This window comes from Pseudopipra pipra, chromosome 19, assembly GCF_036250125.1.
Source record: "Pseudopipra pipra isolate bDixPip1 chromosome 19, bDixPip1.hap1, whole genome shotgun sequence".
Lineage (NCBI taxonomy): Eukaryota > Metazoa > Chordata > Aves > Passeriformes > Pipridae > Pseudopipra > Pseudopipra pipra.
Genome location: NC_087567.1, coordinates 4893989 through 5000739, shown reverse-complemented (window position 1 = coordinate 5000739; position 106751 = coordinate 4893989). Strand labels below are relative to the sequence as shown.

General features: G+C 47.0%; 1 protein-coding gene, 1 long non-coding RNA gene and 1 other non-coding gene across 6 annotated transcripts; all 3 read left to right on the top strand.

Moving 5' to 3' along the window:
* The first annotated feature begins 24492 nt into the window (after positions 1–24492).
* On the top strand, positions 24493–47888 carry LOC135424482 (uncharacterized). 4 transcript variants are annotated; one of them, XR_010435243.1, is made up of 6 exons: positions 24493–24858; positions 26435–26819; positions 35347–35782; positions 36803–36903; positions 45220–45352; positions 47261–47888. It is a non-coding gene; the product is annotated as an uncharacterized LOC135424482 (long non-coding RNA). The 4 variants fall into 4 exon arrangements; XR_010435245.1 differs by lacking the exons at positions 24493–24858; positions 26435–26819 and having other exon boundaries at positions 35749–35792; XR_010435242.1 differs by lacking the exons at positions 24493–24858; positions 26435–26819; positions 35347–35782 and having other exon boundaries at positions 36694–36903.
* LOC135424836 (small Cajal body-specific RNA 16) lies at positions 36954–37132 on the top strand. Its single transcript, XR_010435381.1, has one exon. It is a non-coding gene; the product is annotated as a small Cajal body-specific RNA 16 (non-coding RNA).
* Positions 47889–49860: 1972 nt separating the features above from the next.
* SEC14L1 (SEC14 like lipid binding 1) lies at positions 49861–101117 on the top strand. Its single transcript, XM_064675728.1, has 16 exons — positions 49861–49979; positions 52078–52168; positions 85260–85409; positions 85502–85633; positions 87698–87826; positions 88070–88304; positions 89030–89139; positions 89875–90064; positions 93167–93255; positions 94051–94121; positions 95675–95846; positions 96166–96300; positions 98035–98169; positions 98657–98908; positions 99925–100103; positions 100612–101117. The coding sequence occupies exons 2-16, from the start codon at positions 52106–52108 to the stop codon at positions 100715–100717; spliced, it is 2148 nt and encodes a 715-aa protein (XP_064531798.1). The 5' UTR covers positions 49861–49979; positions 52078–52105; the 3' UTR covers positions 100718–101117.
* Positions 101118–106751: the final 5634 nt, after the last annotated feature.

Below are 106751 nucleotides of genomic sequence, written 5' to 3'. Positions count from 1 at the left end.
AAAAGCACAGCTGTAGGAACATGTAAAATGAGGGTGGTGATGGCTTTGGGTGCACCCCAGCCTGCCAGGGCTCTGTGTGTTGCTCGTCCACCTTGGCCATGCCCTGCTCATGAGTTTCTTGGCAGGAGATGGAGCCCAGGAGCACCAAGGGGACTTCTGACAAGAGCATGGAGTGGCGGAACAAGAGGTGATGGCTTCACACTAACAGAGCACAGGGTTAGATGGAATATTAGGAACAAATTCTCAGTGAGGATGATGAGCCACTGGCACAGGTTGCTCAGAGAAGCTGTGGCTGCCTCATCCCTGGAAGTGTTCAAGGCCAGGCTGGATGGGGCTTGGAGCAGCCTGGGATAGTGAAGGGTGTCCCTGCCCATGGCAGGGAACAAGATGATCTCTAAGGTCCCTTCCAACCCAAACCATTCTGTGATTCTATGATATGATTCTGCCTTTAGCACATGAAGATGCATGGATGTTTCCAAAGGAGGCTGCTGTAGGCAGGTGCAAAGTGGGCAGTTACCTTCCAAAAATGGGGAGGTGAGGAGAGAGAAAGGGAAAAATAAGGCAGATGAAAGCAGGGACTTTGCTGAAAGTGCCTTCTATTACGATCGCACAAGGTCAACAATAATCCCCACAGCTACGAGCACATAAAAATTGATTCTTTCCTGAAGAGATTGATGGATTCGTGGTCAAGGCATATTCCCTGATCCTGCTGCCTTTGACATGGCTGGAATTTATGGAAACAGTGTTGTTTCTCTGTGGAGGACTAAATAGCTTCTCAAAAAGCGACCACTTTCATTTCAGACCTGGGGTCCTGGGAAGTTGCTGTAAATAAGGGAAATGCTTCCTCCAGCTGCTGGGCTGTATTTCCAGAGGTGAGGAGCTGCCTGCTGTGGGTCAAGGCTCTTCATCTTGCCCCAAAACTTGGTGTGAGGTGAGCAGGGTGATGCTCACCCCACAGTATACACACCTCTGCTCCTGCACAAAATGTCCCCTCATCACCTCAGAGAGGTGAGGTTTATGGAGGTCATGTCCCACCCAAGCCCAGTGCAGGAGTGTGAGAGGCAGACCCCGTGAGGATAAAGGCTCTTTCAGTTTGTCACAATGGCAGAGAAGAAGGGACAAGCATTTCTAAAGCCTCCAGCTCCTTCCCCAACAATTCCCAGACAAGCTCATCTCGCCACTCAGATGTCAGTTGGAAATCTCCTTCGCTTTTTCATTTTAAAAATACCCAGCTTCAAAGCCTCAGTGTTTGAAACCACTTTGTTTTCCACAAGTGGCAGGAAGCTCCCAAACAAAGCCCGTTTATTTTTCACGGCTTCATCCCCTCAGCTATTAAATCCTGGGCACTACTGAATCCCTGAGAAGTTTGCTGGGGCCTGTGCACACACAGCACACGCAGCTGTAACATCCCCGTGAGTAGTTTGTGTTCTGCACCTCTTGTGTGGTGAACAAGCAGCTTTAGGTGTGCTCAGAAGGCGTTTCTGTGAGTCCTTCTGCACAACTTCATTGTGTTGAGTGCATTACATAAACTGCTGCCACACAAAGGGATCCAGGCACTGGAGAAGCAGCAGGTTTGGGAGGTCAGGCAGGGATGGGCTGGTGGGGATGTGCAAGGGGAATCGATGCCAGGCTTTTTAACAACCACGTGTGTATTGAACAAAGCTTTTTAAAAGCTTTTCAGGCAGCAGTGGGCACACCCTGTGTAATGTGATGGGGTTTGTCATGCCCAAAATAGGGATACGTGGAAATGCTGGCTGCCATGCTCAGAGAGTGCTTGGTGTGTGGGTGGGGGTTCTCCAAACTGAGGTGTGAGGTTGGATTGTGGCTCCTGGCTCAGGCCCCACAGCCCGTGGTCCTGCACTGCCTCCCCTGCTGAGGGCTCTGCCATGGCCATGGAGGCAGGAGGGTCACAGTGGGATTCCTTCCTCTCTGGTGTCCACGCTGCCTCCGGACACCCCCTTGTGTTGCTGAAGAGAGATGTATCCCACTGCTCTGCCACCACAGGCAGCAAATAGGGTCAGCTGGAAAAGAGCAGAGGAGCTCACAACCAGGAGAGGTGAAAATGAAGTAGCCCGAGCACGGGCAGAAAAGTTGTGTTCAGAAGTGTTGCTGGGGAATGTCCTGTTGCTTTGTGTCGCTGACAGTGCTGGAGCAGTGCTGCCAGCTCAGGGTGGGATCCCTGGGTCTGTGCATCTGGAGCTCCACGTGCTGGGTGGGAGCAGTCTCCATGATGTCCCCCAAGCTGCCCTGGAGCAAGGGTCCCTCCCCGTGCCCAAGGACCCTGCAAACACGTTTTCAGGTGGAGGGAAAGACAGGCAGTTGTCTTGATCCCCTCCTTGACCCAAATTTCAGCCTCTTTGGAGCACTGCTGAGCTTCCTCTCCGAGGGCTCTGCAGACACTTGCTCTCCACTCGCACGCAAACACTTGCTTGGAGGCTGTTGCCTTTTTGCAAGCTTTCCCAGCTGGAACACGCTGCTGTGGGGTTTGTTGTTGCTTCCTCCTTGCAGTGGTGCTGAGCAGTCCCTGTAGAACATCCCTCACAGAGGGATCACCTCCTCCACACAGCCGGCTGCCTGTTGGCTTCGTGCTCTTGGGACCCACTGGGAGGGTGGGAAGCACAAACCAGGATTACAAAGCAGCAGTGAGAGGGAAATGCCAGGGAGCCCTGGCCAGCCTTGGGCATTAAAATGCCATGGTTTTTCATCCCCTGATATCCCCCCCCAGCGCCTCAGCTCATAACAAACCCTTCTGCTGCTGAGCAGCAATCCCACACAAATCCTTTGGTATAAAGCTGCTTCCCAGAGGGGTTTTAATAAACATTGGATGAAGTCTGGTGATGTCTGCTCTAGTTCCCTGTGCAGACCAGCACCAAAGAACCCTGTATTTTCCCCTGCCCTCAGGGAGCAGCTCTGGCAGCGGTGAGCAGAGGTCACCAGCGTGGTTCTGTGCCCCCTGCCAGGCTGACAAACCAGCACGTGGTCCCAATTTAACCTCATCCTCCTTCCTACAGGCGAGTAAACAGGAAAACTACTCTCCTCTTCACCTCCAGCCCCGGCTCCCTGGGCTCCTGCTGCCAGATGGCAGCGAGCAAAGGCTTCTCTGCCCGTCCCTCCTGCCTGCTGCTTCCCAACCATCTCTCCAGTGTTTTGCACCATCTGCAGCAGGAGCCCACGGGGCTCAAGGCACTGCCTGAACGAGCAGCATCCTTCCTAAGTGTAAAACGGGAGCTGGATCAGAGGCGACGGCTGCGTTTGAACTTGCTGCCTTCCCTGCGTGCAGCCAGGGTGGATCTCCGCAGTATCTCTTCTTTTCTCCATCTCCCTTTGCTTTTTTCCAGTGTCTTTTGGCGGGTGTTAAAAGCAGCCTGGCCTTGGAAGACACGTAGCTTTTATAGGTGGCTGTAAGTTACCTGCTGGAGGAGCCCCAACATGGATGTTTGCTGCCTGCAAATGCTCTTTTGCTCATTTTTTTGTGGCTGTTGCAGCTCCACGGTGTTTTGATCGACCAGGGAAAGCTCAGCCTTGGCCAAAGAGCAGCCACAAGCCCTTCTGGGGAAGGGAAGGGGGCACAGGGGGGTCCTGCTCATCCCCTTCCCCTCAGGGCTGAGCCCCACAACCATTCCCAGCTCTGGGAATGCTCGTGTGCACTGTTACCCTGAGCCACATCAGGCCAGGAACACCCAGGCTGGGGGAATCTGTATCCCCCTTGGCTTATTTCCAGAAGGAAATAATCCAATTTCCCCCCTGTTTTTTTTCTGTTTGCTTTAGTTTTGAACAGTTTTTTTTCCAACTGGGAAATGGGGGAAGGCATCCTGCTGTGTGAGGGGCCAACTAATGGACTGCAGAGTAGGGAATGGTCAGGAAATACACTGTATAATGTGTGACAACTCAGGGCTTCCATTTTTGGAGCTCAGCTCTTGCTCTGTGAGCAGCAATGGGACCAGTCCCTGCACTGCAGAGAGGATGGAGAGCTCTTCCCTGCTGTTCTCCCAGTTTTAAATGAAAGCTGGGATGCTACAGGAGGCAGTGATGGTGCCCATGGCTCTGTGCAAAGTGCTGGTTAGGCAGCTCCCACAGGATCCCCAGCTTGAGGGCTGGGACACATCACAGGAAGAAAAACAAAATCGTGCCCGTGTCAAAAGCAAGAGCTGAATCTGCTCCGCTGATTTCCCAGGTGAGATCCCTGCCAGTGTTTAAAAAGGATAAATGAGACGACCTGGATAATTACAGGCTTGTCAGCTCCACTTCGATCCCGGGCAAACTGATGGAGTGGCTGATGTGGGGATTGATTAATAAAGAATTAGAAGAGAGTAACATCAGTAAATGAAAGGGAAGGCATGAGTGTCATCAACAGGTTAAAAGCAGGAAGTTTTGCAGAAGAAGATATTTGGGGCAAAGCTGGCTGGTTTGGAGAGTGGGTTTGTGTGAGGTGTTTCACTTGGAAGAAAAACAGAGCTGAAACCAGAGTGACCAGCCCAGCAGGGCACAGGATTTTGTGCCACCCAGCTGGATGTCACCGTGGGGGACTAGTTTCCTGTGCCTGTTGTCCCCATCCCACCCCAGCTTCAAGCTGTGCCCCTCTGGGCAAACAAAGTCCCATCCAGCATCCCATTGAGTCACATTCTCCTGGCCATGCATGGACCAAGCACAGAGCTGCTGTGAGGTAACTAGAGGACAGAAAACACCAGGAAAACGTGTTCCTGCCCTGCTCATTCCAGCATTGCGTATCCCCCCACGTTCTTTTGGCCTCCTTGCTGCCAGGAAGGGATGTCAGCATCCGTGCAGGATCCATCCCAGTGCTGGCTGCAGTGCTTGCCTCCTTTTCCAGTTGCCATAGCAACAGACAAAGGCCTCTAAAGCATCGCAGTGGGGTGCGTGTCTAGGTCATGCTGGGGAGCAGGCAACCATTTTATAGTGATAATAAATTCAGGGAATTGGGAATTTGGCCGAAGTAGCACGCAAGGAAAGGACTTGAAAAGGCAGAATGGAGATAAATGAATGAAAATAATTTTATGACAAATGGCCATACGCTGTGCCTGACCTGACTGAAATCCTTCTCTGGAGTTCAGGCAAAAGGGTCCGGGAACACAGATTGTAAGGAATTATTTGTCCCCGGAGCCTGGAGACAGAAAGGCAAAGGCAGCACCTGAAAGTGTTTAGGGACTATTGGATTTCAAAAAACCTTCGTTATCTTCAGTCCCTGCGCTGTCTGGCTGTGAATTACTGCTGGCCAAAGATTTGCCATCTCTCCATTTGCATGACAGGAACCGGAGAGGCACCAAATCATCGGAGACGAGAGCTGGCCAAGCAGAGCCAGCCCTCTGAAGGTCACTGAGCATCTGCTGGCAATGTCTGCACGAGGCATGGAGGTGGATGGCTCAGTGGAACTCTACATATCCCTGAAGGTCTCCCAAAGCAGCACAGGGCTTGGGGGTCTGGGAGGTTCCCCGGGATCTTGGGGAGCTCCTGGGTCTGCTGGTGTTGGCAGAAGGTTGATTTCTGGAGCTCTCACCCACGTGTTCATACTTGGCTGATCCTCCTGTGCATTGTGGTGTGGAGATGCTCTCCTGCTCCAACCCGAGATGCTGCTTGGGTTCTCCCCACCACCCTGGCACACTTCCTCCATTTCCTGCCAGACCTATGTGCTATGCAGCATCTTTCTTGGTTGTTTTCCCCTGCCTGGTGAAGCAAAAGCAAACTCTTTGCCAAGTTGCTCTTTGCTAACAGAGCCCATCCCCTCGGTGTTCACACCATCTTTAACACATCCAGCTCCTACAGCAAGAGTGTGGCAGCAGGAAACACGTGGGCAGTTGGTGTGGGAGATGGTGGCAGGTCACTGACTAGAGCTGGCACTCAGGACAGCAGTGTCCTTGCACGCTCCAGTGAGGATGAGGGGGCTGAAAAATGGGAGGAATCAGGTGTATTAGGCAATCTCTGTGTTTTCCCAGCCCTCAGAGCACTAAGGAGGGAGGCTGTTGGGTGATGCACCCCTCTGTTCTCCCCCAACCCTGCACTGCTGGCATGGCACAGCAAGCTCCATGAAGCCCAAGCAGGCATCCCCCTCCTCAAACCCTTCTCCATCCTTCCCCTAATTGAGATTTGAAATGCATTTTATCTCACCGTGTCCTCTTGGCTTCAAGAAGCAGAATTTCTCATGCTGATTTAATCACCTTGTTATGTCAAACAAGTTCAAGTTATTGTGAGGATGGCTAATAGGTGCCAATTTATACCTCCTGGCAGCACAAGGTCTGTGCTTTGCTTTAGCACTTCTTTTTTGGCAAGACAAAGAAAGACTTGAGCTTGTGCTTCGTACTGCAAACAAGGTTCAGCTGGGACCTGGGATATCTGGTGCTGGTGTTTTTGCTTTCAGCTGCTGCCCAGTTTGGTTTAGCGAGGCAATGGTAAGAACTGGGAAATTACTGAGCTGGGATGTGGCCAGAGCTCAAGTCAGGCAGGCACCAAAATCTGCAGCAGCTCTTCCCTGCTGCCACCTCCTCAAGCAGGGAAGCAGCTGGGGGGTGGGGGCTGCTCCCTCCTGGGACTGAGCCCTTTCCAAGGCTCTCACCACTCCCAGAAACCAGATATCCACTTGTATGTTCCAGTGGAAGGGATTAGACTTTCCCTGTCCTTCTGTAGTCCCATCCACAGCCCTGGCTACAGGGCACCTTTCCCTGTGCTGGCTTGAGGCATCTCTCTTTTCTGGGGGCAGGAGGATGATGGGGAGAAGGGTTGGAAAAGACCTCTAAGATCATTGAGCCCAACTGTTAACCCAGCAGATGCTCAGCTCCTGGAGCCAACATGGCTGTTGGCATGTGGGTGCTTCTCCCAGAGGAGGCAGTGGCATATTTAGCATCTCTTCCTCTGGGAGGGCTCAGAGGGAGCCCTGGGTGACAAGCTCACTCTGCCAATGCTCTTCCTGGGTGGAACAATTGACGCCAAGACACAAGGATGGGTAAGATATGTGTGGGAGAGCTGGAGGGACCCCAGCTTCTGAAGCAGATGTGACCAGGGAGGCCCAGCCCTGGGGTCTCACCGCTGGCTGATGGTTGTAGATGCCCCTCTGAAGCCTCCTGCCTCTTCCAAGCAGATGCTGGTAGCTATTCCCAACCAAGCCAAAACATAGGGCATCTCACGCTGCTCACACCCAAGCCCTTTCCTTGGAATGGGATTAGGGAAGGGGAATGTTTGCTCTATTTCAGGTTATGCTTTGTTCCGGAAAGCTTCTCCAACTGCACAGAGTGTCTGACACTATTTTGAGGTCCCTTTCCTTCCTTGCCATCCCCAGAGGCTCCTTGCTGAGCACTGGAATAGAAAAAAAAACAGATTATTGCTACATCTTGCTGAGCTTCTCTCTTTCATACGAAAGAAAGATGCTCTGGCTTGCTCAGGAGTGGGGGTGTGCTTTGGAAGAGAGTCAAAGCCAGACATGTCAGGAAGGAATTGGATTTTTTCCTCAGTGTCTTCCCAGGATGCTGCCATAGCCAGTGGGAAGGTGTCCCACCATGTCCCTACGTGCCCTCTGGGCTGCCCCAGCTCCTGCTAAAATCCCAAAGCCTCTCTTCAGACATCTCTCCATCTGCTCCAAAAGGACGGCACTTCCCCAGGAGCAGAGGGAAGGACCATGGGAGCCTGGCATGGAGGAGTGTGGAGCCCTCGCTGCTCCACAGTAGTGGGGAACCCACAGGTGGTGAGTTCCTATGAAACTTGCATGTCCTATCCATAAAAAACTTGGGAAGGGGCGGATTTGCTGGCTGCAGGGAGTCAGGACCCCATGTCTCCACTCTGTGGCTCTGCGTCATCCATCGTTTCCTGAGTGTTGTGGGTTGTGCATCAAAATGGAGCATCAATCATCACCCTGCTTCTTTCCTAGTACCCCTGACTCTCCTCAAATCCCAGTTTTCTTTCTTTGATGTGTACAGTCAGGAACAACTGTGGCATAAGTGTCTTTCCAAGCATGTGGCACTGGATGGAGCCAGGACTGGGAAGGATTGAACGACCCTGGGCAGCTCTTGGCACTTGTAATTTAGGGTTTTTAATCCATGGGAGCTCAGCACCATCCTGAGAGCCACAGGGTGGGTAAGACCTGGCAGGTCTCCTACCACTGTCCCACCATGTCCCACCACTTCCCACTGCATCCCTTGGAGTGCCAGAGCTGCCTCCCACCCTTCCCTGACCCTTCCCAAGGGAGGGAAGGAGTTTAAAGCTGAAGACTTCAGAGATTATTTATTTCAGCCACTTATTTCAATGATAATTTAAATTAGCAGAGCAGAAAGCTTGGTTTGAATGATCCATTTTAATCTTGTTTCTCATTTGTAGGTTTTATTTACCTTCTTAACTTGATTCTTCTTTGTTGGTAACCTGCAACCTGCAGGTTTTATTCTTCTACAACTCTTCTATTTTGCTAAACAGAAGAAAACACTTTATGTGTGTGAGGTTACTTAGGCAATTATGTAGCTTAATGCACATTTATAGCAATTCTTTGTGTTTGCATTTTATTATGTTATAATATAGGGAATGATGCATTTCTTTTTTATGAGATGATTATTAATTTTGGACTCACAATGTGTGCCATGGTCTATTTGGATGGAAATTGGTTTTCAATTTAAGATGCCCAAAAGCAGCATCAAAAATGGGTTTTATTAGTTAAATAGAACTATTTAAAATGTGCTAGCTACAGATGAAAAAATTAGCTTATCTGAGCATGCATTTAAAACTGATTTCCTAAAAAGATAAGCACTATCTGCTAGGAGGGAGCTGAGTGCTTTGGTCCCAATTTTCATATTCTTTATGGGCTTAAAATTAATATATTACTTTGGTTTTATTCAAAGGCAGGAAAGGGCAAATGAGCTTTTCCATTTTTCCTCATCCCAAGTTCCTTGGGTTTGCAATGACTAAATTAGTGGGAAATGTTGATGCAGAAGGTATTTATATTGCAGAGAGGCTTTTATTTTGCCTGCAGTTTCAGAGGGTGATAACGCTGGTTGGTGCTGAATCCATGCCTTGATCCACTAAAACTTCAGTGGTTTTAGAGCTTCTTTATAGAGCTGACAGCAACCATGTGCTGCTTCGTGTTTTTATACAAGCTACTAAAATTACTGTAGGTTACATCTCAAGAATAAACTTGATTTTTAATATAGAAGTGTACTTAAGGTAAAGAGAAACTGCTCTAAAACTAGAAACACTCCAAAAATAAAGGTGGAAACCCAACGTGGCAGAGCAGGCAGGGAGCACTTCAGCCCCTAATCTTTCCAGACACAGAAATTATTACTATTATTTGCCTTGCCACAGCACAGAGTCCAGTCCATAACTTCTCTTTCTCCTTCCCAGGAAGGGGAATTTTTCCCCATTTGCAGGTCAGAGCCGACAGTAATTGCCCACCACTGCCTGGCTGGGGTTTTCACTTTAACAATCCCACACAAAATAAATGGCCTCGTGTTGTTATCAGCAGTTTTCTGCACACCAGGTCTGGTGGGTTATATTATCTCATAGAAAAGAATTCAGTGTGTTGAACACAAAGAGAGGCAGGGCCACCTTAATAAAGATAATGGATTATTTGAATCATGCTAATAAAAATCCCCCCCTGGGTGGGTGAAATCTCTCCTTTTTGGAGAGGCTGGAGCTGTTTTCAGGGCACATCCTGTAGCTTTGCCCCTAAAGACAGCGATGCTGGAAGGGAGATCCCAGGGCTGTGGCTCCTTCTGGCACCCTGGGTGTGGGGGAATTATTTGGCATTTCCAGGGATGCGACTCCTGTGAACTCAGGGGTGCCAGAGGACCAGCCCCCGTCCCCATCACAACCTGGGGATGTTTTGGGACCTCCTTGTGGGTCTGGCTGCAGATGCACCATCTGCCTCCATCCCTGGGCATCGCTCCCACTGCAAAAAAAAATTAATAATGAAAAAAAAAGGCAGAAGAAGGAAAACAGGAAAACAAGGCACTTCTGTGCTCTCAGTTCTGCGGCAACTGGCAGCAGTTTAATGTGTATATATCACTAGTGCTGTTTTATGAGCTCCAGTCCTACTGGCATAATTTTTTTAAAATCCCTTTTCCAGTGTAATTGCTGTTTGTTTTGTCATTTCTCAGTGGACAATTACAGTTCAAAAACAAGAGTGCCTTTGAAGATTGCAGGCGGCGTGCGCGGGCTTCATTAACACACTATTAATACTCCATCGAAACACACTTGAACTCCACCTGCCTGGGGCCTGGGACACGAAAATCTGGCTTTGCAAAGCGATGATTATTTGATCTATTTAAAATACTCACAGTATTACTCTGGTCTCCTGGATACATCTCAACGTCAGCAGTTTGGGAGGCTGAAATATCTCCCGCAGGTTTGTTCCGTTACTCGATCATTCAGAAAAACTCACTGCAAAGGATAAGCCTTATTTATTTCTTTTTCCTCAGAAGAGAAAGGGAGAGACAAAACCTGACTCAGGCTGGACACAGGATGGGGTGCTTTACCTGTGCCAATATTGGGATTAAAGTAATAGGAAGAATAGAAAGAGATTTTGGTTCAAAGAAGCATTTCTCCAGCCAAAAGCAGCTAGGGTCACCCCACTGGGCCTGTCAGACAATGCCTTTAGGAGTGTACTGGAAGACTTTCCAAGCCCTGAAGCTGCAGTGATGTCAAGAGTGGGAAGATTTGTTAAAAAAACCCAAAACAAACATGGAGAGAAAATAAGAAAGTTTCCTGGCTAGCTCAGTTTTAAATTCTTACTGTAAGGGAATGTTTGCCCTGGCAAATCAGGTTAATTGCTCATTAGGAATGTTCTTCCTTAATTAATATTATTTCTTGTTCATGAATAAGCCTGTTTGCTGGGAACTGGTGCTCGGGGCTGTTGCCAGATCCATGCCCTGCCCCTGATGCAGCTCCCAGCAGGGCTAGGGAAGCATCCACCACACCGAGCTCTGGCCTCAACTGGGAGCTCGGAGCTCAACAATCAATTGCCAAAAAGATGCAAATGTGGCTCTGGACTTGTGTCTCAGGACAAAGAGCTTTTCCCAAAGGGAAGGAAGGGCTTTTCTCGCTGCTGTGCAAATAGGGCAAATGTCCCTGGAGCAGGAAGGTGTCTGCTGGAGGCTGTTGGAGCTGGCAGTGGTGGAGGGACCAAGCCCTGCAGTGGGAGCAGGGTAGTGATGGGCTGTGTTCCTGGGAGATGCTGGGCTGGGATGAACGGCTGTGCCAGACCTCCAGGAGAGCCTGGGCATAATGGAGTGGTTCAGTGCACGTGTAGGTACAAGATTCTGGCCACTTTTCTGCGATTTCCAACACGCTCCTATTGCAAAGTGCAACCCTGGAGCCCCAGCACTGCCCTCCTTCACCGCTCAGCATCGCTGGGCAGGGCGAGGAGGTTGCAGTGGGTGATAAAGAGGCTTGGATGGAAAAGGAGAAGGGAAAAGGGAGCTGCTTGAAACAGCTGCCATTAAGCCATTCTTTAAAACCTAAAAAAGCTTCCTCCAGTCAACCTGACGAGGCTTAAGAGACTGTGTCTAGCAGGGAGGCGAGCAGCCCTGGAATTACGGCGCAGTAATTGCTTGGTACTTACAGTCCAGGTCTAGAAGATCTCCGAGTAATAACTCATTGGAAGGATATTGAGCTCGCATCACAAAGAGGAAATATGGTCTCCAAACAGGCAGCTAATGGCATGCAATTTATCTGATGGCAAATCACCCACGTTCATTACTCTCTGCAGCACAGCCAGAAAGAGAAATACAAAATTAGCTGAAGGAGAGAGAGAAGGAGGGAAGGACACATTTCCTTCCAGCATTTCTGCAAGGTGGCTCCTGAAATCTGTGCAGCAGCTATTTGCACCCAGGGCTGCTGCCAACACAACCCAGCCAGGAAAAATCACTTTATGTGCATCTTCCTCCCTGGAGACAAGAAAAATATTTTCCGCTATATTTTCACACTATTCAGAGTTCTTGTTGAGAAAAGCCTTAGCATTCATCAAGGAAAACCTAGGACTGGTGGAAGTTGTATTGTTCTTGCTCATCTTTGCCAGTGCCTCAGCTCCAGGGGTGAACAAAGACCAGATACTCTTTTATGCCCTTCCAGCTCCTGAGTGTCACCATGCTGAGGCTGGGAATGCCTTATAGCTTCCTCTGCTTTATAGTTTCCTTCCTCCCTGCTTCTTTTGCTCTTTTCCAGGTTTTTCTGGTTGAGGAAATGTCTTGCTGGCTGCCCCTGGCTTTTCCTGAGGGATGAGCAATGTTTTCCAACCAGTGACGTGGGTGCCTGGCAGGGGGACTGGCCATTAGGAGATGCAGGGTGAGCCCAGGCAAGGAACACCCCAACTGAGCACCCCCAGAAAATCTCTCTATCCATCATCCTTGGGAGAAGAGACCAACTCCCACCTGGCTACAACCTCCTTTCAGGTACTTGGAGAGAGCTTTGAGATTAAATGTAGCAAAACTCACTGGCTGGTGCCAAAAAATCCTCCTTTGTGCCACCAGCTGTTGTTGAAACTCCTGAAGGACTGACCCCTGCCCAACACTTGCAGAGGGTCCATCCCCCAGCAGCAGCCCCTGGGCACTGCTGAGCATTGTCAGGTTGCACGCACTGAAAGAAAAAAAATGCTAATTTTAGTTTCCATGTCCTTGCAAAGCGGAGCAAGTGCTTTCACCAATTAATTATCCTTCATCTCGGAGTTACACAGGAAGATTGGGGAAAAAAACTATAGAGCTTCTTAACACCTAACTTGCCTTCTCTAGGTGATCAGAGGGACAAAGTGAGTTGGGGTATGTTTGTCTGAGGCTGTTGTGAATTTTGCCTCCTGTTTTTTGATGGCCAGGAGGAAGTTATAAAACTCTGACATAACCTTTTATAAAACTCTGACATAACCTTGATTTCTTGGGAGGGGATGCTTTGTTTCAAAAAGTACCTTTTCCTTCCCACATGACTGTGAGAATGATCTAGAAACAATGTGAAATCTTATTTCCAGTTAGTCATAGACAAAACACATCCAAGTCATCATTTCATGCTTGGAAATTTGTCATTTTAATGTGACTGGAGATCCCGATGCAGTTCAGAGCTGTCACCAACCGGTGCCAGGGCCAAACCACTGCTGGGACTTTCCTGCTGCAGTGGCTCAGCCCTCTATTCCATCTAATTGTGTGCCTGGAAAAGAAATCAACAGCTCGGGGCACAGAGGGGAGACACCTTTTTCTTCCCTTGCTTGCCCACCATCTATTTTGGAAGATGCTCTGCTCCTCTCCAGTGAGGTGGCTCAGCAGCACTGCTGCTATTTTCTGCTTCTCATCCTGTTTTCTCAGATTTCCAAACAACTGCCATTGCCTTCCCCTTGGACTGGTGCATTTTGGTGATGGATAGATGTCCTTGGAGTCCAGAGATGGAAATTAATTTAAGATGCATTTCGGTGATGGACAGATACATTTTGGTGATGGACAGATGTCCTCAGAGTCCAGAGATGGGAATTAATTTAAGATGCACTTTGGTGATGGACAGATACATTTTGGTAATGGACAGATGTCCTCAGAGTCCAGAATTAATAAATTAGGGTAAATTTGGGGGCAATTTCAACAGTCTGTTCCTGGAGACCTTCCTAGCAAGGCTGGCTGCTGGCAGGAGTCCTGCCTGGCTCAAGCCACCACCAGCTGTGGGTGTGAAGCACGAGCCACGTTGTCCCAAAGGCTTCTCCACCCCACAGCAGAGACCTTCAAATTTCATTCCAATTCAAAGATTCCTGCGACAATTTTTAATTCTCCAGGGATCAGCAAGGGGTGATGTCTCAGCCTTGGTGGGGGGGCAGTGGGACAGCCCAGACCCTGGGGACTGGCAGGGAAGGCAGAAGGATGCTGGTACCTGTGGTGGCTGTGTCTCCCCATCCCAGGAGAGCCAGGCTGGATTCACAACGGGAGCAATAATTTGCAGAGTGTGTGCCAAGCCAGGAACATTAAGGATAAATCACTCATAACTGGGAAGACGATAATAACAGAAGCCTCTGGGGAAATCTGTACTGCTGAACAGCAGCTTTTATTAGTTTTTTCTTTTTCACTTGAAGTCACTTAACGAACCCTCATGTTGAAATCTTCAGAAAGACTCACCTTAGGGGGTATTGGGAAATATTGATAAATAGTGCTTGGCACTTCTGAGGCTCTCAGAGAGTGGCACTGACATTGTCAGAGCAGGTGGACTGGATGCCTCCGTGTTCTCCCACCCTCCATGGCTCTTCCTACCTGCCAGGTGCAGGCATGGTCCAGGAAGAGGTCAGCATCCCCCAGACCAGCACTCACACCCCTTGCTGGAGCCTGATCCTCAGGGAAGGGGCTGTTAGCTCAGCAGGAAGATGCATTTAATCCCAAACTTTCCCAAGTAGCAATATATTAGCTGTAAAACAGCTTCCACACTTTATTTGCTGGTAATTTACAGCCCACACTGTGAGACAGTGTAATATTTGCAAGCAATTAAACAGAGGATGACTCAACAACAGCCACCTCGGGTCAGATTTTCGAGTGTTCATCGTTCATAATTAAGAAGGGATTTGGGAAGCAGTGGCTGCTGCCCCACTTCCCAGCACTGCTCTGTCCCTGGCAGCTCCTGCCATCAGGCCTTGGGGGCTCTGGGCAGATTTGCTGATGGAGGGAGAGAAGGTATTTATTAAAGATGGGAGAAATGGTCCCAAGGAGCTCTAAGCAAAGATGCCTGACAGTCAGAACAAGGGAGGTTTTTGGATGGGGCCTGGGATGGTCCCAGCCAAGCCTTGCTGGCTGCAGCCCCTCACCTAGTGCACGAGGGGGACTAATGCAGAGGGAGGATTCCGTGACATCCCTCAGGCTGCTGCCCTATTCCAACAGCCTGGCACCTCCAACCCTTCCACTCTGTGCCTCCCATCCCAGACTCCCCAGCCAGCTCGGCTGCAGGCGGTGCAGGAAAGCAAGGAGGATTTCTTAAGCTTGGCTAAACCCCCAGCAGAGACCGTGTGTGCAGACTCCTGGATTTTCCAAGCCTTTCATGGGTGAAATCGGGATGCTCCGGCACGAGGCAGGACCGGGAGCTGGCTCTGCCCTCCTGCCAGCTGGGGCTCTGCTGCCAGAGCTCATCACTGTCTGCTCTTCCCAGGAGATACAAAGAGGAAGTGTTTGACTTGGCTTTTACATCTCTGAGCAGAGATCCTCGCTGTGCTTTGGGCGTGTGACGTGTCACTGCCGGCGCTGTGACAGCAGAGCCGGGGGGTACGAGCTGGGAAACTGAGGCACAGCACGGAAGTGGTACCTTGGCTGAGCCAGCAGGGCCAGTGGCTGTGCCAGCAGCATTCCTGGATGTCACCAGGCTGGGGACAGCTCAAACCTCCCAGCAGAAGGCAGTTTGCCTGTTGGGTTTCCTCCTGGCTGGGTGGGGTGACCCTGGACTGCTCTCCTCTCCTCTCCCACCCAAGGGATATTGCACCTTCCCCTCCTTTTCACCACGTCCCCCTGACTCCTTGTTCCTTCAAATAGCTCCATTTGCTCCTCTGCTGCTCATTCTCTGTGTTAACCTTGCTCCAGAAAATGAGTCTATTTACCATCTGCTTTTTCTCATCACCGCTGGCAGCAGCCAAGCAACACCCTGGGAAGAGATGGGGGCTGGAAAGGGAAGAAATGGGAGGGCACCGATATGGAAGTGACAGCCCAGGGGGGCACCTGGCCTACAGGGAAGGGTCTCTGGGCAGATAAGGGTTAATGGCCCTTCCTGACTCGGAGGGAAAGGGAGAAAGGTGGTTGGCATCTCCTTTCTTTTTTTTAGGGAGAGAGAGGCCAAAGTCAGGTGGTGCATGTGGGCAGTGCAGGGCTGAGGGCAGCCCCAGCTGGGCAAGGCTTGCTGCCCCATGGATTTCCTCCTTTGGCCCATGGCTTTTCCACCTGCCTCAAGTTTCAGAGGAGTTTTGATGCTGCTGAAGGCATCCTGGTGCCTTCAATCCAGAGCTACTTCTGACCCCAGAGCTCTGAGGTTGTGGCACAGGTCTGTCTCTGGAAAAAAGATTGGAGAGTCAGGGGTTACATCCACTTCTTGTCTCAGGTGGGAGCTGCCTTCCCTCTTCTTGGCAGCTGAAATTGCCCTCTAGTGTGTGCTGGCTCCAAGCCAGGCTGCCAGGGGCTAAAACTGGAGCTGGGTTGGGAGCAGGGATGGGATGGTGAGAGCAGCCACCTCATCTCTGCCACAGGATGGGCAGGGGGACTTGAATCCAGCAGGACCCTGGAACTGGCTGTAGCTGATGGAGAAAGGAGGGGCAGCCTTTGGAAATGGGGTTAATAACTAAAGAAACAGCCTTGTTGAATCTTTGGGAGGGGGGAAATCTTTTCTCACTCTCCAGGGACAGCTAGCAGGCTGGGATCCTCATCCCTTGGCTGGTAGGGGCCTGGGTACCCCAAGGAACATGATCCCCTGGACCTGGTGGGCAGACAGCAGTGCTGGCTGAGACAAGGCTCATGACTCAGGTACACAGGAGAAAGCAAACATGGACAGAAGTAAACCTGCCCTGCTCTGCCTCGTGGCCCCTGCTGTAAATAAACAGCATTTCACAGCCAGGGATAAAATGCTGGAATAAATCACAACAGCCACGAGAGCAGGTACAGCTCCCTGGCCACAGTGGGTGGGCAGGGACATCATTGCTGGCAGGGCTCAGCTGATTTGTCACCCCTTGAGGTGACCTTGTGCCCTTCCCCTCCTGGGCATCCCTGCTTTCCAGACAGCCCCTGCTCCTTGGCACCTTGCCCAGCAACTTCCAATGATTAAAGGAAACCTCAGTGCTGGTCTATAAAGGAGATGCTGATTTAACAGTTTTGCCATAAACCATTGTTCATTGTCTGAGTTTCACTGGATAACCTGGGCCCTGTTGAAGAAGTGCTATTTCTTCAGCAGTCAGCTGTATTTTAATAAGTTACATTACTGGTAAAACACCCCCAGAGAAAATCCAAGCATTGTTCTATTCATCAGCCACGGCAAGTTCAGAGTAAAAATATTCCAAGGTGAGGTAATGTGCTGTGACACTGTGCAAGTTAATTTATAAAAGAATTAACTGCGTTTAGAAGAGAGGATGAAACTCCATTCTCCAGCCAGCCAGGATTGGAATGGCCCTAAAATGAAATGTACTGGTAGAAATAACAATTCTTCCTTAAAAGATGGGTTGTTTTGGGGGTGGGTTTTTTGTTGGGGGGGGGGGGGGGCTTTTTTGTTGTTTTGTTTTGTTTGGTGGTTTGGTTTTTTGTTTTTTGTTTGTTTGTTTTTAAAGTTCAGGTGCTAAAAGTGCAATGAGTAGAACCAGAGTTTGAGTGGAAGGGCAGCTCCTTGGGCTGGTCAAGCCAGGGAGCTTTGGGTTTTGGGTAATTCCCATCAGCTGGAGCACTGCTACACGTCTGGCTGTTAATTAAGTAATGTTAATGAGAGCTCTGGGATGGTAGAGGACACCAAAGGCTTTCCTGGGCTGTGGTTTCCCTGCAGAGCTGCCCCAGGAGCTCAGCAGCACCAGGTCTCTGGAGCTTCAGACCTCTCCCAGCCAAAGTTCACAGGTATTTGGCCACCACGGGCACCCCGTGTGCTGTGAGGTTCCCAGTGGGGAGGGGGCAGAAGCACTGCTGTGTGTCCTCTGCCAGCAAAGGGTGCTGCAAGCTGTGGGTGCCAGCTGTAAAAGGCCTGGGATGCAGTTATCCAGAGATTTCCATGCTGGTTTCTGTGGCTGCACTTCCGTGGGTGCCTTTAGGACGTGGGATCTCTGATGGGAAAGTCCTGGCACCTCCTTGGGCTCCTCTCCCCTCCCCAGTGCAGGTCCTGCTCAGTGCAGCCAGAGGTCTGGACACATCCCAAGGTGAATCTGTGGTGCCTGGGTGGGGACACACAAGTGATGCTCCCCCTGGTCCTGGGTCTGGCTGCAGGGATGCCCTGGTCCTGCACACCTGAGCTCCCACTGGCAATGACTGATGGAGCCAGGGATGACCCTCCAGAGCTTTTATTCCAATGAATGTTTGCAAATTTGTCCCCCTTATCTGGCAGCTTTTGCCTCTGCTTTGCAAAAGCAGTGAGGAGTCTCTATTCTGGAGCTATTTTTCAACATAATGATTTATAATAGATGAAGAAAATGAAACTGCTGGAGGAAGAGAGGCCCAGTCTGGGCACTCGGATGGCCTAATGAAGTCCCATCCAAGTTCCCATTTGTTGTCAGCTATTAATTCTCCCTCTGATTCAGTCCCCAAATTACTTTCCCTAGAACTGAATCTAAATATGAAAATCAATTAAGAAGGGAACGAGTAGCTACATCTGGGAGAGGAGGCAAATATAATGACAAATCACCTGGTTCCTTTCGAGCATGCAAATTAACATTTAGAGTGTATTTTGAGGAAGGGGAGCTGGGAAATGCTGCTTCACAGAAACTGCTAGATCAATTTTCCGAGCCCGAGTGCTAGAGATTCTTCAAAGTTACTGAGGGCTCTGTCTTGGGATAAAAATATAAAAAAGACAAGAAATCAATGCTGATAATTAATTTAGCAGAATCTATTCGTTCTTTCTCCTTCCAGTCAATGCAAAGAGAAAATCATACAGGAGCTGAATTTTACATTTCCATGGAGATTGTGCCGGGACAAAATGAATAAACGCTCATAAATTAGTTCAAGAGCTCTGCAACATTGTTGGAGTGGGGCTTTTTAATTAACTGGAGGAATTTGTCATCACTTTCCCCCCTGCCCTTGTGAGGGAGAGCGACTGCCATCCAACGTGCTTGGGCAGCCCAGCCCTCCCGAGGTGATGCAGCTACAGACCAGAACGTGGAAGAGCTTTAAGCTGGAAAACATCAGTTCCCCAGCCTCTTTTCTTAAGGGAGTTTTTTTTGTTTTAGGTCAAAGGTGCTCAGTTTGGTGTGCAGCCAATGCATTGCAAAGTCCAGCCTCCACACTGGGAGCTTGTGTCCCAACCAGGATCCTTCATGTGTCCTGCAAACAGGAGCTGACTGGGAGTTTGTGGGATTAATCTCCTGGGAACAGACTTCTTAGTAGGGCTTGTTGTGACAGGACAAGGGAGGATGTTTTTAAATTAAGAGGGTCAATTCAGACTAGATAGAAAGAGAAAATTTTTTATTAAGAGGATGACGAGGCTTTGGCATGGGTTTCCTCAGAGAGGTGGTAGCTGCCTCATCCCTGGAAACACTCAAGGCCAGGCTGGATGGGGCTGTGAGCAACCCAGTTCAGAGGAACATGTCCCTGCCCATGGCTGGGGGGTTGGACTAGAGGAACTTCGAGGTCTCTTCCAACCCAAACCATCCTGTGATTCTATAGATACCTTGAGGTTTTCTAGGGTTCCTAAATAGTTTAGGGGGTTTGCAGGGTTAGCAAATAGTTTAGAGGGGTTGCAGGGTTAGTAAATAGTTTAGAGGGGTTGCAGGGTTTCCCCCAGGTGCTGGGCTGGGATCCTGGAGCAGGGGTGAGGGGCAGAGCAGCAGCACACCCTTTGCTCCATCTATCACAGCCAGAGAGGAGCTGGCTCTTAATTATTCAAAACTCATCCTCCCTCCCATTAGCAACAAATAGGAAGAGGATGGATTTTGGTAATGAATCCCCAGTAGGGTACTTCAGTTTAAAGCAAAACGTGTCCAGTTAAATGTATCCTGTGGAAATGGATTTGATTGCTCTAATCCTCCAACTTCAGTTTGGTGGGAGCTGTGGCATATTGCCAGACAGAAGGGCTGTGCAAAAATGTGAAAGATGGAAAATAAGAGGGGGGAAATGGTCCTGGGCAGGTTTTGCCTTTGTTCTCAGCTTCACCAGTGATGGGCAGGCTGTGGGATGAGGGGATTTGGGGACACACGGCTGCAGCATCTGCCGGGGTCTGCCTGGCTCCCTCCTCCTGCCAAGCAGGGTTTGCCTGCAGAGCTGCCTGTGCTCTGGGAAAGGGAAAGGTCTGGTTTGATTTTTCAAACCTGTTTAGTGTGCTGTGGCCCAAACCATGCCTGGCTGAGAGGAGGGACGTGTTGGTGCAATGCTGACATGGACGAGCCCAAGGTGCTCGTGGAAAAAGGGCTGTGTAAAAACCAGGGCTGGTCAGAGGGGTTTGCTGCTGGTTTTGTGGGCATTTGGCCCTTGCTCCATACGCAAATTGTTCATGAACTGATTGATTTCCATGAAAATATCCTATATTTCTTGATTAATGTATGTGAGACTCGGCCAAGGGGGGGGGTTGCTGTCTGGAGGGGTTTTGTGGCCCATCCCAGGCAGAGACTTCCCCAGGAACCCCAAGAGCTGGAATGGGGGCCCATACCTCTAGTAAATCCAGGTTTTGCCCAATGTCCAGGGACAGAAACATGGGATTTTTCTCATGTACGTACAAAACTTGTTGTTTTCATAATAGTTTGTGTATGAGCTGGGGGGAAAAAAAATCAACCCTGCTGTGCCAGGCAGCTGAATCTGCTCGGTGTTGGGAAGGAGAAAACGTGCACCTGGTGCTTTAGAGTAAGGGATGGCTTCTGGGACAGGAAGGGCAGCCGAGGAAAGGTTCATTTATTATCCTTGTCATGGCTTTTATCAGCAAAGCTCTATTATAGGCATTTTTCTCTTTCTTCTTGCTCATTGTCTTTCCTTAGGAGTGGCCAGGCTGTTCCCCCCTGGTCAGGTAATGAGGGTGCAGGGTGCAAACCCTGCTAGTCAGAGCTGGAGGATGGGCTCTGGGGTACATCCCAACCCTCATCCCAGAACAAACCCCATCCCCAGTTCAGCAGGAGCCAAATAAGCCTCCCAGGACCGGTCCAGGTGCCCTCTGGTCCCGATTCACTCGGTGCAAACCCACACGAGCTCCAGGGCTGTGTTTGGCAGCAGAGCTGAGCTGTTATTTTCCCTCCCTCATTAACAAATAAATCTCTCGGTGGAGGAGGTTTGTGTGATGGATATTGGCCATGATCCGAGTAGGGCAGGCGATCATGTTCAATTACTTTATTAGCAGGACGAGGCTCATCCCGGTGACGCTGGGCCCGGCAGGTCAGAGCTCCAGCAGGATCAGATGCTGCTTCCTCTGGTGGAGTGGCTGGTCCAGCCCTGTCCCCCATCCTCAGGGCTTCTGAGCATCATCTGCCCTTGTCACAGGCCTGGACCACACGGCAGCTGCTTGAAATGAAGGAATTTCTATTTTCTTTGTCTTAAAAATACATAAATGATCTATTGGAACAGAGGACGATCAAGGGTTAAGCTTTTTATTGGATGGTTCAGTTGCTGTGTCTGTGTTTGGAGTTTTTGTGAGTTCCTGCCCCCAGTTTGATTAGCATCAAACCCCAGCACGTTTGTCATGGGGAAGGAGAACATCAACTGACATTTTTAGGCCAGGGCCAAATTCATCACTTGTCAGGCAGCTCTGCAGCAGTGTCTGTGCATTTGCAGGGGAAGATGGAAGGGATGCTCCCAGCCCAGGTCTAGCAGGGAAACAAACCAGTCCCACACCACCTACTGTGTTCCCTGTCCCGTCTGCCACTGTCCCTTGGTCTGCTTTGTGTTCCAGCACATCTGGCCCGAGCCCAGCTGCTTTTTGGGCTGTCTGTCCTGCCTTCTGCTTGGGTTTGACTCGGCAAATGGAGCTCCAGGCTGGAATGCTGTGACCACTTCTATGTGTGTCTGTAGGGAGGGGGTTGTCCTGCATCTTACCCAGAAATTCCCCTTTCTCCCACTATAAACAGTGTGTGAGTGTGTGTGTATATAGATATGTAGAGACATATAGACAGATTTGCAAGTTGATATCCAATCATGCAGCGCTGGGTTAACACCTGGTCTCAATGATCTTCAAGATCTTTTCCAACCTTGATGATTCTGTGCTTCCATGATTACATATATATGTATTCATATAAATAAAATAGGCAGATTTGCAAGTTGATATGCAATCATACAGTGCTGGGTTAATGGTTGCACTCGATGACCTTAAAGGTCTTTTCCAACCTAAAGGATTCTGTTCTTCCATGCACTGTGAGAAGGAGAAGTGTGATTTTTGGAGCTGGGGAAACTGAGGCACAAGCTACCTGGCTTGTACCTGGAGCCAGTGGGTGAAAAAATTAATGTTCCTCACATATATTCAGTTATCCCAGTGAAGGAAAGGCCTCCCCTGGAATTCAGCTCTGCACAGCAAACTGCATGCAGGTGGGCACAGAGCATCACTTTATTTCCCAGGTATGCTGCTTTGTCCAATATTATATGAAAAATGAGATCTGAATTGGAATCTTGTGGGGGTAAAAGGTACCAGTGTGCATTGGGATTAGGGTTTTAGTTTCGTTGGTTTTGCTTCTCCCTTTATTTCCATGAGGAGTGACAGCAATAGCATCTTGGCTGCAAAGGCAGAGCTCGCTTGGAGAAAATCCAGGCTGGTTTGACACTCTGTTGCCCTGAATGACAAGAATAAAATTAAAAAGGGAAAAAAAAAATAAAAAAAAAAAGGAAAAAAATGGGAGGGAAGAAATTCCAGCAGCCACTGCTCCTGCTCTGGCATTGCTAATCCAACAGCTGAAGGTTTATTTGTACTGACTAAGCTGGAGTGAGCAACTTAATTCCCTTTTAATTCTCCTCAGAAGGCTTCAAAAAGCCTAATAGCTGTTTTCCCACATGCTGTTAACTCCGAGGCAGCCCCCAGCCTTCCCAGGCTCCGTGGATTTTGTGGCGGTGGCTGGATTTTTGTCAGCCCTTCCCAGTAACGGGTGGGATTGGAGCCTGGAGCAGGACTGATGGAGGTGCTGAAGATGGAGGTGTTATTTCCTGGTGCTTTATGCATTATTCAGGCAGTGACAGCAGGGCTGCCCTGACAGCTCTGGCAGGGGTGGCCTGGCTCTGTGCCATGGGGTCACCCCGAAATTTGTCAGCCAGGGCTTGGCCAAATGTGTCTTTTAGAACCTCCCCTGGCCCCTGTGGCTCCAAAAGTGTCTCGGGGGGTTAATACACTGCAAATCCCACTTAGTGTTTCTGTGAGCATCTCCAGGCCTGCCGTGGATGTGGCAAAGCTGCTCAGTGCTGGTTTTCCCCGGCAGACTGAGCCCTGCACCAACACCTCCCATCCCTGCACATGCTGCCTAAAATCTTGGGAAATATGGCAGAGCATCCCCCCTCCTCTGCCCTGAGCTGCCAATAGGTTATTCCAGACCAACAAACCAGCTTCCATCCGACCCCCGTGGGTGCAAGGCAAGCTTTACCTGTAAGAACACCTTCACCAAACAGACCACTGAAAAATAAACATCAAACCAAAAAAATTAAAATCAAACCAAACCCAAAGAAAAAAAATAACCCTCCAAAACCTGAAATCTTTTAATCGGTGTGGACTTTCAAGGACATTTCTGGATACAGGCCCTGCAGAGAAGAGGCTGCTCCTCTGTAGCCTTCTGAGTCCTGTAAGATATTTGGAAGGACAGAAATGGAATTTGAAATTGCACTTTCTGTGTTTAAGGGATGGGGTGTGTAGCAGCTGAGTGTCAGGACTGGGAACAGTGAGGACAGAGGGAGACCCCACATATGCACTGAGGAAGGTTGGCAGGAGAATGGGAGTTTTACCCTCCTGTAGTATTTCATACCTGTGAACCTCCAGCCCACAACTAGAGACAGTTGAGATTTTGATGCAAAGCACTTCTTTTTTTACTAGAAAATGGTAATTTCAGGTGATATTTGCTGGGTTGGTCTTGATAGATTTTGCTGGAGGGAATTATTTCAAACTCTGCCTGAGTCCACTGGTGTTGGGAAACTGCATCTTGTCAGGAGGTTGCAGCTGATGTGTCATAATTCAATGAGCACAAAATCAAATTGCTCCGCTTGGTAACATCCTTATTCCTCATTTTCCATGAAAATGAGACATATTTGTTATGTGTCAATGCTGAAAGTGAGCCCAGCTTGCTGGAGAGGGGAGCTGGTCCCATGTGGACAGTGCAGTTGGGGGGCAGCAGGAAAGCTCCTGGTCTGGATCTCTGGAGAGGGAGGATACGGATTCAGCTCAGAGGAGCCAGGTCAGGGGCTGCCCTCTGCCCTGAGAGCATCCCATTCTGGCTTGGTGCTGTGATGTGGCTCATCCCCAGTGAGGAAGCCAAAACAATCCTTCGTGCAAAGGGCAAAATCTGTTGCAACAGGAAAGCAAAGGAACTGTCAAGTCTTGGCTGCTTTGGGGAGGATGTTAAACAGTTGAGGTGGGAAGGAGCGTATGCCTTTAGGGGGATGTTAAACAGCTGATGCATTATTGCTGGTGACAGGGTTTTGGGGACAATGCAGAGCCCAGGCTTGGGGGACAGCTGATCCCACAGCTCCCTCCATGCCAGCCTGCAGGATGGTCCTTGGAAAAGCTGCCTCCTGCCCCTCCTTGCACACACCAACAAGGTGTTTGTAGCACATCCTTCAAAGCAGCTGCCCGATTTCTTTCCTTTGCTCTTTTCACATGCTGTTTATCACCTAAAGAGGAGCAGTTCCCTGCTGGATGGAGGATGCTGCCTGCTTAGGGCCAGGAATGGGGAATTGGCACTCCTGAACCCTTGGCCACAAGGTTCAAAGGTCTCCCCAGCACCTCCCGAGGAGCCAGTGATGAAGGGGAGACCTCTGAACCAATGCCTGGCGGTGGCAGGTCACACTAAGTGTCTCCAAACCTCGCAGAAAGGGGTACAGTGGGGTGCCCACATCCAAGCATCCTTCTTTTCTTTCCCAGCTCTGCTGCCGGGATCAGCCCTTCCCAAGCAAAGCCCCAGCTCCAGTCTTCACTGACATCTAGTGGCAGTGCTGACGCTTAGAGCTGGCAGGGGTTGCTGCTCGAAGCCAAAATGAGCCTTCTTGCAGGTTCCCATCCTGGGTGGGATCCCACTTCCCCTGGGAAAAGCCACCCCCAAGCACACACCATGTAAGGGACCGTGGAAACAGTGTCCCTGCCACCACTTCGGCTCTGCAGGTGAGGACACTGAGGTGGGAAGGGGGTGAGTGGCTTTGACCCTTGTAGCTGCCTTATTCAGTCCTCTTAAGATTAGGGGAAAAGGATGGGGGGAGGATCCTCATCCTCCCTTGTGCTAAGGGGAAAAGGAGCCATGTGCTTGCTAATCTGAGGCACTCAGCAGGAGCCATAAATACTCCAGGGTGAAAAGGCTGTTTATGTATAAGGTCCAGGGTTAAAAGACTTGCTCCAGGGGGTTTTAAATATAACAGCAAACCTTTGCTGGCTGCAGGTTACCCGATCTGTCACCCTTCTCCACACTGCTCAGCAGCAGGGAGCACGGCTGCCCTCCTGAGCAAGGGAGGGTTTGGAACATGCTGCTGGAGGCATCAGTCATGAGGGCTTCTCGTGTCTTTCCCACCTTAAGGAATGGAAAGACTTGACAGGATGGGTCGGCTTTGATCTGCTCAAATTGAGTTAGAAACTGTAAAATGGGGGAGGGTGGGAAGAAGTAGCAGGAGAGGCACCTGTGAAGAGTTGAGGATGCTGAGGCAAAGGGGCTGGGATGTGCCCAGCTCCACAGATTCCCCTCAGTGGAGGTGGGTGACACCCCACCAGGTCTTGTAACTCCACCAAGGACAATGGATGGTGTTGCTCTGCACCCACAAACCCAGTTTGTAAAACCTCAGCTGGTGCAGCCACCCAGTGCCACCCACCCTCAGAACTCCCATGGGTGGAGGGGCTGGAGCTGGCCCTTGCTGCCTGGACTAATTTATCTTCTCCACCAAAAAAATGACAATTGATTAACTTTGTTGCCATGCAAACACAGTTTTATGGGTTTCTTATAATCTACATTATTCTGGATTTCCCTCCCAAAGTGCCACAGAGCTCAGCACAGCCTCCACACTGCTGGGAATCGCTTATACAGGAACATATTATTTGATAAGAATCTCCCTGGGTTTTTTTTCTTCCCCCTGAACATCCTTATCACTGCCCTGGTGTTGTGTGTGCAGGCAGGAAAGCGGCTCCTTCCCATTCATCTGCTGGAGACTGGGTCGATTCACTGCCCTCTGAGGACCATCAGAGCACAATGGTCCAGCCATCCCTTTTCTGCAGAACCAGAGAGAAAATCAGCAGCTCAAAAGCCCCATTCCCAACTCCACAGAGGGGGGAGCAGAGCAAGGGCAGCCTGACCCAACTCCAAGGGGGAAAGTGGAGCTCCTGAAGAGCTGGACCCTTCTTCAGGCCCAGGCCCCTGATCTACACGTGGTACCTAATTTTAATCGGATTTGTTGATTTTCAAGTAAATTAACTCCTGGGCAGATTTTGAAGCCAAGAGGCTCTGCTAAAAAATTTCTGCACTAAGAGGAAAAGGTTTGCCAAGGAGGCAGGAGCCAACAGCAGCTGGCAGGCGTGGATCCCCACTGCTCACCACAGCCAGAGCCCGGCACCGTACAGCCCAAGGTGTTCAAGGCTCAGAGCTAAATGCTTTTTTAATGGGGTAACATAGCCATGATATTTATTTGAGGATCATGTTTTGCATGCAGGATGGGGTTTTTTCACTATTACTCTTTTTTTTTTTTTCCCTTACCACCAGGAAGAGGAAAATATAAGCCTGTAATCTCCAGCTGGCAGACACTGAGGAGATAAGCTTCAGGTGTCTCCCGACGCTCACCGGGGAGTTTTGTTCTCCCACCTTATCTCCACCTCCAGGTCACATCATCTTGGGGCTCAGCACAGTCCCTGGGGGGAGTGCAGAGCACTGCTGTCCCATCCCTGCTCCGGACAGGGTGTCTGAGGGTGGGCTGTGATCCCAAACCATGCAGACAGCAGCGTGTTTCTCAGTGATAACCCTTCTCCCAGCTCGTGCAGCTCAGCCACCACACGCAGACGCTGCTCCTGGACCACAAACCCATCCTGGCACAAGCATCCCTGGAAGGCCTTGATAATCAGGAAGAAACCAATTTTCCCCACCTCCTCAGGTATTGTAGCTTCCAGTGCTAATTATTGTGTGTTTTAATTCATCCATAACTGATATGATCTTCAAAGCTTAAATGTCTTGCTCTAACGCTTCCAGATTTTTATTCTTTTTTTCCTTTGAACTCCTGCAAAGGAGCCTCTGGGACCCTGCAGCTCTTGCTTTATGTTTGCTTTTAATCAGCTTGCTTTCCTTCCCAGAAACAAAGACAAATAATGCTGCCACGGTTTCTCCTTGGAAATTTCTCCACATTGACAAGAAGAGAGGGGGAAAGCATGACTCGTTAACAGCTGAATTTCCTGATGTCTTTCCTCCTTTTTGTCTGGTTTGCTGCAAGAAAAACGACTCTCTTAATTTAGCTGAGAAGTTGAAGGGCACCCATATAATTCAGGAGTGGTCCAGCCAGCTGCAGGCCTAGGGAACCACGGTGAGCAAGCGTGATGGGGTGTCACATCCCACCTGACACTGTGGCATCACCAGGCCAGGGAATCCGGTCCTTGTGGCAGAACACCACACCAGGAGCGTGGCAAGAGTGGCACTGGTCCTGTGTGATGAAACCTTGCTCACTGGGGCAGTGAAATAACTCTGGTAGGTGGCAGGAGGTTGGTTTGTGCTGCTCCAACATAGAGATGACAATGTGGGTTGAGGTGGTTCTTGGAAAGGGGGGAAGCATTCGTAGTGCCCACAGGTGCCATTCCTTTTTATTCCTTTATTCCTTCAAACTCCTGCAAGGGAGTGTCTCAGACCCCACAGCTCTCGCTTTATGTTTGCTTTTAATCAGCTTGCTTTCCTTCCCCAAAACAAAGACAAATAATGCTTCCATGGTTTACCCTTGGAAATTTCTCCCCATTGAGAAGAAGAGAAAGGGAAAGCAGCACCTCAGGAAATGCTGAGTTTCCTGGGCATTATTCCAGAAGATGGATTTGTTGGCCAAAAGCTCAAGTCCTGCCCCTGTAGAGGACCCTGACATGAGGACTGTGCTGTGCAGATGCAGATACAGGGAGATGCTGGAGGTGGCTGTCCTGGCAGTGGTGACAGGGCTCAGAAACCACAGCACAGCCCCTGTGCCTGTATGGGATGGCCAGGACACAACCCATGCCAGGAGGTCATTTGCAGGGCCCCTGCTCTCTCTCCTTCCAAAGAAGCCAAGTAGAACATTTTGGGTCATTTTTCTGCTTTTCTCATACTTGCTCCCTGCTGGAGCTGATTTATCCCTGCAGCTTGCAGAGCTACATCCAAGAGGGATATGTTTTGCCTTCGTAGTACATGAGATTGCTATAAATTATTGTCTGCTTTGTGTCAGCCAGAGCCTGACACGGCCCATAAAACCTTCTGGCTGTGTTACTGCACTTGAACCTGGCACCAGGCTGCTGCTGGTGAGCTGGCCCAGACCCAAAGGAAGGGGTTGCCAGCTTCAAGGATGTATTGTTCTCCACAGTGACACCCCCAGCCTTGTTCCTAAAGTCACACATGGACTTTATGAGTCCTCAGAGCCCTCAGAAGAAAGAGCTCTGCCCTTGCTGTCACTTGTGTCTCTGGACAGCCACTGCTTGCTCCAGGTTTACAGGGGAAGGTGCAGAGGATGGTGCCAGGCTCTCTGCAGTGGTGTCCAACAACACAACAAGGAGAAATGGCCATAAACTAAAACACAAGTTCCACCTCAACACGAGGAAGAACTTTCCATGCAGGTGGCAGAGCACTAGAACAGCTGCCCAGGGATGGTGTAGAGTCTCCCTATCTAGAGACATTCCAAAGCCACCTGGACACTTTCCTGTGTCACCTGCTTGGGGTGACCCTGCCTTGGCAGGGGGTGGGGGGTCTGGATGATCTCCAGAGGTCCCTTCCAACCCTGACTATTCTGGGATTCTGATTCTGTACCATGGCCACCCCTCCCCTGCAAACAGGTGGGCAAAGCATGTGTTAGTGAGATTTGCAGATGGAGTAATAATAATAATAATAGTAGTAGTGGTCATAATAACACTAATAGTAGTAGTAATATCATATTCCTTAAGCATAGAACCAGTGAGGTTAAAACTCAGCGTTCTCAAGGCAAGATTGCTGCATGTTCACAATATTATCTGTAAGTGATGTGCATGGGAGGGCAGTGGGAAGCAAAGGGGGCCTCGTGAGAGCCACAAAAGCTGGACTTTTAATTTAAAACTACCTTTTCCTGTTTGAGTGTCTCTCCTGACAGTCCATTTTTTATTTCCCCTATGCAGCAGTGATCAGCAGGTAGCAAGGGAGAAAGGAAACCGATGGTCTCTGCCTGATTTCAGTGCTGTAAATTATAGATATGTATGGAACAAAAGAGTGCTGCGATATTAATTTCTGTTGTTGAAAATCACAGATCCTCTACTTTAATTTACTGCTAAATAATAAATGACTTCGTGAGATACTCGGCAAAGATAAAGATGCCTCGGTAAATCAAACAGCTCATAAGCACTTATGGATCAGTCTGTCTTGTATGTGTACTTAAGTGGTTTATATTGTTCTCAGAAAGCAGAAATAAGCAGGCGTTTAACTGATGCTATCTGCCAAAATAAAGGATGAACTCGTGAATCAAATGGCTTCCTGCAAATCCTCATTTGCATTTGCAGAATAGAATGAAAAGTGGTGCTTTAGGGATCCTGAAACGTTTAGAATACAAGCTTAAAATGTGTCCCGCCGGGGGCCGTCATGGAGAGCAGCAGGTAGGTTTATATAGGGTTTGTATAAGGTTTGTATAGGGTTTGTATAGGGTTTGTATAAGGTTTGTATAGGGTTTATCCACAGCTCAGCGGGAGGAGGAACAGAGCGTATGCATAAGCCTGGAAGATGACAGGTCTCTCCTCATCCTGCCTCTGCAAAAACACCCCGAGAGCAACCATTCTCATGGCACTTCACAATAAATTGTGCAAAGGTGAGACAAGGATGACATTGGGAACCCAGATCTGCAGCGTGGATCTGCCACGGAGAGCCAGACCCCTGGCTGGTCCTGCCTCAGTTTCCCTCTTGGCATGCCCAAGAGGGAAACTGCCTTCCCAGGCTGCCATACAGGTCTGTCTCCTGGCTCTACATGTGATTTTCTCTCCTCCCTGGGTCCTCTTGTGCTGGACATCAGTAAAAAAGCCACTAATTCCATCTGCAGGGAAGTCAGGAGTTCTTGGGTGGCCGTAAGTACGATGGGTGTTGGGCTCTGGGAGCACAGCTCCGGTTCCAGGAAGGTGACATCCTCAGCGTGCCAGGCTCCAGCTATTTGCAAAGGCAAGTTAGAGTCCAAAGGACGCAATTAGAGTCTGAAGTGAAAATAAGATATGGATGTGGCCGATTTTGACATTTATAGCACATGTTTGTTATGCAAATTGGCCAGACTCTATAGGAATGCAACAGAAGGAGATTGCAAAGGGCACCAACTCATCTGAGGCGTTGCTGCTGGAAGCATCTCCTGCATGACTGTGGCCGTGTTATACAGTTTGTCGGGGTGGTGGGGAGGCAGCTGGGGGCACAGGGGCTCTGTGAGTGGTGGCAGTGCCTGGCTGGGGATGGGGGACATTTAGGGATGTGGGTTTGACAGAGTAAGAGGGTGTCAGAGCAAGCAGATGTCAGTGTTGGTCCCCAGGGTGCAAGTACAGAGGCATTTCCTTGGGATAATTTCAGCAGCCAGAGCTCCTGGCCTCACTTTCAAGGGTACAGGGAGCTCCTGTGTGGAAAAACAAGTGCTTTGGGGTATTTCAGAGTGTGGCTGCCTGAGCACAGAATACAAGGGACTGCCAGAGTCCTTTAAGGGTTGACATCTGTCTCTGCACTGCCCAGCCTTCCTCCTGCTTACACATGGCTCCACTCTTAAAGATGCTTATTTACCCCCAAAGTGCAGGCACACTAAACTGGGCAGTTTGGGGAGGACTCTCCAACCCACTTTGGGATGTGTTTTTGCTCTGTGGAGAGATCTGAGGATGCTGTTGTGCAGCATACAGGAGGGCACAGTTAGTCTGTGCCTCAGAAGGCAGTCCAGTTCCATGACATAGTGCCTGCTGCAGTCTGCTGGAGAGGACAAACAACACCTGGTACAGCTGAAATGAGGGAAGCACAGCCCTACGGAACTGGGTCTGGCAGAAATTCTGCCACAGCGAGTTATTCTTCCAAAAAAAGCCCCCGGTAGGTGGGAGGCAGCAGAGTGGATGTGCTGCAATCAGCAGATGTCTGGCCACCACAGTGCTCCTCTGCAGGCCACTGGCTCTCAGATTTATCATCTTCGGAGTGGAGGACACCAGCCCAGCTGGCTCCATCTGAATCATGCACACAAACTGCCCAGCTGGCAGGCTGATAGGACAGAAACCTCCAGCTGGGGACAGTGATGAGTGCCTGAGAGAGAAAACATCTTTCCCCAGCACAGCTGGATTTGGTCGAGGATATTTCTCTACAAGCAAGTGGGTTTGAATAACAATCCATTAGATACACAAACCTCTGCAACCTTTGCTGACAGCGGGGGATTGGGGGCAGAGGAGACGCTGATGGGAGTAGTTCTAGATACAACTGAGCTCTGTGGAGTAAGAAATTTTCACTTTGTTTTTTAGGTCAAGCCAGAGATCCCTGAGCTTTCAGCTCAGACACTCCACGGCACCGCGGTGGGAGGGACGTGTGCTCTGCCAGTGCCTTGGGCTCAGGTGTGCAGGTGACATGACCAGCCATGGCACTCTCCACCCAACATGGGACATCTGCATTTTGATCTCTGGTGGATGTGTTTTCCAAGTGTGACATGGGCCGGGGTAGTGCCACTCGCTCCTCCAAGGCAGCAGGAACTGGAGCACATCGATGGTCCCAGTCACTACCAGAAGGACAATGAAGTGCTGGAGTGTGTCCAGAGAAGGGCAACAGAGCTGGGGAAGGGTCTGGAGCACATGTCTGATGAGGAGCAGCTGAGGGAGGTGGGGGGGCTCAGCCTGGAGAAAAGGAGGCTCAGGGGGTACCTTCTCACTCTCTATAACTCCTTGAACAGGAGGGTGGAGCCAGGTGGGAGTCAGCTTCTGCTCCCAGGGAACAAAGGAGAGGATGAGAGGAAACAGCCTCAAGTTGTGCCAGAAGTTTATTGAATATTACTGAATATTAGGGAAAATTTCTTCACTGAAAGGGTTGTCCAGCCATGGAACAGGCTGCCCAGGGCAGTTCTGGAGTCACGATCCCTGGAGGGATTTATAGGGCATGTGGATGTGGCATTTGAGGACATGGTTTAGTGGTGAACACAGTGGTGCTGGGTTAATGGTTGGACTCGGTGGTCTTAGAGGTCTTTTCCAACCATAAAGGACTGTGAAGTCCCTCAGTGTGAGCAGCCTCAGGAGAAGCAGGAGTTTGTGTGTGGTGGGAGCAGGCCAGGAGCGTGTATCAAGTGAGGTTTTCACATCAGATACGCGAAGTACAAACATGCACAGGCCAAGGGCTCAGTTTCATGTTTCAAACTCTCTGGTAAGTGCTTTTAGCTGTTGAACACTGTGCCTGGACATGTGAGACCAACTTTCTGGCAAAACTGCCCAACCAGTGCTGGGCAGAGCTGGGTACCACCCTCAGCATTTCTGGTCTTGCCAACAGGAGGACACAGAGAGGTCAAAGAGGTTTTAAGGACTCGATGCACTGAAATGTTCCTGTCCTTTGCACATCACCTGGAAAAGCTCTGGTGACAGCAAACCCTCTGGTCTGTGCATTCTTCCCATGTGTGTGCTGAGCTGCAAACCCTGGAGCTGATGGAGCTTCCCACCCTCTGCTCCCAAGGAGGCAGAAAGCCTCCACTCCCTGCTCTCAGGCACCACATGCTCCTCCCCATGGAACAAACATCCCACAGGATACCCTTCACAGGGACAATGGATCAGCTGTGGGAGCTGATCAGGCCCCATCAGGACTCACAGCGCCGTGTCCTGCCACATTCCACCCCACAGCAGAGACTCCAAACACAGGTGGATCCAACCCCAGCACGACCAGGCTCCCAGAGCCACACGCTATTGAGTTCTGCTCATGCTGTTGAAAGACAGGGCAGCTCCAATTTGCCCAGAGCTGCTTGGTCGTAACGTGGCACGGCGGGGACGGGCTGTTCCCGAAACCACTTGTGACAGTGAAAGCATTTTGCCAGAGCGCAGCGAGAGAAAAACAAATTACTGTGGCATAAACGAGAAAATCCATCATCGGCGGGAAGAGGAGAGAATTGGTTTAAGGATCCATGTAGGAGACTGTGACAGTAATCACACAACAGCCCTTTAAATGTCAAGGGGGGCGAGCATGGTTTAATAGCAACCGAAACGCTGCCAAGCCGGGCGACGTGTAACAAAGCAGACGGATGGATAGATCCACCTATTATCTGCTCCCTGGAGAAAGAGAAGAGGGAGATAATTCAGGTCTGCGCTTGATCTACTGTGTAAATCTCAGAGAGGTAATGTTTTCTTTCATCAAAAAGGAAAAAAAAAAAAAAAAGAGTGTTGTTTGTTTTCTCAGCGCTGTCCCTGCCGTCAGCCAGACAGCCCGGGCTCAGCTGTACAAAGGAGATACACAACATTTACAGCTGGCCACAGCCTGGGCAGTGCTGCACCCATGAGGAACGAAATCCTGGGAGTGTGTGGCAGCCAGTCAGGCAGCTCGTGGGCCTGAGGCTTGGTTCAGCAGTGCTGTGACAAAGAGGAGACAGAAGACAGCGTGCGAGGGGGCCAGGGCAAAGGGGGCAGCAGGCTGGACTGTCTGCAGCATCGGCATGAAATGCTTTTGCCTTCCCAAGTGAAATTCGTGGAAGGGTGTGAAATGCTTTTGCTCTGCACACACGTGCCCCTGTGCTGCTCCAAGGGAATCGGTGGCTCTCCCTGTCCACAGTGGGGTGTCTGGGTGCTTCTTCCACCTCCCTGCCAGACTGGTGATAGATGATGTTTTGAGGCTCTCAGAGCCCCTCTAACTCAGTCGGAAAACCCCATCTCTTTTGTGAGAGTGTCAGCACAGCCTGGCTGGCTCATCCGGCCCTTCAAGGAGCCTCAGGTGACCACGGCACGTTTGGCTCCAGGGTCCAGCCTCAGGCTGCAGGGCTCTTCCCCCGTGCTCTGGGCACCTCCTGGCACCATTAAAGGATTTGCTGCAGTCACAGTTGGATGTGGTGATCTTGGAGGTCTTTTCCAACCTGGATGACTCTATGAATCTGAAAGAAAAAAAGAATACTGAGCAGTATCAGCTCCAACGTGAAACCAGCAACACATGAAAACCTGGGCTGTGCTGGGAGAGGAAATATCCCTCAGATTGTGAGCACTGGTCAGGGGGCAGCAGGGAAGGGCTTTGTGCTCTCAAAAGCACAAGAGCAGGTTTTGCAAAGCCAGCTCCTCAGATCTGAGCCTATTTGTGTTTTCATTCATCTCCTTGCATCACAATTCTTTGTGCAAAACGGGGATCGTGACCTCTGCTTTCACAGGGACTGGAAAGATGTTACTTAGTATTTGTAGAACATTCCAGCTGTGTATTTACAATCACCAGAAGAAAAATCACAAGGAAATGGAATAGTTTAGTATTCAGAGCAGGCTCTGAGCAGTGCAGGCACCAATTCCTGGGGAACCAGAGCGTTGAATTACCTGCTCAGCTGGCACAGTGTGGGGCTGGGCTGGTGGGACAAACCTTGTCCCTCTGTCATTCCATCCCCTTCTTCGGGTGTGCCAGCACTGAGAGGCCACACTAAGGTTTAATGAGCCACCCGAAAATGAGTGTTTGCTTGTGCTGTGGTGCTTGGCTTCACCAGCTGCTCCTCCCATCCAGGTTTTGCATGATTTAGACCTGTATGTATATTTTATAAAAGGTCTGTTAAAATGTGTCATTGCAGAAATAAACCAAGCTCTGGCTCATTTTTAATGAGCCATCAGGGAGCAAGTTATTGTTGGAGAGGTTTTCTTCTGCTGGGCTGCTTATACTGAAATGTCTTGGAGGTAAATTTTTGATTAAATTTCATGAGTGAGGTACCTGTATTAGTGCTGAAAGCCTCTCGCTTAGCCAGGAGTGGGGTTGTCAGAGCCACTGAAAGAGCAGCACAACTCAACATAAACAGGCGGGCTTGAAAACCATCAATAGAAAATTAGATCTAAAATACTGATTTACTGTGTATTGACTCCCCTGCAGCTTCAGCTCCAGCAAGAGCATCCTCTGAACCTTCTGAACCTTCTGTGTGCAGAGATTTTACCTACTGGGGACATATAATCACGGAATTATGGAATGATTTGGGTTGGAAGGGAGTTTACCCTGCCATGGGCAGAGACACCTTCCACTATCCCAGGTTGCTTCAAGCCCCATCCAACCTGGCCTTGGACACTTCCAGGGATGGGGCAGCCACAGCTTCTCTGGGCAACCTGTGCCAGGGCCTCACCACCCTCACTGTTAGAAGGTTCTTCCTTATATCTAGTCTGAATCTCTCCTCTTTTAGCTTAAAACTGTTCAGTTTTGTCCTGTCACCGCCTGCCCCTGTAAAGAGTCACTCTCCATCTTTTTACAATTCGCCTTTAGGCACTGGAAGATGCTCTGAGGTCTCGCTGGACCCTTCTCTTCTCCAGGCTGAACACCCGCAGTTCTACCAGAGCAGAAGGGCTGCATCCCTTGGAGCATCTGCAAGGCTGCATCCCTTGGAGCATCTGCAAGCCTGCGTCCCTTGGAGCATCTGCAAGGCTGCATCCCTTGGAGCATCTCCGTGCCCTCCTCTGGACCAGCAGCTCCAAAACCAAACGGAGCGACACAGGGGTCTGTTCTCTGCCTCCCCCGAGCCGCTCCCGTCAGTGTTCCCCGCGTTCCCTGCCTGCCCCAGCCCCGGGCTCGTTCCCGGTCGTTCCCGGGGGATCGCGAGCGGTCCCGGACCCCGTCCCGGTTGCAGTGCCGGCTCCCGCCGCGCGAGGGCGCTGTCTCTGGCGGGCCGCGCCCTCCGCGCCGCTCTGGCCCGCGGGCCCCTCTCGGTGGGTTTCCGGGCCGCGCTTCCGGCCGCGTGGCGGGCGGGGGGTACAAGGGGGTGCGGGATTTGGGAGGCCAGGGGTGGGATATGGGGATGGGGCCGCTGGGGGACGGTGGAGGGGCTGGCGGAGGAAGAGTATGGGGGTTGGAGCGCTGGGAGGGAGCCGGGGGGACAGTGAAGGGCTGGGGGCAGTGTAGGGTTCTGGAGGGGAGGCTGGGGGAGGAAGGGTTGGCGGGCTTGGGGACGGTGTGGGGGGCTGGAGCGCTAAGGGGGTCTGAGGGGGCTTGAGATGCTGTGGGAGGAGGGCGTGAAATAATGAGGGGCAGGATATGGGGCTGGGGGAGGCAGGTATTGGGGGGCTGGAGCGCTACGGGAGTGCAGGGGGAGCTTGGGATGCGGTGGTGGGGTAGTGAAGGCCTGGGGGGCAAGGTATGGGATGCAGGAGGGCCTTCAATGGGGGATTGGGAGAGGCAGGGTTTGGGGACTGGAACATTGGAGGGGTGCGGGGGGGCTTGGGACGCGGTGTCGGGGGGTGGTGAGGCACTGGGGGGCAGGGTATGGGGCTGGGGGAGGCAGGTATTGGGGGCTGGAATGCTGGGGGGGATGCAGGGGTGCAGTGCTTGGGATTCAGTGGGGAGGTGGTGAAGCACTTGGGGGGCAGGGTGTGGGGTTCCGTGGAGGGGCTGGAGGAGGCAGAGTTTGGGGGGCTCGGGCAGTGCAGTGGGATTTGGGATGTAGTGTGGGGGATGGTAAGCTACTGTGGGTCAGCATATGGGGTTCTGGGGGGAGCTGCAGTGTAGGGGGGTCAGTAGGAGGGCTGGGGTTCTGTGCAAGGACAGCCCTGGGCTGTGGTTCCTCCCTGGGGGAGGTGTTGGAGCCCACAGCAGGGTGTGGGTGTGAGGCAGGAGCACAGAGTGAGGGGGCTTGAGGTGGTGGGGGAGAGCTGAGTTGGGCCCAGGGGGTGAGCTGTGCAGTTGGGAGGGGGCTGCAGGGTGTTCTCCAGGACCAACAGCCAGACTGGACTGTTGCTTTTTCCTGAGAACTTCACAGAAGTTTTTCTGTCACAGGATTTCCTGCCGGGGCCTCCGAGAAGCCACAGCCCCTGATGGTGACATGGGCGGGTGTGTTGGCACTTGGTGCTGCCATTCCTGAGGGGAGGGAGGACCAGGTGAGTCAGGTGAGCCCTGTGTGTCCCTCCTGGGCAGGGGCAGGGGGTCTGTGGGCTGGGGAAGGGCTGCTGGGTGGTGGGGCCAGCAGGCCCGGCCTCGTCCCAGCCAGTCTGACCCGTGCCCGAGATCAGCTCCCAGGTGGGCTCCGTGCTGGGGCTCACCTGTGCAGTAACAGGTGTGAGCATTCATGAAGCATTTTGATGGTCATGTATGATACTGCATACAACATCTGCACCCCCTTATCCAGGGAAACACAGGATTTAGATTCTTTAGTGTGTGCTGAGTCTTGTTTCGAAAATCACGTAGCAAAATCAAACTGATACTCTCTCAGGTGTGGAAAACAGAACTTGGGTATGTTTGTTCAGACTTTTTTTTTTTTTCACCTGATTTATCACTAGATACTATTTGAGTTCCAAAACTTTGTTCCCCACTCAGTAGGAAATAGTGATAAGGTGGTTTCTGTACTTGAGCAAATGGAAGGCTTTGTTGAAGTTGTGTACTTTGTTCTCTTGTTACATGTTTGGTTTCTCTCCTGCAGCTGGGGGGATTCAGCTGGGGTCAGCTCAGGGGAAGGGGAGAGGAGAAGGCCTGTGCTGGGAACCTGGCACCAGAGTGATCATTGCTTTGGCAAAAATTCCTTGCCAAAAATAAAACGTGCTTTTCCTGCTTCTTGTTGCTGTCAGATGGGTGATCTGGCTCTGGTGAGCTGTTGGGAAGTGTTCATGGTAGAGATGCTACTGGGAAGGATTTTGTGGAGAGCTGAGGGTGGGATAATGCTTCAGTTAACGCTGATCCAGAGGAGATGGGTCTGTGTAGGACAGAGGTCTCTGGCTGAACATCCTGGTTGTTTCTTTTCAGGTGGCTGGACCAGGAGATGGTTCTGCAGGATGGTGAGAGCTGCCCTTGCAGTTTGATTTTACCTGTGTGGTCTTTTAGGAGGAATGGTTTGGATTGGAAGGGACCTGAAAGATCATGTAGTTTCAATCCCCCTTCTGTGGGCAGGGACACTTTCCACTGTTCCAGGTTGCTCCAAGCCCTGTCCAACCCGGCCTTGGGCACTTCCAGAGATGGGGCAGCCACAGTTGCTCTGGGCAACCTGTGCCAGGGCCTCTCCACCCTCTCAGTAGAGATTTTTTTCCTAACATTCAATCTTACCCTGCCCTCTGTCAGTTTGAAGCCATTCCTGTTGTCCTGTCACTCCAGGCTCTTGTAAAAAGTCCCTTTCCAGCTTTCCTGTAGTTACAGAAAGCAGATTTACCTAACTAGACGGTAAACATAAATAAAATCCATTTCTCAAAACTGACTTTCTTCCTTTCTTCATGTTTAATATTTCCTACTGTGCATGAACAAAGTAGAAGGATGCTTAACATGCTGCAGGTGTGTGTGCAGGCAGGCACAGAGCTGCTGCTGCACTGACACCTGTAGTCACACTCTGGAGTGCAGTGCCTCAGTCCTGCTTTGGGGAGCTGTAGGGGGAATTGGATCCTGCATTGAATTTGGGAGTGCTGCAGGATTTGGGAGCATCTCCGTGTGCCAAGCTCCCACCTCCACTAGAGGGTGTGGAGCTCCGCAGAATCCTTGGCTTTCACTGCAACTGGAAAAGCAGGAGACTTTTTTTCCTTTAATGGGATGCACAGACAGGAGGCCGTGGTGGGATTACATCCCTGCTCTGTGCCTCAGCAGCAGCCCATGCTGCTGGTGCATTATACAATTCCCAGCTGGGCTCTCTGGGTGCTCTGTGGGACAAGGCCAGCCCTGGACAGCCGGGAATTGCTGGTAGGCAGTGTCTGTGAGCAGGGGGAGGCAGGTCAGCCATGGGTTTGATCAGTTAGTGCCCACCTCCAGTGTGGGTACCTGGGAGAGACTGCTCAGAGGGATAACTTGCACATGCCAAGTTCCCTTTCCTTCCACCTGGGGACAGGTCCTAGCTCTGGGGCAGGGAGGCCACCAGGACCACCAGTGCCCTGAGCCCGCCTGTGAGATTCTCCATCCGAGGGGGTTGTTGCCAACGTGGTGATCTGGCTGAATGGACACTGGTGTGAATTACCCGAGGTCAAAGCTGAGCCATTTGGAGAGGGCAGTGCCAGCAGGGGAGGAAAGCAAGGCTTGAGCTGTGCAGGGATGATGTTTTCTCTGCACACTGTATCCCTCTCCATGCCTGGCTTTTGCTGTGCCTGACAGTGTCCTGCAAGGCAGAGCAGAAGGAAAGCCCCCCGGGGCTGTGGTGGGTGGTGCTCAGCACTTGCATCCTGGTGTGCTCATCCACGGCCAAGAGTGACTGTGGGAGGTAGGTCAGGGACCAACTGTGTCCTCCGGTGCCAGATCCTGGTACAAAGCCAGCTGTGGAGCCCCAGCCAGGGTCATAACCCAGCCAAGCAAATCCTCCATCAGCTGAGCATGAAATGGATATTTATGTGTGCAGCTCAAAAATAACAAGGAAGGAGGCAGAGGTGTTTGCATGGGCACTTGTGTTTTACCTGAACTGCAGGCAGGCCAAATCCCAAGCACTGGGGCCAGGCTGAGATCCAGTCAGACCCTGTGGAAAGGGAGCAGGTACCCTGTGGGCAGGGCAGATGCCTGGGCTGCAGCAGGCAGCTGCCAAAGTAGGGCAAGTTGGTGAGCAATGGGGAAGAAAACCTCTTTGTCCTTCAGAGCACGTCCCAGCGAGTGCCTTGCTGTGGCTGTGGCCTCTCCCCTCTCACTAAGCCCTCAGCCCCCGTAACCACGAGGCCACAGTGCTCCTTTACTGGGTCAGTCCTTGAAAGCTGGCCAGGAACCAGCCCCACGCTGGGAGCTCAGCCCTGCTGCAAGGCTGCCTTCTGCTCTCCCCTCCTCTGCTCCTGGTTTCTGCTGAGGCTGGAAGAGCTGAGAGGTCTGTGCCTGGCTGGACCTTGAGCTGGGGCAGGAATTGGTTCACAGTGTCAGTGTGTTATGCAAAGGGTTGAACTTTGCATTGTCGGAAGAGGAAATGTCTGTACTTTAGCTCTGATCTGTGCAGGAATTGCGAGTGTGCAGAATTGGGGCTGTGGCCACTTCTGCAGGGTAAACAGCCAGAGAACTGCCTGGTTTCCACCTTTCCTTTCCCTCCATCACCTGCTGAGGTGGCTCTGACAGCTCTCTTAGAGTGTGACATCTGGGAATAGTGCTGGCAACCAGCAGTCCAGCCCAGATCCTTCCAGTCAGCATCACTCAGCTTTAGTGAAGGTTCACCTCTGCTAAGAGGCTGCTTTTATCTGCTCCCTCGGGAGCTGTTTTTAGGTCTGGCTGTAGCACTGCTCTTCCTTCAGCAGCAGATAAATTCCTGTGATCTCTGCTGGAGGGAGAGCACAGGCTGCTGCAGGAAGGTCACATCTGCTGTCTCACTGCCCTGACCCTGGGGAAGGACAAGGCTGAGCTGGGCACAGCCTGAGTGTCCCTTGGGCTCTCAGCTCCCACCAGAGCCAGGATTGCGTGGCAGTTCCTGTCAATCACTGTGATGACGAAGGGAGGGGGCAATCAAAGAAACCTTAAGAATATATACTTTTAAGCCATAGCTAAGAAATCTGCCATGGCTTCAAGTTGAACCTTTCAGCCAGAGGTGAGCAGGCTTAATTTGACAGCTATTTCTTAAATATTTTAAAAGCTGCCTGGAATAAACTGAATGCTTCCGAGTAGTGACCTAAATTCCACTTGCTGTAAATTTCATTAGAAGGTGGATTTGTGTGCCTGCCAGGCCGCTTTGCAGCTTCATTGATCTGCCCAAACCATGTGCTGTGCAAGTGCCTTCCTCAGCAGATTTTTAAAGAACTCAGTGCTGCATGCTGCTAGCCCGGAGTGTGGCTTGTTTTCTTCCTTTTTTCTCCCCTCTTCCTCTTTTTTTTTTTCCTTCCTGGTGCAAATGCATCATCTGTTTACTAATCACGTTGCATCATTAGCTGCACGGAGTCATCCCACCGGCTGTGTGGGCACAGATATAGCAGCTGGGAAGGAAAATGTCACTCTCTTCAGCTCGCTTGATGTGCTTTGCTCTCAGATCCCCATCCCACGCTGTGGAGGCCAAAGACTTTTGCAACCCTGAGAGCTGCCTGCAGCTCTCTGCTCTCCAGCAACGTCACCTGTGGTTCTGACACCCCCTCGAAGAAGCCTCCCTTCCCTTCTGCTGTCCCCAAAGCGCTGTCTATCCCTGTGCAACCACGGCTTTGGATCTTGTGGAGAGGTGTGATGGTAGCACAGATGGCAGAGACTGAGACTTACTAGGGAAAAAATGCCTGGAGAGATGTGGGAACGCCAGACCTGTGGATGCAGGAGCAACATGTATCTCCCCATGTGAGTGAGGGTCACTCAGGTGATGTCGAGTTCCCTTCCTGTAGCATGTTTGCAGCCCACCTGCCCGGGTTAAAGGTAGGGTGGGAGGGCTCCATGGAGCACCCTGGGGACACAGGGACTGTGCAAACCCACAGCTGCTCCCGTGCTGTCAGACACAGAGCAACTGTCTGGGTGGGATGAGTTAATGGGTGAGGAGAAAGCAATGTGTCTCTGCAGTCCTGTAGCTGGGTACTCAGCCCTGCTGGACCCATTGGGAAACCTGGGCTGTCCCTGTGCCCCTGGCACTTCTGCCGTTTGTTCTGCGTGGAGCTGGTGCTCCTGTGGGGACCTCCAGCCTGGGGACAGGCCACGTATCAGCATGAAATCCATGCTTTTGAAGCCCCTGTCCTGCATCCTTATGAGGAGGGGGCTCTCTTGGGCTGAGTTTTGGCAAGATATTGGCAAAGCGGATTCCAAGGAACAGCAGCCTTTCTGCTGCCTCCCCTTCCCCTTTGGCTGCCAGCACAGGTGATGCCTAGTGCTGGGACCCTGGCTGTCCTCTGTGCTGGGAGAGGTGCTGCTCCACCTCTGGCCTAGGACTGTGATTTATTTTGGCAAGTTAAGCTGAAGGTCTGAACAAAGAGGCCACAGCCCAGACCAGCAGGGGACAGGGCCTTGCTGGCTGCCAGAACCAGACCGGAGCTAAATTAATTTCCCATAAATCTGAAATGCTCTGCTGGTTTCCCAGCCTCTCAGCATCTCTGCTGGAGTTGCCTGTTATTTATTTCCCTGAGGTCTGAGGAGATGTGCAATAAGTTTTGCCAAGGTGATGACCCGGGTCCATTTCCTTCCTGCTGCCAAAACTCTAAGCTTTTCCTTACTCTGGCCCCTGATGGGAGGTTTCTCTCCTGGCACTAAGTGGCTTCACCTGTCCCCAAGCCTTGTCTGTCTCAGTTGCAGGAAAGACAGGGAGGAAGGAGAGATGGAAGCAGGAGGTCTCCTGGCTCTCCCCTGTTTTGGTTTTGGGCAGTGTGGGTGGTTCAGCCACTTCGAGGGGAGGCTCTGCAAGCTCACCTTGGCAGGTGAGCAGAGGCACTGGGGACTGTGCCAGCCTGGACATGACTGGGTGCTGGGATGGCACTGGGACCTTTCCCTGCCCAGCATGGGGAGGCTGGAGCAAGTGCAGCTCCACTTCTCAGTGCCAAGGAAAGGGCTGGTCAGGGTGTAGCTGCCAGGGAAGCTGGATTTAAATATTGGGAGCATCATCAAAGTAGCTATTTCTCTCTGCAGCCCATGATGGGGTTAAGTGAAAAATGAAATTTCTCTCTATCTCCTTCCTTGTGCTTTCTCATCTCCGCCAACGGAGTGAAGATGGGAGAGGATTTTTTTCCTATATTTAGCTTTGGAGAAATTGCTATAACTAATCGGCTTTAGGATTCTGGGTTCTCTCTTTTATTTTATCTTTTCCTGTCGCTAAGACCTTGTCATGTGGCTGTGGGCTGTGGCTCGCTGGCTGTCTCTGTTTGCTGGGCTTTCATGGAGTCAATTAATAACCCATAAAAATAACACCTCCAGCTGTTCCACTTGCAGCTGCCGGGCTGGAGTCTAATTATGGGGCCTTGGATCCCAAATCCTGCTTTGCATGTAAAAGTGCCAGTGAATAGGAAGAGGCAGAGGAGATGGCAATGCAAAAAAAGAATGAGGTTTGGGGTCTATTTTTAGTCTTTTCAAGCCAAATGTAAAAAGACCCTTAGGCTGCTTGTGTCCTGCTGAATCTGATCACATGCACAATATTGTTCCCATGGCACAGCGCAGCAGCCAGGGTGGGTTGGGGCTTATTTTTGGCAGTTAGCTTGCCTACATTTAAGCCTCCTTCTGGGTTAGTTTGAGCAGTGCCGTGCTGTGGTTTACATCCACGTACTAATGGCTTTTTTGCAATCACCTCTGGTTCTCTGTGTGTTGCTGAATGTGCCAGTGCTGGATGTGGCCACAGCAGTGATGGGAAGGGAAGGCACACAGCTGCTCACTCAGTGCATCTCACAGTGGTGGTAAAGGGGTGCCCAGGCTCCCTCAAAAAGTCCTTTCCTACTGATTGAGATATAAAATTAATTTAGCTGGGGCTCTGGTGGATAGGCAATGGTCTCTCTCTCATGTCATTCTGTCTATTGTGCACCCTTCTCTGCTTCCCGAGCTGGATGTGATCTCTGGGTGAACCTGCTGGGTTCTGGAGCCTGGGGTCTTGCCACTGATGCGCCGGTGCTGCCTTGACCCTCCCCACTGCCATATTCACCTGCCTCTTGCCTCCTCCTGGATGCTCAAGATTCCTCCCCTTTCTTGCTCCCCCCAGAAGTGGTGTGGCAAAGGCCCAGGAGGGCTCAGGTGCACAGGGGGTCTTGGGGAGGGGGCACAAACAAAGCATTGGGCTTGTCTCCAGTCTCTGTCCAGGGAGTTGTTCTGGGGCATATCGGCCCTTTCCGTCACTGGGCTCTTGTTTAATTCAGACTCAGCCTGGCTGTGACCAAAAGCAAATCAAACAGCTGTTCATTAGCTAATGTCAAATACTTAGTGGTCACACATTAGTCTGTAGCCACCAGCTGGAAACCACAACTGCAAATAGGCTTCCTGTGCCGGAGACCATCCCCCTCGTCAAACCAAGTTATTTTGAGACTGATATTGGAACCTGCCCTCAGAAAAAACTCTGACACCTCCCACTTGCACTGGGGTTGCAGAACCAGTGCTTGACTCAAAAGGCAACTCCACCTCTTCCCTGTCTGCTCAGGCTCCCCCTGACAGCTACCAGAGCCAGGAGGTGTTAAACATCTCACCTCTCATCCCTAGGGAGATGGAGCCAAACTCTCAGGTTGTGTCCCTTCAGTGGAGCTCTGCTACCAGTTCACTTACCCAGGGACAGAGCATGCTATCAATCTGTTCAGCCTTGCCTAGCAAAGAGATTGCAAACGTGGCTTTCCGTCACGCGGTACATTAGCCAAATTAATTCCAGGACAGACAGCCAGTGGTGCTCGGGGCCGAGACAGATTAATGCTGCAGCCGTGTCAAAATCAGCAGAGCTGCTGCCTGCAACGTGCCAGCTCCCTGGACGCAGCCAGCCTTCTGCTCAGCCATGCCCTCCGCCTCACACCTCTCCGGAGCGCTGAACCCGCTGGAATCAGTGACACAGACAATTCAATTGGAAGGAACATCTGTCTCTGAGCTGCGCTCCCATTCAGGCCACCACCGCCGCCGCCGCCAGTGGGTGACATTTTTCATGCGTCTTGCTTGCTTCCTTTAATCCCCCAAACACAGGCTCGCCTGTGGAGGCACAAGGAATGTTCCTCCCCCATGAGAAGGGAAAAGAAATTAGCCAGCAGATTGAGCGTGTATAGCAAATAATGAGATTGCCTTGGATACAGGGCCGGAATTCATGCAAAGAATGATGCTGATCGGAGAAGATAAGCAGCATTTTTAGGGGCTGCAAACAGCATCATGAAACTCGTGTTTCTCGAGTTCTAAAACATGCTTGGATGAAAGCTGCCTGCACAGGCCTGGTCCACAGACAGTGTGATTTCAAAAATAAACCCCGAAATAGCTATACTGGTAGTAATTTTGGTGTGCAAGTGCCTCATAATGCCTCATTTTCCTCCAGGCACAGGAATAAGCTGAACAGATACAGACACTGTGATGCTGGCGGAGCAGCAGCCACAAAGGAGGCTTGTCCTGATGGAGCCCCACTGAAAGGTGCTGTGTTTGCCCACAGGGTGCAGAGCCAGCACTGGTGGAGTCAGTGTGTCCTTTAAAAAGAGCTGGATTTGTGCAATACTTTTAATAATAAGTAGTTATTTCTTATTATTCCTCTCGTATTAAAAAAAAAAAAAGTAATTATTAACATGTTAGAGGCAAACAGGGACAAAGTCTCTAGCTGGAGAGTGACCCAACAGCTTGACTCAGTGCTTGTTAAAGTAGCTGAGAGTATTTGTACTGTCAGACTCATTAAAAGGAGGGATGGTAAACAGCCTTTGTTTTTATTTTTATAGGAAATTTACTCATCCTTGCATTTGCTGAGCCTCTTGGCTGAGACTGCTGTTTTTCTAAGGATTGACTGATCAGATCCTGGCAGTCCTTTAAGTCACTTGAAGGGACGACTGGAAACAGGCTCTTCCCTGTGAGGTAGGTACCAGGAAGCTCCCAGGCAGCGGCACATAGACACAGGGCTGTGTCCAAAGGCGATTAGAAAAGCTGGGCGTTCCCAACAGGCCAGTGAACCCTTCCTTGCTCACAACTCCAGCTCCCTGTATTATGAGCTTGGCATCTTCAACAACGATAAAATTCCCCAGCAAATAAGTTATCATCCAAGTGTTTTTCCCTTTAGACTGGAAAAAAGGTCATTGGGGAGGGGGGGGAGGGGAATTCCATTTGGTATTTTGCCCCCCCAAAGTCTGAGGGATAAAATAATCATGTGGAAGCCCCAAGGGGTGTCTCCCCCTCCTCGCGCTCCCCTGAGAAGACGGTGCCATCAGCCTTTTAGGTGTTACAAATATCCAACACGGGATTGGAATGTGTGTTGGAATATCTGCTCCAGCTCCTCATGCTTTAATTATTTCTGTACGAGCAGCCCCCCCTGCACCACCTGCTCACTTTTGTTTTAGCACCGCACGGCTCATGAGCAGCGACACTGAACTCCAGGCAGGGAGCCTTGGATGGTTACAGGCTTTGCAGGGAGGGCGTGTGGCTAAGGGCTGGGATGTGTGCCACACGCTCATCCTGATTCATCTATTTCATGAATCAGGACTTGGGTCCTATTTGCTAACGTCTGCCTGCGTAACCTTTGCTATGTCAACGGTGCCTGTGCTCTGATGTCAGCTGCTGGACTCCGAGCGCTGGCAGCTGGTGTCCCTGGCCAGCTCCCAGCCTACAATTCAATTTTCCTACCAATCACTTGAGAAGAGAGGAAAAAACATGTTTCTGGCTGTTTGTGGCATCAAAACATAAAGGGCTTCAGTTTACAAGGTCATTTAAGGCTTTTCTACAGTGGGACACATGGGAAAGTACAGATAAATTGAACAGTGGTATAAAGTTAATACATCTTCACTTATGGGGCACTGAACTACAGCAAACTAAGGCTGGTTTAATTCTGAATAAAAATCTCAGCACGAGAGTTTAACACCTTCTAGGTATCGTACATTAATATCCCCTCTCTGAACAGAGGCCAGTCTGGAGATATTTTTTACCCTTTTCCCAATCTTGCGAATAGTGGAAAATTACCACAGAGCTAAAAGGCAGGAGTGTTTGGGAATAAGGGAACCACCCATGAAGAGAAGAGCTCTGGTCTCCTTTCTTATACTGACTTGCTGCATGACTTTTTCTACAGCATTTTGTGAGCCTCAATATTTATACCTGCATATTGGGATTATTAGTGTCTTCCCTGCCATTACAAAGGCCTTTAAGATCTTCACAGGAATTCCTCCTCCTGTGTATTGTTTTCCCAGTATGGGCTGTCCAGAGAGCGTTCAAAAATATGTAAAGCTGTCACAGATGAGCACAGTCAGGTCTGTGTCTAGAGGGCTGAACTTGGGTGTCACAGTCAGTTTTAAGAGTAAAGGAGTGAAGGAATTCACACCTCCTCACATCCTGCACCACCAGGTTCTATCTCCCTAGACTGACAAGGGAAAGAAAAAATGGTGACACCTAGTGAAGTACCCGTGATGCATTGAATAATAACTCTGTGTAAACCAGAATCAACGTCCCCAGGGCACAACTCTGTCCCATTAGCTGTTTGTCAGTCATCATGCTTATTTTAGCTGGGAATGGTATAATTTGGGAACTTTTTCATGGTTTTAAAGGTTCAGGAAGGAGGTATTTATTTCAATGTAGCCAGTGGTACATAAAAAATTCCGCCAACTCAGATGGGATTGATTTGTTAGGGAATGGCTCTTGAAGCCTTCAGTTTGCCTGAGCTCAAACTCTCATCCCTTTTCCACATATTTTAATAAACATATGGCATAGCAGCAAGATCTTGAATGAACACGTTTTCTCTTGTCAAGAAGTGCTGACAATCTCTTTTCTTTACTACAACAGCTCTGAAGATCAGACCTGCTGGACAGTAAGAAGTCATATTTGCTTCACTTTTCTTCACTCCCTGGGATGCAAACAAAAGAAACCAGAGCAAGTTACTGCCTGCTGAAATTCCAGGGGCTTGAACTACATTCCAGCACAACGGAGAGGCATTTTGAATCTTTTCTTGGTATGTGTCAGCCCTGCACTGCTCCCAGGCAACTGCACTTTAAGTTAGATATTATTAATTTTAAAGGTTTGACTACCAATAGTTCTCATTAATTTCCATGGCAACATTGCCTGAAACAAGATAACAATTGCTTTGGGTTGTATAACCGAAGTTCCTAACGTGAAGGAATGCAAACCAGGAAAAGTGCTCAGATGGAGGGAACTGACTGACCTTGCATAACCTCCCTAGGGCCAAACTTCCCTTCCTATCTAGCAATCTGCATTCCTAGTTTGCTGAAAATATTGAACAGTTTGCACTTTCAGTCTGTGTCCTCTGGGCTTCATTCTCCCGCATGCCTCACAGCTTCCCTGAAACATTTCACCCACACGTTTATTCCTTTATATTCCTGCTAACGACGCATGGCTAGAGCTTTCATATGAGATGTAACAGGGATATAAATGATAATAGAAAATTTTAAAACCATATTACTTTCCTTTTCTTTGTCTATCTTGCTAAGGTTATTGTTTCTGCAGAAAACAGCTGAGACACTTACCATGATTGATTTAGACATTAAATTATGGACTTATGTGCTTTCACTCTATCAATAAACACCAAATATCTTTAAAAGTCCAAATAAAGCTTTTCTGGTTACATGACCATTTAGTTAAGGAGAATAGTGGCAGTCAGTAAGAACTAAAACGTTTCCCAGAATCTAAAGAGAGAAGTGTTATGAACAAAGAGGAATCTGAGTGGGCGTAAATTCCTCGCCCTGCTATGCCGTAGGATTATATCTCAGGCTTTCAGAGCAGGAAAAGGATGTTATAGGCATAATGGCAGGGAATATCAATCAGATAACTACAGCTAATTACAGCGTTACTAGATTAACTAGTTAAGTTCAGCTACATGAAGGCAACTGGCCAAGTGCCACAACAGAAACAGGATTCAGAGGAACAATTTCTCAACACATTAAACAAGTTTTTGTAAGGACTAGTTTCAGATCAGGCAATAGACTGTGCTTGGCTAACTTTAAAAGACACAAGGTTTGTGTAAGAAAGAACAGTAGCTGAAACCCTTGTTAATAGTAATTAAAAATTCAGCTTTCCTAAAGAAAGAATTGCACCTAAAGGCCAGGATAGTGACTCTGAATTTTAGTAGATTTATTTTCAGAGGGAGTGAGCCATTAATAAAAGATGTTTTGGGTAAACAAAACACATTGATACTGCTGTTGAAGGGAGCAGAGGCACGGGCCCCTAACTTTGAAGTCCTTATTTTACCACAGTTTATTATACTCTGGTACTGTACAAAACATTACTATGTGTACCACGTCCTGCTCCCCGTGTCCTCCTGCACTCAGGGTGTGTGCGTGGCTGTGTGTGTGAGGAGGTGTGAGAGGTCCTCTGTTGGGACCCCACCTGCAGAGCTGCCTCCAGCTCTGGGGTCCCAGCGTGGGAAGGACATGGAGGTGTTGGAGCGAGTCCTGAGGAGGCACCAAGATGATCAGAGGGATGGAGCAGCTTTGCTGTGAGGAAAAGCTGGGAGAGTTGGGATTGTTCAGCCTAGAGAAGAGAAGGCTTCGTGGTGACCTAATCGCAGCCTTCTAGTGTAGAATCAGAGAATCACAGAATACGCTGAGTTGGAAAGGAACCCATCAGGATCATCGAGTCCATCTCCTGGCCCCGCACAGGACACCCCAACAACCCCACCATGTGCCTGAGAGCATTGTCCAAAAGCTTCTTGAACTGAGACAGGCTTGGTGCTGTGACCAGTGCCCTGGGGACCCTGTTCCAGTGCTCAAGGACCGTCTAGGTGAGAAACCTGTTCCTGATATCTAACCTAAACCTCCCCTGACAGCTTCACGCTGTACCTGAAGGGAGCCCACAAGAAACATGGAAGGAGACTATTTACCAGGGCATGTAGTGACAGGACAAGGGGGAATGGCTTCACACTGACAGAGAGCAGGGTTAGATTGGATATTGGGAAGCTTTTCCCTGTGAGGGTGCTGAGCCAGGCTGGGAGAGCTGGGGGTGTTCAGCCTGGGGAAGGGAAGGCTCCGCGGAGACCTCAGAGCCTCTCCCAGCGCCTAAAGGCGTCTCGTAGAAAGATGGAGAGTGACTTTTTACAAGGGCAGATAGCGACAGGGCAAACCGGAACTGTGTTAAGCCGAAAGAGGAGAGATTTAGGTTATTTGCGAGGAAGAAATTTTTAACAATGAGCGTGGTGAGGCAGTGGCTGGGCGATCCCCGGAAGCGCTCCAGGCCAGGCTGGAGGGGGCATGGAGCAACCCGGTTTAGCGGAAGGCGTCCCTGCCCGTGGCAGGGGGTGGAACAGGGTGAGTTTTAAACCCCTTTCACCGCCAGATTCCACGGTTCCATGGCCAGCTGTCCCCTCACGCTCTCGGGGCAGCGCCGCGCATGCGCGCCGCCACTCCCGCCCCAGCCCCCCCGCCTCCCGGCAGCGCGCAGGCGCGCGGGCCGCCCCCGCCCGGCACCGCGAACGACGGCGGCGGATCCCGCGCCCCCCCGGCGCTCCCGCCCCGGCGGCATGAGGGGACAGCGCGGCCGGACCGAGCGAGCGGTAAGCGCGGCGCGGAGCCTGCCCAGCGCTCACCCTGCCCTGCCCTGCCCTCCCCTCAGCCCCGCCGCCGCCGCCGTGCCCCCGCGGCAAGTTTCCCATTGTCCGCCCCGCTGCCTGCCGTCTCCTCTCAGCGCTGCCCGCGGCGAGCCCCCGGGAGCGGCCGGCGCTGCCCGTGGCGGGCGGCGGGTGGTGGTGGTGGTGGTCGCGGTGGGGATGGTGATGGTGGGGATGCTGGTGATGGTGGTGGTGGGGCGGGGGGTCGCGGTCCTCGGGCGGGTCACGGCGGCGCCGCCGCGGCCGCTGCGCTCCCGGGCCCTGGACGGATCCCCCCGGGACAGCGCGGGGATGTCACAGGTGTCCCCCCATCCCGTCCTGTCCCCTCCCGGAGTGTCCTGGATCCCGCAGGGGCTGTTACAGGTGCTCCCCCCCCCAGTCCCTTCTTGTCCCCTCTCGGGGTGTCCCGCATCCCGCGGGGATGTCACTGGTGTCCCCCCTCATCCTTTCCTGTCCCCTCCCGGCGTGTCCCGCATCCGCCGCATCCCTCGGGGACGACGCGGGGCTGTCACAGGTGTCCCTCTCATCCCTTCCTGTCCCTTCCCAGGGTGTTCCGCATTCTCCGGGACACCGCGGGGCTGTCACAGGTGTCCCTCCCTTCCCATCCCCTCGCGGCGTGTCCCGCATCCCTCCTATCCCCCTGGAGCAGCGCGAGGCGGTCACAGATGTCCCTCCATCCCTTCCCGGGGTGTTCCGCATGCCCCGGGACACCGCGGGGCTGTCCCAGGTGTCCCCCCATCGCTTCCCGGCCTGTCCCGCATCCCTCCGGAGCAGCGCGGGGCTGTCACAGATGTCCCCTCCATCCCGTCCCGGAGTGGCCCGTATCCCCCCGGGACACCGCGGCTCTGTCAGAGGTGTCCCCCCATCCCTTCGCGGGGTGTCCCGGCTGCGCCGCGGCGGGAGGAAACGCGGAGTTTCTTTGTTGTGTAACTCTTTTTTTGTACGATAAGGATTAACAGAGGGCTTGCGGCTGTTTCTGCTGATTCAGGTGTTTTTTTTTGTAAAATGCAGGGTAGTCATGGGTAAATTGCGCTCTGGAATGGGATGTCGGAGAACTTTCCCGCGGCTCCGGGGGTTGTTTGTTGGCTCCTGCCGTGTCCGAGGAGCCGCCGAGCCCCGCTCCGGGGCCGGTGTCGCTCCCGCGGCGCTGCAGGAACGTGAGAGCGGGTTAAGGGCAGAAAAGTAAAGCGAACTTACTCCAACAAACCCATTTCTCTCCAAAATGACGCTGGCTCGCAGCCCGCGGCTCATCTGCGGGTGCTGCTGCCAGGATTTTTCAATAAACGTAATTGCAGTCGAGAGAGTTCGGGTCAAGCCGGGGAAAGCACACACGAAGCCTTTGGAATAACTCCTCGCTGTGTTGCCAGTGACATTTTTTCTGGCCCTATAGTGGAATTTTTGCAGTTTCGTCCAATTTGGTTTTTCCCCCAGCTCTCTCTTAAGTTTCTCTCCCAGAAGTTTTAATTAATTGTTTTTGGCGATTATGAAGGAATGCTTTATATCGCTGTGCTGTAGTGATCCGTTTTTTTCTCTCTTTCTGAAAACAAGAATTTTTAACATTTATTTCTTAACCTCTTTTTGTGTTTTCTGTACTTACTTATTTTTTTTAAAACCCAGTCCCAGTTCGGCATGAGCTCTGAGCAGGGCAGCCCACATGCAGTGCTGGGGGACTGGGAAATGCTTCTGTGCCTGTCACTGGGATGTGTCAGTGTTTGGTTCTCAGCAGCACAGGAAGTCTCACCATCCTGACAAAGAGTCATAAACCACGTTAAAGATTCGTTACTAAAAGTGGCCTGAAAATGTGCTAATTTTATGTCGTGCTTGGAAGAAATGATAAGTCATTTCTGACAAATATATATATATATATATATATATATATATATAGCTTTTCAAGGCCCCCTTGGGTCTTAAAAAAAGTCATCAAGGAATTGTGAAGGGTTTCCTGTGGAATTGCTCGCGGGGTACCACGCACGGAGTAATTGTGTGAGGAAATTGAAAATGGCTTCCTACGTTTGACAGATGGTTTTAAAAATTTCTTTTTCAGGTTTGAGTTGGTCTCACTAACTGCAGCGATGGTGCAGAAGTACCAGTCCCCCGTACGGGTGTATAAACACCCTTTTGAGTTAATTATGGCTGTAAGTATTAATTTTTGCTGTAATTTTCTTCTTGACAGTCCCTTCTGTTGCTGAGTACTTACTGGGCTCCGTTTTGTAGATGCTGTAGAACATACAAAGCAGGAGCAATATGCCAGATATGAGATGTATGTGTTTTGATGGCTGCTTCTCTGCCCAGAGTGGTTTTTTTTAGATAATGTTCTCTGATTTTCCTGAATTTTAGATATAACTTACAAATGAAATTTGCAGATGATAATTTACAGATGTATTTGAAAGTTAGAGCAAAAGTAGGCTCGAAGCATGCTGTCCAGTTGAGTACTGCTAGCAAACTCTTCTAGAATGGGAGAAAGTGTCATGTACATTGATTAAAAGGTTGTTGTGGTTGTGTCTTCATCAGGGTAGAGTTTGCAGGGCTCAAGAGCACAAAGAAAGCCATGAAAGCAAGGATAAGCCTGAGTGAAAAAAGAGAAAGGACACCAGTGATACTTTCAGGGAAGGAAAGAAAAAAGCTTCTAGGGAGGTCAGAGACATGAACAAAAAGCCTTTTGGGTGTATAGTTGCTAATTTGTGTGATAATGTTACACTAGTGATTTAAAAAAAAAAAGAAATCCTAATTAGGTTCCTTCTTCTTTCTCCCTCTCCCCTTCTCCCTCCCTCTTTTTTTAAAAAAAAAAACAAAACCCAGAAAGGAAGTAAGTATTTGACATTTTAAAGTCTGTTCAGCTGTGGGGCTCTCATTAGTTACAAAGAGCAGTTAAGGAGCTTGTCCCTGATAAAAACAGTTAAAACTAATCATAATCTAAATAATAATTGTTTTATTTCACTTGCTGAAAATACTACGTCTGATGGCCTCAGAGGAGAGTTTTAAAAGTGCTCATAGTGTAAATATTTGGATAGATCACATGGTTTGGAGTGCAGAGTTCCTTGCAGAAGTGATCCTTTGCAGTCTCAGGGCACAAAAAAGGATTAGGTCACTCTCCAGGGAATACTTCCATTTCTTTTTATCTTATTCCTGAAGCTGCCTCCAGTATTACACATGTAGGTCTTGCTCTTGCAAACACTTCAAGGCAGAGAGTGGTTATTTTCCTGAGCACAGAAGAATCAGACTGTGATGTGTTTAAGGTCTTTTAGGACCTTATTACGCTGACAGCTGGGCTTCAGGTGGTTTCTAATTTAAATTTGATGGTGTATGTAACTTCAGCCTTCAGTGGAGTTCTAGTGGCTCTTATATCAATCAGCCAAAATGAGTTTCTTGGACGAAATTCTCTGGCTGTTTGCTGGACTGATAAATCTTCACCTCGCTGTCGAATTCAAGGCAAAAAATTCTTCCCTTGAGTTATTTCTTCAAAGATATTTTAAGTCAAAGTGCTGATATCAGGATTTTTCCCAACTCTTTATTGGGTGTAATTAGAAACACTTCTGACTATTAATATGAACTGTGAGTTCTCAAACTGTTCTGTGTCTTGGGGGTAATATTTGAAAAATAATCTTTACCGAATATTAGGTCTTCCTTACTTTAAGGCTTTTCTTTGGAGAGAGACTGTGCTACATATGCAATTAGGATAAGACAGTAGTTGAAAAATTAAAAGTGAACTAAGAGGAGAAGAATGTTTATAAAAAGAAACAGCTGAACAAGATCCTTTCTGGGACTGGATGAGCGATAACACACATGATTTATTTAGTCTGTGTCAGGGCAGTGAGTTATCACTTGAACTTGTTCAGAATGTGAGCACTGGATGAACATCCTCCTCCTGCCATGTCGCTTCTGATTCTTAAAACTTGTAAAATTCCTGGAGGTGATCCATCAAAACCATCCATGCATTTTGTGAAGGGTGTAGAGGAGTTGCCTCCATGAGCCAAATTCTGTAAGGAGTATAAACAGTATATGATAGCTTGATGCTTTGTTACTGTTTTGTTACTGTCTTCCCTGGGTGGAATAGTGATTGCATAAGTTGATGAAGTATTTCTGGAAGGAATATTTGTGTCAAATTTTGTGCTCACTAAAGTGGAAGCACTACGTTGCATATTCTCTACAAAGAAGTGCTATAATGTTGTTTTAACAGTGCCACCAGCTCTTCTGAGAGGAGGTGCATGGCCTGGCATATACCAAACTTGAATTTAAAGCACCCAACAATGACTTAACAACATGTTTTATTTGATTCTTCTCTTCCCCTCTCTTTTATTTGCACCCAGCCTTTGAGGGAAGAATGTGTCCTCAAATAGAGGTTTAAACCCACACACCAGAGATACTCACCTGTCACCAGTAAAAAGCCCTTTGGAGAAACCTTTGTTTGGTGAATGTGGCAGCAGGGTTTTGTGTGCTGAGTTATCTAACAAAAATCACTGTTTCTAGCCTGGGTCTTGTTGTGTGGGATCTCATCTTCGTCTTAAGGTGCTGAGTACTTCTAAAAATGTTATTTGGCAAATTGTCCTCCTTTTCCTGGGTTTTCTGTGGAACTGAAGAAGTAATTCACTCTGTAGAGTGGTAATGAAGTTCACCAGTGTCAGTGAAGTGATGTGAACTTCACTGTAAAGATTTCCTGGAGGATACGTGTTCCAGTTACAAAGTGGAACTCATTAAGTGAAACTTAATATTTAACCTTCAGATAGAGAAATCAGCATTAAATTCTTTTCTGCCAGCAACCAAATGAATGCCACTTGCAGAGTGGGTCATTTAGACTACAAAATTCCTATTTGCCCACTTTTCCTTTCCTGGGTTTTCAAGAGGTACTTGAGGGAGAATGGAGCACAATCAGCATTCCATTCATGCAGCTCTAGTGTGTTTTGAGAGAACTTTGTTCTCTCTGTGAAGTGTGAGTGCAGCTCTATATTAAGACAAAAAACTGAATTTAATTCCACTTTGATCTAAGCCAAGATTGACAAGACAAGTGCTTTGCAGACAATTATGACATAAAGACTTTTAAAATAGACACAGTCAAAATTCTTTTCCTAAGTCCAATTGATGTTGAAAATAAGTTCCTCTGTTAATGCTCCTCCACTGAAATCCAAAGCTCATCTGTTGAACCCTAATATAGCTCTATGGCAGTGTCCTTCAAGGCACAGCTCCTTCTCTCCCAGGTCTGGGAGGGCACTGGGGAGGTTCTGTGGTTGGTGGAGGTCAGGAGATCCATTGCTGAAAGCTTCTTGCCTGCTTCATCATTAAGTGAAAATCTAGTATGAGCTACTTCCCGTGGAGATTTCCTTTTACTGGCAAATTGTGTGGTTCCAGATAATATCTAAGATGCAAATCTTGTAAGGAAACTGTGTTCTGAACTTGAAAAGACTGTAGAATCACAGGCCAGAAGTTACCATGTTTTAGTCTGACACACCTAACACAGGCACGATGATTTCACCAAACATTTTCCAAAGCTGACCTGATGATTTTTGGCTGTTCTGTGGCGTATCTGCCATAATTAACTTCTTGAAATCTCTGTGTGTTAGTGTGCATCTATATATTTTTAAAAAGCACCCAGACCAACAGCTTGCACAGCTGCTCATCAGACTGAATAGAATCTCGCCTGGCTTTTCCTCCTGTTCCTGCTGGAGTTTACGTAATGCTGGAAGCAGCTGAAATGTGGAAAAATGGCTGTTTACTTAGACTCACTTGTCAAGTTACCAAGGTTAAATATACTGGAGAAAAACTGAGAAGCTGCTTTTATAAAACTTCTAAAGATTACAGATTCAATTTTTTTATATTAGCTTAAAGAGATTTACATTTAAAGTAATAATACAGGGACTTTGCTGAATAAGTAGTTCTTAATATTAAAAGGCAGTTAAGAGCTTGAATCTTCCTTACCACACTAGGCTAAAATTAACTTTGGAGATTTGCAGCTCATTTTCAGTCTGACATACTTTAGATAATTCCCCTCGAGTTTAATTTCCAAAGTAAATTTAAATAATGAATAATCAGCTGCAATGGCGTTCCAAGGGTGGAATGCAAATGGAAAATAAATAAGATTTTGGAAAAAACACACATTGAATCGAACCATTGACCAGAGGGAGTTTTTTTTTTTTTTGCAGTTTCTGGAAGCTCTGTGAAAAATTTATTGCTCTTCAGCCCATTTAGAAAAAGACCTATATACAGCCACAAATTACTTAGTTTCAGAAATAAATGTGAATAAAAAAAATCCATCTCAACATTTTTCCTTTGTTCTGATGGAATATCTAAAGTATCTCAAGCATGAATCTTTCCTACTAAGTATAATGTGTAGTGCCTTTCATTATATTATCATTTTAATGGTTCAGATTTGCTGCTTTTGGACAGCAGGCTGCCTAGCTTTCTTTGTTTTTATAGATCTGAAAAAGCAGTTTTTAAGGTCTAGCTCATGAATTAAAGTATCTCTAAATTACAGGTGAGTAATAAGATTGTAGATGGGATAAATACACTTCAGCAATAGAGTAGATTAGAAAAAAAATTATCTATTTTTACAGATTGACAAATCAAAGTATAATCCCTTGATCTAGATTGTAATGAGCTTCCTGATCAGGCAGTACATTATATTGTCATTCTAAAAGTTATTACTTTAAAAAGTAATTTAACCCCCCCCCCCCAAACTGCATCAGGTGCCACACCTGCACATAGATCCTTGCAATTTTTATTCCCTCCAGGCTCATTTTCTTTTTCCTGGAAAAAATGCATTCCACACATCATGTGAAGAGGGGCTGAGAGGCTGGTGGGAAAACGGAAGCTCTTCTCCAAGTGCTTTTGAAAGCACAAAGAGGGCTTTAAATGTATGGAGAAGGATATATAGGATTTGTCTGGGGTGCTTAAACCCCAGGGAAGGGAACAGCCTGAGCGTCCACTCCCAAAACTGCTCAGCTGTTTTCCCTTCTGTTCTAGAACTCCCAGACTCTTGTCCACTTTGCTTCCTGCCTTTGTTGAAAACTCGGGTTTATTTGCTATGGGAAATGTGTTGGTAAAACCGCAGTGGAGCAGAGCCTCGTGTGGAATTTCTGGTTTTATATGAAGCGCCTGCAGTTTCGCTGCTGGTTTGTGTCCTTGGTGCTCCTCCGTGTCAGCACACACTGTAAGGAACAAATGACTCTTTGGCCACTTGTTTGGGTCGAGCTGTGGGTAACAAACAAATGTAAGAGTTCACTTGAGCACTGGGGAAAAATATTGACTTAGCAGCCTGCTAACTGTGCCCTTCACGTGTTATTTCATGGCTTGCTTAGATATTTCCATGGCTGGCTGTTTCCTGTTTTGGTTTTTTTTGTTTGTTTTTTCTCTCTGGGCAAACACATGACCTGACTGTGGCTGACAGCTGCAGTTCTCTTGTTCCCCAAACCCTTTTAGTCAGTTTTTTACAAGTCTTTAAGCTAAACCACCACTACTGTCACACTCTGAAAGGTGTCAGTAGAAGAGAAATGTGTATCAAAACACTTCTTGTTGCTTTGTTCTGAAAGCACTCCAAGCTTTTCACCCTTTGCAGGTGTTTTAGCTCTGGTGTGAAGTGCTGCTGCTGCTCAGCCAGGTGATGTTTCCTTTGAGTTAAAACTCTTAAGCAGGTGGGAGTGTGGCAGGAAAGAAGTGGTTTCACATTTTGGAGGGTCCTGGACACTCATGGTACTACATCTGATCTGAAAAAGGTGTAACTTCATGCCCACGGTCTAACACGTGGTTAGCCTTTAAGAAGCATGTATAAAAGCCTTCAAAACCCTGTGGGAAAGAGAGATGGTTATTTTTTCAGTGTTAATTAAAAAAAACATATTCAGTGAGAAGCCAGGGGTGGCCTAGAGCTCAGAATGAGGTGTTTCCATATGGCATGGCCAGCTATGTGCACCTCCAGCGGGGACAGTCTGTGCTGCCTGTTCTGTGGAGCTCTTACACAGAGGAATATCTCAACTTTTGTGCTTTTAGGAAACAAGCACTTCACGAAAAAGGGAGTGGAAAGATATCCTGAGGGACTGGAGGCCACCCCTGAGCACTTCCCATAGACCACCTTCAGTCAGAATCCAGAGTTTGGAATGCAGAATTGAGGGAGTGTTCATTGTAACCAGGATTACTCTTGCTTTGCACACAGTTTGGATTCAGCGTGTTTCTGGGGGGAAGGCTGGTGGGGTAATCTTTAAACTGTTGCATTCTGAATGTAGAATGAATCTTCTGAGAATATGCAAGGAAATCTGTTAATTAGCTCAAGTTGAAATTAATTACAGGTTAGTCTTAAATGGTCTATTTTCTTTTCTCCCAAGTGAATTTGTCTTCCGATTTTTCATGTAGTTTAAAATTAGCCTGTATGTATTCTAAATTGAGAACTAGGCTGTTAAGCTGAGTTATTAACTTTTTATCTCATTTTTGTGATATATAGTTAAGACAGGTCGGGTTAGCAGCTCATGTAAAATGTTAAGTTAGGCCTGTTACAGGTAATTTAATAATTTGGCCTTCTCACAGTCAATCTGCAGCTGGTTTCAGTCAGTGGTGGTTGAGGTCAGAGCCATGCCAAGGACCCGCACTGGTGGAAGATCTGGGGGCAACATGGTGGGAATCTTGTGTTGGAAGAACCATCTGGCATTATCTGGGTTCCACTGCAGCGTGGGGCAGCGCTGCCAAAAGACTTACAAGCAAGCAGTGAGCCATCAAAATTTCCCTGGAGTTCTTGGCTTTACTCTGCGTTGCTTTTGCCCGAGTAATGCTGATTTCAGCCCGGCCCACAGAGGTTTTCAGCCTGTGGTTCACGGGCTCTCTGTTCTAAGGGTCAGAGAAACATCACCAAGTATGTGGTTTCCCATTATAGCTCAGCTGGTGTTCCAGGTTGCTGCTCTTGCTTTCTTGCAAAGGCAGGTTCATCAGTTAGGGAGACAGGCTGGTCAGAAGCTGTCCTGGAGGAAAGGAAGATAAATAAACCTTGCTGGCCCCATTGCTGAGCAGCCCTGTGGGAGCAGGTGCTCGTCCCCCCTGTGCTGTGGGTGAGCTCATGGCAGCTGGCCCCAAGAAAGAGCGAGTCAGCAGGGCATTTGTCAGGACACGTTGGGCTGTGGGAGCCCTTGATTCCATGGGGAAATAATTAGGGATCTGCAGTCTGAAAAATGCAGAAGTGGGCTGCTCTAACGGTAAGTGAAGGGGCCATTAGAAACCTGATTCAGCAGTCTTCAGGTATTATTTAGCAGTGCAAAGTACTTGCAAATTGTGCTTAATGGCTCGGAGTTGTGGGTTCTGAGAGTTCCTTTGGCATGGAGGGGCATCTGTCCTCGCCTTAGAAAAATGAAAATTAAAAATTTATATTTTGTAAATTCTAACAGGGCCATGTGCAAGCAGACTGGCTGTTTTGCTTTGTATTCAGGTATAAAACTTCATATTTGAGCTTTCTCTATCTTGGATTCCTCTTGGGTTTTACTTTATGATAATTAGGTTTGAGTTCTATATATCAGCAAATTTGAAAATAAAAATATCACAGGGCTGTTGGAACCTACCAGTTTTAACTCTGGTGACCACAGAGGGATTGTGGGAGGGAAGCTACCCTTTTGTATTAAAAATGAATTTTTATTTACACTGTTTTAATTCTTAATTATATATGTGTGTGCTCTCTTAAAGTAGCATTTCAAGGCTTTGTCATGGTCAGATTTGTGAAGCTAAATATCAAAATCCATAGGGTTATGGATTACATGTGGGATAATTACAGCACTTTTCATTCTGACATTATTTATATTCTCAAAACTTGACTGTAGATGCCTTTGGAAATATATGCAGATCAATTTGTGTAGCAGTTGAAAGCTACATTGCAAACCTCAACATTTCAACCTCTCTGATAACTTTCTGCCTCGCCTACAGCCGCTGTAATATTAGATCATATCGCTTTGGTAATAACAGATCTCATTCTGTGAAAATGAATATTTCCCTGCTGATGGTCAGGATGGCAACGTGCCATTTCTAGTTGTTTATGCCACAGCAGAAGGGAACGGTTTCCTGAGGAGAGCACTTCCTTTCTGGAGTGCTTTGTGTCTCTCCATTCAGTGCAAAATGGGAATGCCACGGCCACTCAGTCCAGCTCAGGAACATCAGTCAGCAGAACCTCTTCCAGAGGATGTGTTTTTCCTGGCTATTTCATTCAGTGTGTAAATTATACTACATGATTTGCAAAACTGTCTTTGCTGTGCAATTCATTGGCTTGTAGATAAATTCTTCATTACTGAATTCATGGCTCTCTGAAATTACTTATTTCTATTGAAGTGTTTCATGGTCCGTGTGGTGCAGCCACTGATGTTGTAATGAACAGGATTTAAAGCAATTTCTCTTGAACTTGTTTGTTCCCTGTTGGCTAAACCTATTCATGCTTTTGTTTGCCTTTCTTTGCTGTAAAGGAGGGTAAAGAACAAAGAATTGATTGTCTCTAATCTATGATTTTAATAGCTTTTTAGAAAAGAATTAAACAACTCTAGACTGTTCTTTTTCAACTGGCTTATGTTTGAAGGGAGGTGATATCTTTGTCTGTGTTTTGTTGGGAAGCAGATCCAGGGGTGCAGAAGCTGTACAACCTTACCCTGCCAGTGGTACTGCCTGGTTATTGAGACCTGAGAGATGTATTTGGTCACGGGGAAGGGGTTGTGTTTGTCTCTTAACAGGGACCACAGAACTGAATTGCCCCATAAGACCTCTCTTTTGCTGGAGTGCTGTGTTTCTGGCAGAGGCCAAGGGCAGTATCTGCCTCTAGGGGAGAGGATAAGAGTGAGATAAACATATGGTAACACTCTCTTAGGATACTCTCTCATCCTCCAGCAATGTGTCTTGACAGCCCTTCTGGTCCCGAGTGTGCTGTTGTCTGTAATAACACTGCATGTGCTGGATTTCTTGTGCTTCCCAATTCCTTTCTGGAGCCAAGTGAGCTCTGTCATGTCACCCTGACACCCAGTGCTTCATGACATGCTCTGTCAAGTGATAGATCCCTTTTCTAGAGCCCAGCTCTGGCTCAGCCTCCCTCCTTCTTCTTGTGTTGGAAGAGGCAGTAAAACCAAACTCGGTTCTCTGTGCTGCCTGCCCTGGTAGGTATGTCAGTTTTTAAATACTCATTTTCATGGTGTTGAGTCAGTTCAGTAGTTTATGATGTCATGTAAGGAACCCCTGCTTTGTACTGTTGATCTTCCACCATCAGTTTTTAACCTTTCTGAGGATCTCTGATACATCAGACATGGATGTAAGGTAAAGAAATTTTTTTTTGTTCCACTTCACTTCCCAGCTTAAGAGCTAAATAGCCTGTGGGCTCCAAACCCTATCATGCTGCATTTTGATGGCATTCCATTGACATTAGTGAATGGTCAAGTTTTAATTGGTGTACTTAAAAAAAATTTAATTGGTTTGCTTAATAGAGTATGGCTGCTTTCTGTCTGGAAGGTAATATCTTGCTGGTCCAAAAGCCAAACTGAGACCTTTACATTAATTGAGCCATGCTGTTTATCTTGAATTATGTCCTTTTGGCAAAGCTCAATGTACTGATTATGGTCTTGGAAGAGTGAAATCACCAGTGCAGGGCTTAGAGGCCAACTGCCTCTGGGCCAAATGAAAACCTGGTGGGTGAAGTCTGAGGCAATGAAGTCAAACCTGTTTCACTGAACCTTCATGGGGAGGGGGGGATCTGACTGGAGATCAGGAGACTTTGTTTTTTGTGGTAGTACAAGTCTTTACAGACACTGGTTTAATGAGGAATTCTGAGCCCATACTGTAGCAGTGCTGTAGTCATCCTTTCCTCCTCCACTCCTAAATTAAATTTTGTCTGCACAGTAATAATTTTATTTAAAATAGCCTAACATATTCCAGATGTTAAACATGTTTTAACAGACCTTCTTATTGAAAGTGTCTCTGATTCTAAGACCAAACAAGTGACGAATACTAATTATAGGGCTCATAAAAGTGAGACTTAAGCATGGTACAATAGAGCAGTAAGGAATATTTGACTGTTCTAAAAATAGATCCTCAGTGGACACAGTGGGATTGCAGCTGAATTTTAAAGTAAAACTTTGGTTCCTCTTCAGAGGAACCAGACATGCAATTTTGTTAACTGGAAAAGGAAAGGGGAAGCCAAATTCCAAATTCTGCTTTCACTGTGACAGCACCCTGTGCCTTTGAGATGCCTGTTGGCAGCACAGAACATAGCTGTGATTGTTCAGCTGCTGTAAGACAAGTAATGGTTATTTACAATAAGTGGTGAGACAAGCTTTATGGTTTACAGTCGTTTTTATGTGTGCCTCTTAAAAAATTTAAAGGAAGATATGTTGCTGTGTTATGTAAAGGTTTGTGTATTGCCAGCGTTGCAGGGAAATAGGAAGTGCTTGGGAATAGCTCACATTCCCCACTAATCACATGTCAGTCTCCAGGCATTTAAGCTTTCACTGGCCTGTCGCCAGCCTGTGCTGTGATGCTCTTTTGGAGGTCAGCCTCTTCTCCATAGTACTTCAACCTTGAGCCAAAACAGTCGTGTCCTGTGCAATTGGGGTCAGAAGCCAAGTTTCCTATCATAGGAACTCCTGAAGTTGACTCTAATTGCAGGGCACGTTCTGTCAAACACAGTGTTGTGCTGGGAGCTGTGTGGCTTCTGGGCCAGGCTGATTTCCATCTGTCCTGCTTGGAACACGGGCAAGGCAGACTTTTTTTTTTTTTTCTTTTCTGAACATAGAGTGGTTTTGCAAATGCATTTAATATAAACAAGTTACAGTGAGATTGCAGGTCCATCTGATACTGCTGTTACCCCCACTGGGTCAGGTAAGGTCTGTGTGTACTGAAGGGCAGCTTGGAGCAGCAGGGCTGCAAAGTCTGTCCTTGATATTCCACCTTCAGCCTAGACCAGAGCAATGTAAGTTGCTTTCTTTCTAACCAGCAATTTGATCTCGGTCTCAGTCATAAGCCAGCCTAACCTGAGTGATCAGGCTTTCCCAGCTTACTCCAAAGGAAAGGAAGATTAAAATTATTTTATTTGCATTTATTATTTATTTGCATTGGTTGGGTTTTCTGTCCTTAATCTTTTGGTTTTTTTGAGGAAGGAGTAGTACTTGCCCAACTTCTCTATTCCAACTTCTCATTTTAGAGATTTGTGTCTCAGGATTGTGCAAAGCCTGCAATTGAAGTTAGGCTTGCTCACTCTTTAGTGGAGTGGCACTGTGCTTTGGGCTCTTTCAGGCTGTCTGGGCTTCCCAAAGGGAGGAAGAGAATTAATGATTCTCTGTGAGTGCCTGGGAGGCAAAGCAGGTTTAACTCCAAAACTCCTACACAAGCTGTCCACTTTCTCCTCATACCTCACCCTGGTCATTAATGTGTTGTCTGAAGATGGACATTCAGGCTCCCAGACAAGAATTGTGTCAAGTGTGACACAGTTCCACCTGTGCAGGTTTATTTAGGCAAACCACAGATGACTCAGATCTGTTTTAAAGAAACCACTCTTCAAATTAAAGTCCCGTTGAGGCATGCCTGTGGTTATTGAAGGTCCTCCTTTTACAGATAAAACATGTCTTCAGGTCAGCTCCTTTATCCCCAAACTGTTCTGCCTGCTGAGCCAGTGCATCTTTTACCACCAGAAATCTGAAAGAAGCTGCATTAAATCATCGAAGATGTAGTTTTTATGTGGAAGAACATGGCATCTCTGCGTGCAGCAAAGTGGTTCTCAGATGGTTAAGAGCCAGTTCCCTTCCTGTTTCATTGCATGCAACATAAACCCCTGTAATTTTGATGGTAAAGCTTCTCTGTGACCACTTTTCTGACATAAAAAACTCCCAGATGTTGAATAGGGAAGGGTACGCTGAGGGGGATAAAGTACTGATCTGTGTAGAAAGAGCCTGTGTGGGTGGCTTGACTGGTCCCATCCCTCCTGAGAGCTGAGGTTTCTGTCTGGCTGTTTTTTCCTGGTGCAGGAAGGAGGCCCTTGGCTCGCTCGGGTGGGTTGGTGGCCGCAGTTCCGTAACTCGACAGCCAATTACCAGTAAAATTCCACTTACCTAGGAGATTGCTTCATAGCCTGTTTTGGATCTCCTGCTTTATTTATAAGGCCTAAATTATTTTAATGAAATATTAAAGTATTAGAGTAACTTTATTCATGCTTGAAAACACTGGATGCCAAGGCTGAGATTCACCAGCTCTGGAGCCAATACATTTATGCTCCAATATAGGTGCAGTTTGCTGCAGACCTTGCAGTCCCCCAATAACACTTTCCTCCTGCTTTTTGCCTTTTCTTCTATCCCCCACTTTGCTTTTGGTTTCAGGCAGTCTTAAGCAAATCTGTGCTTTGTTTAGTATAACTCAAACTTGTCAAGAATGCTTACTGAATATATATATATATTTTAAAGTGCTTCCTAGGGTCAGCTGAGAGTTTTACAGATATTTAACTGTAGGTGCTGTCTAAATGGAGCATCCTTTCAATAAGCTGCCTGTGAAATCCTTCTGATTTCTGGCTTGTATTCTGGTTGAAAAATGAGCACTTATTTACTTCACATTTGCTTCGCAGAGAAGGTGAACTAGAACTCTGAAACGTGTGTAAACTTTTTAAATTGCTACAGGGAAAGGCTTTTTTTCCCCATTGAAATTGTTACTGTCTTCTTGAGGCTGGGTTTGATGTCTTCTATAACTTTTAATAACTTTTTTCTATGACTTTTTAAATTTTAATAGAAAAGAATGAATTCTAACTCCTGCTAATGGAAGTGATGCTGATACTCATAATCTTGTCTAGTTGATTCTTAGTCTGAGTTTCTCCAAAACGTTCTCTGGAACAGCTACCAGAGGTGCTTTTTGCAAACAGTGTCCTGTGATTGACAGCCAAGATAATACCCCAAAATCCACGTGCAATAAGAATACTTTGATTTCAGTACAGCTCCTGATGGGATCCCTGCATGGTGGCCTCAAAGGACAGAAGTTTGAGCACAAGCAGGACAGACTAAGATGGGTACCAAAGTTTGGGAATATGGTGCTGATGCTGTGATGAGGTTGCTCAGAGATCTGTCCTGTTTCAGTGGCTGCTTTTGGAGTGGCCTGGAGGGTGTAATGAGCAGGGTGCTGACTTTTCAGTGGTGGACTGGGCAGTGCTGGGTTAATGGTTGGACTCAATGGTCTTAATAGTATTTTCCAGCCTGAGTGAGTCAGTGATTCTGTGCCTGAGTTCATTACACCTCAGAGGGACTCAGGGCCCAGGTGACCAGAACTGGCCTGCAGGGTAGCTTTTAGGGCTGTTTAAAACGCCAGGTTATGCATTTGGTCTGGATTTGGAACCTGCTTAGAGCCAATAGTGATCAACACTGTAACCATGGAAATGCTGCCTGAGCTACAGAGATGGACAGAAGTGCCAGTATTTGTGTGTTAGTGTGGTTACATTCACTTGGAAGTGCTTTGTAGCAGTTCAACACATGAAGGTCCCATTGTCAGAAATCCAGGGCGGTGTGTGATGTGCTGTGTAAAGCAGCACTTTAACTGGGAGCTATCAAACACACGGTTTCCTTTATAATACCATTTCTTGATGTTTGTGATTGTCTATGTGTATAAACTGTTGTTATGCCTGAAATTTAACAGGAAGTTATTCCTTTTACACTGCAGAAGACTTGGAAGAGATTAAATAGGTGTGAAGTAGCCTGGACTGTGTCTGCAGAGCTGTGTGGAGATAAAGCTCTGTTATGTGTAACAGGGCTTTGCTCCTTGTCAGGAGCCACAGGGAGTCTGTTCTGAAGGGTTGTTTTTGCTTCCCCATGTACATCCCTCACGTGCTTTGGATGAGTAGTGGTAAGTGCTGTCTGGAGCCAGAGGCCAACAAAAAACTCTCTCAGCTGGAGTAACTTACTGGAGCTAAAGCACAAGAGTAACTTCTGCCATTTCCTGACTCCATAGAGATTTTTAATTCACTGAATCAAAGCCCTTCATACAAGATTACAAAATAGTTATTTAGTTTGAGTTTAGTCTTTATGCTGGGTTATTTTGTAGTGGTTGTGAGGAACGTCCTCATTGTTTTCAGGCACTTTGTTTCAGGAATTTGCAGAATGGATGTGGAGATGGGAGGTTTCTTGCTGTGTTTCTAGGATTTGAGCAGCAAATTGCTGTGCCTGCTTGGTATGACAGGCCTGTTAACCTATTTGGTAGAACAAATAGGTATTGTTTATTCAGTGGTGAGTCCATAAGATGTTTTTAACAGGTAGAGTCTATTTGAAATGTGCAAGAAACTTAACTGGATATTTACTTAACTGGAAAGTACTGTGGGCTTCTAATACAGCTAAATGTAAAAATGAGCAGAACAGTCTTGCCCTCTTCTTCATATGAAGTGTTAAGATCTGAAGCTTTATATAGTTAAGCCAGGGGGGAATTTGAATGTATTGGAATAAATCTCTCTTCCTCTTTCTGTGTGGACGTTTGCAAGGGTCTAGTGGGTCATTTGTAGCAGTGTAGGGTCTGAAATCCTTTCCAGTGAAACCTGATTAAATCAAGAGAACCCCTTTAAACAAGTGTAAGGATCAAAAGGAGACAAGGAGGGGTAGGGATTGTGCTCTTCTGTGCACCTGATAAAACCTTTTCTTCCATGCAGGACTCCTGAGTGACAGAGGAGCCATCAGGGGCAAGAATTTAATGGCTTTGGTTAATGCCAGGGAAAAAGTGGTTTCTTGTCCACCTCTGCTTATAGATGGTTTCATTTTCTTGAGCTCCTGGTTTCCTGGAGAATTTCTCAGGAACTTTCATTTCCTTTCCACAGAAGGAGAGGCAACTTGAGGAAGCTCAATTTACTGGCTGTTAAGCCCCTTAAGGCCCTCAGATGCTTTTCTCCAGGCAAGGATACTGTGAAGAGCAAGTCATTGTAGCACTTCATGCTCCAGCAAGGCCCAGTGAAGCCCTGGTGGTGTTAATGGAATGGTTTCTCTGGTGACCTTCAGTGTTTGTAGGTGTCTGGGCTGCTCAGAGCACAGGTTATTTGACAGCTGTGAGTGTTCCAAGCACAGGGAATGCTTGGAGACTGTGCAGGATCCATTAATGTCTGTAAGGCCAGGACTGATTCAGTGATAGTCTCTCCTGAATCAGTTGAGCCATGGATTTTCTGATTATGAGAGACATAGACCTGGGCTGTAAATTTGAGCACTACTTCAGTGCAGTACCATAAATACAGCGTTTTAGGAATCTGAATGTCATGCTGCAGTACGTTTTTGAAGCACTGACAACTTTTCTTCCCAGATACTCTACCTGAAAGCTCTGATCACTGCATTGGAGAACAGCTGAGGTCATTTCTCCAGCTTGCTTTGCTTGCTGTTGGAGAAATTAATTAGCCTTCAGTTAGAATTCATGAACAGCATCTGTGTAGAGTAGATTCTTGTTAGCACTTGTCTTGTAATTTGTATAATAAAGTGTTTTTGTGTGGTCTCTTGGGGAAAAAAAAACAAACAAAAAATAGAACTTCAAGGACTCAAAAACTAATTGTAATTACAGTTCAAGGATTTGATGCATAATTATATAAAACTTTCATAGCCCCCTTTATGAAAATTTTAGACCAACTCCATTGTTTATGAACTTTAAGGAGTGAATGTATTCCTGCAAAGTAGAAGCATTTGTGCCATTTTGGGCAATTACTGGGGAATGCTTTGCTTTGGAAGACTGTATGTGAACAGTGCTGTAAACTGACACTCTAAATGCACTAATGATCATTTAATTAGGAAGTCCAAGGTCAGTAGCACTTTCTACATTTGTGTAGTCAACAGGAAATTTTAGCTTCTAAAATGAAGCAGAATGTTTGTCTTACTGATAGTGGCTTGTCCTATTGATTTTTATTTTTTTTTCAGTATGACTTACAGAAGAGTTATTTATTTTATCTTGGATACACTTAGTAGTCACCATTAATACTTAAATGGCCAAATATCATCTCATACCACGGAACAGCAGAGGGTTAAGACAATATATCCTGTTCCTGAGTGACTTGTACCACTGTTGTGGGGCAAAATGCTTTGCCTTAATTCTTATGATCCTTGAAGTAGCTCTCTTTCAGGTGAAGGATTATAATTTTTAATTTGGAGGGCTACCACACAAGGTATTTCCTGATGTGCTTTCTCATTGCTTAATCCAGTTCAGTGATAAGTTGTTATGCAAACATTTTGTTTGTTGATCTTGCTGTGGCAGCCAGCAGGTTCATCATTGGTGAGCCTTGCTGGAAAACCTTTGGAGGAGTGTATCGTGTTCTAGTTCTAATTTGAACACTTTTAAACACTTTTTAAAGGTAGAAATTGCAATGGAAGGCTTAAACTTCCCCCCCCCCCTTTTAAAGTAAGGCATTGTGTTCTCTACATGGTCGAGAAAAGTAGTAGGGAAGGAAGGTCCCCACACCAATTGTGCAGTGGGTTGTCATCCCAGTACTCTGAAAGTCTGACTAGTGATACCTTGATGGCATAAACTGGGCCAGGATTTACAGAGAAATCAAAAATAAGGATGGTTAAACTACCTCTCATTTGTCTAGGACCAGAAATGGTGCATATAGGAAATTTTTTTGTTTCAGGTGATACACAGCCATTCACTGACAGGTTTGACCCTGCATCTCTCGTGCTGGTGGGTTGTCTGTAGTCCCCACAAACCTCATCTGTAACTAAAGTGATGCCAATTTTATGCCCCAAAACAAGGCGCGGAGAAACTGCTCAGAGACAGAATTTCAGTCTATAAGCAGGAGGTATTTATTTCACGGCCGGGGAGCAGCCAGGTCGCCCTGGACAAACTGCTCCAACTCGAGAAACACACAATCCAACTTTTATACACGTTTTGCCAAGCAATTACATCATATATTATGAATATTCATTACATTGCAACATCTACTTTTAATATTCATAACAGGTGGAGTTGAGGCGGAGTTAGAGGCGTGGTCCTTAATTTGGGGAGAACTTCGGTGGGAGTTCCGGTCTTCCTTCATCATGAACCTCGTGTCCTTTTCATCATCATCCTCCTAAACTTTTGAACCTTCCCTAATTTGGGTAGCTTCCTTATGAATTTGGCAGAGAGTTTCGGTATTTGGCACCAATACCTAATTTCTTGGCATGTCCCTCTCTTTATCTCTTTGGTTTCCTCCCCATATGTCTCTTTTTGTGTGTACTAGCATTTTCTGTTCATGTTTATGTTCTCCTGTGTCAGCGCGACCTGTACCTCAGTGAATTTATTGTCTCCGCTTTCATAATGCTGAATTCTATGTGCCTTGCTAAAGCTTGCTTCTACATTTTGTGCTTAACTCTTTATATTGCTTAAGTTCGCTTTTCAGGTGTTACCTGGCTTCATTTCCCCCCTTTTCTTAGAACTTACGAATTCCTTCGTCAAGTTCTAATCCTAAAGGTCGCTGATATGCTTTTATCATTGCCCAGATCATTTGGGTTCTCTTGACCATGGACCTTAACTTACACCACAGGCATATGTTCATGAGGGTTAACAAGAGCATGCCTATAGCTATAATCAATATGGGGTGTACTAGGTAGTGAAAGACTTGAGTTGCTGTTGGAGAGTACCCTGTGAAAATGTCCCACCAGTGATGTTGACCTACTTGTGCAACTTTCGTCAAGATATTTTTTATACCTTCTGAATTATGCTCTACTTGCCACACCATGCGTTGGGTCGTTTGATTCACCTTTTGAGCTAACTTTCTTACTTCAGGATGCATAAGCATTTCTTTGAGAAGCTTAGTATCCATGCCTATCTGTAGTTTGGGTACTTCATGATACAAAGTGTACTCAGCTTCGATTAACTGCTGTGTGGTTATGGGTGCAGTATAGCTAAAGTCACAACCTACAATTTTGGTGAAGTTACATATACAAAAGTTAGTATCATTAGTCACTTCAAGACAATTATCTATTACTACATCAACACAAGGGGTTCTAATACAAGCGCATCCATTTCCTATATAGAATACTTGTGATCGGGTTCTATTGTGCGGAAGCATTTCAAAAGTGCATATACTGTCTTCAGCATCTAAGCATAAGTCTTCAGCTTCTACTATGGCATTTTCGCAAATATAACCTAATTGTCCTTTAGGAATACATGCTTCTGTGCTAATTGATTGCCACTTATTCTTAGTGTTGTCATAGTTTGCCCAGACATTATGATCTACAGGTCTGACAATGACATCTTGATGTATAGTTCCTAATGTTAGAATGGGGAAGATAGCTCTCTCTTCTGCAGCGCTGATGGTGAGGACATAGGCCTCAACATGTTCTTGTTGTGGATCATAGGTAAAATTAACTAATTGCCACCAAGCCTGGTGGTCTATTTCAAATCGTGTAGTGGAGCTATCTCTTAATATTGTTTCTCTTATTTCTTGAGGCAGTATGCCTGACATTCCTTCTCTTAATATTCCCGCTGCTACTGACTGTATCCATTGTTGTGTTTGAACGCACTGGATAGCAAGTGCAACTTCTTTGCTAATATCTCCAGCGTAATCAGCAATCTTGACAAAATCTTCAGCGGTGTGGTCAGCTATTAGAGCCATCAATTTAACTACTAAGGATTGTGTTTCTGCTAAAGTTAGCATAGATGAGCTTAAAGGTACTTTAAGCTTACCTAGATTGGAAGTGACGGTACTCAACTTATTTAGTATTACCTCTTGGTCTATGGTGTTCATTATACCAAACCCTGTGCCAATCCATCCACTTATATCTCTTTGTGTTCGTTTGTGAAGTGACCTAGTCGCTAACCAGGCATTCCAGCCTTTGAGACTTTGCTTTACGAACGGCTGGCAATCTTCTTGTAAGTGTGTAATGTCTGTTTGAATGTTCATCTGTACCTTCTTTAGAGAATATGTAGGATTTAGTAGTAACTTCAACTCGTTTGACTGTCTTATTACTTGAGGTCCTATCAAAGTGAAATTATGTATTCTTCTACATTCTACTTGTGGAGTGATTTCACGAGATGGGTCTTTAGCTAGTGAAATTCTTTTTCTAACGGTGTCAACACCTGGAGGGTTTCCTTCCCTATTACAGGTGAATGTCACTGAATGATTTAACTCGAATAGAATTTCACATTGTGCTCTGCCTCCTTCAAAACTATCCCACTGACATGAGATTGGTCCTGGCCGTTGAGTCCAAACAATGGGCTGACCTTTTTTTATTTGGCTATAAGTGATTAAATCCTGTTTAGATTCATCTGGCCAGAATTTAATCATCAGTGTTAGTTTATCTGTTTTTCCTATTAGTCCCTCAACTTCTCGACACCCTATTTGAAATTGGTCTCCCTTTTGTGCTATGAGATAGCCTGGGTCTGGCGTGTAAGGTTGTTTGTTATGTAAAATATAAATCTCCATTTCCGGGAAATCACCTTCGAAAGGTAGTTCTATGTAAGCATTAGACCACGGTCCTTCAGAGGTAGAGTTTTGAGATAAAACTATACTTATCAGAAGTCCAATGATCAATGTTGAAAGAGCCGGATTCATGATGCCAGGTCTTCTTGCTTATCTTCTGGAGCTTTCTTGACTCGAGAGTAGTGAATCCATGTAGGTCGTTCCTTGATCCTAACCGCGGTGAAGGTGGTCAGCAGCACTTGGAAAGGTCCCTCCCACTTTTCTTGTAGGGGTTTTCCTAAAAGATTCTTAACATACACCCAATCACCGGGGTTAAATGGATGCAATTTACAGTCAGGTTGCTTGGGCTGGTGTTCTATTACTACTGCAGCATTTTTATCAAAATGTTTTCCAACAGCAATTACATAATCATATATATATTGATTGCCTATTTGGTCTACAGCATCACTATTTACAACTTGCATAGCATAAGGTCTACCGTACAGAATTTCAAACGGGCTCAACTTTTCTTTCGATCGAGGTTTGACCCTCAATCTAATCAGAGCAATAGGCAGAGCTTGATACCATTGTAAGTTAGTTTCTTGACATATTTTAGCAATTTGTTGTTTGATGAGATGATTCATCTTTTCTACTTGCCCACTAGCTTGTGGTCTGTAGGGCGTATGTAATTGCCATTTAATCTGCAATGCTTTGCTTATTGCTCTCACAACTTTTGCACAGAAATGTGTACCTCTGTCTGAGGATATACTCCTTGGTATTCCAAATCGTGGTATAATTTCGTTTAGCAAAACTTTAGTTACCTCCCTCTCTTTGTTTGTTCTGCAGGGAAATGCTTCAGGCCACCCAGAAAATGTATCAGTTAGTACCAATAGGTACCTATACCCCCCTTTTCTTGGGAGTTCAGAGAAATCAATCTGCCATACTTCACCTGGGAATTTACCTCGATTTATTGCTCCCTGATGTATCTTGGTCCCTGTATTTGGGTTATTCTTCAGGCATCGTTCGCATTGGGTTGTAACTTGTTTTACAGTAGTAAATAATTTTGGCCCTGCTATTCTAGTTTGCAAATACTGGTAAAGCGGGTCTAAACTCCAATGTGTTTTCTCATGTTCTGTTTTCACAAATTGCCACATTAACTTCTCTGGTATTATTAATTGTCCTGTTTCTAATTGACCCCATCCATTGTCTAATAATTTGCCCTTGTTCTTTTGAATCCACCTATGATCTGAGTCCTGGTAATCTGGTTGGAAGTCGGTATTTAGCTCTTCTGGTATTAGAGCTGTTATAACCACTTCCTTGGTTCTTGCAGCAGCTAATTTAGCTTCTGCATCAGCTTTCCTATTTCCTATCTCTGGAACAGTGTTACCTTTTAGGTGTCCTTTGCAATGCATTATGGCCACTTGTGCTGGGAGTTGGACTGCTTCTAACAATCGTAGAATTTCTTCTGCGTGTTTGACTGTTTTCCCTTGGGCGGTTAGCAGTCCCCTTTCTTTCCAAATTGCTCCATGAGCATGTACGACGGAGAAGGCATACTTAGAGTCCGTCCAGATGTTAATTCGTATGCCTTCTGCCAATTTCAGGGCTCGGGTAAGAGCTATTAATTCTGCCTTTTGGGCTGAGGTCCCTGCAGGTAAAGGATTTGATTCGATTACCTCTTCCGTTGTGGTTACTGCATAGCCTGCCATTCTTACTCCTTGCTTCACGAAGCTGCTGCCGTCCGAGAACCAGTTGTCTGCATCTTCAAATGGCTCTTCTTTGAGATCCGGGCGACTGGAGTAGACTGCTTCGATGGTTTCTAGGCAGTCATGCTCTATTGGTTCTGCTGACATTCTTCCTTCTAGAAATGAGGCTGGATTCACAATGTTAGTTACTTGAATGGTTACGTCATCTGATTCAGCTAGGATTGCTTGGTACTTTAGGAATCTGGAAGGTGACAACCAATGGCCACCTTTCTGTTCTAGTACAGCAGACACAGTGTGGGACACTAACACAGTCATTTTCTGGCCCATCGTGAGTTTTCTGGCCTCTTCTATATTTATGATCACTGCGGCCACCGCTTTCAAACAGCTGGGCCATCCTTTGCTTACTTCATCCAGCTGTTTGGAGAAATAGGCCACAGCTCTTTTGTGTGGTCCCAACTGTTGCGCCAAGACTCCTAAAGCCATCCCTTGCCGTTCATGAGAGAACAGCCAGAATGGTTTTGTTACATCAGGGAGGCCCAAAGCCGGGGCTCTCATGAGTTCTTGTTTTAGTCTCTTAAAAGCTCCCTCTGCTTCGGGAGTCCAAACTAGGATACTCTTAGCTTCCTTTAATAAATCATACAATGGCTTGGCGAGTACCCCATATTGGTAGATCCATAAGCGACACCAACCTGTCATTCCCAGAAAGGCTCGTAGATCTCTCACCGTTTCTGGTCTGGGCATCTGGCAAATGGCTTCTTTCCTCGCTGTTCCTAGGGATCGTTGTCCTCTGGAGATCTCATATCCCAGGTATACTACCTTTTCTTGCACCAGTTGCGCTTTCTGTTGAGAGACTCGATATCCACTTAGTCCCAAGAAATTCAACAAAGAAATAGTCCATTTAACACACTCTTCTTCTGACTCAGTTGCAATCAGCAGATCATCTACGTATTGCAGAAGAGTACCATCCCCCTGTGGCCTTTCCCATTGTTCCAATTCTTTGGCTAATTGATTCCCAAAGATTGTTGGACTGTTTTTGTAGCCTTGAGGTAACACTGTCCAGGTTAATTGGGTCTTTCTCCCTTTACTCACAGATTCCCATTCAAAGGCAAAAATCTTTTGGCTTTCTGGGGCTAAGGGAAGGCAAAAGAATGCATCTTTTAGATCTAACACTGTGAACCAAATTAAATTGTCCTTTAGCTTAGTCAAGAGGGTATAAGGGTTTGCCACCACTGGGTGTAGAGTTTTAGTTATTGCATTTACAGCTCTTAAATCTTGAACCAGTCTATAAGTTCCGTTTGGTTTCTTCACTGGCAGGATCGGTGTGTTATAATCTGATTCACATTCCACTAATAGTCCTAATTCCAAAAATTTCTCAATTATGGGTTCGACCCCTTTCCTGTCTTCTAATCTCAGGGGATATTGCTTCCTTACTACTGGTCTTGCTCCAGGTATAAGTTCAATAGCAATAGGTGTTGCTTGTTTGGATTTCCCAGGTACATCAGTGGCCCATACCAATGGGTATGCCTCGCTCATAATTCGCTCGATATTACGACTCTCAGGTTTTGGTTCTATGCAACTGATTGTCAGACTTAAAGCTGCAATCAGTTGTTCTTCATTTACCTGGAATTCGAGTTTGTCTTTGTTGAATTTTATTACAGCTCCCAAATTTTCCAGTAAATCCCTTCCTAGTAAAGGCTTTGGAGAATTTGGTAAATATAGAAATTGATGGATCCCCATTTGCTTTCCAATTTTATATTTAATAGGTTTTAGGAAGTAAGCTTTTTCTGGTTGGCCTGTTGCTCCCACAACTTGTACAAACTCATCACTCTTTGGTACTAATTCTTGATTTAAAACTGAAAATGTTGCTCCTGTATCAATCAAAAAATCTAATTCTTTTTCACCTTCCCCTAGCTCCATTTTAACCAGTGGGTCTGCTAGGGAACGACTCACCGGTCCCCCTCAGTCACTGCTCTGATGTGCAATGGCAGTGTTTGCAAGCCTTTCTCTTAGCTGGGGACAGTCTCGCCTCCAATGGCCTAACTGAAAGCAATTGGAACATTGATCTGGTCCTACCCTGATGGGTTGGGGTCTGAATCCTCCCCTCCCTCTCATAGGGTAACCACGACCTCTACCCCTGGCACTTGTGTCTTGGAATTTTGTATTTTGGGCTGCCACTGCTACTGCTACGATCCGAGCAACTCTTTTATCTTCCCTCTTTTTCTCTTCTTTTTCTCTGTTGTTGTATACTTCCCAGGCCTCATTCATCAATGTCTCTAAATCTTTATTTGCTGGATGTTTAAGTTTTTGTAGTTTCTTTCTAATATCTGAAGTGCACTGCCCCATTACTAGCCCTAGCAGTTGTTGTCTCCCCTCTTCCGATGCTGGGTCTAAGGGTGTGTATTGTCTCATGGCAGTCCTAAGTCTATCTAGAAATTCTGAGGGACTTTCATCCTTTCCCTGTCTAACATCATACAAAGCTGCCCAGTTAATGGCTTTAGGTATTGCTTTCCGCAGACCTAATGCTATTAGCTTCCTATATTGCACCAGCAGCTCATAATGATTGGGGTTATTTGGATCCCACTCTGGATTTTTACTTGGGAATACAACTTCCAATTCTTCGGGCAATACGGCGGCACTATCTCTTCCTGTTTTCAATACCAGCTCTTTTTCCGTTTCTGTTAATTCTGACAGCATTACTTCTATATCACTCCAGTCGATATCTAGGTTCTTTGCAATCAACTCGAACCTCTTAGCCACCCCCTCTGGGTTCTTCCTGAAATTCCGGGCTTCTTCTCTCCAACTATTCAAATCACTTGCTGTGAATGGTACCTTTACCCGCCCCCGGTCTCCTGCAATGGGCATTATCTGTCGAAGGGGAGCTACTGTATAACTTCTCTCGATTCTTTCTTTTGCTTCCTTTCGAGCTATAGACCTGGTGTAGTGTGGGTGGCTAGTTCCTTCTCCAGGGTCGTCTTCTTCTTGGGTTCTAGTGTCTGTTCTATTCTTTCTCTTTTCTTTTCTTTTCCCTCGTTTCGGTTCTTCGTCCTCACTTCCCGTTCCTGCCCAGTCATCTTCTGCCAACCCTCTAGCATGATTCACACAGTCCAGTCGCTTCTCTCTCTGGGTTTGGAGGAGACGCTGTCGGCGCTCAGCCTGCCCGGGGCTGCTCTCTTCCCCTTCTTCTGTCCCTCTGGTATCTCTCTTATCATCTATTTGAATCACTATGTTTAACCTTTGGGTGTTGTCTTCCTTTTCCCCTTGAATAATAATACCACTACATCCTACCTTGGGGGAATCGCCCCCTTTTTCGTTACCTCTTAGCCTTAGTGGGCTACTTTCATTCTCATGACTAGCATCTCTTGGTGTACTACTTTCCACTCTGTAGATACTGTCTTCTTTTCTCGGTGTACTGGTATCCCTATTCCTGCTGTCCTTTGGTTTCGATGTGCCACCCTCTTCTCCATAATCTTCTGGTCTCGTGGGGCTACTCTTCTCTTTATCGCTCTCCTCTCTGTAACTTTCGGATCCCTGTGGACTACTCAGTCCCTGCGAGCTGCTTTCTCCTTGGGGACTCTCCGATTTTGATGGGCTACTTTCTTCCCAACTGTCTTTTGATTTTTGAGGACTAGATCCGGTCCTAGATCTTCCTAGCTCTAGTGAAATATCCCCTAATAGGCTAGTGTCTCCTTCACCTTCTCTCCGCTTTGGTCGTGGTATCCCGTATCCTGGAGCATATGGTTGGTACTCCCATAAACTTATTCTACTTTCTTCTTCACTGTCCCTTCTTTTTAATTTAAGACACTGTTGTCCGATACTACAAGCATCACAACAACGTCCCTTTGGTTTCAAATTTTTCTTATCCTTTTCCAAAGCTAAAACCAAGGGGTCCTGCGGTGCAACATTTACTCCGCATTCTCTCTGCCACTCAGGCTTATTCCTGAGCGTGAAAAACATGTCGCAATACATCACTTCATCCCACTTGCCCAGTCGACGGAGGAACAACATAAGTTGTAAAATAGTGTTGTAATTTGTTGTCCCTTCAGGTGGCCATTTCTCATCATCATCTAGTTTATACAGAGGCCACCATTGCGTGCAGTACTTTAAGAGTGTTTTCTTGCTTATGTTTCCTCCTGGGGCTCCCCCTAGATCTCTCCAATGCTTTAGGATACACCCCAGGGGGGTTTTCATATTTATGTCCTTACTTTGCTGGCTTCCCATTATTATCGTAGGGCCTGGTGATGTAGTGATGGATAAGGTTTGTGAGAGGTAGGGGCTTACCAGACAAACTTATAAGGTGCTCTTCCAGATTTTTCTACTATCTGTGCATCAGTAATATACCAGCTAATCTGGGGATCGTGTTCCCAAACGGGTATCCAACCAAGGAACTCTTCCAATACTAGAGGATCGTATCCCAACCTCCCACTCTCTTTTTCTATTTTTCTTATGAATTCCTTTACGTGATATTCTATTATGTCAAGCAATTCTTGTCTCTGAATTCGTGCTTCTATGTCCAATCGGGCTAGGCTTCCACCAATGTGTTCACACTGTGTAGCTTTCGGTATGTCAGTAAATTCTACTTTAAATCGCAATACTTTCCTTATCCTATTCCACCGTCTTAGAGTATTTCTGATTCTGCCCCAATACTTCATGTACGCAATCTCCAATCGCTTCGTCCGTTTCTGGCCTGGCTCCTCGCGGAGAACAGGAACCGCAGAGCGGGACTCCCACTCGCCCCGCAGCAGAGCCGCGTCTCAATCACACTCACATTCACACTTGCACACTTGGTATAGGAGAACTTTCCTACCTTCTGGTTTCTATCTGAGCAATCTGCGTTACCGAGCAAGGTCGCGAGATGGCGCCGCAGACCGAGAGATATGGCTTTGCTGTCGGCTGTCCGATTTATGTTACCACAAACTCACAGGATGTTGCTGCAAACTATAAAACACACTTCTTACAGAAAATGCAACCAAGATGTTACAAATACCTGTCTATGAGTGTGGCAACAATAAAATCTCACCCACTTAGTTTCTGCCAAATCTTGATTTGACCAACAGCGTATACAGTAGAAGGTAAGGGTACGATTGAGCGCTATTTCTTGTGTTCCTCTTGGACCCAGAATATATTTACCACAATTGTTACACAAAGCTCTAACATACAGTGAACAATAACAGAAAGGACAGATTTTAATCCTAGGATTTATACGTGCCGGCAAGAGCTTATTCACTTTTATAGAACTGAGATTGCAATCATTTCCCATATAGAGTTAAAAGACGTCTTAAGAACTATACCATATATGAAAAACACAACATCTAATTTTTTTACAACAGACAAACAAACTGCTGCAAGCAATGAAACAGCTTATTTTAGTTTCGTTTTACTCGTTGACAAAAACCAGAACATTTAGCAAGAGAAACCGCATTCCAAGAATTCTTTGCTAGTACAAGGAGCTTTCTGGGTCCTAAAGCTCCTAGAAACTCTCAAACAGCCTCGGAAGAATTAAAAAATGGTTAATTTTCTGAATCGAGCACAGTTTCCAATGCATTACCAGACAATATCTTACACAAAACAAACAAACAAACAAAGAATGATCAGGGTAAATTAGAGCAAGAACATTTGCAAACAAGACACGGAAACATAAAGGGTGAACACAGCATTACAAAGAAAAGACAATTTTACACTGCAGTGCCGGGACTCTAACCCGTTTAGGGACTCTAACCCTTTCTTGGCAGGACTCTAACCTGCTCTCTGTTTACACTGCAGTGCCGGGACTCTAACCCGTTTAGGGACTCTAACCCTTTCTTGGCAGGACTCTAACCTGCAACTTTCAATACCTGGGACTCTAACCCAGCTTTAGGGCTAATGCTGAGGCGTCCCCCAGCTCCCTTTTGGGCGATAGCGTCCTATCCCCACCAACTTAATTACTTTCTTTTATAAACTGCAGTTCAAAACATAAATACCTCTTAATTTGAAGCAGGAGGTTCTTGTCCACCGTTGCGCAGATCCAAGGGGTCTGGGAGACTCTGCCGACAAAAATTCAGTCGGGGGGCCCTGAGAGCGTCCCGGCCCCTTGGGTCCTGGCTCAGGAAGACCCCCGCTCCTGCCTGGCTCGCCAAATTGATGCCAATTTTATGCCCCAAAACAAGGCGCGGAGAAACTGCTCAGAGACAGAATTTCAGTCTATAAGCAGGAGGTATTTATTTCACGGCCGGGGAGCAGCCAGGTCGCCCTGGACAAACTGCTCCAACTCGAGAAACACACAATCCAACTTTTATACACGTTTTGCCAAGCAATTACATCATATATTATGAATATTCATTACATTGCAACATCTACTTTTAATATTCATAACAGGTGGAGTTGAGGCGGAGTTAGAGGCGTGGTCCTTAATTTGGGGAGAACTTCGGTGGGAGTTCCGGTCTTCCTTCATCATGAACCTCGTGTCCTTTTCATCATCATCCTCCTAAACTTTTGAACCTTCCCTAATTTGGGTAGCTTCCTTATGAATTTGGCAGAGAGTTTCGGTATTTGGCACCAATACCTAATTTCTTGGCATGTCCCTCTCTTTATCTCTTTGGTTTCCTCCCCATATGTCTCTTTTTGTGTGTACTAGCATTTTCTGTTCATGTTTATGTTCTCCTGTGTCAGCGCGACCTGTACCTCAGTGAATTTATTGTCTCCGCTTTCATAATGCTGAATTCTATGTGCCTTGCTAAAGCTTGCTTCTACATTTTGTGCTTAACTCTTTATATTGCTTAAGTTCGCTTTTCAGGTGTTACCTGGCTTCAAAAGCATTCTTGGCCTTTTCCAGAGAGAGAGTTCTAGAACTGAGTGGCTGCTGAGCAGCCCTTGTTTCCCAGGGATAGGAGAATAACTTCTCTCTTTGTAAATGAGAACGTTTAATGAAGTGAAAACGCAGTGGAGAGAAAAACCATTTAAGCCTCCTTTGAGCAAGGGCTGCTGTCGAGCTGCAGTGCTGGGAAAAGGTCACTGCAAAAAGCAAAGTGTAACTGTGCTGCTGGGACTGGCTGGGTACCATGAACGTGTCCTTGGAAGGCTGTTCCTCCTCCCAGAACTGGCTTCAGAGGAGGGTTTCTTTCCAGAGAGCTGACTCCCTCTATATTCAACATGTTTGTTCTTTCCCAAGCTGCAGTCTGGTTCACGTTCCTGTTGCTGGTGCCTGGGAGTGTTACCTTACCAAAAAAACCCCTATTTCTAGAGCTTTTTGAGGTATATCCGCTCTAACCATCTGTTTTCTTCCACACACCCCCCCGAGCTGATCACTGCCGTGTGAGCTCACATCCCTCACACACTGGCAGAGAGATCACACTGCTTTGTGCAAGCATAATGATTTTTAAATGGATGGATGGATTATAAGGAGAGAGGTAGGGAGCTCTGAACAGCACTGTTTGGGGCATGAGGAGGTGTCTGCTGGTCTGTGAGAGTTAATCCAGAATTGTTCCTTTCCAAATGCAGCTGCCAAGAATTTGAAACCTCTCGGTTGCCCTCCCATGAGCCAGTGCTTTTCCTATTGATCTGCAGTGCTCTAATGCAGGGGGAGGAAGGGATGTAGTGCAGGAATCCAGGAATGATCAAGCTGCTGGAATGCAGCCTGTCGGGCCAGGGCAGCATCCTGCTGGAGCGACCCTTCTTGTTTCTTGTGTGTTTATGAATAATTCAGGAGTCCCACCTACTGGAAGTGTATAGGATTAGTGCCCACACGTAGGCAGGTGCTGCAGGCAGGAATTAAAGTTGGGATGTGGCACACATCGAGTGCTGCAGACTAGACTGGATTGCCAGGATGAATCTGCTCGTGGGTTCTCTTGAGGTGCCCTTGGAGAATGTTGTGCTGCTCTTGGAAGGTCACTGTTCCAGCCAGTTTGATCAGAAAACATCAAAAAAAGAAATAAAGCATCTTAAGAGCTTGATTCATGCAATTCAGGTGTATAAAGCACTCAATATGCTTCATTTTTCAAATGGTGACTGAAATTCCTGCTTATTCACTGCTTATTTTCAGTTACAATTTCTCTTTGGAGGATTCAGCTACTAGAACAGCAGAGCATCAGATTGCTTGCAAGATTTCTTTTTTTTTTCTTCTTTTCAGTACAGAAGGTAGTTTTGAGTCATCTAATGGAAATACTGAACAGTCCCTGTCCCTGAAGGCAGGAGACTGGGAATATATTAATCTGGCCAGAGCAGCTGAGTAATTTATTTGCATAAATGACTGACTTTTCCCACTGAAGGGCTGAACACATGCCTATTATCAAGGTATTTTATTAGCCCTGGGCATGGTTTGAGAAGCAAAAAGCCAGAATTCTTTGGTCCTCAGGAAGAGTGGTTTGGGGTCATACCTAGATGCTGTTTTAAAGGTGGTATGTTGAAAGGAACTTGTTATTCCTGATAGTAGATTTCCAAAATCTAAGGGCAGCAGCAGCAAGTACAGTTCCCTTGGCTATGAAAAACAACTGCAGTGGGTTTAAAATAGTCTGACTTCTGAAATGCTTTCATGTCTTTAAACACAGCTGAAATACTAGCAAGGATAAAAGTGGAATAAATCCTGTTATTTTGACTCTCCTCCGAGCATGAGTTGCTAAGGGAAAGCAGTTGGAAAGAAGCTTTATTACAGTGCTGTTTTGGTTGAAATTATGCCTGTCAGTGCTCTTGCTGTTAACGTGCATTAAGAAAGTTAAATTTGCAGTTCAAGCTGCTTCACCAGACTGTGTTTTTCTTGATGCAGCTTCGAATATATCAGAGTATGCAAATGTTCCAGAGGCTGGTGGGACGCTGTAAAAAGTACGTTATTGGGGAACTGCAGAATTGCAGGCTTAAAATCATCTTTTAACAGATCTGCACCCAGGTGTCTCTCTCTCAGCCAAAGAGGTGTTGCGGCTTCTCATGTCAAGCCCAGCAGCAGCTGTAGAGGTTTTGAGGGTGAGCACATCTGGGCTTTTTACTTGTGCTCCACAGCAGAATCTGCACACACCATATGTGTTACATGTGACAGGAGAAAATGGTCCTTGCAACACCATTCTTAGGTGCATTGAGTCCTACAGCTTTTCATTCTTGCATGGAGTCCTTCAGGGTCTGCTGCAGCTTCTTTGCTTTTGAGGAACTAATTGTGTTTTGTGATTGGAAAAATTGGGATCCTGAGACAAAGGTGTGGACTATCTAATGATTTTATTTGTAAAGAGAGACCCGGTTTAACCACAACTCTATCATACAGGGAATGTGCAGCATTTTATAAGGTACTGTGCTTTATCAGGCTGCTGGAGGAACATTGGATAACTCAGTTCAGTTATTTCCTGTCTGCAAAGCTGCATTTGAGGCAAAACTTCTGGTTCAAAACACTTCAGCAACGCAGGAAAATCCCTTCAGTTCTGTTAGAAAATAAAAGCAGCGTTTGATCTTCCTTTAATCTTCTCGTGCTCTTTTAACAGCCGCAGTCTTGGCCATGCATGTGCTGCCCTGACTCATGTGTCTCTGGCTGTGTTGTACCACAAATTACAAGTTTTCTTCCTGGGCTGTGCTGGTCCATGGTGAAGGAGGATCTATCAGTGTCCTGTAGTCTTTAGCAGCGTTTCCCTGCCCTCTCAGCGCTGTCTGACACACGTGGAAGACACAACTATGCTTGAATCAGATGGAATATTTTGATGTGGCTGTGGTTCACTCTAATCACTTTTTATTCAAACCGTGAATTATTCTGAGAAATGATGAATTACAAGAACATATTGGCAATGATACATAAAAAAAACCCCACAGGACTAATTTAAGAGCTCAATAAAATTGACTGTGAACAGCTTTCAATACTCTGTGAGCATGTTCTTTAGGGAGGAAGAATCTTGTGTCGCTGTTAATCTCTTTGGAACCTTCAAGTAGTTTGCTGTAAGCAGTTCAGCTTGCCAGCTTTTGGCAGATAATTATTTTGTTCTCTTCCAAATTGAACACATTCAGTTCAGTCTTCCCATTCAGAACAACAAATTCTTCTCAGGCATTTCTTTGTTCACAGTTCAGTAAATGCTCAGGAGCAGGTAATGTTCTGATTTGCAAGCGTTCACAGGGCAAATGGGAAGTGTTTTGAGAACTAAGGTGGGAAAAACATCAATATGTGCAATGAAGGAGACTTGCAAAAAGGCTTGGCATAGAGGAGGCTGTTAAGATGGGGAAAATTCACTGTCATCCAAATGTAAAAAATACTTCGAAAATAGTGAGAAAAATGTTAGATATGTACTGCCCCTGCTCTTCTGTCTATAAAAAATGGTTGTAACACGAGGTCCTCAAATAAAACAAAATAAAAGTATTAAATGAAGCAGTCTGAAAACGAGAAATACTCCTCAGTTTTGTTTCTTCTGGAAATCTTTTCTTTTTCTGACTTAGGACAACATTTAACTGCAGTCGTTGCAGTGAAAATAGGGATTAATTTAGGAAGAATGCTGAGACTTGTTCAGTGAGAGGGCTGAGGTACTAAAATGTACAGAACGAGAGCCTTATAAAAGAAATAAGAAATTTCTTTGCCATACTTATAGGACCAAAGAAGGAAGAAACTTCTTATACCATGTTAATAGGAGCCATCCTCCCTTTGTGCTGGAGCTGTGAAAGACTTTTCCCCCCACTGCTGGCTCTTGTGTTCCAACACTAATGCTCTGTCACTTCTATTGTGCAGCCATCCCAGAGCCCAGAAATCATTGCTGTTCTTCCTTTAAACAAAACCAGCTGTGCACAGATGAACTCTTGAAGAAGGGACCGTGTGTCCCCCTGCCCTGGTTGTGCTTCTGGGGCCTTACAGAGGAGCTTTATGAACTGGGGATGGTCATGCTGCAAAAATGGATTAAAAATATGCACGAGGGAAAAAAGGCGGCACTGTTTTAGTGCCTTGCCCCGCTGTCACCATAGTAACACTGCCTTCAAACTGGGTTTGAACACTGGTAATAAACTGAAGTATTTTAATTGTTCTAAAGGGAGAATTAAGAGACCTTTTCTCCTCCAGGCCCACCATTGCATACTTTGTGCAGCTGCTGCTTATTTTGTTCCACACCCTCTCCCTGTTGGTGCTGCGGCCCAGCTGTATTCAGAGCAGTTAAAATCATCTATAAGGACAGGGTGGATATTTTAGCTCTTTTAAAGAGTTGTTTCGTGATGTTCTCTGAGGTTTACTTTATTTAATCTTTCTTCTGCATTGGGGCACCTTGCAAAATCCTTTTCACCAAAGCCAGTGAGGTTCTGATAACAGCAAAACTGACGTAACTGGGGGATGTGGAAAGCAGGCTAAAGAATTAGTTACTTAAGAAAAAAAAGCCCAAAGAGAAGCAGAGCTATTGTAGTGACTATGAAAGAAAAGGAAAAAAATAACAGTTGTGTTGTTTTCTATAGCCACAGTGGTTCTAAAACTAAAATTCAACGAGTTTATTAATGGGGATATCACCCATTTTCCTCTTACCTGTTTTACTGATCCCAGATTCTTTACTATCCTGTCTGAGTGTGTCTGATTTAATGCCATCTTCTCTCTGTGTGTCAAGTATTTAGGAGATAACTTATTCAAATGACTTCATTCTTTCACCAGAATCAAAGCTGTTGCTAGCTCTGCATTATTGCAAAAACTTTACATTTTCAGGAGTGTGAAAGGGCCTCATTGTATTGCAAAGACTGACTGACTGTTGTTGGACAAAGCTGTGAGCTGATAAACTGCAGTGAAATCATTAGGAACACTCTGCACAGGGAGCTTGAGAGCTCTGTTAGCTTAAGAAATAGCTTTTGAAATGTTTTTATGAGACCTTTGGGAGCTGTAAGAAAATCCCTCTGGACAGCTTGGTGAAACACCGGTAATTAGCATGTGGGGGGTTTTTTTAATCCTACACATAATTGTTTTGTCCTGTGGTATTTTAGAACTAGAGGGTCTTATTTTCCTGTTACTGCTGACAAGAGGGTTGTCGCTGCACAAAATGAACAGCTGCCTTTTTCAGAGGGAGGGGGGAAATGAGGTATTTTGTGTGTTTTAAAAATCGTTTTACTGGAAAGGAGTGTATTAATAAATGCATTGCTTGGAATACACTGTGGCTCTCAGCTGGAATGTGAACTCAGTGAAGCTCAGCCCCTTCCACGGCGGCTCTGAAGGACATTGAGCCTCCAAATGCTGGTGACATCAGCGAAGGAATTCTGGTGACATCAGTGAAGGGATTCTGCGCGCACCCTCGGGGATTAATTGTGATGGTCGTTTGCTTTCTTCTCTTTCCATCTGTGTAGGCATATGAAAGAAGGTTTCCTACGTGTCCTCTGATCCCTATGTTTGTAGCCAGTGACACTGTAAATGAGTACAAGAGTGAGGATGAAGCCATCCATGTGATTGAGCGGCGCTGTAAGCTGGACATCGACGCACCGCGGCTCCTGAAAAAGGTGATGAGCTTTTCAGTGCCCATTTCATACTTCTGGATGAATCCTTTCACATGCATGTTGTATCTTAACACAATTTACCTTCTCTTCCTCAGATTGCAGGAGTAGATTATGTCTACTTTGTCCAGAAGAACTCTTTGAACAGACGAGAGAGGACTTTGCATATAGAAGCCTACAATGAAACCTTCTCTAATAGAGTCATCATTAACGAGCGCTGCTCTTACACAGTGAGTAACAGGCTCTTGGTGGTGCCACAGATGGAGCTAGATTAGATTTCAGGACTCACACAAACAGAAGTTGGGTTGTTCTTGGCTTTTGCCTTGCAAGAAAAGATAACCAGCACACTGCCATGAGCGATAATTGTTGTCAGAGTTAAATGTGACACACTCGCTCGAAGAACTGAGACACGTTTGGCACCCTCTTGCTTGAGCATCTTCTCAGAGAGCAGAACACAACACAATTTGCTGTGTTTGACAGCTCTGTTTAGGCAAATCTGTGGTCTGTAACAGCAGTGTGGGACTTGGTGAGGCTGATGACACCCTGACAGAACTGTCAAAGCAAAGTTCAGCAGAGCTTGTTTTGCCTTCTGCTCAGCTCAGGCAGAAGTTCATCAAGTCAGTTATGTTTTAACCTATTTTTTTTCGTTGTTCTTGGTCTTTAGTGCAGATGTTTTCTGATCCAGAGGAGTCTGGTGGCATGCCTACTGCTCTGCTCTGGTCATGGTTTATTTCTGAATGGCTTAGCCTATGCCCATAGGCACTTAAAGCACAGGCTATAGCAATAGAACTTCAAATTGCTGTTAAAGGTCAGATCAAAGCTAACAAATGTAACTAATTTATCTCTATTATAGCATTCCTTTTATGTACAGGTCATAACACTTTCTGTTGTGTACAGACCTGTGGTTAAAAGATAACTGGATGTCAAACCCACTTGACGCTATTATCTGATTTTTTTTTTTATTTTTATTTCTGCCATTATTTCCAAGGCAAGTTTAAAAACACTTCTCCCCTGCAGTTTTGCTGTGAAAGCTCTGTTTAAACAGGGGAAATGCTGTACAGAAAAGTGCATGTGGTAAATATGTACAAAACACAACATTTCTTGCCCTGGATCTACTCAATTAAGGAATTACTTAGGTAAATACAAAACCAGGTTTTTAATGGAAGAATAAATTGTTTCTAAAAGTTCATTCTTATTAAAGGTAATTGATAATTGAATTTACGAAAATACAGGAAGATTCTTACATGATGTTATTATTATTTGTACTTGGTCTGTACAAGCTATTCTTGTACCTCCTGTTCCCTAAAGCAGAAGAAGCAAAAGAAGGGAAGGTATTTTTTTTCTGTAGTTGTCTCCTTATAAAGTGTTGATAGTGTTCCAAGTCAATTTTAGCATGTTTTGAGGGGGAAGGGAACCCTAAGGCATCAGGACAGTTGCATGCTCAGAAATCCAGCATTTGTGTAAGGACAAGTTCAGAGCCCAGCCCTGAAATGGCTTAAAGAAGTCTGTTTTAGCTGAAGAGAGTTTAGAAAACAGCATTTCTTAAAAATATCATCATCAATCATAGAATTTAGGTTGGAAAAAACCTTGAAGATCAAGTCCAGCTCTAAGTACCAACATATCTGTTTCAGGATGATCTCAGCAAACCAAGAGCTGAGCTGAGAGGAGAGGTGGGAGTGCTCTAGGACAGAGTATTCAGCTACATGAGAAGTGTACACTTCTTTCTGTGGCCTCATCACGGGAGAAAAAAAACTAAAATAGTTTTCATTCTACGAAGTACTGAGGTACCTCGTAGGTCAACGAGCAGCAGTGCATTGCAGGGTGTCTGCTGGGGACAGCAGTGCCTGGAGGTGCTCCCACTGCACTTGCTGCAGGGCTCAGCCTGGCTGAGCTGGCCCTGGGCTGTCAGTCACAGCAGGAAGTTCACTGTGGAGGCTTTTACCCTCTTGCACAGATAACACTGCAGTCCCAGCCCTTATCTAGAATGAGACAGTGTGTAAAATGTGCCAGTCCTCTGGCTCTTGGCTGGTGCACTAGTGTTTTTCCACCCTCCTCTTTTTGTTTCATTTAAAAAAAAAAAAAAAGAGCCATGGCACCCTAGGAGGGCTCCTCAGATTTTTGTCCTTCAGTGTTGCCTCTTCCCAGTCGTGTTTTGCAAGGGAAGGAAGACACTGCAGATTCCTCTTGAATGTTTTTTGACTCCGTGAACCTGTAAAACAAGAAACATTTCAAATAGTGTGAAGAGAAAAAAACCCTAAATGGGTAACTGAGCTGTATGATCTTTTAACTTGCAGGTTCATCCTGACAATGAAGACTGGACCTGTTTTGAACAGTCAGCAAGTCTGGATATCAAATCTTTTTTTGGTTTTGAAAGCACAGTGGAAAAGATTGCCATGAAGCAATACACCAGCAATATTAAAAAGGTGAGCCTGCAGTTGGGAAGGAGGTGCCTGGCTCCAAATTACCAAAAGACAATGAGGCTGCTGCTAAGTAACAGGCTGCTCTGCTCAGAAAGCTGGGCTGCTTCCTCTTTAGCCTGGGGCAGTGTGTCTGTGTAGGGCTGTGTTTCAAGTGGAATCTTTACAGAGATCTGGCCACTTTATAGGTGTTTCTGTGTCTTAGGTGAGTGGTTTTTTAGTAGCTGAAGTAAATTTTCTTTTTTGAAGGGAAAAGAAATAATAGAATACTACCTGAAGCAGCTGGAGGAAGAAGGAATAACTTTTGTTCCTCGCTGGACTCCTCCTGTCACATGTAAATCAGAGAGCAGCACATCCCACACAAGGAGACCAGTTTCACCTGCTATTAATATACCAGAGTCTGCCACAAAGGAGGGCTTGAACAACAAGGAGATCCTCAACACCTCCAGCAGCCCCTCGGAGCCCACTGCAGGAACACCAGATGGTATGGTGGTCTGAGGTGTTTCACTGGGGTTCTTGGTACTGTAGAGCCTCTCAGCACTGTGCAACTTCTCATGGGCAGCTGGAAAAGCTCCATGTTGGCTCTTTGTTTGGTGACATGCAATGTTAAAGTGCAGGCTTGCCAAGCAGTGACATGTGGGATAGCTCAGGGAGCTGTTATGGGCTGATCTAGTAAATGGAGATCAGGTACGAGCAGAAAAACTCTTCACTGCTCATTGGGTTGCAAATGAACAGCCTGCTCCTTGCCTTGAAATTCTGGGATGGGTATAAGTGTAGGAATAATGGGTAGGAAACAGCTGAAGCTTCCCTGGACACGGTCTTTTGCTGTGTCTGCCTTCCCCCTGTTGATGAGGGAATTTGGGAAAATTCTTGCACTAAGTGATCAAAGCTTCACTGAGTATTTCTATAAGCAGCAATCCCTGTGGTGCTCTGGATTGATGAGTCTGAATAGACTGGCAAAATGCTTTTGAAAATGTCTCCTTCTGCTCCCTTCCTTAGCTTGCAGAAGGAGAATTTATCTTCTTGATTAAGATGACTGTGTGTGTTGCCTTGCTCATCCTTGCATTGATTGGAAGAACCTTTATTCAATCCTGACTGCGCAGAACGCAGCAGCCGCTTCTGTGCCTGAGAGAGCAGCACAGCAGATCACTTGGTGCTTTGCCTGGGTCAGCCCAGGGCCACTCTAATCCCCTGCACATCTCTCTTTAGACAAACTAGACGCAGACTACATCAAGAGGTACCTGGGGGACCTGACCCCGATGCAGGAGAGCTGCCTCATCCGGCTGAGGCAGTGGCTGCAGGAGACGCACAAAGGCAAAGTAAGTGACTGGTGAGCTCTTGTGGCTCAGTGTGTGATGTACAAAGTGGGCCTGATGAAACAACCTGCCACCCCCCCAGTGCCTGACTGTGCCTGTTAAGTGGCCCTCCATGATCAAAAACTAAAAACAGTGACTGCAGAAGGAGTTTGTTGTGACTGTCCAGCTGACTTTGCTGGCTGAGGGGCTTAAATAATCAGCGTGAAAGCCTCTCAGAATGTCAGTTAAACTGTCACAGGGCAATATCAGCAGTTTTTTAAGTCTTCCTGGTTTCTACAATAACCTTATTTTTGTATTTGTTTGCTTTGGCCAAACATCACAGTCTCAAATACTGAAAGGGAAACAGTGGGGCCAGTTAAATCACTGATAGCAAGGCTGGGTTTTTTCCAGTAGCTTGTGATTTGCATGTGTGTCTCAGCTTCCTCTTACTTGACAATGAAATACAGTCTGTGTTCTGTCCTGATTTATTTAAATTGGACTGACGTGGTATGGTCACACAGGTGGAAATGATTACATTAGAGTTCATGAAATTTTTATCTCCTTTATGAAGGTACCTGCAGTCCCTGACAGGGCTCATGACTGTTTCAAACAAAGGCTGATTTCCTTGAGTAGCTTCCAGTGTTACACACCCTCCTCCTGCCCTGATGCAGGGCTGCACGTTTTTTCAGCTTCTGTTGTTTGTTTTTCTGTTCTTGTTTCAAACCTTGAGTACAAAACTGGGTTTGGTTTTGTGGACAGATCCCAAAGGATGAGCACATTTTGAGATTCCTGCGTGCCCGGGACTTCAACATCGATAAAGCAAGAGAGATCCTTTGCCAGTCTCTGACGTGGCGTAAGCAGCACCAGGTGGACTATATTCTGGACACCTGGAACCCTCCACAAGTACTCCAGGATTACTATGCAGGAGGCTGGCATCACCATGACAAAGGTATGGATACTGCACAGCCTTTCTGTGTTCTGAATCAAAGGTGATAGTTGTCCCTCTGGTTAACTAGAGGGGACTGGGAAGATGGTTAGAGCTTCTCAGTTGTTATGTAATAAAGACACTTAAATTCATAGAATCACAGAAGGGTTTAGGTTGGAAAGGACCTTAAAATAATCTTGTTCCACCCCTCTGCCATGTGCAGGGGCATCTTCCACTAGACCAGAGATTGCTCAGAGCCCTGTCCAACATCCCTGGCCTTGAACACTTCCAGGGATGGGACATCCACAGCTTCTCTGGGCAACCTGTTGCAGTGACGTTGCCAGCTCCCAGGAGCTGCTGGAGGCAGGCTCCAAGATCATAGGCTTTCTGACTAATACCCACATGTTTAAGTCTGCTTTGCCAGGAGCTTAAAAAAAGCGATTAATTGTGCTTCTGTAGCACTCTGAGATGCTTAAAAGGGTGTTAGGCAAATGCTGAGTGTGCTCTTTCAGTGATTAAAAGATGTTTGCAAATAAGTACATCTTTGTAATCAATTTATTTCTGATGTTGTTTAAGTCTGCTGATGGCATAAATGATTATTTATTTGGCATTACAGTCAGCCTAATGATGAGAAGTGGAATGTTGCAAAAACATCAAATAGAGCAGGTTTATTTAAGAAGAGAAGGAGCTTTGGCTGAATTCCCTTTGCATGGTGAGCCACGGCCAGATCTTTGCAGCACAGACTCCCTGTCCCTCTGCTTTATCGTGTGCACTGATCTGGTTGCTAATACATACATAGGAATGAAACATGCTGGAATTTGTGGCTTGAGGCAAGCTGGGCTCTTCAGATAAGGAAATGATCTCTCGCTGTGAGCAGATCTGTGTTCTGATTGAGTCTTTTCCCATTAGGCACCATTGTTTCTGCTTGGCTCTTCCTGTTACAGGCAGTGTATGACACAGGACAGGATGCTGCCAGCTGTAGTGGCCAGGAGACAGGGAGGACGCAGCAGAAGTTTAACCAGAGCCTGGCTCTTCCCTGCTGCTTTGGGTTTGACAGACCTCAGACTGAGAAAGTGGAAAATGAGAATGTGCTTGTAAAGATTGTAGGGGAAAAGACCCCTGTGAATAAGTCCTCCCTTTCACCCAGTTCCTTGTCCTTACTTTGCAAAGACTCCCTCTGTCAATAGCACATAAACTGGGTCCTGCCAGTGAGCAGGAAGGTACAGAATGCATCAAAAGGTTGTTTAATGTTTTTCTGAGAAGTTCTTCAGTCTTGTGGTGAACTTCATGCCCCCTCCCTTCCCCTCCAGTGCCTTTGATCTCTCCTGCAGCATGCCCACAAGAAGAGCATGGCTTTGTCAATAATGGAAACACAGTTTCAGAACTGAGCAGTTCTCTGTAATTTAAAATTTTACAGTGGTAGGTTCTTTTTTTAAACCCCCTTTCTAGTATTGCTCCTTTTCTCCTACATATACTAAATGTGCCAAACTTAAGCTGACTGAGTGCTTTTGGCTTTCAGTGCTAAAGCAAAAGCAGAGTGATTGTGAAGCATGTTGTCTGGAATGAACTATCAGAGCTGAAGAAAAAACATTATTTTGGCTTGCAATTAGCACGGTTTTCTGTACATCTGAGTGGCTTTTATTTTGACAGGAATGCTTCAATCTAATGTCTTTTTAAAATCACAGAGCTCTAATGGAGTATAAAATGCACAGTAATAATACAGCACTGTCAGCTGAGACTCTCCTTCATGTGTCATTTGGGTGGACCAGGGTTACTAAGCTGTTAGTTTGGGTTTGGATGTGCATGTCTATCCATGAGGGAGGGAGGGAGGGAGACCTGCTATGAAGCTTAATAGCAGTTTTTGTTTAGTGTTTCCAAAGTGAAACAGTTCATTCCAAGATAAGTGTGTGCTGATGTTAAAATAACATTTTCTTTTAATCCACCTGATAAAACACAAAATACTGTGAACTTGTGTGGGGGTGCTGTCTTTGCCAAATTAATAACTTGCCTTGACTCTGCAGTTTTGGTTGGTTGTTGTTTTTTTTTTTAATAGTGTATCTCTACAGTTTCTTTCCTTGTGTCCCAGAAGACTTGATGATAATTTGATACCCCTCTTGCAGGCTGTTGCACAGACAACAGGACTTGAGGGAAACTTTGATGTAGAAAGCTTTCTTTTTTTCTTCTTTCTGTGTTCTAGCATATTCACTTTTATAAGTTGCTGATTATTTAACCTGTGTGTTAGAATAGATGAAGCAAAGCTTAAAAAGTGCATCACAGGTTTGAGAGGAGGCTGGGACCTGTTTTGGACAACTAGCTCCTGTTAGGAAGTGCCAGAAATGCAAGCTTCAATTCTCAAATTCAGCCAACACAGTTATTTAGCTTAATGCCTTAGCATCCTGCCAGTGCCAGGCTGCCCAAGTGTGCAGCCAGATGACTGTGGAAAGGCAGGGCTCTAATGCAGAGGGTCCAGCTGAGCTGATCTCAGGAGCAGAGTCTGTTCTCACCAGGCTTAACCTGCATAAGCCAGGCTGTGTGCCAGTTCTGCAGAGTGACAGAGCTCGGAGTGTGGCTCCAGCAAACACTGCAGAAGGCAAAGCTCTGGGTTAACACTTCGTTTCATTAATTCCCAGAACTCAGCGTAGCTACTTTTCTAGAGGGGTTGCTGTTCTATGCAGAGCAGTATTGCAGCATGTGTGATAGAGGCCTTACAGCCTCCCCTGCAGCTCTGCAGTTACAGGACACACTCGAGTTCATTAGGGTGTCCTGGAAGCTAATAATAGTCCTGTGTCGTTAATTGTGTGTACCAAGATCTTGTGTAGACCCAGGTACTTGAAGTCCTTGAAGGTCGAGGAGCTATTATTGCATCAGGATGTCTTTGCAAACTTTTGCATCAGAAAACCTTTAACCTCCCAATTCGAGTTTTGCAGCTCATTTACAGATAATCTGTTGGTGAAGCTGCACAGGGTCCAGGTTCTGTTGCTGCCTGCTCCAGGTTATTCCTCTTCCAGGGGAGTTTTAACTGACTGTGGTTTGTTTCTGTCTGAAGTTTTAGCATAAAACCAGCTCGCTCAAACTGTCCCTTGCTGTGAGGTGAGGGTCACTGTGGTGGTTTGTCTCTCTGTGCAGACGGTCGCCCGCTGTACGTGCTGAGGTTGGGACAGATGGACACCAAAGGTTTAGTGCGAGCTCTGGGGGAAGAGGCCCTGCTTCGATACGTGAGTATTTCTGGAGCCTGTGAGTTGCTAACAGGGGGATATTTTCATTTAGAAATGTCCTCTGCCGGAGCATTCATCGCTCTGGGTATTTTGATGTACTCTCCGGCCGTCTGTTTTTGGTTTGAATACATCTGAAAGCTCCTGGTAGCTGTTCCTTCTGCCTTCTTTCCAACTGCAGACTGAAAGGCGTAGTCTTGGCAGCTCCTGGAGTTACTGGTTGGCATTTTCACGGATTCTTCTGCACTTGTGCAGGGCTTCAAGAACAGCTCTGCGTTTGCACAGAAGAGAAAACGCCACAAATTTTGTCAAGCCTGTACTCCAGGAGAAGAATAATTTTAAGAAAAAGTGCTTGCTTGTAGTTCTGCCTTTTCTAAAGGCATCGCTCAGACTCTGCTATTGTGGGTCGGCTCAGTTTCCAGGCAGAAAGCTGGCAGAATTCCAGGCTTGCACTAACTTTTTTTGACTCCTAATAATGACAGTCACAGCCATAGCAACTGTTAGAAGCAGGGACTGGATTTTCATGTTTCTCTTCCAGTGGCATTTCCAGGCAGACAGTAAATTTTGTTTGCCCTAGTTCTGTTTCGGGGTTTACTTTCTGTGATTTCAAAAGGGGCTTTAATTTCTGAGTAACTAGGGGTAATCGTAGAGATTCCTAGTTCGTTCTTTGTGGTAAAAAAAAAGTTTATGCTGGTTTGATCTTGTAGTTTTAATTAGTCTTTGGATATAAACATATTTTTCTTTATCCCGCCTACTGAGTTTGAGACTGTTCTCTAAACCACACACTTTCTTGTGCAGGTTCTTTCAATAAATGAAGAAGGACTGAGGCGATGTGAGGAGAATACAAAAGTATTTGGCAGGCCAATAAGGTAAAATAACAAGTGGATCTGCTCTTTGGGAGTTACCTGTTTTCATGGTGTGCCTGTGGGGATTGTTGGGCAGTGGAACAAGCGAAGGGTGGGCTGTGTCTCCTGTGCAGGTACAAGCACAGGTACAGTTAAGTGAAGCCTCCCCAGTCAGTGACAGAGGGAATGTGCCTGGGGCAGCCTGAGGGAAGCACACCTGCCCCAGCAGCCTCAGTCTCATACTCCTGATGGTTCTACTTGGGGCTGCTGTGCTTCTCTCTTCTGCTGTTGGATCTCTGCAAAGCAGTGCAGCCTAACTCCCATTTCTGTTTTGGGGAGGATTTTATAGACAGGCATTGGTACAGGCTGTCAAAAAGTCAGGCCATGATAATACCATGGATTTCACGTGTTGCTTTCATGTCACTTCTTCATCCATGGTCTGTACCAAGGCTCGTTACACTCAGTTCTTGTTTGCACTCTCCATTTTTTATAAGTGGCTTCTCAGCTCTCAATCCAAGGTGAGGTCATGAGGCTCCTGTGAAACCTGGGGTCTAGTTTTCCAGGTACTGGCATGACTTCCAGTGAAATTCAGTCACAAACTGTTTGCTGTCCCATCCTTCAGTCACTGTAGGGTCACTTATGAAATTGTTAACTGCAAAGTGGATTTATGGGTGTGGAACGAATGCAGGACCATCCCTGAAAAGATCTCACGTTTCTTGGCCTCTCTTCAATTTCTACCTCCTTCCCTTAATCTGTAAGGTCCAGGGATGTGTGGTATGTCTGCTTATCTTTTCCCTGGTACAGAACTTGCTGTCCTGGCTGTCAGTGGGAGGTCACGTCCCAGGAATAGGTTTCATGTGTGTAACTGAAATTGTGCTGCCTACTGGATGTTCATTTGTAGCCATAATCCTAAAGGGCTGCATATTAAACATTTAAAGTGAAGCAAAGAAGGGTTTGGTGTTTCATAGAAACCTTATGCATAATGTAATGGCTGCTGGCTGGTGCAGCACAGCTGTAAATCTTGAATTCCTGCCCAGGGCAAGACCTGAACTTGGAAAGTAACTGAAACATGTGCTGATGCTCAGTATTAGTATTAAGAACATATCTCTCCCTGTAGAAGAAGCTTCCCTCCCTGAGATCTGACAACAGAATTAGCTTTGACATGTATTGGCACCGTTACTGCAGCGTTGTTAGCAGGAAATCTGCCCTGTGAATGTCAAATTGCCTCGTGGCAGCAGCGTGGCCACTTAATTGATCTCCCAGTAAAAGCACTGGTTTAATGTTTGGGCTGGCTGTTGACAGGATTTTTTTTTTTTGCTTGATATGAACCTTTACCTTGAGTCTGAAATATCTGTGGGGGAATCTGCATGATTTGCAAAGTGATCATTGCATGCTCTTAAGGCAGACCTTAAACTGGAGTGTCTGCAGGTACCACAAAGCAAGGAGGTGAAACAGGAGAAACCAAAACATGCAGTGGGCTCCACACATCTCAGTGTGTTGGGCACTTGCATAAGAAAGGAGAATTGTGATGCTATTGAGATTTTTCTATTTTTTTTTCTTGTCTTTCTCAAATTCAGCTCCTGGACATGTCTAGTAGATCTGGAAGGCTTGAACATGAGGCATTTATGGAGACCTGGTGTCAAGGCCTTGCTGAGAATCATTGAGGTGGTTGAAGCCAATTATCCTGAGACTTTGGGTCGTCTTCTTATCCTAAGAGCACCTCGAGTATTCCCAGTTCTCTGGACACTGGTATGTTTGTAATTCAAGGTATTACTCAGCTGTCTCAGTACACTGCTACACTTGTTGTTTGTAAAAGCACTTTACAGATCAGGTTTTATGAGCAGGAAATGTTGCCATTTGGAAACATGTCTTTTTCAGGATTCCTGCAGTGGATTAAAAAACACCACCTCAGAGCTTGCTCACGTAGTGGGTTAATTTGGCTTCTTTGTAGTGTGAACTTTGTGTAAAACCAGGATGGTAACACTCAAGTGTGATCAAACTGACTCCTTCAGAATTGACTTGAGAAAAATGGGAGAGCCTGATCTGTTCTGTTTTTCTTTGTTTGCAGGTTAGTCCATTCATTGATGACAACACTAGAAAGAAATTCCTTATTTATGCTGGAAATGACTACCAGGGTCCTGGGGGACTGTTGGATTACATCGATAAAGAAATTATCCCTGATTTCCTTGGTGGAGAGTGCATGGTATGAATATAAACTACTGCATATACAGCAGCTTATCTGTGGGGTTTTTTTATATTTTTCCACTCCTCTAAGCAAAGAAGCCTCTAAGCACAGAGGGATTCCTAGTGTGGTTTGGAGATGGGGGCTATGATGTAGGACTCCAGGCTTAGTAGTGGTGTTTTGTGAATCCACTTCAAAAAGAGAAGTACAGTGCTTCTCTGCAGTGAGTATCAAATAGCTTATCAAAATAGCCAAGCACAGTTCAAAGCCAGAGTCTGTTACCTGACAAGTTCAAGCAGACAAGGTTACACAGCTCTGAGCAAGAGCTGTCACCATCAGCTGATCAAAAGAGGCTGTGTGACCTAAAAGAGCTGATACCAAAAGGAGCCCAAGGAAACGTGAGGCACATCTGCTAACAGGGCTCAACAAACACATCCCTGTCTCCTCACACAGTGGTGTGCATTGACCCCCAGCAAAGCAGAAAAATCATTTTACTGCAAGATACTGTAATTTCTAAGTCCCTTGTCACATGCCTTAATAGCTGTTTCCTGCCCAGACTCTGGTATCAGTTGAATCTGGCGTTGTAACATCTCGATGATACTGTCAGGTCTGGTTTCCCTTTAATGTTTTTGACAACACAGGCTCACTGGTGGATTATTTTTTTCTGGAACCTCCATCATAGTAACACTTAAGTTATTTTTTTTATCTGAACTCAGGTGTGTTAAAATAGAATCTCAGGCTTGTGTTTTAAGCCCCTGTACACTCTCTAGATTAATTTCTGTACCATTCTTGAAAATACATCTATGTCTGTTCAAATACAGTCTCAGATGATAATGAAGTACACTTAGATGTGTTGGAGTAGAGCACGTGTTTATCTTCAGTGGGCTGCTTTTTGCTGCAGCAGTAGCTCTCAGTGTTATCTAATTTGGAGCTGGAAGCTGGCAAAATCCACTGCTTAAGTAAGCAAAAATGAATGTTACCAGAAAGCAAATTGCTACAATACTTCCTGCCAGTTACAGGCAGTGGCAGAATCTCTCTGTTCCTCTTTGCTTCTGGGTAGTTGAACAAAAGTGACTTTCCTGAGAACCTTTCAGTTCTCTGTTGTAATTCAGTTACCAAACACTTCCACTGCCCCAGACACTTCTGTGGAACCTTCTGCTGATCAAATAGTTGTCTGACTCCATTGTCAGAGGCTTCTTAAAAAAGAAGGTTGCTTAGGGAAGTTGTGTAATCACTTCCAGTTCTGGGCTGTCAGACAGTTGTAACTTCAAAACTGTTACCTTCCTGGCTACAATGTCCTTTCACCTGCTTGGAAACTCACTGTATCTCCCAGTATCCATCCTTAAATTTAGCTACCCCAGTTCTTTCAGCTCTCTGTAGGCTCTGTTTTTCCAGACTGAGTCACCACTGCCACTTTCCTCAGGTTTCTGAAGTGGCTCACATCTTCTTCCTTCAGTGTAAGGTGGTCTGAGTGATAACTGCAGCATTGGCACAACCCTTTTCCGTGGTGCTGGCTGTTGTGTTTGTACAAGAGCTGTTCCTCTGGTGTCCTGTTCTGCAAACACCTAAGCCAGGTCATTGTAAAAGAATTTATGTATGTATAATGTACAAACTGTAAAATTACTTTCCCACTGTTTGCATCTCATTCTTCAGACCATTGCTGAGTGTGAGGTTTTGGTTCTGAAACGGGAGGCAGGGAGCGTGACAGGGAGGGAATGGTCACAGGAGATAATTTTTATGGCTGTTTGTTTTCAGTGTGAAGTCCCAGAGGGTGGGCTGGTTCCCAAGTCCCTCTACCGGACAGCAGAAGAGTTGGAAAACGAAGACATAAAGCTTTGGACTGAAACAATCTACCAGTCTGCAAGTGTCTTCAAAGGAGCTCCACATGAGGTACGGCTGCAGCCTGACCTTTGCTTTCATCTCAGCTGCTGCTCTGGACTCTGTCTGGTGGACTGAGGGTGGTTTATAGCTCACTTATTTAGTTGCTGTGCTTCCACCTTGCTCTTCTATAGTTGTGCTGCATAATGATGCTTTAGTTGCTGAAGTTTGTGACCATTCCTGGCGTCATCTTGTTGCTGTTTTGATAATATCACCAGTTTTCATTCTATTCAAAGCCCTTTTCTTCTAAGCAAAGCAAACAATATTCTCAGAACCTGCTTGAGAGCTTCTTAAAGTCGTGTGTTATAATAAAGACACCCCAGCAGGAGGGAATTTGTATCTCAATGCCTCTTTTCAACTATTAAAAAGCCTTGACTTTTTAACAGTGGAAACTAAACCCCGCAACAAAAAGCTCTGTCCTTTGTCTTTTTTTTTTCTGGTAGGAGTTTGCCTTTATTGAGCAAATAGCTGTTGTCTAATATGACTTTTCCTGTCCCAGGTTCTCATTCAGATCGTGGATGCCTCATCTGTGATCACGTGGGATTTTGACGTGTGCAAGGGCGACATCGTTTTTAACATCTTCCATTCCAAAAGGGCCCCACAGCCCCCCAAGAAGGACTCTCTGGGAGCCCACAGCATTACATCTCCTGGTGGGAACAATGTCCAGTTGATAGACAAAGTCTGGCAGTTGGGGCGTGACTACAGCATGGTGGAGTCTCCCCTGATCTGCAAGGAAGGGGAGAGTGTGCAGGTGAGGCACCAGATCCTCGTGTGGGAGCAGATGGAGCCCGGCTCCAAAACTGCCTCTTCCCATTCACAGTGGCTGACGACAGAGTGGTGATTCAGTCCCAGGCTGTCTGCTTGCTTTTTGGCCAACATTTCAGCTCATGTTCCAGGCTGGATGCTGCAGGGAGCAGGGACTGGATTTACATGGGATCTGCTGGGAGGGGAGGTTGCATCAGTGCAACAGTGACTGAGGTTGATCAGCAAGGAACATAGAGAAGCCACCTAGAATGAAGTGCACATCCAGAAAGCAGCAAAACACACTTTGTGCTGTAATTCTGACTATTATTTTCTGAGACAAACAGTCTGTATCTGAAGAATATCATAGTGCCTTCCCTCAGTAGTGAGGGAAGTCTGGAAATTAAGACTGAGCTTCTGTGTGATTGTCCCTCTAACAGCCACCGTGAGGCTGTGGCCAAAGTTCCTGAAAATTTTTTTAAGCCATTTTCAACCTGTCTTTTAATTAACAAGTTTGATATTCTGTGCAGTGTATTTACAGTCACACTCTGCCACTGCTGTTCCTTTTGACTTGAAACAGGAGTCGGGCAGCCTGTGAAAAAGGAGCTCCTTAAGTCACCTGGTTGGAAGTGTTAAACAGGAAATATGGGCAGTGACCTCTTGCTCTGCACTCTCCGTGAGGCAGGAGCCTTGAGTGCCCTTTTCACTGTCTCGAAGGACAGCTGTTAATGAAAACAAATGGAAAAAGTGGATATTGTTTTAAACCAGAACTTTGTCCTTTCAGTAACCCCTGGACACTCTCAAAAAGCCAGAGGAGCTGTTTGTTGGTGTTCTGTCCCGACTTTGATGAGCACGTTCTGTGGGAAGTCACCCAGCCCAGCCAGTTGGCTGAGGAGCTGAAATATTGGCACTGGGGAAGAATAACGGGCATGTGGGCACTTCTTCCAAGCTTGGAAAAGGAATTTCAAATTTTTCAAATCTTTATTGACAAAGTTAATGTTTAATTTTTGCTGTGTCTCTTTCCAGGGCTCCCACGTGACCAGGTGGCCTGGTTTCTATATTCTGCAGTGGAAGTTCCACAACATGCCTGCCTGTGCTACAACCAACCTGCCTCGTGTGGATGATGTATTGGCATCTCTACAGGTGTCCTCTCACAAATGTAAAGTGATGTACTATACAGAAGTGATAGGATCTGAAGATTTCAGGTATGTCCAGCCAGGGTCAGCCAGTGATACTTAGATGATCAAGCCAGTGTCAAGTTCACTTAAATATAAGTAAATTGTGAGGGTCTTAAAAAAAGGAATCAACCAGTATCGGCACTGAGGGCAACTAATGTATAAAAAGGGTTAATTAGTTATCTTGTGGTGATCATCACTGGCCACTTTGCTGTGCTTTGAAAGCCCTGTGTGAGTTGTTGGGCTTGGTAGGTAGAAATGGGTACAGTTCAGAATGGAATTGAGTCAGTTCTGTTGCCTGCCTGTTGATAAACTTGACTGAAAATATTTCCCAGACTCTTTGAACAGCATGTTTTTTTTAAGGCTTGCAGTGTCCTCATTATTTTATGTGTTGAGGCAGAAAAGCTTTTGAGTATCTTGCACCAAAACTCTTACTTGCTTCTTATTTAATGTGCAAACAAATACAATATAGATACGGAGCAGAAATCAAAATCTTTGCATGTTCTGAGGCTTAAAACCGCTTTCTTTTTGATTGCAGGGGATCTATGACCAGCCTTGAATCAAGCCACAGTGGATTCTCCCAGCTCAGTGCTGCCACCACCTCCTCTAGCCAGTCCCATTCCAGCTCCATGATTTCCAGGTAGTGCCACAACAGCTGAAAAGCAAATGGATGTGATGGCTGGACCCTCGCCCGTGGCAGCTGACTGCAATACAGCATATTCAACTGGCAATTGTGCAAAAAAACCCCACCCCACAAAAGCCTTTTATAGATAGAAAGTAGCTGTTTGAATTTTACACTTAGTGGTTTTGGTCTTTGTTAGATCCAACAGCTTGTCTCTTTAACCCTTTTTCCTAACTCAGCCATAAATATTTTTGCAAGTGTGCTTGCACAAATCCTAACTCTGAACACAAGGGCTCTTATTGAAAAGGAAAAACAACCAGTGCATCAGTTAAGAATTAATTTTTTTTAACTGTGTAGATGTTTAAAAGCAAAAAAAAAAAAAAAAGAGAAAAACCCTACCAAAAATGCTCCGTAGTGCATTAGAGATCAACTGCAATTCTCCTGTCAGGACATTCCTTGCCATCCTGAGAAATCCCCTGTGATCTTCCAGTGCTGCAAACTGTTCTCCCATTGCCACCATTGATGTCCAAGACAAAGAACAGCAGTTGCTGGATACTTGACTTTGTGAGTCCATTTTTTTCAAAGCATGCCCACAGAGCTGTGGCCAGGCTGTAAACACTAAATATACCTTTTGTATGAGCACATTTTTTGGGGAAATCTGAGCTCTGGGTCTTGATGGGTTAAAGCAATTCATTCTTTTCCTTGGATTTGTGCTTGAAGCACTGCAGAGAGAGAGGCAGAGAGCAGGCTCTCCCTCACTGTGCCACGCTGGGCTGATCCAGAGCTGCTCTGAGGATTTGTTCCCAGCTCTGTGCTGGAGCTTCACTCTGCTTCCTTAGTGCATTCCAAGTGAGTTGATTTTACTGAGATTCTGTTCTTACCAGGAATTTATGCAGAGCTTTAGCTGGCTGCCTGAATCAGTCTGAAGGAGGTATGGCTTAACATCCTTCCTGTTCACTTCTCACTCCCTCGGGCCTCCTGTCCTTCCCTGTCAGAAACAGAGCACTTCACTTCTGAGCAGCACAAGCTTTAGTGTGGGCAGGGAGCACAGGACTCTTCCCTCTGGGGGACACAGGAGAAGATGCTCTAAGCATTTTCTGGATTGTTTTCATTATTGCCACTGCCACTGTGGGTTTTGTCCCTGTCTGCCCAGGCCTGGGTTGAACTCTTGTTAAAGTCCATTCAGGTGTTCTTGCACCTTGAGCCCTCTCTCCACACACAGTGAAAGGCTCCAAAGGCTGAAGTGCTGAGCAAAGGGCTGTCAGACAACTACAAACCACGCCTGGCAGTGGAGCAGAGAAGATTTAGGTCTGAAATGCAGCAGGATTTGCACAGTTAGACCCTGCTTGGTCTTTCCTCACCCTCTTAGAGCTAAATTGTCCATCCAGGCACAAGGAGCTTCTGTGCTGCAGTCCCTGCTAGGAAGGCTCTGTCCTGGGGAGCAGCACTGCTGGGGGTAGGTGGTAGAGGATTTTGCACTTAAAAAGCAGAACTCACTCGAGGTGCTGGACCCCCTGCCTGAGGAAAGCTGGTTCTGAAGTCAGAATGAGGGTTTTTTATGCCTGCAGAGCTCTTGAGAGGCAGGTTACTGACCTCTGACAGCACCTGTCCTGCCAGACCAGTTCTGGCTGTGGGATGTGGCAGAGCTGAAAGTATTTTAGTAACAGATTTAGAGGTGCTGAGCGACCAGTCTCCTTAAACTGAACCAAACTGGTTTATTTTGGAGGGTTTTAAGGACTTATAAATTGAAGATGGAGGTTAGACTGTTACTTAGGCTGCCAAAGTGGGCAGCTGTGTGAGACAGGCCACTGCTTTGGTGTGAAGCAGCTCCCACCCAGTGTCTGCACAGCAGCCATTCCACTGCCACTTAACCAGGCTGTAAGGGCTGAAGGTGGTCCCCTTTCTCTCTCTCTCTGTCTCTGTCTCTCTCTCTCTCTCTCTCAGATGGCGATTTTGCTGACAACTGTAAAGAATCTGCTTCATTCAACACTCCACATCTGTCCAGAGGTGTCTGGCTTTGTAGACCTTTTTGAGTTGCAGTCCCTTTTCAAGTCTGAAGATCTGTGTTTTGTTTTTCACTTGAGCTGGCTCAAAAGTGGCACTTTGGGTTTTTCCTGCTGTTGATCTTAACACATATTTTAGAGCTCAAAGCACATGACAGCACAAACAGCTGGGAAGATAAAATAATAGTTAATCTTCCTCTAAGCAAAGTGCTGTGGCAATATGACTTGATCACTGCAGTCTGACTAATTAATTTCCCCTACACTGGTCTTTCTTTATGTGATATTACTGCTCTTCTTCCTTCTCTCAGCCAGTAACTCTTCTGTTGGCACTTTTCCTGTTATCAGTGTCCTTCTGCACTTCACTATCTCTCCTCATGAACTGCATATCAAATTCTGTAAATGTTTTGTATACATAATACCTCATTCTTGGTAATAAAATACAGATAGTCTTTAAAAGATTTTTTTATCGTTATCAATAAATGTGAACTGTTTGGAAAAAAGGGGTCAATCTCTTTAATTCATTTATCTACTGCAAAGCTTCCAGGTTATTTTATGTGCTGAATTCAGGTCTGCAAGATCTGCTCTGGGGCAGTGCTGTTGTGGGGGATGCAGGATACTCTTCAGCTCTGCCACTGGGGAGAAGTTCAAGCAAAGCAGTTTGTTTTGGAGAGTAGAAACCTGAGCTGCACAAGGTACAGGAAATGTGGGTGAGAACTGGGTGTTCTCAGTGCAGGCACAGCTACCCAAGCCATGAATCTGCCTCATTTTATCTCATTCAAGAATAATGCTGCTCTCATTCAAGAATAATGCTCAAGAATAGAGCCGCCCATGCAGGGGTTTGATCCTCTCCATTTCCAGGGGTGAGTGAGCCTTAGGACACCTGACACCTTGGGCAGGAGACTGAGACAATCACATTTGGGAAATTAGGATTTTTAATTAGCAGAAGTAGACTAAACTTTAGCTATTTTTAAAACAGGAGCCAATAAATGTCAGGCTGTGGTTTTTCTAACCCCTGGAGTTAGAGCAGCGGCTGAAACATGTTTATGGGCGGTCTTCAAAATTTTACCCAAGCTGTGAAGTTTCTAAAATAAGAATCTTTTAAACTATGGTCTGTGGAGGTCTGTCAGCAAGACCAGATGGCTGCCTGACCTACTTTAAGTTTTAACATGTGGCCAGTATTTTTATGCCAGCACATAATTATACTGGACCAGCTTTCTGCTGTGCTGGACCTTACTGAGTGCAACAGCCCTTGACAAGGAGTCCTACAAGGAGGTGGCTTTGCTGCTCAGCTGGGCTGTGCCCTGGGACATGGGGGAGCTGCCTTGCCTGGCCAGTGCTCCTCTGAAATGGGAATGAAATAAAACTGAGCCTCTGACCTTACTTGAGCTGGGAAGGTGACAATGGTGTGGGCCAGGGCTGCTCTGCCGTGCAGCTCCCCTGGGAGAGGTGTTAATGTGGTCGAAATGTATTTTGGGCTTTGGTGTTTGTTTTTTGTTTGCTAGTTGGTTTTTTGTTTGGTTGAGGTTTTTTTGTTTTGTTTGTTTGGTTTTGGGTTTTTGTTGTTGTTTTCTTTTTTTTTTTTTTTTTTTAAGACAAAGCAAAATTCCTGGCAGAAATTTCATCTGTTTTTTTTCCACCTGCCTCCCCTGCCAGCCCTCCCTGCTCCCTGCAAAGCCAAGGGCTCCCTGTTCTCCAGGTGTAAGACCCTGTTGTCCTTCCACTTTCAAACCCAGATTGCCAATGCACCCATAAATTCTCAGCCATCCAAGGTGAAGGGTCCTGAACTGCCATTTCCAAGTCTCCCCATGCATCCCTCCTGGCAGAGCAGGAGCTGGTGGTGGCTCACTGTCCAGTGGCACTGCCCAAACAGCAGCACGTGCAGGAGCAGCCAGGACTGTTTTCTCTTCCATTGCCTTGCAGGGTTGGCTAATTCTGTCTGTGGTGTAGGCAAGCAAGTTAAAATGATGCTGGAAAAAAGGCTCCTGTCATTGCAGGCAGTGCAGGATGCACGTGGAGCCCTTGCCTGTGCCACGAGTACCCAGGGCGTGCTGGCACCATCCTACATCAGGGGAAGGTGCAAGGCCAGCACAGCACCCTGGAAAGCTGCTTCCCAGGGCAGGGGCTGCTTAAATCCACCAGGAGAGACAAATCCTCAGCCTGAAGCCCTAAGTTTTGTTTGTCTTGCCAGTCACCATCACCCAGCACAATTCAGGCTCTAAAAAAAAATCCACCTTTTTTTCTCTGAAGGGGAGGAAAGCACTTATTTTATTTTGCAAACTCATGCTGGCGTGAGGAGTTTGGACGCTGGGGAATAATGTCAGAGTTTTGCAGCTTGTTGTTTCTCTTTTATTCCCTCCCCTGTGGACGTTGCTGAATCCATCCCACTTCATGCCATCAGCCTTGGTGCCCTGGGGGGCACGTGGCAGCTGCCAAGGGGAGCAGGGGAGGCACCCTGGTTTTGGGGCTTGAGCCAGGTCTGGTTCAGCCCTTTCCCCCGTGCCCAGAGTGGGCTACAGAAACAGGGGCTAAGAGGGGCAGAGATGGGCCTCCCCCAACCTTTCTCCTGGCCTGATAAACCCACAAATAGATAGATCTCAGGCTTTTCTGGTGCTGATGGAGTCTTCCCTTGTGCCGTGGGGTGACCTGAATGGGGCAGCTCCCCCTGGCATGGGCAGCCTGAGGGGAGTCCTGGCTCCCAACACCCCACAAGTATTGTGGGATGCTGCTGTACCCCAGCACTGCCCCACACCTGAGGGCTGTGCTTTGAATTGTTTGAAAATGAAAGGGAGAATGAAGGAAGAGGAGAAGGGGAAAGAGGAGGAGAAGAAAAAGGGAAAGAAGAAAAGAAAAAAGGAGTTAATGATACACTTCATCCTGTCACTACCCAGCACCAAAAAAGTTGCAGGGCAGCCCCAGACACCAGCTTTGCCTCCCACCCCATGGTTTACACACTCCCACGTCCTAAAGGGATGTTGTGCAGGAAAAGTCCAGCTGGTTGTTGAAGAGCAAGTGCAGGGGGGCTCTGTGTGACCCCCCAGTCTGGGCTGTGCTGGGAAGATCCGCAGGGGGCTGGGGGTCTCTCGGTTGCTGGACCCCAAACCCTGCCCTGTGTGGAGTCCAGGGCTCGCCCTACCATCACCCCCCAGCCCAGTGTCCCCCCGTGACCCCTTGGACCACTCATGGGGGTCACCAGACCCCCACGGCTGCCGGCCCAGGGGTGAGCAGGGCGATGCTGAGCCCGTGTAGGGGGGACCCAGCCCTGCAGGCAGCCCCATGTACCCCCAACCCCCTCTGTCACCTCTGTCGCTGTGGGGGCACCGGCGGGGGGGTCAGGCACAAACCCACCCCACCAAGCCTGGGCTGTAGAACCAACGGACCGGGGGCACAGGGCTGGGGGAGACCCCTGGAGTGGGGGGGTCCGGGGCCGTGCTGGTGCCCGGGGACAGGGCAGGGACACGGGTGGCGGCGGCACCGCCGGTCCCCGCACAAACCCCACTAGATGGTGCCAGCGGCCCGCGCTCGGCCCGGGGCTGGGACACTGTTCCTGCTGCCAGGGAAGGGGGACACTGACCCCACTGTGCCCGTCCCCACTGCTCCCACTGCTCCCACTGCTCCCACTGCTCCCACTGCCAGGGACTCGGCACTGGTCCATACTGGGAGCCGCCAACAGGGCAGGGGAGCCCCGTGTGGCCCCCCCAGAAGGGAGCAGCCGCCTCTCCAGCTCCCAGACCCATGGGGCAGCCGGGCTGGGTCACCCCCAGGTCCCCCCAGACCCTCACCCTGAGCCCCATCCAAGAGGATGCTCTGCCGGTCCCCCAGGCATCATCCTGCCTCTTGGATTGCTCTCCCCCTACTGCGAATCTTCCTAAACAGTCACCATCTCCCAGGAGTCCTGAGAAAGTTAATCAACACCGGAGACGACCCTTGAGGAGCTGCTGGGAGAAACCCTGCAGGAGTGAAAAAATATTCTGCTTATTTCTTGGCCCCGGTAAGAATCAACCCATGAGCTGCAATGGGCTGTATCCAAACACTGAAGTTTAATTATGAGCAGGA

What these genes read in the sequence shown, in the direction of transcription:
- SEC14L1 (XM_064675728.1), top strand. Translation starts at nt 52,106, where the DNA reads ATGGTGCAGAAGTACCAGTCCCCCGTACGGGTGTATAAACACCCTTTT. An exon ending in CACTGCAGGAACACCAGATG is followed by an intron (nt 88,305 to 89,029) that starts GTATGGTGGTCT and finishes ATCTCTCTTTAG; the next exon opens with ACAAACTAGACGCAGACTAC. An exon ending in TCAAAGGAGCTCCACATGAG is followed by an intron (nt 98,170 to 98,656) that starts GTACGGCTGCAG and finishes TTCCTGTCCCAG; the next exon opens with GTTCTCATTCAGATCGTGGA.